Raw genomic sequence first — 144,179 nt, forward strand, 5'->3', positions numbered from 1 at the left:
AGATAAAAGATAGGGAGGAGCGACTTGGGGGAGGGACGTTGGAAATGCGATAGGTGGAAGGAGGTTAAGGTGAGGTTGATAGGCCGGAGTGGGGGTGGGGGCGGAGAGATCAGGAAGAAGATTGCAGGTTAGGAAGGAGTGCTGTGTTCGAGGGTTGGGACTGAAACACGGTGGGGGGAGGAAATGAGGAAACTGGAGAAATCGGAGTTCATCCCTTGTGGTTGGAGGGTTCTTAGGCGGAAGATGAGGCCTCTTCCTCCAGCCGTCGTGTTGCTATGGTCTGGAGGAGTCCAAGGACCTGCGTGTCCTTGGTGGAGTGGGAGGGGTAGTTGAAGTGTTGAGCCACGGAGTGGTTCGGTTGGTCGGTCTGTGTGTCCCAGAGGTGTTCTCTGAAACGTTCCTCAAGTTGGCGGCCTGTCTTCCCAATAGAGAGGAGGCCACATCGGGTGCAGCAGATGCAGTAAATGATGTGTGTGGAGGTGTAGGTGAATTGTGGCGGATATGGAAGGATCACTTGGGGCCTAGCAATTAGAATTTCTCATTGTTAGGACTAAATCTAAAGTTGCCCAATCTCTCATGAATTGTGCTATGTTAAATTTCAACTGAGGAGTTGTGGGTGGTATTAATTGCACATTTGTCATTGTACATTCCCACTTTTGAACTTATGATGGAGGGAAGGACATTGATGAAGCAGCTGGAGATGGTTTGGCCTGGGATATTTTGCTGCAGAACTGGGCCCTTGTAATGCAGTACTTGGAGGTGCATAGTAAAATAGGACTGAATCAGCATGACTTCGTCAAGGAGAGGTCTCGCTGACAAGTCTGCCAGAATTCTTACAGATGATAATGTGCAAGTTTGACAAGGAAGGATGTGATTTGATTGGCTAATTGGGACTCTGCGAAATATGAATCTGCCTTAAATTGAATTTTGTTCACCTATCATTACAAGTTGCATAAGTAGAACTTTAAAAACATTTAAAAATGAAAACAAACAAATTCAGCACTAGCTAAATACAATAACGATGGTGGGTCGTGGGATGTGTTATTTCTGCATCATGTGATAGCTGGCGACATTCACTGTCTCGCTCAGCGATCCTTACCTGCGGTGTGACCAGTTCACTAAATGTGCTATCCACTCCCTCCTCAGCATCGCGGATGCTCCACAGTGAGTCCATCCACAGCTCCAGAGCCGTCATGCGGTCAAACAGCAGCTGTAGCTGGACACATTTCTTGCAAGTGTAAGAGTTAGGAACGTCAGACACGTTCCTCAGCTCCCACATCAAGCAATAGTCACATGGCACGCGTCTGAAGTCCCCAGCCATTGTAAGCTTAACTTTATATGAAGTAAATAAAACCAAACAATGCACTTAAATAAATGAAAAAAAAATGGATATGACATAAAAGCCTTACCTTACAGGATCTTTTTCTCCTCGTTCGCGGGTAGGGAGGGGGGAGCGTTAGGGAGATATACGCGTAGTATCTCGGTATAACAACAGCCCAGATATAAATTAAGCCCTATCCTTCCCAGAAGCCCTCGCTTCACTCCTCCTTTCCTCGCCGCTCTGGAAAAATGGAGTTCATTGTCACGCAGATTTGGTGGAGGTGATAGATAACAGATCCTGTCATCACTGGACTGATTCCGAGGATTCCTCTTTCCCAGTTAATGAACTCACTCAAGTATTTATTGTCAAGTCGGTCCATTTTAAAGAAAAAGTAATTGCCGGAGTTATGCTGAAATGATATTTAAAATTTCATGCAACAAGACTATTCAAAATGCCATTGAGGTTAGGAATAGGATGGTAGTAGAGCTAAATACACGGGCAAAGAACTGGTAGAGGAGGCAGCACTTCCGATTTGTGTATCATTGGGATTCCCGAGTCTAGCTCTCAAACAAATATCTATAATATTAACATAGCAGTTATATATACTGATCCAAGCTCCAAGTTCATCCGTCTTGCCTGTCATACGCCTCACATTATAATCAGTGTACTTCAGACTGCCAGGCTCATGGCGTTCAGTAACCTGTATCTGTTTGCTGTTGGTGTTAGCTGTACTGGGATTAGTCACTAACCCCGCCTCAGTCGTGTACTTGTGGACCTACTGCTCTGGTTCCCACTGCTCCCGCCCCCCCCGCCACCCAACGACCACACTAGCTTAAACCCTTCTTTTTGACAACAGCAAACCTGCCTGCCAGGAAATTGCGCCAGTTCAGGTCCATGCCATCCTCCTTGCGGACATCCTACCGACCTCCAAATCCCAATGATCCACATATCAGACATTGCTGCCAATTAATTCCATCCCGTCCTTCTTGTGTATATCCTCTCGACTGAGGATCAGATGGCATTGGGCTGAAGTGTGTTTTTACCTCGTTGATTTTAACCCTACTGCGAATCCTCTTGCAAGGATGCCTGCCATGAAGAAGTTTTCCTCCTCTTTCTACAAGAATCTCAGGGAGGCCCTCTCCCACTGCAACTCCCAGGTCATTTCCTCTGCCCTGAACCTCTTCAACAATGTCGTGAAACACAACCTTCGCATAAACCAAATCATCCACCGACATTTCTGCCACCTCCAAACAGACCTCACCACCAGTGATATATTTCCCTACCCACCCCTTTCCGCCTTCCGCAAAGACCATTCCCTCTGTGACTACCTTGTCAGGTCCACGCTCCCCTACAACACACCCTCTAATCCTGGCACTTCCCCTGCCACAGCAGGAACTGTAAAACCTGCGCCCACACCTCCTCCCTCACCTCTATCCAAGGCCCTAAAGGAGCCTTCCACATCCATCAAAGTTTTACTTGCAAATCCACTAATATCATTTATTGTATCCGTTGCTCCCGATGTGGTCTCCTCTGCATTGGGGAGACTGGGCGCCTCCGAGCAGACCGCTTTAGGGAACTTCTCCGGGACACCCGCAACAATCAACCACACCGCCCCGTGACCCAACATTTCAATTCCCACTCCCACTCTGCCGACCGCATGGAGGTCCTGGGACTCCTTCACCGCTGCTCCCTCACCACCAGACGACTGGAGGAAGAACGCCTCATCTTTTGCCTCGGAACACTTCAATCCCAGGGCATCAATGTGGACTTCAACAGTTTCCTCATTTCCCCTTCCTCCACCTCACCCTAGTTCTAAACTTCCAGCTCAGCACTGTCCCCATGACTTGTCCAGACTTGTCCTACCTACCTATTTCCTTTCCCACCTATCCACTCCACCCTCTCCTCCCTGACCTATCACCTTCATCCCGTCCCCCACTCACCCATTGTACTCTATACTACTTTCTCCCCACCCCCACCCTCCTCTAGCTGATCTCTCCACGCTTCAGGCTCACTGCCTTTATTCCTGATGAAGGGCTTTTTCCCAAAACGTCGATTTCAAAGCTACTTGGATGCTGCCTGAACTGCTGTGCTCTTCCAGCACCACTAATCCAGAATGAAGTGTGTTTATGTCAACGCAATGATTATTATGGGTAAGGCAGATGAGCTTACAGCCTGATTCAATACATGGGACCACGATGTTGCAGCCATTACAGGCACTTTGTTTGGAGAGGGACAGGACTGGGCGTTCAATGTTTCAAGGAATTGTTGTATTAGCTGAGACAGAAAGGAAGGTAAAAGAGGTGGAGGAGCTGTATTACTAATCAAGGATCATGTTGCATTTGCACTCAGAGAGGGCTCATCCACTGAGGCAATATGAATACAGAACAAAAATAAGATTGATGCAATTACTATATTCGGATTATACTCTCGTCCTTTCAACAGCCACCGAGACTTTGAGAACAAATGTATGGGCCAGTTATGGAAAGGTGTAATAAAAACAGAGTTGTCACAGTGAGTGACTTCAACATCCCCAGTATTGACTGGGACTCCCTTAGAGCAAGTGGCTTAGATGGGACAGAATTAGTTTGGTGCATCCAAGCGGGTTACTTGAAACGGTAAGTGGATAGTCTACTGCAGGAAGGGCCATACTGGACTTCGTATTGGCTAATGAGCCTGGACAGTTGACTGACATTTCAGGGGGACAGCATTGTGGAATCATTTTGGAAACTCCTTCAGTTTTAAGATCGCTAAGAACATGGATAAGTCAGGACCTTTTGAGAAGCTATGGAATTGAAGTAAGACAAGTTATGTCAGTATCAGGCAGGAGCTAGGAAGTGCAAATTGGGAGGAGTAACTATCAAGTAAATCCACATTTTGTGTGTGGCAACTGTTTATTAAATCCTGATTGCAATACCATCTGGCGAACGTCCTCTTGACTGTTCGAATTTCAATCTATTTTATTTGAACAGATATTTCGAAATTGCTGTTTCCCAGAGAACAGAAAGAGATAATGGATGATTGTGCCCTGTCTCCTTCACTGAACCAGCTTGTCTCTATAGGCACCTAACGTTTTTAGTGTGGGTCAGAGAACCTCAGAATTAATAGAGCACAGACGAAAGCCATTCAGTCCTTCGTACACCCACGAGCTCTCCAATTACGCAGTCTGAAAGCAGAGAGAGTTATTGGAGATAGACAGAGAGTGAGAGAGAGAGAGAGAATGAAATAGAGAGAAAGAATGTGAAGGGAGAGAAACAGAGAGGAGAGAAAACGGAGTGACAGAGTGGGTGAGAAATGAAGAGGTGTGAATCGGGGATGAAATTCGATAGATCAGGAGACAGCATGAGGAGAAATAGACAGAAGTTGGAAGTTTTATATAAACATTTCGCCTGAACGACAAGCCCTTTGTTTGGGAGCCATACCCTGTGAGCACCATGCTGATACAGTTTGTGATCCCAGATCATTTATCTCCAATATCACAGAGTTCAGTGGCGGACAGCTAAACAGAACACAATAGTCAAATTGACCGACTCCAGAGAGAAGGTGGATTAATTTAAATAGACTGTGCCAATAATAGCAGGAACCAATAACCCCCTGAGACTCTGTGCGAGAGACTGGGCAAGAGAATCTCAGTGAGGGGAATCACTGTCAGAGGGGAAGTCAGCATCTCCGCTGTGGGTCAAGTAATGACTGAAAAGGTTTGCACCCCACTTCCATGGTTTAGTAATCCACATTTCACTTCATACAGCTCGATATCATGAGGGTATTTTAACAATCTTATCTCATTGTACATTTCATATTTTGGTTTGTCCAGAAAATCATTTTGTCCCTGTGTTTTGTGTTGAATAAACGCATTTCATTTCTGGGGAAGAGAAGACCTGTTCTGATGGGACAGCCTTTATCGGATCCATGTTGGGACCAGAGTCCGAATGAAATGCATAACTAGGGCGGTTGCCAGGCATGTAAATGGAATAGGAGTGGGGGAACGGGAATCAGATATAAGGGCAATTAGAAACCAGAATTAAAAGAGGAGGTAAGAGTGCAGAATTCAGGATGTATTATTAAAACTCCATCACAAACATAAATAGAATAAAGTATTTAGAAATGGTTAACAAACAAACTTCAAGCACATTTGAATAGGAATGACAATGAGAGGGCGGATGGGTAATACTGGACTGACAATGTTATATCTGAATGCATGCAGTATGAGCACTAGGGTAAATAAATTCGGGACCCAGATCGAAATTGAGAGTTGTGACGTGATGGGCATCATGGAGACATGGCTGCAAGTGGATCAGGATTGGGAGCTAAATATTCAAGGATATGCACCCTATCTAAAAGATACACTGGTGGGCTGATGAGGTGGGGTTGTCTTATCAGTAAGAAATGAAATTAAATCAATAGCAAGAAATAACATAGGTTCAGATGGTGTAGTATCTGCATGGGTAAAATTCAGGAAGCACAATGTTAAAGCAACCACAGTGTTAGTCTTTTACAGTCCTCCAAACAGTAATGAGGAGCTGTGCCATCAGATATATCAGGAGATATCAAAGATGTGTAGGAAAAGCAAGGTTACAGTGATCATTGGCGATGTCAATATTCAGGGGGACTGGGAAAATCAGATTGGTAGTGGATTGTAAGAAAAGAAATTCATGAAATGTCTACAAGATTTATTTGAGTAGCTTCTGTTGCAACCACGAGGGAACAGGCAATACTGGATTTCGTGTTGTGCGAAGAGGCAGACTTCATAAGGGAGCTTAAATTGAAGGAAGTGGTCGGAAGCAGCAATCATAACACTGTTGAATTTATATTGCAATTTGAAAGGCAGAAGATAGAATCAGAGGCAACAGTGCTTCAGCTGAATAAAGGCAACTGCAGAGGCATAAGGGAGAAGCTGGGTCAAATTGACTGCGAGAGTAGCCTAGCAGAAAACATAGTAGAACAGCAATGGCAGGAGGCTCTAAGAGTAATTTAGGAGACACAGCAGAGATACATTGCAAGGACAAAGAGGCATGGTACAGGGAGGATAAGGCAACCATGGCTGACGAGGGGAGTCAGGGACAGCATCAAAGCAAAGGAGAGAAGTATATAATGTGGTAAAGGACAGTGTGAAACCAAAGTATTGGGAAGCGTATAAAGACCAACAGAGAGAAACAAAAATGGTTCAGGAGGGAGAAAATTAAATAAGTAGGTAAACTAGCCACTTAGATATATAAAGTACAAAAGAGAGGCAAAAGTAGATAATGGAAATTATGCCAGAGACGTCGTGGTGGGGAACAAAGGAATGGCTGAGGAGCTTTGTGTCAGTCTTAACGGTTGAAGACACGATTACCTTCCCAAAAAAATCAACAGATGAGGCGAAGAACGGAGTATGGTGGTCACCACCAAAGAGAACGGGTTAGAAAACTGAATAGCCAGAATGCAGATAAATCATCTCAACCAGATGGACTACACCCAAACCTTGTAAGGGAGATAGCTGAAGTTGTCGTGCAAGCGTAAGTTGTGATCTTTCAGGAATGACTAGAATCAGGAAAGGGCTAAGTGGACTGGAAAATCTCTAACGTGACACCCCGTTTAAAAAGGGAGTAAGGCAGAAGACAGAAAATTACAGACTGATTAACCTGATCTCAGTTGTGTGTAAGATTCTGAAATCAATCATGAAGGATGCGATTTCTGAATACTTGGATGTTGTTGGTAAAATAGAGCAGAGTTAGTATGGTTTCATCAAGGGGTGATCATGCCTGACAAACATACTGGAATGTTTTTGAGGAAGTACTGAGCAGATTAGGAGATCCAATGTATATTATCTACGTGCATCTCAAGACGTCCTTTGACAAATTGCTACACTTGAGGGTATTGAGAAAGGGGACCCATGGTGTCAGAGGCAACGTGCTAGCATCGATTGAAGCTAACAGAGAGTAAGGGTAGAATGTGCCATCTCACGATGGCAGTCAGTGACAAGCATTGTTCCACAAGACTCAGTGTTGGGAGCACCAAATTTCACATTATACAGCTACCGATCTAGATGAAGGACCTGAGGGCACTTTGGGTAATTTTTAGTATTAGAATCACTGGAGTGTGGAAACAGACGTTTTGGTAAAATAAGTTCTACACTGACCCACCGAAGAGTAATCCAAACAGACCCATTTTCTGCTGACTAATAACGTAATATCTGGGCAATTTGGCATACCCATTTCACCTAAACTGCAAATGTGTGGACTGCAGGCGGAAACCAGAACACCTGCAGGGAACCCATGCAGATATGGAGAGAATGTGCAAGTTCCAAACTGGCAGTCACCCGAAGTGGGAATCGAACCTGGGTCCTTGGCACTGTACTAACCACTAAACCACCGTGCCACCGACAGTCTGATGTACAGACAAAACAAAGATATGAAGTGGGTCAGGTAGCATCGAAGAGGTGGAGAGCTTGCAGAAATGTGCTCCACCGATTCTCCTCAACTTCCCAAGCCTCTGTCCTTGAACCCCACCCTTCCTACCACAACAAGGATAGACCACCATGGTCTTCAACTTCCATCCCCCAACCTCCAGATACAAGTCATCATCCTCCACTATTTCTGTCACCTCCAGTCAGACCCTACCACCAGAGATATATTTCCCTCCCCACCCGTATCAGCATTCTGCGGAGACCATTTCCACAACGACTCCCTCGTTAGGTCCACACCCCCAACACCACGAAGCCATCATCCACTCCTGGCATCTCCACTTGCCATCCCAAGTTGTGCAAAACGCGCCTACACCTCCCCCTCAACTCCATCCAAGGCCCAAAGGATCCTTCCACACCACGTAGACATGGTACTGTGTCCATTGTTCCCTATCTCCTGTACATTGAGGAGACAGGATGTGAACTTTTGGAACGTTTCAGGGAACATCTCTGACACACACACACACACACACACACAATTACCCCACCACCATATGGCCGAACACTTCAACTCTTCCTCCCAAACCGTCAAGGACATGCCAGTCCTGGGGCTGCTCCACTGCCAAACCCAAGTCACCCAACACCTGGAGGAACGACATCTCATCTTCCACCTTGGGACCGTGCAACCACACGGTATCAATGTCAATTTCACCAGTTTCCTCATATCAACCTCCCCCATCTTATCTCAGATCTAACACTCCAACTTCGCACTGCCCCTTTGAACTGTACAATTTATCCATCTTCTCTAACATTCACGATCACAATCCACCTTCGTCTATCTATCGCCTTCCACACGACCACCCCCACAGCCTTACCCTCTCCTATTTATCTTTCAGCCCACTTCCGCCCACCCTCCTCAATCCTGACGAAGAGCTTATGCCTGAAATGTTGCACCTCCTGCTCCTCGGATGTTGCCTGACCGGCTGTGATTTTCTAGCACCACACGTTTTGACTGTGATCTCTTGCAACTGCAGACCTCACCCTTACCTGCAGAAGGATGCGGGCAGTTTGGGAGATTGTGTAAAGAACTGGTCGATACAGTACAGTGTGCGAAAGTGTGTGGTCGTGCTCTTTGGCAGAAAGATAAGAGGCATGAACTATTTCCAATATTAAGAGTAAAACCGGAAATCTGAAGTGCAAGGAGACTTGGGAGTTCTAGTCCAGGCGTCTCTCAAGGTAGACTTGCAGGTTGTCAGTAGTAAGGAAGGCAAATACAATGATGCTAATCATTTCAAAAGGGTTTGAATATAAAAACAGGGATATACTTCTGAGGCTGTATAAGGCTCTGGTCAGACTACATTTGGAGTATTTTGTGCAGTTTTGGGCCCCGTATCTCAGGAACGATGCACTGACACTGGAGGGTGTTCAGAGAAGATTCATAGGGAAGGTTCCAGGAATGAAAAGCTGAACATATATGGAATACTTGAGGACTCTGGGTCAATATTTGATGGAGTTTAGAATGATCTGGAGCATCTAATTGAAACTTACCAAATACTGAATGACGTGGACAGAGAGGATGTTCGAAAGATGTTTCTATTGATAGGAGAGACGATGACTTGAGGGCCCAGCATAGAACAGCGATATGGAGAATCTTCTTCAGCCAGATAGTCGGGATTTATGGAAGCAGTAGAGACCAGGTCATTAGGTATATTTAAGACTGAGATAGGTTTTTGATTGTCAAGGGGATCAAGGATTATGGGGAGAAAGCGGGAGAGTGAAGTTGAGAAGATTAACAGCTGTGATCAAAGGGCGGAGCACACTCAATGGGCTGAAAGATCAAATTTCTGCTCCTATGTCTTCTCGTCTTATGGTTAATTTTGGCTCTCCTCATCCCTCACTAGAGATGCATCCTGAATCTGACCTTATGATTTATAAAGTGCCACGTTCTAATACTGATGACTGGCAATATCATTATCTCTCCCTCAGTCGCAGCAGCCAGTTCCTCCGATTCTCTCTGATTTCTGTCTCCACCCCAATGTCATAATCACACAGTAATTGAAGTCCAATAAATGATACTTCATCATAGTTCATTGACATCAATAACATTAACAGCATGACCCTCACTTGCCCCTTCTGATCCTCGAATACCAATCTGAATTGTATTTGTCACGTACAATTCTCTGTTAACATATCCATGCAGTTTTCCTGTTATAATCCATGTTTTCTTAAGCACATTTTCCCATCAGATTATGGACTATAAAAGTTTACTCATCAATATAATCACTGATCAATAATTTCAGGCTATAATTTCCATTTATAAATGGAGAAACTGGTTTATGTTCCAACAATCATCTATCATTAGTCTCATATCCAAGGCAGATTGAATGATTACAAACAATCTGCCATCTCCAAAATCCCTTCCCTCAGTCTCTCCCACATATCCCATCCTGAATGCATAAATTTTAAACTTTATTTTGAATTTCAATAAAATTAATATTGAATTGAAAGGGGTTAACTGGAGCTATTTGTTCACCGACTGTGATTATTGTCAACCTCTGTGGATTCTAATTATCCCAGTGGAGAGTTTCCATTGTTAAACGATAAATGGGCTCTGTCAATGTATTATCCCATCGTGTGAGAGGGAGTATCACCGACAGCACTTACAGGGATCAGCAGCTCCAAAAGGTAGGGATGAGAGATCAGAATCTGAGAACATTACACTCGAACGTTCCAACAATGGACAGGAGTTTATCCTTGGGTCTTTACTTTCTTTCTCAGCCTTGGATATCATTAGCATGGCGGATCCAGGAAATCATTTGGATTATTCAAGGTGGTTACTATCCCATCCTAGCAAGTCATTCTCTTTGACTGTTAAACTGGGTTGAACTGAATTTCTGCTCATGATACGTAAATTTTAGTGAATGGAAATCAATGTCTTCGGTTCCAATCAAAACGTCCATTCCTTATAACATATATAAAGCAAATTACTATTTATAAATTACTCACTGATATGCGAGAAGAAACCAGACTGTTCTCAAACTCCATAATCCTTTCTGTCCTGCACAAATTTACATTTCCATATCATTCCCACCCACCAATCCTGTCTCATACCATCATTATGATATCCCAGTCGCCTCCTTAGCCTCAGTGCAATTCCGGAATGAAGCACCATTTGTGCTTTTGTTAAATCCGGTACAGCTGTTTCTTCAAGTCTCTTAAAACCACGTGTCCACTACAAAATAATTACACTTGAGCTGTTTAACTTGCTCTCTGCACAGAATCTGTCAGATGTAAGACAGTGTATAGTATTCAAGTCATAGACTCTTAACCTACTGCCATCGAATAATAATCCATTGATATCTCATGAAGGAAGTTGATATAATTAAAATGAACCCATTATCATTTGTGAATAAAAAGCCCATCTGCTTGCCTCATGTCCTTTTGAGAAGACAATGGGTCATTCTTGCCTGGTCAGGTCTCCGTGTGACTGCAATCCCACAGCAATGTCGTTTACTCTTTACTGTCTTGTGGAGCAGATGAACTAGCCACCCAGTTTTAGATCAGTATAACATGCTGGCCTGACCAGGGCTGCACACATCCCGTGAGGGAACAACAAAGGAAAGATAGCTCCTTCCTCTGTCTGTTTACCATATTCCGACAGCTCTTTTCCATTGGGGTAGGTGACCATTCCTTGTTTTAGGTGTATTCTATATCTTTGAAATTCTTCACAAGAGTGATGTTCATCTCCATCTCTTGTGTTGGCTTTATTGATGTTGATGTAGAGACGTAAGGAACTTGTAAACTTCACGTTGGTCTTTTCTTTGGCTTTCTGCTGCGCAGATTTCATAGAAACAGGTACCTTTCAGAGAGCGATTCTGCAGGCAGTCTGCATTTGTTAGTGTTCCTTGCCGCTCTGGCCAACTGTTGAAAATGCCCGGTTTTATACCACAAAACATCAAATTGTCTTATTGTTTTATATCATTAAAATTCAAATTCATTAGCACCCAGCTCAGTTATTTGTTTCAGCCAAATGTTACTTTTAAAATACTTTTCTGCACACTCTGTGCTTGTTAAGTCCTTGCCAACTTTCACTCTCTTTAAAAGATACAGTACCCGCCTATGCATAAAGAACAATCAATACATTTTATTCCGTAGTTTTAAACACCCTAACATGAGAAAATATGTATCCAGCTATTTTTTCTCAAAATCGTGTATGGTTTAAAAAGATTTTGCATCCAATACCTAAACTGATAATGCTTCATTCAAAAGGACTTCCAGGAACGTGTGTACAGGGAGCTGGAGAGTCATGTTTCGGGCACATTCCTGATGAAGGCTTGTGCCCGAAACATTGACTTTCCTGCTCCTCTGATGCTGCCTGACCTGATGTGCGTTTCCAGTGCGACACCTTTCGACTCTGACCTCCAGCATCTGCAGTCTCGCTGTCCAGATGCAGTGAAGCATTGCTACGATTAAATTCGATATCCTTTCCCAGATACAACATCATTTCAAACCACTTGCTACATCTGAAGACTAACTTCATGGACAGGAGCAGCAGTTGGTCATTCGGCTGCACCATTCAGAATGCTCAAGGCTGATCTGAGTGTGTCTGACCACCATCTCCAGTCTGTTCCCAATAAACATTGACTCTCCTGTCCAGCAAAGCTGACTAGAGCTCAGCCTTGAATATGTTCAATAACCGCAGCTTTACTGCTCTCTGAGGAAAAGGGCACCACAGATAGCACAACACTAAAGGGAAAGGGACGTCCTTATTTCATTGCAGGACCGATTATTTTAAAACTGTGTTAACCTAACATCAAATTGCCACCTTTTTTGAAACATAAGGACAGAATGATTAGGATTAGACATAGACTATACAGCCCTTTAAACCTGTCCAAAATTACCACTTACTCTTTCCAATCAAATATGTATTTACCTCATTCCCCGCTCCTGTCCCAGGAAGAGAATACCAGATAGCATAACACCACACGAGCATTTTAAAAAGGAGCAGAATTGGGCCATTTGGCCCATCGAGTCTGAATGCCATTTAATAATGGCTTCGAGGTTTCTCAACATCATTCTCCTGACTTCTCTCTGTAATCCTTGGTACCCTTATTAATCAAAACCCTATCTTTCTCTGGCTTATAGACACAAGTTCCTGTGTTTCTGTGTGTCTGCGTGCGTGCGTTTGTTCATGTGTTTGTGTGTCTGTGTATTTGTGTGTATACATTTGTTCTTCCGTGTATTAGCCTCTGTGTGTTATCTGTTTAAGTCTGTTCGTGTGTGACTGTGTATGTCTCTGTATGCCTCTACATGTGTGCGGGTCCATCTCAGTGCATGTGCTGTGAGTGTTATTATATTGGGGTGTTTACATATGTCTCCACGTATTTCTGTGTCTGCATCTTTCTGCAATGAGACATTTGTTGTTTTGGGAGGGAACGAAGTAGCAGAACAGACAGAGCGGTAAAAGTGAGTATTGCCCACCACAGAACATTGCTTCTTACTCAGTTGGTAGGACGTTGATATCACACAATCTCCATACGATTCACTCGGTCGCCTCCGGCTCATGCTAGCGTGCATGCCAACATGGCGGGGAGAGGGGGGAAAGGGAACGGATATCGGACACGCCACCACCCGACAATGCCCTTTCTGTCTTGTTCCAGGCTGTTTATCCTGAAATGGGAGAAAGAGAAGCAGGGAATGAGCTGTACGTACTGTTGTAGGTGGTGGTGGGGGAGAGGGTTGCTGAATGGTGAGGTGTCTAGAGGGAGTCAGCACACAGTGCAGAATCCATAAGTTGTTATTGGTGTGGCGGTATTGCATTGGCAACAGACAAAATGTTGGAAGGAAGGTGCTGAATTCAACAGTGAGAGTGGTTGTACATGAACTTTACTTCGAGATAGAGCGTGAGCCTTGTTCGTGGGTAGGTGCTACAACAGATACACAGTGAGTTAGAGAGAATACGGTGACACTTATCCTGGCAAAACGAGGATACAAAATGTCCTGTATTGCTGGACATTTCTTCAGATCATCTCAGCGTCAAAATGCGCCTCAATGAACGTCTTCTCTAAGTCTGTCACTAATAATGCCACCGACCCTGTCCCTCCGATCCCACAGAATCAATTTGGGAGGATCTTAGCAATGAGAAACGAACATTGGTGTGTTGTGCCGTGCAAAATTGTCGTGTAAATTTTTTATATCTTATGCTGTGGGAAATTGGTATTGTTCGTGCTGCAGTAATACTGAACTATCTCAAGTTACATCTAAACTGCTTTAACTAAGTGACTGCCAATGCTGTGAAATAATAAATTCCAGAAGTGTGTATCAGGTAGCTTGAAGAATGTGTTGTGATCCAAACTAGAGACAGGGTTAGTTTGGATTTGGTGATGTGTGCTCTGAAAGACTAATTGATAAACTTGTTCTGAGGGAAATATGTTGCATTTTACATGGCATCTGCAGATAGTATCGAATGTTGAACATGATAGTCAAATTTCATGGAAGCCTGGAGGCTGGAGGGTGAAGTTCGCTCCAGTGAATTGGGAAAGTACATTATGACATTCAGTGGGAGACAAGCAATGGCTGTTAGAGTCATAGAGTCCTCATGTACAGAGACAGACCATTTGTTCCAAACCGGTCCATTCCAACCAAAATGTGCATTCACACTAACCCCATCTCTCTGCCATTGCCCCATTTCCATCTAATCCTTTCCTATCCATGTATTGGTCCAAATATCTTTTAAATTTTGTTAATGTCCCTCTCCCCTCAACTGCTCATTCCATGTGTGTACCAGCTTTTGTTTAAAAAAAGTTGCCCCTCAGGTTCCCTTTGATTGTTTCACCTCTGACCTTAAACTGATGACCTTTAGTCTATGATTCACAACACTGGGAAAAAAGATTGAGTGCATTCGCCCTATCCATATCTCTCATGATCTTATATATTTCTGTAATATATCATCTCAGTCTTGTAAACTCTAAAGAAAAATGATCTAGCCTGTCCAAACTCTCCCTATAACTCAGCTATTGAGTACTAGCGATATCCTTGTGAATTTCTTCTACACTATTTCCAATTTCATCACATACTTCATGGAGCAAATTGAACAAAACCGAACACAGTATTCCAAGCGCAGCCTCACTAACATCCTGTATAACTGCAACGTAACTCTCCAACTTCGATTATCAATTCCCTGACTAATGAAGGCCAGTGTTCCAAAAGCATTCTTCACTGTCATCGACCGATGACTATACTTTGGAAGAACAGTGCACCTGAATTCCAAGGACCCTTTGACCCACTGCACTCCTTAAGGTCCAACCATTCACCATGAAACTCCTACCTTGATTTGATTTTCCAAAATGAAAGACCTCACGTTAATCTATATTAAACTCCAGTTGCCATTTCTCAACCCACTACCCCAGCTGATCAAGGTCCTGATGCAATTTCTGATAACCTTCCTCACTGTCCACGAAACCGCCTATTTTAGTGCTATCAGCAAAATGCCTTGTACATTCTCAACAAAATCATTGATAGAGATAACAGTAATGATCCCAGCACCAACCACTGAGGCACTCCACTTGCCACAGGCCTCCAGTCCTACAAGCATCCTTCCACTATTACCCTTTGCTACCTACCATCAAGCCAATTGTGTTCAATTTTCCAACTCCCTCTGGATTCCATTTGATCGAAAATTTTAGAGCAGCCTATCATGTGGAACCACGGTGGCTGAGTGGTTAGCACTGCTACCTCACAGCGCCAGGGACCTGGATTAAATTCCCGCTTCAGATAACTGACTGGTTGGAGTTTGCACATTCCCTTGTGTCTGTGTGGGTTTCCTCAGAGTGTTCCGGTTTCCTCCCACAGTCCAAAGATGTGCAGATTAGGTGAATTGGTCATGCTAAATTGCCCGTAGTGTTAGGTGCATTAGTCAGGTTGGGTTCGGAGGTGTGGTGTGGACTTGTTGGACCGGAGGACCTGTTCCCACACTGTAGGGAATCTAACCTAATCTAATCTAAAGGCCTTTCCGAAATCTATGTCGACTACCCTTGTCACCCTACTCTCGTCACCATTCCTGGTCAGTTCATCAAAGAACTCTAAAAATTAGTTAGTTGAGATCTCCAATGCAGAAAGCTGTGCTGACTGCTCCGTGTCTTTCCAAATGCATGTATATCTTGTCTCAGAGTCTTCTCAAGCAACATACCTATCACAGTTGTGAAGCTAACTGGTTGATAGTTACCATGTTTTTCGTTGCAGCTCTTCTTGAATAAGGGCACAACATTCGCTTCCCACCAGTCTTCGGTGACTTCACATGTGGCTAACGATGAAGCAAAATTATCAGCCAGGTCTGCTGCGATTTCTTCTCTCCCGATTTCTGTGTTCTTGGATATATCTGGTCAGGACCAGGAGATCTATAGAAATATTGCATAGTCTGAAAAATACGTCTTTTTTTAACATACAATTACCAAAGAAAGGCGAAGTGACTTAATGATAGTTAACTTAACAAATTAAAAATTATATTAATCATAGGAAGTGACTTAAGAAGAATTTCAGACATTGTGAAAATGTGAGAATACTCAGAATTTTGTTTTTGCGGAGTTTTCAATGCTCCCCCTGTCACCGTTTGTTTTCTCTGGGTGCTCCGGTTTCCTCCCACAAAGCAAAGATCTGCAGGTTAGGTGAATTGGCCATGCTAAATTGCCCCTTGTGCTCAGGGATGTGTGCATAAGGTGCATAAGTCTGGTAGAAACGTAGAATTGTATGGAAATGGCTCTGTGTAGGTTCTTCTTCGAAGGGGCAGTGTGGAACTGTTGGGCCCAAAGGTCTTTTTCACATTGTTAGCATGCAAAGAGCACAAAATCTACATAAATCTACAGCCTGTATTTCAAAGAAAACGAAATAAAACAAGGTCAAATATGAAATTGTGTAATGGGGAGAGGAGAATTTATTGTGGGGAACAGGGAAATGGCCGAGATATCAACCAGTTACTTTGCATCTGTCTTCATGGAGGAAAAGCCAGAAAATCAAACAGAAATACCAAGTGATCATATGGAACTTGTGACACTAAAGACATAAAGTCAATATATGTCATTAACAATTTAGCACATGAACACTAGCTGGATTGCGCACTTCTATGAAGGGGACTGACGAACACAGGGGCTTGGAAACTTGCTGGCAGGGTAAGATTAGGGACAATCCCCAGGTATTCGGCAGGTATATCAAGTGGCACTGTGGCTCAGTGGTTATACTGCTGCCTCACAACACCAGGTTCAATTCCCAACTTGGCCGACTGTCTGTGTGGGTTTCGTCCGGGTGTTCTGGCTTCCTCCCACAGTCCAAGGATGTACAGGTCAGGTGAATTGGCCTTGCTAAATTTCCCATAGCGTTAGGTGCATTTGTCAGAGTGAAATGGGTCTGGATGGGCTACACTTCGTCAACTGGTTGTAGGTATTTTAACTAACTTCCCCTGTCATCAATCTCTGCCAGTGATTTCACACTGATATGGATCGGTAAATGGATGGGAGCTGCATATCCTGTCACTTCCAGCATTGGCTGCTAGTTTCTTCACACTGGGCAATGATCTAACCCGGTGTTACTGAACAATACACGGGGGTGGTACACACAGCACTGCATGGTGGGAGGGTAACAGATGAATTCACTCTTATTCACAACACAGCTACCCACACTGAACATGATACCTTGTCCGCGTTTATAGAGCAAGCCTCTGGTGTGGGCGACATGCTAGACAGACCGTTTTGTGCAGGCTTCTTAATCAATGTAGTCTGTACTGCTCCCCATGTTGGACAGATAGCTATTCGATTACTGACAGCTGAACGGTATTCCATCCTGGACAGATTGCTGAGTTTTACTGAGCCTGGTCTGCACAGTACTCCGTGCTGAGCAGATATCTCATCTGCTCTTATACGTATCTGGGTAGGAAATGTGGTCTGGATTGTGTATCTGATATAATTCCTGATAGAGTTATCAATCATCCAGCTCGGCGCATTCCGCTGTCAAACCCCGTGTTCCTGAAACTTATTGTTCATTCAATAATTATTCAATTAAACATGAATTACTGTCCTTCTTGTTATGGACCCGAACAGACGCCTCTCATAATGTATGAAGAAGGTCATCTCGACCCTATCTTATTTTAAAGATAATTGTGATGCGCTGTGTTTCAGGTGCAATTCGTTTGGTCAAAATATTTGACATTAAGCAAAACGTAATTATTTCAAACACTGTAGACAAAAAAATAACAAAAGAAGGATCTTGGAATAACTTAATTTATTGGAAACTTAACAGATTAATAGGTTATTTTATTACTAAACAGTAACTGCTCCAATATGGTAACATCCTAGAAACTCACACTTGTCCAAAACCCAGTTCAGGAAACATATTGTCTGGCATGCAGTTCTCCAATCCAGGAGGAATTAACATCAAAAGCCAATTCTGAGAGAAATCTCAGAGTGTGTAGCAGCTGGGAGAGATTTACTGCCTTCCATCCCTGCTGCGACCACAACAATAACTGGTGAAAGGTAAAACTGAGATTCCTGTTTCAGTGAGAGTTTGACCATCACTCTACAGGACCAAGCCGCGGCTGCAAGGACAACAAGGAATGGACTGTATCTACACCGTGTACAAAACTTTAGTAGGTCTCTCAAAAATGCCTAACCCCACCTAAGCCATACAATGTTGGTAAGATAAATGTCAAAGTTAAATAGAAATAAATAAAGTCAAAGGGTGCAGCAGGCCTGGTAATCAGACACAGCCTCAGAAACCCAGCAATTCCTACCTTGCCAAAAGAGAGGAGAATCACGGAGTTAAAGAAGAGAAAGCATCACCTCTCTGCCTCACCTCTAACTTTACAATTCGTGACGTGCCATTAGCCCGATAGTCAGCGATGTCAACATCTCAGGAAGAACAATTGCCATTTGTCATGGTTGTTGTGAAAGGGGTTAAATTGAGCTTTTTGTTTGGTGACTTCGATTGATGTCAGTCTTCATGGATCCTGAGTGTGCTCCTGGAGGCTTTCCTCTTCTATTAATAAGGGACTTTCTTCAACCAGTTATCACATAGTATCAGCGGTAGTGTCATCCTCAAGATGATTGGGATCAGCAGCTACAGAGAAAGAGAGAAGAAGACAATCTTAGAACAATAGACTGGAATGTTCCAACAATGGATCAGAATCTGAGAACATTACACTGGGATGTTACAACAATGGATCAGAATCTGAGAGTATTCAACTGAAATGTTCCAACAATGGATCAGAAACTGAATGTTTTCGTCTGGGGTGTTCCAACAATGGACAGGAATTTATCTGCGGGTCTTTACTGGCTTTCTCAGGACTGGGCATGTTTCGAGTTGTAGATAGAAGCCTGTCTGAGGATTATTCATGCTGGGTGCTATCCCATCCTCGCTATTATTGATATTCCTCGTAAGCCAATCTCTGCCCATTCTATACACGATGGTGAAGGTTATTGCTATTTCGTTTACTTATATTTTTAAATTGCATAAACTGTTATCTTCAGTCTCCCTTTTGCCCTGGACTGTTTTATGTCTCTGCATTCTCTCTGTCATCAAACCTGCCTACACCTAACTTTATAAAATTCCCAGTCTCCAACTCTGCCTCAGTGCTGTTGCTGAGTTAGCCATCATCTGACTACTTCATAACTTTATATGTTACGGCTCAAGTTATTTTCTGACCACTATTCCAGTTACAAATATTTTGGCCACAAACTTTTTCTTGTCTCTCCAGTTATTTCATAATAGGGACCTCATATCAGAGTAATAATGTCACTGGCTGTGTAATTCAGATGCAATTCACAGGTACAAGTTACGACTTTAAAAACATTATTTCAAATCCTACCACAGCGGATGATAGAACTTAAATTTGAATGGAACCAATCGAATGAAACCTCATTTTACAAACGGCAACCATAAACAGTTAGGGTTTCTTTTATTATTTCACTGATAGCCTTTAGTAAAGAAACTAAGTGGGACAAAAAAAGAACAGCTCCATATTGTCTTGACAAATAGTCTCCCAGACAACGCAATTAGTGATGGATGACAAATGCTGCCCTTGCCAGTGATGCTGACATTCTGTGAAACAACAGCACTAATGGTGAAATAAACCAAGGAACTGTAAATGATGGAGATCTGAAATAAAGTTCTCCAGTGTCTGAAAACGTTGGAGAATCTCAGCAAGTATGGCAGCGTCCGTCAGGAGAAAAACATAAAGTGTCGAATCTAATGACCCTATATTACAACCGAAGGCAACTGGCGAATAACATTATTTATATCAGGGATGGCCGGATGAATGATGGGGAGGTTAGTTGAATGGATGGAGAAATGTCCAGAGAGAGAGAGAGTGGGTTGGGGGGGGGGGGGGGGGTGGGGGTGGGGGAGGGGAAGAGAGAGAGAGAGAAATGAAAAGCGAACAAAGGGACTGCTGATGATGAACCAGAAGGAAAAGCAAATAGGAGCTTATTCTAAAATTTCCCCTTTTCCCATATTCCTGAATACCATGTTAATTTAGATGTGTTCTTGTTTAAATTGAGTTATATTCCCTTCGTCCTTCTTCTCTAAGTGAGGTGATCGACTACATCTGCAACACAAGTGCTGCCATTGTAGTTGCTGAGATACAGAGAAAGGTAATGTTACATTGTCAACTGCTTATTTGGAGAGTGGAACTGTGAGTGTGGGACTGTGCAGAGATGTAACGGCTTTTTCCACTAAGAAGAGAAACATGTTCAACACTAATTTCGTACACCGCGTGTGTGGGGATTTGACTTGCTCCTTTCATTACAGAGTCAAAAGAGGTTCTATGGACTCTTTTTTCGGGTTTGTGTGATCAGCTACTGTGTCCATTCAGAGAGACCCAAACATATGGTGACCCCCTAAACATCATGGCATAGAGAGAGAACACAGGGGGCCAACACCTTCAACATATTGTTCAGCTCTCACCATTCTTACTAGCTAACCCGAGTATGCAACTTTTTAAAAATAAAAGTTTTGTGATTTACGCATGAAAGAAGTGAAACTATCACGGTATTCTAACAGATGAAAGACGAAACAGACAATCAATTTTTCAATACATAATTTCAGTTACATCACACTGTACATCTTTGCTAAAAATTCTGTGTGTTAGGATTGAGCCCTCCACTACCACCTGATGAAGGAGCGACGCTCCAAAAGCTAGTGTGCTTCCAATTAAACCTGTTGGACTATAACTTGCTGTTGTGTGATTTTTAACTAAATATTTAACACAGGATGGAGAGGGCAAACAGGTAAATAAATAGCTTTACATCAGCTGTGAGAAACACATTGTAACATTTTATAAGGAACGTGACAACTAGACACTTCGAGAATAATGATATGATTTGGTAGAGTCAGCCTAGATTCAGGAAAGGAAAACTTTCTTGGATAAACCTGCTGAAGTTGGTAGAGATTGTCCGTTGTGACATCGACAATTGAGAATCATTGGGAGTAGTGTGTTTGAATTTTCACAATAGGTTTGACACTGTTTAATACTGGTGAGTGGGGAATGTTTGAGTTCATGGGTAGGCAGTGGTGGAATACACCAAATGGGTAAAAAATTGGATAATGGGCAAAATGAAAAGAGTGGTATATTTCTCTGGATGGAAGTCTTGTGGGGTATCAGAAGGATCAGTGCTTGGGAAATAGCTGTTCACTTGGTATAAAATGATTCAGATGGGTACAACAACTATTATGATTCTCATTTATATTTATTAAGTGCTGAGAGGTTGGGAAGTTCTGTTGTTGAAAAGGACCTGAATGTCCTTGGTTATAAATCACTAACAGAATTCATATGGGGCAGGAAGGAAATGACATGTGGCTCTTCGTACAAAATGATTGAAGTATCAGAGTTAGTATATCTTTTCCAATGGTGTGTTTTGTTGAGAGAGTATTTTATTGCATTGTGTACACATTTGGTCAGCGTCATCAATAATGATCTCTTTGTCACCAAGACAATGCAAAGGAGTTTCAATGGTAGCATGATGGCACCATGCGGAGAAAGGGCATAACTCTGTGTTTAATATGTAGCACTGTAAGAGAATAAGAAGTTGAAACTTGATGGCAATAGACGAATACTCATTACATCCCAAAAAGCTGAATAGGGTTAAAATTCCATATTTCTCACTGGATAATTGACTCCCGATCGTTTACATGCCTGTGCAGAACCCTCATGTCTATTGACAGAGAGATACAGGCTCTGACTGAACCCTGACATTTTAATGCACAGTTACTGTGTGACAGTGAATTGAATGTCACTTTGGACACAATCCTGTCAGCAGTCACAATACCATCAATATGAAAGTGTTAATAATTCCGCACCACCTTCTGACCTCCATGGAGACCATGGGTCTACTATCTTGGAGATGCAAGACACCTTGGTGAATGGTTAAAAAAGTTGGCTTCATTCCTACTGCCAGAAAACCATGTTAAAGTTACACATATGTAATATGAGTAATTATGCCACGAGTAACAAGATGGTGCAGTCTATTTGTTTAGTCCCTGCTCCATTTGTTTGTCAAGTTGGAGCATCTCTGACACCTTCCTGTTTCTGGGTTTGTGACTTGAGAAGCTGAATGATCGCTTTCTGTCCCTCAGTAAGTAACTCCAGGTGCAAAACACTCTCTTTCTGATCCCTTGTAAGTGAGAGATTGAGCAGATTCCTTTTCTTACTGTGTATTTGGCAGGAGGGACTGAATGAGCTATCACACATCTTGTCCAATATTTTGATGGGTTGAATGACTTCCACATTTCCTTGTGAGCACAGATTGAGGTGCCGAATGCGCTGCACCTTTTACTGTGGAAATGTACAGTGTCCAGCAGTGCTGTTACATGAGTGTTACCCCGATTTTAACAGTACAATCTTGAATGGTGTCCAGTTCTTGTTGCACATGGACACAGACTGCTTCAATATCTGAGGAGGGTCACCTTGTTCTGACAACTATGTAAACCTCAGTGAATATCCCCAATTCTGCTCAGTTTTGACTCAATGGGCTGAATGGCCTCCTTCCACGCTGTAAGGATTCTATGATGACAAATTGGTGTTGCCTGGGCTGAGGAAACTACCCAGAGAATCTGTTGCACCGATGCCCCAAGGCTGAGATGATTTTTGTTCACTGATGATAAACATCTTCCTGTGTGCTGTGAATGATTTCAAACAGTCTAGAGGTCGTAAACAATTCTCATTAAATGCAATGTTCCTCAGACTCCTTGATGTCAACATCAGTCTAATACTGCCTTGAGTTCTGGGCCAGTCTCTCTGTCTAATTTCTTGTGTTTTCTCTTGTGTTCATATCAATAGGTCATGGTGTAGAAGCAGAAAATGTTTTCTTCAAACAGACGATAGTGAATATCAGAAATTCTCGTACACAGAGAGTTAGGGGAGCTAGATCACTGAAAGCGACCAGTTTTGTCCCGCAGGGATCAGTTCAGGGACCTCTTCTCTTTGTGATTTTTATAACTGACTTGGATGACGAAATGTAAGGGTGGGTTAGTAAGTTTGCCGATGACACGAAGGTTTCTGAAATGGTCCATGGGTGTTTGCAGGGCTTTGTAGGTTGCAACAGGACGTTGACATAATGCAGAGCTAGGCTAAGAAGTGGAAGATAGAATTCAAGCTGGAAAAGCGTGAAGTAATTCCCTTTGAATGCTCAACTTTGCAGAACATATGTTTATAGACAGGGTTCCTGGCAGTGTGGAAGAACAGAGGGATACTGGCGTCCATGTCCATAGATATCTAACAGTTTCTACCTAAATTGATAGAGTTGTTAAGGAGTCGAATGGTGTGTAAGCTTTCATTAGAGGGGAGGTTGACTTTAAGAGCCGTGAGGTTGTGCTACAGATCTGTCGAGCTCTGGTTAGACCGTACCTAGAGTATTTTGTTCACTTCTAGTCACCCCACTATCGGAAGGATGAGGAAGCTTTAGAAAGGGTGCAGAGTAAATTTACCAGAATGCTGCCTGGACTGGAGGGCAGGTCTTATGTGGAAAGGTTGAGGGAGCGAGGGCTTTTCTCATTTGCATTAAGAAGAATGAGAGGTGACTTGATAGAGGTATAAAAGGTGAATAGAGGCAAAGAGAGAGTGAATAGCCAGAGACTTTTCACCAGGATAGAAATGTCTATTACTATCGGTCATAATTTTCGGGTAATTCAAGGAAGGTTTAGGGGAGACATCAGCGGTTGTTTTTTTTCACAGAGAGACTGGTGGGTGTAGAGTCAAATACATGAGGGAAAATTGGGAGACTCTTGGATAGGCACATGGAAGAAAGTGCACGGAACATTGTAGGTGAGCCTGATCTTAGAGTAGGAAAAACGAGTGGCACAACATCAAGGGTCGAGAGACCCTACTGTGCTGCACTGTTCAATGTTCTGTGTTCGATGGAAGTGTTTGTAGAGGCTGGAGATAGGTTTTCACCTGTCAGAGAGGTGAGAGTTATGAAGATTTGGACTTTAAAGAGGATTTGAGACGAAGAGCAGATCAGCAGCGATCTTAGTGAAGGGCAAGGCAGGCTTGGGGGGTGAACAACATGCTCTTGTTTCTGATATTCTCATATTCTGTTATTGGAAAGTCAGTGGGTGTTATTTTCCTGGAAGGTCTACTTGACTGTTGTGGCCTGGGAGACCAGAGAATTTTGTAAGCCATCTCTGAGTGAGGTATGGGGGCTGTATTCACAATGAATCCGAGACTGCAACATGACCAATAAACAACACACAAGTTGCAGAGAGGGACAGCTCTGTAAGGAGAAATGAGGGTTCTCTTTCATGATCATCCTAGGATTTCCAATTACATTTTCCAAATCTTGTCAAACTGTGTGTGACAGTATTGAGGGACTGAATGGTAGCCTCTGTTTCTGGTACCAGTTTATAACAGCAAATGGTCTCCAACTGCTCCTGTCAAACAGGTTTGAGGGGCTGAATGGAACACAGAAACATGGGACTGAGGAGCAGGAGTGGGTCATGAGATACTTTGAGCTTTTTCCACCAGGCACTAAGATTGTGGCTGATCAGATTGTGTTGTCAGCCCCACTTTACTGTCTGTATCACATTAACCGTGACTCACTTCTCTGTCAAATCTTTAACTAACTCAGCTTTGAATTCTTGTAATCAGAGAGGCACCTCCAACTTCTGGGGAAAAAAAAATTCACTTGAAAGGCCCTTTTTAGAATATTTGCTCATCCCTCTTATTCAATCAGAGAGTCATACAGCGTGGAAAGAGATCCTTTTTTCCAGCTTGCCCGTGCTGACCAGATATCACAATCTGATCTAGTCCCACTTGCCAGCACTTGGCTCATATACTCTGAACATTTCGTATTGATGTGCCTGTCCAAATACATTTAAACATGTGATTGTACCTGCTTCCATCACTTTCTCTGACAGCACTTTCTGTACATGCACCACCCTCTGTATGAAAAACGTTTCCCCTAAGGTCCCTTCTAAATCTTGCCCCCGTCACCTTCAACCTATGACTCTACTTGTGGACTCCTCGACTCTAGGGAAAAAAAAACCTTGGCCATTCAGGCTATCCATACACCTTATGATTTTATAAACTACTTTTATGTCACCCCTCAGCATCTGACAGTCCAGGGGAAAAAGCTGCAACCTGTTCATCCAATCCCTGTCGATGAAACCTTCAGGTTCCAGAAAACCATTATAAATCTTTTCTGCACCTTCTTAAGCTTAACAGCATTAATCCTTTAAGCAGAACCAACCAAATTGTACGCAGTATTCTTAATGTGGCCTCACAAGCGTCCCTGTGCAACCGCAACGTGCCACCCCAACTCCTATACTCAATGTTCTGACAGATTCAGCCAAACATGACAACTGCATTGTTCACCACCCTGTCTACCTGCAACTACACTTTCAAGGAACTATGAACCTGCATCCGTTGGTCACTTTGTTCAGCAACATTCCCCAGGGCACGACCCTGCTTTAACTTATAAAAATGCAAAACCTGAAAAATGTGTTGCAGGAAAAGCACAGCAGGTCAGGCAGCATCCAAGGAGCAGGAGAATCGACGTTTCGGGTATACGCCCTAAACGTCGATTCTCCTGTTCCTTGAATGCTGCCTGACCTGCTGTGTTTTTCCAGCAACACATTTTTCAGATCTGATCTCCAGCACCTGCAGTCCTCACTTTCTCCAAAATGCAAAACCTCACAAATATCTAAGTTAAACTTTATCTGTCAGTCCTTGGCCCTTTGTTGGTCAACGGTGCCATTGCCTCCGAGATATTCTTCTTCACTGTCCACTGCACCATGATATTGATGTTATCTGTAAACTAAATAACCATGTCTCCGATATTCCCATCCAAGTCGTTTCTATCCATGATGAAAAGCAGTGAGCTCAGCACTGATTCTTTCAGCACACCGCTGGCGACAGGCCTCCATTCATGAAAACAATCCGTTGCCTTCAGGAAAATTTTGTATCCATCTGATTTGCTTTCCCTGGATTCCTTGTGACCTAACCTTCGTAACCTCCCTCCGATGGGGAACCTTATTAAACACCTTGCTGAAGTCTGTGTAAACAATATATACATTAGTGCCTTCTTCAGTCTTCTTACCTCTACAAAATACTCAAACACATCAATGAGACATGATTTTCATCACACAAAGCCATGTAACTATCCCTAATCTGCCCTTGTCTTTCTAAACGGATGGAAGTCCTATTCCTCAGAATCCCCTCCAACAATCTCCTCTACACTAACGTTAGGCTTACTGAGTCTATAATTTCGTGTGCTTTTGGATAGCTGTTCCCTTTTCTAGTCCCACTCCTCCACTGGCCACAAAAAAATATATATAACTAGTATGATGATGTGGCCAAGGATATAGTTCTCAGAGTGTGTCAGGGTCAGTGTTAGGAACAAGTCAGATGGATTTATTTAATCTGCTAAAACTACATCCGAAGAATATCTCGGAGGCAAAGGCAAAATTACGCAAACTATGATGGAAAAAATAATGACGAGAGGATTTGCAAATGTATACATTGATATTTCCCTTTGAAAAATACTGTTTAAGACACACACACACACACACACGTTTGATAACAAACTGAAAAGCTAAATATCTGCAAGGGTAACTTGAATAACTTTGTCAAAATATTATTCGAACTCATAACCAAAGAAAAAAAGAGATTCTGACCCAAATGCTGTTCTATTTATAGATTAATCAAGTCTTACAGCATGGACAGAAGCCCTTTGGCCCAGACGGGTCCATGCTGATCCAAATGTTCATTCAAACTAACCCCATTTATCAGCACTTAGCCCATAGACTTCTTTTCCTTTCCTGCCCACGTGCTTGTCCAAATTCCGTTTAAATATTGTTAATATAAATGCTTCAACCACTTCAGCTGACAGTTCATTAGATTTGCGTACCACACATTGTGTAAAAGTTTCCACCAGTTTCCCTTTTATTCTTTCCCCTCTCACCTTAAACTGACGTCCTCTCGTCCTCAATTCCACAACTCTGGGAAAACAGGCTGAGTCCATTCACCCTATCCATGCCACTCATAATCTTGTGCACTTTTATTGGGTCCCTCTCAGCCTTCTACACTCTAAAGAAAAAAACGTTCTCGCTTGTCCTACCTCTCCCTATAATTCACACTGTTGAGTCCTGGCAACATCTTTGTAAATTCCATCTGCACACATTCCAATTTAAAAACATCCTTCTATCGTAATGTGACCAAAACTGAACACAACACTACAAGTGCAGTCTCACCAACATCCTGTATAATTGCAACATCGACTTCCGAATTCTCTCCTCCATGTACTGACTGATAAAGGCCAGTGTGCCAAAAGCCTTTTTCACTGCCATGTCCAATTTCAGAGAACGCTGTACCTGAACTTCATGGTCCCTCTGATCAACTGCACTCCTTAATGCCCTACCATTCACCTGAAACTCCTACCTCGATCTAACTTTGCAAAAGTATTCCTCGGCCCACTTCTCCAGTTGATCAAGGTCCTGCTGTAATTTTGTTGTACCTCATCACTGTCCACGATACCAAATATTTTAGTGTCATCTTCAAATTTACTAATGATACCTTGCACATTATGAATCATATTATTGACATTGATAATAAACAGCAATGGACCCAGCACTGACCTCAGAGGAACGTCATATGTCTGAGGCCTCAAGTCCAAGAGCATCCTTCCACTATTACACTCTGCTTACTACCATCAAGCCAATTGTGTATCCAATTTGCCAGCTCCCTCTGGATTCCATGCGATTCTAATCTTCCAGAACAACCTATCAATGGTAACCTTGTCAAAGGCCTTACTGAAAACCATAATGACAACATCTACCGCCCTGCCCTCATCAACATTACTGGTCACTTCATCAATGAATTCAAACAAATCTGTGAGGCACGATCTCCTACTCACAAAGCCATGCAATCTGTTCAGTGTAAAAACAACTATGAATAGTAATTATTAAAATTAGTAATAACAAGCAATAATAAATAATAATAAGATGACATTTTCAGTGGAGAATAAACTGTCCATAGTCTGTTGTATTGCAACTTGCATCAAGGATGAAGGGCAGAATAGATTTGTATCTGTATCATTGAACTGTGTTGACAATAAGCAAGGGTGGCACGGTGGCTCAGAGGTTAGCACTGCTGCCTTGTAGTGCCTTGGATCTGGGCTTGATTCCAGATTCGGGTGCCTCTCTGTGTGGAGTTTGCACATTCTCTCTGTGTTTTTGTGGGTTTCCTCCCGGTGCTCTATTTCCCTCCCACAATCCAAAGATGTATAGGTCAGGTGAATTGGCCATGCTAAGTTACCCAAAGTGTTATGTGCATGCATCAGAGGTAAACATAGGATAGGGGAATGGGACTGGGTGTGTTACTGTTTGAAGGGTCCTTGTGGCATTTTTGGGCCAAGTGGCCTGTTTCCAATACTGTACAGAATCTGAAAAAATAACAATTTCTAATCAAACACTGCCTTTCCAAATGCATGTATATCTTATCCCTCAGAGTCTTTTCAAGTAACCTACGTATCACAGATGTTAGAATTCCTGGCCTATAGTTCCCAGATTTTTCTTGGCTTCCATTCCTGAGTCATGGCACAACATTTGCTACACTCCAATCTTCTGGAACCTAACCTGTGGCTAACAATGATGCAAAAATATCAACCAGGGTCCCCGTAGTTTCTTCTGTAGCCTGTTGCACTGTTCTTGGATGCATATGTTTAGTATCAGGAGATTTATCCACCTCCATACATTTTACTGCATCAAACACGTCCTCTGCTGTGATAGTGACTCACCCCAAGAGAACACCACGACATTTGTTAAGCTCCCATGTCTTCATGTATTTCTCCACAGTAAACAGACAGGAGAAATATTCATTGAGAATTTTGCAAATCTCCTATGGTTCCTGACATGCATGTTCAGTTTGGACCTTGAGGGGTCATATTCTCATTTAGTTATTCCTTTTACTTTAATATATTTAAATAACGTCCTTGGATTCACCCTAATCTTCTCAGCCAAGGCTATCTTGTGCCCCCTTTTCCCCCTCCTGATTTCAGTAAACTCCTGTATCCCCTGGAGACCGCCACGGATTCCCTTGATCCCAGCTGCATGGACCTGAGTCACGCCTCCTTTTTGCTGGTTAAAGCCTCAATATCTCCTGACATCCAGGCTACCCTATTCCTCCCAACCTTGCATTTTACCCTCACAGGAACATATAGACCTTGAAATGTAGACATTTCAATTTTAAAGTCCTTCCACTTGCCAGAAGTCATTTTGCCTGCAAACAAACTCCTCCAAACAACCCCTACAAGCTGCTGTCTAATTCCATCAAAATTCGCCTTGTCCCAGTTTAGAACTTGAACATGTGGAGCAGTTTTGTCCTTCTCCATAACCGTTTTAAAATTAATAGAACTATGGGCACTGGCCCCAGAATGCTCCCCCACTGTCACCTCAGTCACAGTGTCCTGCCCTAGTCCTTAGAGTAGGTCAAGTTTTACCCCTTCCCAATTTGCAGCCTCTACATACTGCTTGAGGAAACTCTTCTGAACGCAATTAATAGATACAGCCCATCTAGTCCTTAATTCTATGTCATTCCCAGTCTATGGTAGGAAAATTATAATCTCTTACTATGGCAATCCTATTGACCCTGCCAGTCTCCCCAATCTCCACGTATATTTTTATTCCTCTAATACCCCGTTTACTAATTGGGGGCCTCTAGAACTACCCAAACAATATCACCATTCCCTTCTTATTTCTTAGCTCCACCCAGGAATCCTCATTGGATGATACATCAATTATTTTATCTCTGATTACTGCTGTGATACTCGCCTCAATCAAAGATGAAACTCCCCGTCCCCTCCTTCCACCATCTCTGTCCCGCATAAAGCACCTGCACCCTGGTACATTAAGCTGCCAGTCCTGTCCCTCCCTTAGCCATGTTTCTGTAATGGTTATAATATCTAAGTCCCACATACTATTCACACCCTGAGTTCATCGGCCTTACCTGTCAGCCATCCTGCATTGAAACAGTTGCAATTTAATCCAACAGACATTCCTTGCTCTCTGTCGTGTTCCAGCCGAGCCTGTCTCTTCACTTTACTGTTTCTGATTACTGTATCTCTTTCCAGCCTCACACTTGCCTTCCTGCTGTTGAGGATCCCACCCCTACCCAACACCAGCAAAACTAGTTGAAACCCTCCCTTGCAGCACTAGCAAACCTGCCTGTCAGGATATTGGTCTCCTTCCAGTTCAGGTACAACCCGTCCTTCCTGAATAGATCATCTCTGCCCCACAAAAGATCTTAGTGATCCAGAAATCTAAATCTCTGCTCCCTGAACCAATTCTTTAGCCACCCATTCACCTGCCATATCCTCCTGTTCTTACCCTCACTAGCACGGAGCACTGGAAGTAAACCGGATATTACCACTCTCGTGGTGCTGCCTTTTACCCTTTTTCTTACTCTCTACAATCACTCTGCAGGACCTCATCACTATTTATACCTGTGTCATTTGTATTAATGTGCACAATGATTTCTGCCTGCTCCCCCACCCCGGTGAGAACGTTCTGCAGCCGGTCTGCGACATACTAGACACTGGCATGTGGGAGGCTAAACACCATCCCGGATTCCCATTTGCAGCCACAGAATCTCTTGTCTGTCACCCTCACTATCGAGTCTGAATAATTACTTCTGAAGTTATTCTGCTCGCACAACCTTCTGACAATGGGATTTCTTCCTGAAACAGTTGTATTTGGCTGAATTGCTTTGCTTCAGGCAGTGGGGAGATTCCAATGAATCATCATGAGGAATCTTCCATGAGTGGGAAAGGCGACTTTTTTTTTCATTCCCACACGTTGCTGTGATGAGGGACAGGGAAACAAAAAGGGAGAAATAGACTGTTCCTTCACAGACAGGCTACATTTTTCCATCTCTAAGTTAAATCAATAACGTTATCAGATCCCAAACTGTACCATGTGATCTCTCCTTGAACATTTTCCCAACGAGATGATTCCATCGCATGCTCGACCCCATGTCAGTGTATTATTGCTGTTGTCGTGCACAGAATCAATTCATTAACAATAAATGGCCCTATTTGTTTTGAAACTCTGTTAATATGTGCATGCATAATGTAAAAATAAGCGTTTCATGTCCTCACAATATCTGTGTCAAAATGAATATGTTTTATTCTTAAACCTGTGTTATTATTCCTACACTTCATTTCCATTCAGGTCAGTGACCATTCCCTATTTCAAGTGCAGTCTTTCTGACTGAGTCTCTCCCCAGTAGTCATGTTCATCTCCACGGGCATCTCTGGTGCTGGCTTTACTGATGCTGACATGAAGATGTAAGAAACTTTAAAATTCCACAACAGTGACAGTGCATAATAAAGATAAAGAGACCAGTAAGTGAGGGAAAGGAATTATTGTGACCATCACTGAGAGTGTGATTGTGGCTTTATTTGGGGTATTATGGATAGATGTTTTCTCCTGGAAAAGGAATTATCTCATTGCAATGGAGGCTGTGTCAACGAATTTCACAAGACTAATCCCTGGGTTGATGGTAAAACAGCAGTGAGTGAAAGTTAATCTGTAGCACTGTCAGAGAATAAGAGGTCATTGCATTGAAACTTGATGGTGATGGACAAGCACTCATTGTGTTCTACATAGACACTAAGAATGTGATACATTCCATGTCTTGTATGTTTATTTGTACTCGGGATGCATGATTCTGGATATTTAATTGCCTCTGAGGATAACATCTTCAGTCAAATCCTGCCTTGATATCAGGGTCAATCCCTCTTAACTAAGCAGGTCAGTTAACACTTTTGTTAATGCTCATACGTGATAGTGTCTGTGTGGAGAGTGTTTTCTTCTCACAGAGCGTAGTGAATGTCAGGAATTCTCAGATCGAGAAAGTTAAGGGAGCGAGATCACTCCATGTATTTAAAGACGAGGTAGATGGATTTTTGACCTGTCAGAATGCTGAGGTGTGTGAAAATTTGCGCATTAAAGAAGAGGTAATGCCAACAGTAGGTCAGCCATGATGGCATACAATGGCGTGAGCATCCAAATTACCTATTCCTGTTTCTTATGTTCTCATATTCTGTCTTTGGAAAGTGAACAGTTGTAATTTTCCTAGAAGTGTTATTATTGAATGTTGGGGACAGTACGAGAAAAGTATTTTGTGAGCCGTCTCTGGGAGAGATATGGTCCCGATATTCACCGTGAATCTGGGTCTACAACATGACCAACAAACGAAACACCACTTGCAGAGAGGAGACACTCTTGAAAGAGGTGGGAGACCATTTTCATTCACAGCTTGGATTTCCCATCACATTTTCCAAACCACAGCAAACAACCCAGTGTTGAGGGACTGAATGATATCCTGTAATACTGCGAACCAGGTATTTGGAGCAAGTCGTCTCCATCTGCTCCTATTCTAGTGGTTTTAAGGACTGAATGGAACATAGGAACAGAGAACTGAGAAGCAGGAGTGGGTCATTAGACACTTTGTCATTGCTTGAACAGACAGTAAAATCATGGTTGGTCTGATTGCGGTCTACGCAGCACTTTTCAGTCTGTCCACAATTTTCCTCCATTCACATATCTTTCAAATGTATCAAAACACAACTTTGAATAAATGCAAGCACCCAGGCACAATACTAGGAAACTGCACAAAGTCAAATTACAAGGGCAGCACAATCCTGGAAGGCAACAGGCATTCATCTGTCAGTCTTGTTCCCATTCAATTAATTCTGCTGCAGTTTATCATTTTAGATTTGTTCATGGAATGTGGATGTCGTTGACATTTATGGACTGTGTCTAATTACGCTGGAAGTGGTGGTGTTGAGCTGCCATCTTGGGATGAAACCTCTGAGGAAGAGGATTCCCATTTGAACAGCCAGTGCAAATTTCTCATTTCTGCTCTAACAAATGTTGGAGGGTCACTGTGTCCTTCTCCAGTCCCACTTCTCACTGGTTACAACAGGGTTGAAGTGTAACCTAGGTCATTCTCTCGAAAAATGTGAGACACAGAGTCACACACATACACAATCGCACATGTCTGAAGATGAAAAATAATAGAAAAGGGTTTCCAGCGTTTCATAGTAGTTGAACTCATTTCAAATGGAAAAGAGATAATGTGTCCCAACTGATACTCTGTCTCCGACGTTATTCTCAAACAAGCTGCTGGTATGAGACTTCTCCCTGGAACAGTTGGATTTGGCAGAATTTCCATTCCTTCAAGCAATGGAGAGATTCCCATGAATCCTCAGCAGGAATGCTCCATGTTTGGTAAAGATGACTCAGGGACTTTTTACTCTCACATTTTACTGTCAGAACGAACAAAGTGAGAGAGCGGGTGCAATAGACTGTGGCTTACGACCATAAGATCATTGGATATAGAAACAGAAATTAGGCAATTCAGCACATTGAGTCTGATCCACCATTCAATTATGGCTGACAAGTTTCTCAACACCATTCTCCTGATTTCTCCCTGTAACCCTTGATCCCATTGATACTCAAGAAGCTAACTATCTCTGCCTTAAATATACTTAATGACCTGACCTTCACTGCCTTCTGTGACAATGAATTCCATAGATTCTCCACTCTCTGGCTGAATAGTTTCTCCTTACCTCCGTTCTAAAAGGATGTCCCTTTACTCGAGGATTGCATCCTTGGATCGTAGAGTCTCCTACCAATGGAAGTCTTCTCACCATCTGCACTGCCGAGGCCATTTAGTATTCTGTATGTTTCAATTAGATCCCCCACATTACTCTGAACTCCGTCAAGAACAGACCTAGAGTCCTCAAACGTTCTCATATCTTAAGCTTTTCATTCCTGGGACCATTCCCGTGTACCTCCTGTGAACCCATTCCAAGGTCAGCACATCCTTCCTGAGATATGGAGCTCAAAACAGCGCACAATGCTCCAAATATGGTCTGACAAGAGCCTTATCGAGCCTCAGAAGAACGTTCCTGCTTTTATATTCAAAGCCTTTCCAAATAATTTCCACGACTGCATTTGCTTTCCTAACTACTGACTCAACCTGCAACTTTACATTGAGAGAATCCTGGAGTAGAACTCCCAAGTCCCTTTGCACTTCAGACATCTGAATGTTCTCGGTAGTCTATGTTTTTATTCTTCCTAACAAAGTGCATGTTCCCTCAATTTCCACTTAGTACTCCATCTGCGACTTCTTGGCCCATTATCCTAACCTATCCAAATCCTTTGTGAACCTCCCTGCTTCTTCGACTTTACCTGTCCCTATACGTATCTTTGTTTCATCTTCTAACGTAGCCAGACTGACTTCCGATCCTTCTTCTGGATCGTTAATGTATAATTTGAAAATTTGTGGTCCCAACACTGAGCCTTGTGGAATGCCACGTGTCACCGGCTGTCATCCTGAGAAGGACACTTTTATGGACACTCTTTGCTTCCTTCCAAACAGCCAAACTTCTATCCATGCTAGCACCTTGCCTCTAACACCATGGGCCCTTGCACTACTCAGTAGCCTCCTGTCGGCACATTGTCAAAGACCTTCTGGAAGTCCAGGTGGATGACATCCATTGGCTCTCCTCGTTTAAGCTGATCGTTACGTCCTCAAGGTTTTCTAGCAGATTTTCCAGGCATGACCTGCCCTTGATGAAAACATGCTAACTTTGTCCTAATTTACCATCCACTTCCATTCAGAAATCTCATCCTTCATAATGGATTCCAGGATCTTACCCACAGTCAAGTTTAGATTAGTCATTCTGTAATTTTCCGTTTTTTGCTTTCCTCCCTTTTTAAACAGGAGTATCACGTTAGCGATTTTCCAGTCCACTGGGAATCTCCCTGATTCGAGAGATTCCTGAAAGATCACCACCAACGCTTCCACTTTCTAATCAGCTAGGTGCCTTAGAAATCTGGAGTGGAGTCCATCTGGTCCAGGTGATTTACTGACCTTCAGACCATTCAGTTTTCCCAGCACCTTCTCCTAGGTGATGCCCACCTTACTCAGGTCTGTCCACTAAGTCTTTTCAATGTTTGGGATATTACTCGTGTTTTCAACTGTGAACTTTGACAACAAGTAATATTGTAGCTAGTCAGCCATTTCCTTGTTCCACATGATTATGTCTCCTGTGTCAATTTCTAGCGATCAGATGCCCAATTTTGCCTCTCGTTTTCCCTTTATGTATCGAAAAAAACTCTTACTGTCTGTCCTTACATGACTGGTTTACTTATCCTCATATTGAATTTTCTCACTCCTTTTTTTTGTTGTTGCTCTCTGTTGTTCTTTGCAAGTGTTACGACATGGTGTGAACCCCTCTTTTAATTAAACCAAACACCCAGGAAAGCTCACCTCACCTCGTAATCTATTAGAATATGAGTGACAGAAAACTTGTAAACTCCACTTTTTGAAGAAAATTACTCCTATTTATTTTTAACTGTAAAGGTAAACATTATGCCACAACTGTTTACAACTTTTACCAAGCCCCCTCCCCCATAACTGCCCCCAACTCTTGAACAATATGTTGTTTGAATAAGACACTAATGAAGATAACATCAACTTAATTTTAAACACACACAGCCACTACCGTCCTCTGTGATGTTACTCTTCTGGCTGCTGAATCCCCTGAGTCGTCGTATTTCTGTTCACTGTGAATATGTTTCATATGAAAAATATCTAAGATAGTGAGTATTTCCTAATTTCTTGCAGAGCAAGATGCTTGTTCCCCAGGCTTATTCTGTCATGATGGCATCTGTTCCCTCCCCAATTTTCAAAATATTCGCATTTGTATGTCCCCAGCATCAAATTGTCTCACTGGTTCAATGTTGGCAAAACAATAAATTCAATCTCGATTTGCTTTCAGTGACAGAGAGAGAGTGAAGGAAAGAGAGTGTTGCGTGCAATACTGAGAGTCGTGGAGCAAGAGCCTTGTTCGGGGGTAGATGCTGTAACAGACATGCAGAGAGTGTGAGGGAGTAGAGAGAAAAGGGAGACATTTGTCCTGGCCGAGCGGGGAAGGTTATTGATGCTTGTCCTGTATTGATGGGCATTTCTTCAGAACATCTCAGCATCGGGGTGAGCCTCTCCAATGTCTTGTCCACGTCTATCACTAATAACACCACAGAGAACATCCCACAGCTTCTTCAAAATCAGTTTGCATGGATCTTGCAAACAAGAAGGAGTAACACACATTGTTGCATTTCATTACTAAACCAAAACTGTTATGCAATTTTGTGCATCCGATTCTCTGGAAGTTAGATATGCAAATATCGTGGGTGTTGCAGTAATACGGGATGATATAAAATTGCATGTAACCTGCGATAACTAAATGATTGCTAATGCTGTGAAAAATCTATTTCATATGTATATGAGGTAGGCAGAAGAGTAATTTGTGAACCAAAGTAGAGAGCAGGTTATTTCGGGCGTGGTGGTGTGTGGTCAGAAGGAGTAATTACTTACCGTGCTCTGAGGCAGCTATTGGGCAATCATGACATTAATATGTTGCATTTTACATGGCGCCTGTAAGCAATATAGAATTTTTGAACATTACACTCAAATATCACGGAAACCCAGAGGCTAGAAAGTCAAGTGAATTGGAAAAATACAATAGGACATTTAGAGTGAGACGGACATTGGCTGTTAGTGATAGAAATGCTGTAAAATCTGAAAAATACGTACATATCACTAAGTTACAAACACCAAAGAAAGGGAAGGTGACTCGTTATTGGTTTACGGAAGAAATTAATGATTGCATTAAATCTAAGGAAGCAGCTTCAGAAGAATTCCAGATAGTGTGCAAACCTGAACATTCTGATTTAACTTTTCAGAAAATAAGGACGACGAAATTGTTAAGAGACTCAAAAAGGACATGAATACAAACAAACAGGAAACACACAGACTGCTCAAATACAAACAAGCAGGAAACACACAGACTGCTAAAATCTATGATCCATGTCCCAAAGAAAACAAAAGTAAGGCCAAATGTGGAAATTTGTAAGGTATAGGAGAATTTATTGTGAAGAACAAGGAAATGGCAGATAAATTAACCATTTACTTTGCATCTGTCTTCATGGAGAAAGCGCCAGGAAATCTCTGTGTAAAGCAAGTGATCACATCGGTCTTGTAGAAATAAAGAAATAAAGTCAATTCATATCAGAAACAAGGTAGTACTTGAAAATTGAGATATATTGATCATTGCTAAGTCTGATGGGCCAGATATACTTGATATCAAAATGTCAGAAATAAACAGCATATTAATTGAACTGTCGGTGACTGTGTTTTATTTTCTTGCAGATCCTGCAAAGGCCATAGCGATTGTAGATAACTGAAAGGTAATAAACATGATCCATATATGTACGCAGGGAAGAAGAGATGATGTGGAGGACTGCAGACCAATTAATTTGACAAATGTCGGGAAACAGTTGGAATCCATTATATAAGATGTGATATTGGGTACTTAGAAATGAACAGCAAAATGACAGAGAATCACAATGCATTTCTGAGAGAGAAATCATGCCTGACACACTTCGGAATTATTTAAAGTTGTTTCTTGCAGTATAGACCACGGACAGCCAGTGGATATACTGTGTTTGGATTTTTAGAAGCCTGGGCAGGGAAAGTTTCTGGCTGTAACGGCTGCTCCTTTTTTGAGGCATTTTAGGTGTTGGAGGTGATTTCCTCGAATTCCAGGAGCAGCAATCACTGTTTTCTATGCTGTTGCATTGTTTTGGAACTTTGGGGGAGAAAAGGCTAAAGCAACAGCAGTTTTAAAGGGAAAAGAACAGTCAAAGAAAACACATGGTAAGGGGAAGAAATGAACAGGACAACGGTCCTGCACAGTTACTGCCTTTGCTGTGTGAATTCATGTATCGCAGGATATCGGAGTGTGTCTCGGGAAATGAACATACAGTGAAATTTACAACTGGTTTGGAGGAACAGTTTGGGCAAAGTTCCCAGCCAGATAAGTGAATTGTTTTAACTGTGTCCTACAGAAAGTCTGCAGATGTGAGTAGAGTGGGATCTTCTTTAATTATACGTTTTTGAGATATGTCTCTTGATTAATCTTAAAATATAAGCCATAAATATTAATTTAAACTTGGGCAATGTTTTGTAGAGGAATAAGACAATTTTCGTTTTCTGGGTCTTTAGATTGTGAAGGAGCACAATGGCCTGAGTAGAATCATATGCGCTTCTTGTCAGATGTGGGAGTTTAAAGAGTATTTAAGGGTTACTGCGGATTATATCTGCAATAAATGCTTCTGGTTGTGAATCTTATCAGATCCAATGTATCGGTTGGACAGATCATTAAAGACAATGAAGAATTTGTAACAGCAACAGTATGTGATGGTTGGCAGTTATAGGAAAGAGGGAAGTCTCAGATACAGTTAAATAAATGGGTTAAATCCAAGAAAGGTAAGAGCGTTAAGTAGCTAGTGCAGGAGTCTTCTGGGGCTGTCCCTATTTCAAAGAAATATGCTGTTTTGGAAAATGTAGCGGGTGATGGATTCGTAGGAGAACGTAGCACGAGCAGGCAAGGTTCTTATATTGACACTGGCTCGAATGCAACAAGGGATACGTCGGATTCCACGATGTCCATTGTGTTCGGGCCTCCCTGGTCTGAGGTACAGACAGACGTTTCTGTGGCCAGCAGAGGAAAAAGCAAAATGGTGTGTTGCTTCCCTGGTGCCAGGATCAAGGGTGTCTCAGAAAGGGTGCAGAATGTTCTCACGGGGGAGAAGGGCCAGCAAGAGGTCATTGTCCAAATTGGAACCAACGACATAGGAAGGGAAAATTTTGAGATTCTGGATGGAGATTGCAGGGTGTTAGGCAGGAATTTAAAAAGGAGGTTCTCGAGAGTAATAATATCTGGATTACTCCCGGCGCTACGAGCTAGTGAGGATAGGAATCGAGGGATAGAGCAGATGAAAAAATGGCTGTGGAGCTGGTGTATGGGAGACGTATTCACATTTTTTGGTCACTGGAATCTCTTTTGGGGTAGAAGGAACCTGTACCAGAAAGACGGGTTCCACCTAAATTGGAAGGGAACGAATATACTGGCAGGGAGATTTGCTCGAGCTGCTCGGAAGGAGTTAAACTAATGGGGGGGGGGGGGCAAGGGGGAGGGCTGCAGGGAGATAGTGAGGAAATAGATCAATCTGAGATTGGTACAATTGAGAATAGAAACGAGTCAAAGAGTCAGGGTAGGCAGGGACATGTTAAGACTAATAAATTAAACTGCATTTATTTAAATGCAAGGGGCCTAACAGAGAAGGCAGATGAACTCAAGGCATGGTTAGGAACATGTGACTGGGATATCATAGCAATTACAGAAACGTGGCCATAGGGATGGACAGAACTGGCAGCTAAATGTTCCAGAATACAAATGCTACAGGAGAGATAGAAAGGGAGGCAGGGCAGGAGGGAGGAGTGGCGTTTTTGATGAGGGATCGCATTATAGCTGTACTGAGGGAGGATATTCCTGGAATACCATCCTGGGAAGTTATTTGGGTAGAACTGAGAAATGCGAACGGGATGATCACCTTATTGGGATTGTATTATAGACCCCTAATAGTCAGAGGGAAATTGAGAAACAAACTTGTAAGGAGATCACAGCTATCTGTTAGAAGGTAGGGTGATTATGTTAGGAGATTTTAACTTTCCAAACATCGACTGGGACTGCCATAGCGTTAAGGGTCTAGATGGAGAGGAAATTGTTAAATGTGTATGTGGATGAACCTACTAGAGAAGGTGCAAAACTTGACGCACTCTGGGGAAATAAGGCAGGACAGGTGACTGAGGTGTCAGTGGAGGTGCACTTTTGGACCAGTTGTCATAATTCTATTCGACTTAAAATAATGATGGAAGCGGATAGACCAGATCTAAAAGGTGAAGTTCTAAATTGGAGAAAAGACAACTTTGATGGTATTTGGCAAGATCTTTCAAAATATGATTGTGGGCAGATGTTCACAGGTAAACGGACGGCTGGAAAATGGGAAACCTTCAGAAATGAGATAACAGAAAAATCAAGAGAAAGCATATTCCTGTTAGAATGAAAAGAAAGGCTGGTAGGTATAGGGAATGCTGGCTCACTAAAAAGAAGAAAGCATATGTCATGTATAGACAGGATAGATCGAGCGAATCTTTCGAAGAATATAAAGGTAGTAGGAGTATACTTAAGAGGGAAATCAAGAGGGCAAAAAGGGAACATGACCTGGCTTTAGCAAGTAAAATTAAGGAGAATCCGAAGTGTTTTTACAAGTATATTAAGGACAAAATCATAACTTGGGAGAGAATAGAGCCCCTCAAAGATCAGCAAGGCAGCCTTTGTGTGGAGTCGCAGAAAATGGGGGAGATACTAAACGAGTATTTCGCATCAGTATTTACTGTGGAAACGGATATGGAAGACATAGAATGTCTGGAAATAGATGGTTACACGTTAAAGAATGTCCATATTACTGAGGAGGTAGGGCTGGATGTCTTGAAACGGGGATAGAAGGATAATTCCCCAGGACCTGAACAGGTGTACCCTAGAACTCTGTGGGAAGTTGGAGGAGTGATTGTTGGGCTTCTTGCTGAGACATTTGTACAGTTGATAGTCACAGGAGAGGTGTCAGAGGACTGGAGTTTGGAAAACGTGGTGCCACTGTTCAAAAAGGGTGGTTCAGACAAGCCAGGGAACTATAGGCTAGTGAGCCTGACGTCAGTGGTGGGCAAGTTGTCGGAGGGAATTCTAAAGTACAGGATGTACATGCATTTGGAAAGACAAGGATTGATTAGGGACAGTCAACATGGCTTTGTGCGTGGGAAATTATATCTCACAATCTTGATAAAGCTTTTTGAAGAAGTAACAAAGAGGGCAGAGCAGAAGATGTGATCTATATGGACTTCAGTAACGCGTTCGACAAGATTCTCAATGGGAGACTGGTTAGAAAAATTATATCTCACGGAATACAGGGACAACTAGCCATTTGGATATACAACTGGCTCAAAGTTTGAAGACAGAGTGTGGAGTTGGAGGGTTGTTTTTCGGCTGGAGGCCTGTGAACAGTAGAGTACCTCAAGGATCAGTGCTGGGTCCTTTTTTGTCATTTGCATAAATGATTTGGATGAGAGCGTAAGAGGTATCGTTAGTAAGTATGCAGATGACAAGAAAATTGGAGGTGTAGTGGACAGGGAAGAAGGTTACCTCAGAGTGCAACAGGGTTTTGATCATACGGACCAACGTGCTGAGAAGTGGCAGATGGAGATTAATTCCGATAAATGCGAGGTGCTGCATTTTGGGAAAGCTATTTTTACCAGGACTTATACACTGAATGGCAAAGTCCTTGGGAGTGTTCCTGAACAAAGAGACCTTGGAGTGCAGGTTCATAGCTCCTTGAAAGTGGAGTCGTAGGTAGATATAATAGTTAGGCGGCGTTTGGTAAGCTTTCCTTTATTGGTTGGAGTAATGAGCATTGGAGTTGGGAGGTCATGTTACGGCTGTACGGGACAATGGTTCGGCCACTGTTGGAATACTGCATGGAATTCTGGCCTCCTTCCTATCGGAAATATGCTGTGGAAATTGAAAGGGTTCAAGAAGGATTTACAAGGATGTTGACAGGGTTTGAGGATTTGAGGTATAGGGAGAGGCTGTACAAGCTGGGGCTGTTTTCCCCTGAGCGTTGGAGGCTGAGGGGTGACCTTATAGAGATGTACAAAATTATGATGGGCTTGGAGAGTATAAATGAACAAAGTTTTTTTTTTCCCTGGGGTCGGGGAGTCCGGTACTAAAGGGCATAGGGTTAGGGTGAGGCAAAAGATGCTGGGTGGCACGGTGGCGCAGTTGTTAGCAATGCTGCCTTACAACGCCAGAGACTCTGGTTCAATTCCCACCTCCAACTATGCAGACTTTCTGTGTGGAGTTTGCAGGTTCTCCCCATATCTGCGTGGGTTTCCTCCCACAATCCAAAAATGTGCAGGTTAGGTGAATTGGTTATGCTAAATTGCCCGTAGTGTTAGGTGTAGGGGAATGGATGGCGGGTGGTTGTGGACTTGTTTCCATGCTGTAAGTAATTGAAATGAAAAAGAAACATATGGAGCAACTTTTTCACACAGAGGGTGGTATGTGTTTGGAATGAGCTGCCAGAGGATGTGGTGGAGGCTGGTACAATTGCAGCATTTAAAAGGCATTTTGATGGTTGTCTGAATAGGAAGAGTTTGGAGGCACTGGGCCGGTTGCAGTCAGGGTGGACGAGATTGGGTTCGGATATCTGCTAGACATGGGCGGATTGGACTGAAGGGACTGTTTCCGTGTTGTACATCTCAATGCCTCTATAACTGACACAGTCAGTACGTAGATGCAATTAGTGTGCATGGTATTTGGCAGAATACGTGTAATTGGAAAGTTATAGTTAGATTGGAGTTTGTTTAAGGGAATCAGAATATAGAGGTAAAGACATCATGAAAGAGTTGCATAGAGTGTTGGTGAGAGGGTACCTGAGGTATTGAGTGCAGTGTTGGTGACCTAATTTAAGAAAGATTACACTGATCGCAGAGGACGTGCAATGGACATTTTCCAGATTAATTCCTCAGATGTCAAGGTTTTGTAATGGGGAGATTTATCTTGCGACTTCTCCAGTTTCAATGCATGAGAGGTGTTCGCAGTGAAATTTCAAAAATCTATGATACATGTGATGAGGTGGAAATAAACAGGGTGTTTCTCTAGCTGTCTACTCCATATTTAAGGCAAATAATGACAGGATAAGGGATATGCCATTTAAGACCGTAATAAGGAGGAAATTCTTCCCTCGGAGGGGACTGACTAACACAGGGGCATGGAAGCCTGTTGGCAGGGCAAGATTAAGGAGAATCCCCAGTATTCCTCACGTATACCGAGTGGAACAGAACAACCAGGGAACATGTAGGGCCTATTAGTGACTTCCCAAGCTGCATCCCAACTCAACTTTATGGTCGAAGGCTGTTTGTGTGACTGGAGCCCAATTTCCCCTGGTGTACCACAGAGATCAGTGCTGTTCCCTTATTATTTGTGGTATTCATAAATGATGTGAAGGTGAAGGGGCAGGAGGAGTGTGATTAGTAAGTTTGTGTTTGACACAAAGATTGGCCTGTGGTTGGCAGTGAGGAGGAAGGTATTATGTTACAGGAAAATACAGATAGAATGGTCAGATGGTCAGATAAATGGCAGATGGAATGTCACCCTGATAAATATGCGGTGATACACTTTGGAAGAAGGAACCAGACAGGGGAGTACTCAAAGAATGGCATCACACTCGGAAACCCAGAGCTTGCTTCTCCACACATCCCTGAATGTGACTGGAAATGATAATTGATGAGTTCATCATGACTGTAGATAAAGCCTTTATTCATTGACCCAAAGACTATCCGAGTTTTATATAGCACTTTGGTAAGGCCAAATGAAATATTGTGTACAGTTCTGGGAGCCACATTACAGGAAGTATGCGATTGCACTGGATGAGGTGCAGAGGGATTCACCAGGATGTTCACTGGGATGGAACATATGAGCTATAGAGAGAAGCTGGGTAAGCTCGAGTTATTTATTTTGGAGCAGAGGAAGTTGAGTGGGTACGTAATTCAGGTTTAATATTACAAGATCATGGACAGGGTGATTAGACAACAGCTGTTCTTTTTAGTGGAAGTGTCACCTTCCTTATAGTCAGAAAGCAGTGAATGGAGAATGGAGAACAGAGAAACATGACACAACTACTTCAATTATGTCTTCATGAAAAAAGACATAAACAAAGCTTACCCAGCAATAGGAGAAAACTGAGTCTGATGAGAAAATGATGCAGAATGAAATAGTAAATAAACTAATTTGGAGAAATTATTGGAACTGAAAATAATGGGCATAGAAAACAATCAACACACATTGACGAATAGGAACATATTTGAGCAACTGACTTGTTGATTAATTACAGTAAAATCAATAGAGGCACTGAACTTGGATTTTCAGCAAGAATTCTAATAGAATCCCAAGCCTAGTGTGCAAAGTAAAAGCACATGGGATGCGGGTAATATATGGACATGGTGTTAAAATGGAAGTGTTGACAGGAAACAATAAGTAGGAATAAATGGATGAATTTCAGTTTGGAAGGCTCATGAGGCATCGCAAATACTGGTGTTGGGGCGCCAGATATTCACAATACATCTCAAATATCTCGTTGAGGGATACAAATGCAAAGTTTCCAAGTCTGCTGATGGAACAAGGATTTTGAAAAGTGAGGAGGATGTGAAAAAAAAACGTAAAGGTGATTTAAACAAATGGAGTGAATGAGTAAATATGTGGCATATGAAGAGCAGTGTGGATAGATGTGATGTTGTCGACTTTGTTGGGAAATATTAAAATGCCTTCTAACCATTTCAAAAGGGAGTGGTTGAGAAATATCAATCTATAAAGGGAACTGCACTTTTCTTTTGTTATTGTTTGGGCAGACCTCTGAATTCCATGCAGGGCAGTGAGTTCTGAAGACAGAAGTCAATACTGGGAATAAATTGGCACACAGACCAGTTTACGCAGACCCACCAAGTCGGGAGCTGTAACATTGAAAAGGATCTGGGATCTCCCTGTCCACTAGTCACTGAAAGCAATATTGCAGGAGCAGAAAGCAGTCTGGAAGATAAATGGGGTGTTGACCCTCATTTCAGGGGGCTTTGAAACCAGGAGTAAGGGTTTCTCAGTGCAGCTTTACAGGCCCTTGGTGAGACCTCCACTCGAACATTGTGCAGTGTTGTGTGCAGTTTTGGTCTCCTTACCTAATAAAGGACAAACCTGACACCGAGGGAGTGCAGCGAAGGATGACCAGTCTGATCTCCAGGATGATAGACTTTTTATGGCAGCAGAGTTTGGGGCGACTAATCCTGTATTCCATGCGGTTTAGGAAAATTAGTGGAGATCCTAGTGAGATATATAAAACACTGACAGGGAATTCCCCTGGCTGGGATGTCTAAAACACGGTGCCACAGTATTAAGTACAGGCTGGTCACAATGCATTTAGATAAGATTAAATGTCTGCACTCAGAAACTGGTGAACCTGAGAATTCTCTCTCACATAAGTCTGTGGAAGACAAGGCACTAATGACGAAGAAAGATGTCTAGACACCGAAAGGATGGGGGAGAGAGGAGTATGGTGTAGAAATAAAGGTTCACCCATCATTATATTGAATTGCATAGCAAACTCGACAGACAAAAGTGACTACCACTGTTCCTATTTTATAGCTTCACAAGGTTAATCACATTAAGAGATGTGTGCAGTGTGTGGAGAAAGTGCATTGAGGAGACGTTCAGACATTGACTCGGATGGGGCAGGCTCAATGTGCTGTATGGCCTATTCCATTCCCGATGTTTCTGCGCAGTCTGTGGGAAAGCTCTGGAAATGTTGTCACAAGTTCACAGATGTTAGGAAGGAGGTCTCTGCAGGGTCAATAGTACTGTGTTTCCCGTTCCCTTTTCCATACTGAGACTGGGGCTGGGTGTTCTGTCCAGTTTTATCCTTTAAGACCTCGGAGCAGTTTGATTTAATAGAGTGTTTTGCTTGGCCTTTTCAGAGACCATTGAAGAGTTTATCACATGTCTGTGTGTCTGGAGTCACTTTTAGGCCAGACCAGGAAAGCACGGGAGATTCACTTCCTGAAAGTACATTGGAAAAGCAAATTGGTGTTTACAATCGACATTGACTTCAAGGTCACTCTTACTGACACCAGATTTGAGATCTCGATATTTTTTAAATTGTTTTTAACTTCCACCAGCTGCCAGAGCATTAGCCTGGTCAGGATTATTAATCCAGTGACTTCCAAAACAGCACCATGTCCACATGGGGACCGATCAGAAACTACACTGAGCTTGTTATGTCTGTGCTGCTTGACAGCTCTATCAAAAAGAACTCCCAATTTGACTGTCGTGATGGGCCTGAGGGGTTTGTAATTGGCCAGTTTGTAATTATTCCCCGCTTTGGAACTGGACATAGCTGAGTAATTTTCCACATAGTCAGTGAGATGTCAGAGTTGGTGCTAGAATTAAACAGCTTCCCCAGGGCCACGGCTTGTTGTGCAGCACAGGTCTTCAGTCCTATTGCAGGAATGGTGTCAGGGCTCATTGCCTTTGTCGTATCTGCTGTGTCCAGCTGTTTCTTCATGCCATGTCCAGCGATTTGAATTGGTTGAAGACTGGCCACTGATTCTGTGGGCATCATGAAGACGGTGAGTTGAATCATTGACTCAGCACCCCTGGCTAGGATGGTGCAAATACTATCTCCTTGTTTATTTACACTGATGTGCAGAGCTGATCCATTGATAGAATGGGAATAGTTGTGGAGCCCTCTCCACCAGTTAGTTATTTAATCGTCTATCACGATTTTTGGCCGGATGTGGAAGGCTGCAGAGGTTTGATCTCGGTTTTTCGACCTTGTGACAATTTCTCTCTCTCTCTACCATATGATTTGGTTTCATTTGATTCAATAGGATTCATTGTCACACGTATCTAAGTCGAGTGAAGCTCTTTGTTTATACACAGTTCTGGCAGATCATAGTGAGAATTGGAGCTGCCTTTTTTTAGAGACATGGAGTGGCCGAAATTTAAATGTCTACTTCAGCTGTCTGTTTCTGAAGAGCCACAAAATAGTCAAACATTAAAGAACAAATAAGAATGCGGAATGCAGGGTTAATGGTAGGGTTCTTGGTCAGGTGGAGGAACAGAGGGATCTTGGGGTCTATGTACATAGATCTTTGAAGGTTGCCACTCAGGTGGATAGAGTTTGTAAGAAGGCCTATGGAGTATTATCGTTCATTAGCAGAGGGATTGAATTCAAGAGTCGTGAGGTGATGTTGCAGCTGTACAGGACTTTGGTTAGGCCACATTTGGAGTACTGTGTGCAGTTCTGGTCGCCTCACTTTAGGAAAGATGTGAAAGCTTTGGAGAGGGTGCAGAGAAGATTTACCAGGATGTTGCCTGGAATGGAGAGTAGGTCATACGAGGATAGGTTGAGAGTTCTCGGCCTTTTCTCGTTGGAACGGCGAAGGATGAGGGGTGACTTGATAGAGGTTTATAAGATGATCAGAGGAATAGATAGAGTAGACAGTCAGAAACTTTTTCCCCGGGTACAACAGAGTGTTACAAGGGGACATAAATTTAAGGTGAAGGGTGGAAGGTATAGGGGAGATGTCAGGGGTGGGTTCTTCACCCAGAGAGTGGTGGGGGCATGGAATGCGCTGCCCGTGGGAGTGGTAGAGTCAGATTCATTGGCGACCTTTAAGCGGCATTTGGATAGGTACATGGATGGGTGCTTAATCTAGGATAGAAGTTCGGCACAACATCGTGGGCCGAAGGGCCTGTTCTGTGCTGTATTGTTCTATGTTCTATGTTCTATAAAATAGATTGCTTCAGCATTAGTGACAAAAGGGTCCTTGAGAAGGGAATTATTTCAAGGCAAAAGAAAGGATAATCTGATTCACAAGATTCTGAAACATGCCAACATAGTGATAAAGAAGGTTCTTTTCTTGAAAGAAAATTGATGATTTGTAACAGAACAGAGATGAAAGAATGAAATTGTAGCACAAAAACTTTGAAGAATCATTACAAAAGGTAACTTATTCTGATCTCAGTATTGATTCTTCTCATCCACAAAACAGCAACTCAAGTTAAATACTCAAGTTAAATAATCATTGACAGAGATTTCAATGTAATTATAAAACCTGAAAGAGATGCCTGGAAGGTCTTGTCTAATTCGCTAAAAAAAAGGTTTAACAGTAGAAATAATAATGACATTAAGAATTTTGTAACAGAATCAAAATTTTTAATGTAAAATGTGATAACAGAATTTGATAAGAGATAGCCTGCCCAATGGAGAGTAGATAAACAATGAGGGGTATGACTAAAAAGAGCACAGCCACTACCTTTGGAATACGTTATAGCAAGATCCCAAGGACTAGAGATAACAAAAATCGTTAAACTTCCGAAACAAATAAGAACCTCGGGCTGTCCATGGGAGTGTCCATCATTGATCAGTTGTTTACAAGATTGGTTCTGCAGATGGGGAGTGGAGGGTACACTGACAAAGTTGTATACGATCATTGCAACACAGAACGTATAAAAATGCTGTCTTTTTACTGGAAAAATCGAAGTGTGTCATTGATTTGCCTTCTGATCTGAGCTAACGATTAAGGAAACGATTGTCTTCTCATGTCAAAGTCAGTTTCGAGGAAGATCCTTTGGTATTCTTCCAGCATTAACCAGGTTTTGCTTCAATTAAAGTCCATTTCGTGCCAGTGTCCTGTCTGCCTCCAGAGCCTTTGTCCCAAGCTGGGGAATCTCACTCCTACAATAAGCAAAGACAAACAGGTCATAGGGTAAAGGAAAAACTTAAACTGAGGCATACAGACTATACCAGAAAGGGTATGCTATAGGCAATATCAATGTGAGCAAGATCAGCATGATTTGAAGTTAGAGAGTCCATTCCTCAGTTTAATAATGGGCTGGGAAGATGCTGTTCATGAGCCGCTGGTTTGTGTGTTCAAGCTTCTGTAGTGTCTGCATGTTGGAAGAGATTGTAGGAGATCTCGGTGCGATGGGTCTTTGATAATGTTGTCAGCCTTTCCGCAGCAGCGAGCTATGTAAATGGAGGCAATAGATGGCAGGTTGGTTTCCGTGATGGAATGGACGGTGCACACAACCTTTGGTCATTTCTCTTACTGTCCTGGACAGGGCTGTAACCACACCGGGTCATTACGCACCCAGATAGTTTGCTCTCAGTGGTGCATTTGTAGACATTGGTGAGGGTCCTTGTGGACATGTGAAATATCCTGAGCTGCCAGAGAAAGAAGAGGCATTGTTGTGCTATCTGGACTGTCACATCAACATGGGAGGTCGGTTCTCGTCACTCCGCGCAACTTAATGATATCCATTCTTTCAACTTCAGTTCCATTGATGCAGAATGAGGGCATGTTCTCCTCCTTTCTTTCTGAAGTCAATGATCAGTTGGTTAGTTCTGCCGACGTTGAAAGAAAGGTTGGTCTCAGTGCAGCACATCCCCAAGTCCTCTATTTCCATTCTGTATTTTGACTTGCCATCACTACATCTCTGTCCAACTGTGATGGTGTCATCAGTGAACATGTAGATAGCATTCATTCAAAATTTGGCAATGCAGTCGTGCGTGTACAGGGAGTATAGTAGGGGGCTGAGGACATATCTTTTGGGATTTCAGTGTTGATTGTTATCATGGAAGAGACACACTTACCTATTTTCACTGATTGTGCACTGTAGGTCAGAAAGCTGGGGATCCAATTTCAGAGGGCAGAACCAAGATTAAGGTTAGGGAGTTTGGTGATCAGTCTGAAGGGAATAATGGTGTTGAAGGTGAACCCATATTCAGGGAGCAAGAGTCTGAGGTGGCACCCACTATGAACCCATTCCACTGGTAGGAAAATTGGAGGGGATCGAGGCAGGCTGGGAGACTGGAGCTGATGTGGGCCATGACTCGACTCTTGAAGCACCTACGCCCCCTTCAGTCTCCTGCGCTCTAAGAGAAATGTCCCAGTTTATCCAACCTCTCCCTATGACTGAGACCCTTATGTCCTGGCAACATCCTTGCAAAGTTCCAGTTTAATACCATCCTTCCTATAGCAAGGTGACCAAAACTGGACAGTATGTTGACCTTGGAAATATTTGGAACCGTAAGTTTTACTCTGCTGCCAATTATGATGCGCCTGTGATATTATTTTATTATTTGTGTTATTCTGAAATCTTATTATTCATTAAATCCCCTGATGACAATCCCCTCAGCTGAACGTCCACCTGACTGCTTGAATTTGAATCAATCTATTTTGTTTGGGCAGATATTTTAAGGCTGCTGTATATCAGAGAACAGGAAGAGATGATGGATGCTTGTGCAGTGTGTGTCCTTTACTGGACCAGCTTGTCTCTCCAGGCACCTAATGCTTTTATTATGGGTCAAAATACTTCAGAATTGTTATATCACAGAAGGAAGCTATTCAGCCCATTGTAGGTGCATGAACATAGAACATTTCATCTCAGTCCCTGCAACATCCATCAGCACTGCCCACAGCTCCACCGACCTTACTGTGAACCGTAAATTTACTAACTCATCCTTCTATACCCTCATTAAGGTCATTTTCAAAAATACAAACAAACGTCGCACCCAAACAGAGTTTTACAGTGTATCACTAGCGACTGAACTCCAGGATGAACATTCCCCATTAACTTCCACCCTCTGTTTTCTTTCAGCGAGCCAATTTCTGATCCAAACCGTTAAGTCACCCTCAATTCCATGTTCCGTATTTTCTGGGAGAAAGTAAGGATTACAGATGTTTGAGATCAGGGTCGAAAGTGTGGTGCAGGAAAAGCACAGCAGGTCAGACAGCGTCCGATGAGCTAGGAGAAAGTGAAGACACCAGATGCTGGAGACCAGAACACTGATTCCTGATGAAGGGCTGACAAATGAAACTTCGACTTTCCTACCCCTTGGACGCTGCCTCATCTGTTCTGATTTTCCAACACGACACTCTCCACATTTTCTGCAATAGCCTACCAAGGGGGACTTATCAAACGTTTTACTGAAATCCATATACCCCACTCCACCCTCATCTACCTGTTTGCTCACCTTCTCAATGAAGTCAGTAAGATTTGTGAGGCATGACATACCTTTCACAAAACCTTGTTGACTATCCCTAATAAAATGATTATTTTCGGGATGATAATAAATCCTATTTCTTATAATCCTTTCCAACACTTTACCCAGAACCAAAGTAAATCTGGTATACAATAACCAGGGTTGTCTCTTCTCCCTTTCTTGAACAAGAGGACAACATTTGCTGTCGTCCAATCTTCTGGCACTATTCCTGTAGACAATGGCGATGTAAAGATTCGAACCAATGGTTGTCTAACCTCCTCCCTAACTTCTCAGAGAATCCTATGATTAATCCCATCTGGCCAAGGGGGCTTATCTATTTCCACACTCTCCAGAATTGCTAACATCTCCACCTTACGAACATCAATCCCATCTAGTCGAATTGCCTTTACTCCACATAGGCTCGAACGTGTTGTCTTTCCGTTGTGAATACTGATTCGAATATTTATTTCGTGGCTGTCCTATCGCCTTGAACTTCACACACAACTTCACACTACTCTCCTTGATTGATCCTAATCTTAATTTAGTCATTATTTTATTACTGACATACTGATAGAAAGCTTAAGTGTTTTTCTGGTTGCTATTTGCCAAAGACTTCTCATGCACTCTCTTGGCTATTCTTAGCTTTTTCTTTATGTCCTTCCAGGATAACTTGCAACTCTCAAGCATCCGAACTGAGCCTTCACGTTTCATCTTTACATAAGCCTCCTTCTTCCTCTTGACAAGCGATTCAACTTCTTCAGTAAACCACAGCACCCTCACTTGACCACTTCCTTCTTTCCTGACATTTATGAACTTATCAAGGACACACAGTAGCTGTTGGTTGAAAATACTCCCCATTTGAATTGTGCCCATCCCTGTAGTTTCCTTCCCCATCCTATAATTCCTAAATTCTTTCTTAATCGCCTCATAATTGTCTTTCCCCCAGCTATATCTCTTGCCCTGCGGTATACACCTGTTCCTTTACATCGATAAGGTAAAGATAACTTAATTGTGGTCACTATCAGCCAAGAGTTCATCTACCTACAAATCTAATACCTAGTCTGGTTCATTACTGAGTACCAAATCCAATTTGGCTTCGTCCCTTGTTGGCCTATCTACATCCTGTGTCAGGAACCATTCTGCACACATTGGACAAAAGCTGACCCATATAAAGCAATTGAACTGTAGCTTTTCTAGTCAATACTTGGAAAGTTAAAATCATCCATAACAACTACGCTGTTATTATCGCTCCTATCCAGCATCATCTTTGTAGTCCTTACTCTACATCTCTGGAACTTATCAGAGGCCTATAACGAACTGTCAACAGGGTGACCTCTCCGTTTTTGTTTCTAACCTCTTCCCATACTAATTCAGTAGACGAGTCCTTAACAAACATCCTTTCTGCCAACGTAATATTGTGTTTGATTAACAATGCCACCCCACCACACGCACTTTTAGTACCTTCCTTGTTCTTAATGAAGCCTCTGAACCCCGGACCCTCCAACGATCAGTTCTGTCCCTGCTCTATCCATTTCTCCAAATGGCCACAACATCAAGCTGTACAACTGCAAAATTTGGAAACAGGGAGTGATTGGAGGGATGTTAAACGAGGGTGAGTTGGATAGATCAGAAGACAGCATGAGGGGAGATAGACAGAAACAGACAGAAAATAGAAGTTTAATTTCGACATTCTCACGGACTGCAACGCCCTCATCTCGTGCCGTTCACTGTGAGCACTGTGCGGATACTGGCTGTAGGCCCAGAGCATTTATATTCAATAATATCACAGAGCTGAGTTATCTGACAGTTAAACAGTGTCCAAAAGGCCAAGTGATTAATTGTTACAATGCAAAGGTGTTTTAGTTTAAATATTCTGGGTAAACAGCAGCAGGAACTGAGAATCCTGCTCGATACTGAGATACTGCGCCGGAGAATCTCAATGAGGTGGATCACTGACAGAGGGGAAATCAACATCTCAGCTGTGGGCCAATAAATTATTGATAAAGATTACACACCACTTCCGTGGTTTTGTAATACACATTTCAATTTATGTAGCTCAATATCATGAGTGTATCTTATTTCTTTGTACTTCCCATAGTTTAGTATGGACAGAAAATCATTTTGTCCTGTATGTTGTGTTTAATAAACAGATTTTACTCCTCATTCCTCACTTTAGATATATCCTTGAATCTGTTCTTCATATGAGTTATAAAGGGTAAAATTCCAATACTGATGACTGAGGAATATTATTGTCCCTCCCTCCAGTCTGAACTGCCATGTCCCCAAATTCTCTCTGTTTCCTGTCTCCTCCACAAGCCATAATCACACTGTAATTGAAGTCCAGGAAATGACATTTCATCACAGTTCACTAACAACGATAACATTAATAGCACAGGCCTCATCTGCCTCTCTCCAAACCTGGAATAACAATGTGAATTGCATTTGTCACGTTCAATTCTCTGTTAGCATATCCATGCCATTTGTCTGTTACAACCCCACGTTTCTCAGACACACATTTCCCTCAGATCATGAATTATAAAGATTTTCTCAATGTTTAATTGAAATTATGATACTCGATCAATAGTTCCAGGGTGTATGTTTCCATTTATAATCAGAGACGCACGTTTACTTTCTGATAAACTTATGGCATTACTCCTGCATCCAAGACAGATTGAATGGTTACACTCAATTGATCTACCAGCCTGAAGATTTGTTCCATCAGTCACCCTCACATAGCCCATCCAGAAAATTAAAGTTTGAATCATTGTTTTGAATTTGAATAAAACAATATTGAATTGAAAGGCGTTGGCTGGAGCTATTTGTTCAGTGACTGTGATTAATGTCAATCTCCGTGGATCCGAGATGTGTCACTGGAGGGTTTGCCTCTTCTATTAATTAAGGACTCTGTTCAATGTGTTATCCCAGTATGTGCGGGAGCATCAATGACTGGACTAACAGGGATCAGCAGCTCGAGACACAGGGGAGGAGAGATAAGAACCTGAGAACATTAGAATGGAATTTTCCAATAATGGATCAGAATCTGAGGACTTTAGACTGGAATATTACAATAACAAACAGGAGTTTATCATTGGGTCTTTACTACCTTTCTCAGCCTTGGATATCATTAGCATCACGAGTCGAAGATGTCCTTTGGATTATTCAAGGTGGTTACTACCCCATCCTCGCTATAGTTGGTGTTCCTGGTAAGTCATTCCATCTGACCATTAAGCTGAGTCGAACTGAATTGCTGTTCATATTCAAATTTCAAAATTTGGAAGTCATCATTTTCAGATCCAGTCAAAAAATTTATTCCTTACTGATTATAACTAGCAAATTACTATTTACAGCTTACTCAACAATACACAAGAAGAAACCAGTCTGTTCTTAATCTCCATTATGTGTTTTCTCCATTTATATTTACATTTCTACATATTCTCCCCACTCACCAATCCTGCCCAAGACCATCTTCAGGATATTTCAGTCACCCTTTCAGCCTCAATGCAGCTGCTGAATAATCCATCGTTTGTGCCTTTGGTAAATCCAGATATAACCGTTTCAAGTCCCTTCTAACTATGCTTACGTCACAAAGTATTTGCACTTGAGCTGGTTAATTTGTCCTCTCCACAGAATCTGTCAGATGGACAGACAGTGCATGGTGGTCAAGTCATTTACTCATAATCAAGCGGCACAGAATAATAATCTTTTGGTGTCTCATGAAGGAAGTTGATGGAATGCAAATGAAATCATCACTACTAGTTTTCCACAGAAGCATATCTGTTTGCCTCATGTCCTTTAGAGAAGGCAATGGGTTATCTTTTCATGTTCAGGTCTCTGTGTGACTGAAATCCCTCAGCAATGGGGTTTACTCTTTATTATCCTGTGCAACAGCTGAATCAGCGACACAGTTCAAGATCAGCATGTCATGCTGGCCTGACCAGGGCTGCACATATCCCGCGAGGGAAGAACAAAAGGAAAAATAGCTCCCTTCCTCTGCCTGATTTTCATGTTCCTGCAAGTCATTTCCATTCAGGTAGGTGACCTTTCCCTCTTTCAAGTGAATTCTTTCTGATTGAGTCTCCCTCTGAACATGATATATATCTCCATTGACACCTCTGGTGATGACCGAGGCACAGGTGTAAGAATCTTCAAAATTCCACACCATTCGCAGTGCAGAGAGAAGGATAGGCTTTTTATACCACAGGGAAGAAGCTGAGACAGCTAAGTGAGGGAACAGAATTGTTGTGATCAACCCTGGAGTGTTGTTGAGATAGTATTTGGTGTATTGTGCACAGATTTTCTCTCCTTTATAAGGAATAATCCTCTTGGCAGAAAGAGTATAAAGGTGTTTCACCAGACTAATTGTTGCGATGATTGTACCATCGGGAGTGCAAGAGGATTAATCTGTTGCGCTTTGAAGAATAAGAGGTGATAGCATTGAAACTTAAGGTGATGGACAGTCACTCATTATATTCCAAACCGAACTAATACGGTGATAAATTCCATGTTTTTTTTTAACTTGGTTTACATGATTCTCGATGGCTTAAAAGACTCTGAGAATGTTCCTCTCACTCCACGGCACTCCCCATTTCGATTGAGAGAGAGAGAGAACCAGTCTTTAACTAAACTTTTCCAACATTAATACAGTGCATTTGGTGTGTGATCATACATAGAACTTCATCTTAACCACCATCGCGATAGGAGCCACAATACCTTCATTGTAAACAGTTAACTATCCCCACCAGCTTCTGACCCCCACGGAGAACAGGGGTCTGTCTTCTTGGAGATGGAAGATGCCTCCTTGAGGCTTGGCACAAAATATTTGTCTTCCTTCCTCACTGCTGGCAAAAGACGTTAAAGAATCATTTGTTCCACAGGCAATGGAGCCACGAGGAACATTGTGAGCAGTCTATGAGTGCAGTCCCTGCTCCATTCGTTTCCGAGATTGGAGCAACAATGTCACCCTCCTATTCCTGTGTAAGTGTCTCGAGGGGTGAATGGTCTCCTCCTGCTTCCATAGAACAGGTTTAGGGGTTTTACTGGACTCTGCCTGTTCCTGTTTAACAGCTCAACGTACTGACCAGACGCCTCCTCTTCCTGTGGAACACACAGTAGGATTGAATGGGCTGTCCCTCTTCTTGATCAGTCATTTCGATTGGCTAAACAGATTCCACATATCCGGGTGTAACCAGTTTGAGATGCTGTATGAGCTCCTCTTTTAACTGTGGCATTGTGCAGTGTCTGGCCGTCTGTTACATGAATGTTACCGACACTTTAACAGCACAAACGTGAATATTGTTTGGGTCTTGCTGAATATGGACACAGACCCGTTCAGGAGCTGAGTGGGGACAAAATGTTCTGAATATTGTGTGATCTTCAGTGAACACTCCGCTTCTGATCTTGGGATAGATGGGGGGCGTCGGGAATGGGGGCACATAGACGTTGATGAAGGAGCTGAAGATGTTTGTGCTGAGGAAGTTAATCTGAGGATCTCCTGAAGAGATGTCCCGGGACTGAGAGGATTGTCTGCCACCAACCACAAACATCTTCCTTTGTGCTCTGAAAGACCCCAAACAGTGGGGAGGTTAAACCTGATTCTCATTAAGCTCAAATAAGTAGGTGGTCCTGATAACATCCTCAGTCAACTACTGCCTTGATATCAAGGCCATTCACTCTTTCCTGAGCCCCTGTGTTCACCTCTTCTTCATATCAATAGGTGACAGTGATGTGTAGAGAGTGTTTTCCTTTCACAGAGGGTAATCAAAGTCAGGAATTATCTGGACTAGAGAGTTAGGGGAGCTACATCACTGAAAGTATTTAAAGAGGTGGTACATGAATCTTTGACCTGTCAGAGACCTGAGGAGTGTGAAGAACTGGGGATTAAGGAGGAGTTAATGCTAACAGTGGATCAAAATGATCGTACACAATGGCTTGACCGTCCGAATTACCTATTCCTGTTCATCATGTTTTCATTTTCTGTAATTTCAAAGTAAATGGCTGTAATTTTCCTGGATGTACAGTTATTGTGTGTTGTAATCAGAGGGACCAAAGCATTTTTGAGTCATCTCTGAGTGAGGTGTGGAGCTTTATTCAAATCGAATCCTGGTCTAGACGAAGACCAACAAATGAAGCACAACTTGCAGAGAGGGGGCACTCTGTAAACAGGCCAGCGGCGTCTTTCAAAACCAGCCTGGATTTCCAAATAACATTTTCCAATCCATACCAATCTGAGTGTGACAGTTGTGAGGGATTAAATGAAATCCTGTGTTACTGTGGAGCATTGGCCCCCATCTGCACCTTGCAGGAGCTGTGAGAGGCTGAATGCACCATAGTAATATGGGACTGTGTAGCAACAGTGGGTCATCAGACACTTTGTCACGGCTCTACCATGCACTATGATCTGATTAAGGTCTCAGCAGCACTTTTCTGTCAGTGTACCATTTTCCTACATTCATTTGTCTTTCAAATGTCTTACATGGACAACTTTGAACAAATGGAAATATCCAGGCATCACAATCTTCTGGGGAAGGAAATTCACAACTTAACAACCCTTTGAGAATCCCTTGTTCGTGGTCTGACCAATGTTGGAGGGTCACTCATGTCTTTTCCCACTCCTCTATTGGTGAAAGCAAATTTTAAATGTAACCAGTTGAGTGCTGTGTCCAATGATATAGGTATCGGAATGGATTTTTTTTTAGAAAAATCTGAGACACAGAAAGTTGAACTGTGAACAAATGGTAAAATGATAGAGTGTCTCAAATGGTTTTCTGACTTTGAAATTATTCTGCTCACACAAATGTCTGGGAATGCGTATTTCTTCCCAGACAGTTGGATTTGGCTGAATACCCTTTGCTTCGAGCTGTACAGAGATTCCTATGAATTCTCATCAGGAATCCTCCACGAGTGGTAAAAATGACTCAGGATTTTTCTGCTCTCACGCCTTGTTTTCAGGCAGAACAAAGTAAGAGAGAGAGAGAGAGAGACCAATTGGCTGCTGCTTCTGAAGCAAGTAATACTTTTCTCCGTCTCTGATTGGAAAAATGCAAGAATGTCAACTGAACATCAAACTGGACCATGTGCACTCTCCATGTACATTCCCTGGAATGGATGATAATACACTGTATGTTGTATGTAGCATCAGTGCTGTTGTTGTGCACAGTGCATTTCATTAGCAAATGAAAATAATGTGCCCGTTTTATGATTTGATGAGATGCTTATATGCATCTGCGTAATTTTTAAAAATGGGTTGATATCTTCATAATATTTGTGTTAATACCAATGCATCTCATTCAAAATATTATTATAGAACATAGAACATAGAAGAATACAGTGCAGTACAAGCCCTTTGGCCCTCGATGTTGCGCCGATCCAAGCCCACCTAACCTACACTAGCCCACTATCCTCCATATGCCTATCCAATGCCGTTTAAATGCCAATAAAGAGGGCGAGTCCACCACTGCTACTGGCAGGGCATTCCATGAACTCACGACTCACTGAGTAAAGAAATTATTACCTAGCTTTAGTCTTCTTAACAAGAGAAAATATGGACCCAGCTGAAAGACTTCTCTGAAAATCGTGATTCAGTAAGATTTCTCATCTAAGATCTAAACAGATAATCCCCGATAACAAAATGCTTTCATTTCAGGAATGAGTAAAGGGAAGCATCTTTGAACATCTTTGAAAGGAATTGTATCCATTTTTTAGTTTAGAGGAACAGAACTGCACCAAGTGCATCTGATGTGGTCTCATCAATGCCCTGTACAGATACAGTGAAATATTCCTAAGTAAACCCAATTCCAGTTGCTACAAATTACATCATTCCACTTAACTTCCGAATCATTTGCTGCATCTGCAGACAGACTTCATATGATTCATGTACAAAGAATATGAAAAGCATCTGCATCACAGAGTTCTGCAATCTCTCTTCATTTAAATTGTTCCCGACTGCAATATACAACTCACATTGTATTATTTCTGCTGAGGGTATGCTCACTAACCTTCCCTGTCTACATCATAAAGCAGATTCACTACCTCCATTTGAAGATCTATTGAATGATCATTTTGGTGTACAAGGTAGTTCAGCTTTGATCCATTCAGTCCCTTCATCCAGATATTTTACATAGATTATTGATCATTGATGACTCTACAGTGCTCTCTGAGTCAAAACTAGCTACAGTTTTGTTTTAAAAAATCATATATCACTACTGTCTATTTCCTGTTAGTGACAGCATCCCTGTTCCTGTGCAGCAGTTCAGGCGGGTTGAATGGCCTCGTCTTGGGCTGTGTAATGTACTCAACGAGCTGAAATACTTCATTCTATATTCCTGTGTAATTCTTTGGAGGGGCAGAATGGTCTCCTCCCATCTCATTGTAACGATCCATTCTGGCTGAATGGGATGGTCCTCTACCCTGTAATCGCACTAAGGGGTGGATTGAGGGAATAACACAAGGGGTAGGGGCAGCAGTATATCTCTGTAACGGCCGGGAGCGTGGATTGAGGGAACAACACATGGGATAGGGGCAGCAGTATTTTCGTGTAACGGCCCAGAGGGTGGATTGACGGCACAACACATTGGAAAGAGGCAGCAGTTGGCCATATAGCGGCAACATTCCGAATGCTCATGGCTGATCCGAGTGTGTCTGACCATCCGTCTCCTGTCTGTTCCCAATAAATATTGACTCTCCTGTCCGGCAAAGATCAGTCAAGCTCAAACTAAAATATCTTAATTAACCGAGTCTTCACTGCTCCCTGAGGATGAGGACGCCAAAGATAGCACAACAGTAAAGCAAAGTGGGCATCCTTCTTTCATTATAGGACACATTTTTTAAAAACTGTGTTGACCTCTTATCAAATCACTGCCCCTTTTCAGATATAGTGGTACAATAACTAGGAATAGACATTAACCATTCTGCCCTCCAATCTTTTCCAACATTACCACTGACTGTTTCCAATCAAACATGCTGCTGCTGCTGTTTCGGGAAGAGAATACCTGATAGCATAACACCACATGAGCATTAAAAAAGGAGCAGAATTAGACCGTTTGGCCTATCGAGTCTGATATAACATTCAGTCATTTCTAATATGTTCCTCAACATCATTCTCCTACCTTCTCCCCCGAATCCTTGATCTCCTTAAAAATCAAAAACTTATTTATTTGTCTTAATACCACTCGTGTCTGTGCCTTAATGTGCATTTATGTGTGTGTGTCCATGTACTTGTTATTTTTGTATTTGTGTGACTATATCTGTCTGTCTGTGTATCAGCCTGTTGTTTCTATCTGTGTTTGTGTCTATTTGTGTGTGACTGTTTATGTCTTTGTGTGCTTCTACGTGTGTGCATGTGTATGTTAGTATATTGGGGTATTTACCAATACGTCTGTGTATTTCACTGCCTGCATCTCTGTGCAATGGGGTATCTGTTCATCTGCGCATGAGACAGATGAGGTTGGAACTGACTGTCGGTTTGAATTTGAATTGCTCTTTACTCAATACTGATCCTTATTCGGTTGGTGGGACGTGGATATTTCCGAATCTCCACACAAGGCCTCCTGGTAATCTCTGGCTCTCTCCAGGATCCTCCCCTCATATCAGGGTAGGGGGATGAGCGAACGGATATCCAGCACTCTACCACCCGGCTTGGCCCTTTCTGTCCTATTCCAGGCTGTTTCTCCTGGAATGGGAGAAAAGGGGAGAATGAGTGAGGGTGGGAGTGAATGGCCCTGCTTTTAGTGCTGGGGGAGGTGTGACATGGTGAGGTGGCCGGAGGGAGTCTGTCCAAAGCGTTGTATCCATGTAGTGCTATTAGTGTGTGGGGCTATTGCATCAGGGACAGAAAATGTGGGGGAGGGAAGGTGCTGAATTCAACAGCGGGAGGGGTCGTGCCTGAGCCTTATTTGGAGATAGAGCGTGAGCCTTGGTCGGGGGTAGGTGCTATAAGAGACATACAGTGAATGTGAACAGTGAGAATATACGGTGACACTTATCCTGACAGAGCAGGGTGGATAATGATGCCGTTCCTGTATTGCTGGACATATCTGCAGATCATCTCAGCATCGAGGTGAGCATCCCCGAATGCCTTTTCCAAGTCTATCATTTATAACTACACAGGCTCTGTCCCTCAGATTTCACAGAATCAGTTTGGGTGAGTCTTACAAATAGCAAAGAGAAACAAACTTGATGTGTTATATATCTGAACCAAAACTGTTGCGCAAATATTTTGCATCATATGCTCTGGAAATTATATATGCAACTATAGGCAAAGGGGAGCTATGACATACTGATATTATCGCTGGGCTCTTAACCCACAGACCCAGGTAATGTTCTGGGGACATGGTTTCAAATCCTGACATGGAAGATTGTGGAATTTGAATTCAATAAGTATCTGGAATCAATGGTTTATGATGATCTGGAATCCATTCCTGATTGTTAGAAAAACTCATCTGGTTCACTAATGCCCTTTAGGGAAGGAAACGGCTGTTCTTATCTGGTCTGGCCTGCATGTCACTCCAGATCCGAGGCAACGCTTTTGACTCTTAACTACCGTCTGGCATGGCCACTAAATGCTGGTTATCCAGCTAAGCCCACATCCTGTGAATGAGTAACAAATACTTGTGGCTTCTGCAGTAATAATGGATGATGTCAAGTTACATCGAAACTGAGTTAACTAAGTGACTGCTAATGTTGTGAAAAATAAATTCCATAAGTGTATATCAGGTTGGTTGAAGAGTATGTTGTGAACCAAACTAGAGAGCGGATTATTTCGGGTGTGGTGTTGTGTTATACTGATTAAGGATGATCAGTCATGATCATATTGAATGGTGGTGCAGGCTCGAAGGGCAGAATGGCCTACTCCAGCACCTATTGTCTTTTGTCTATTGACTATTGTCTATTGTGTGGTCGGAAAGACTAATTACTAACCTTGCTTGGACGCAGCTTTAGAGGAATAGTGACATTAATATGTTATATTTTTCACGGCGTCTGCATTCAATGTGGAATGTGTGAACATTCTGGTCAAACATCATGGAAGCCCAGAGGTTAGAGGGTCAAGTTCGCTCCAGTGAATTGGGAAAGTTCAATATAACATTCAGTAGGAGAACAATGGTTGTTAGACCCAAATAGTCTAACAGCACAGAGACAGGCCATTCGTCCCAAACTGGTCCATTCCGAACAAAATGTCCATTCACACTAACCCCATTTCCCTACCATTTCCCTGTATCCTTCTAATCATTTCCTACCTGTGTATTTGTCCAAATGTATTTTAAATTTTGTGAATTTACCCGCCTCAGCCACTTCTGCTGGCAGCTCATCCCATTTGCATACCACCCTGTGTGTAAAGGAAATTTCCCCTCAGGTTCCCTTTTACTCTTTCCCATCTGACCTGAACTTGATGCCCTCTGGTCCTTGATTGCCCAATCCTGCGGAAAAATGACTGAGTGCATTCACTCTATCCATGCCTCCAATGATCTTTTACACTACTATCAGATCCCCTTCAGCCTCATATATTCTAAAGTAAAATCTCCTAGTGTGTCCAACCTCTCACCATAACTCAGACCGTTGAGTCTTAGCAACGTTCTTGTAAATTTCTTCTGCAGTCTTTCCAGTTTAATAACATCGTTCCTCGAGGAAAGTGAACAAAACTGAACATGACGCTACAAGTATGGAATCGCCAACATCTTGTATCACTGCAACATAACCCCCTAATTTCGATACACAGTGCTCTAACTGATGAAGGTCAGTGAGCCAAATGCCTTTTTCTGTGTCTTGTCTACCTGGGACTCCACTTAAGAGAACAGTGCACCTGAATTCCAAGGTCACTCTGTTCCACTGCACTCCTTAAAGCCCTGCCATTCGCCATGAAACTCCTGCCTTGATTTGACTTTCTAAAATGCAAGAACATACACTTCTCTGAATCAAACTCCATTTGCCATTACTCAGCCCACTTCCCCACCTGATCAAGGTAATGCCGTAATATCTGAAATTTCTGATAACCTTCCTCACTGTCCACGATACCATCTATTTTAGTGTCACGTTGAAAATTACAAATCATGTCTATACATTCTCATCTAAATCATAGATATGTGTCTCCCCTGAGGTATTCCATTCATCACAGGCCTCCAAGCCCGACAAGCATCGTTCCACGATTACCCTCTTCTTCCTATCATCAAGCCAATTTCGGACCTAATTTGCCAGCTCCCCCTCAATTCCATATGATCTAACCTTCCAGAGCAGATTACCATGTGGAAAATTATTGAAGGCCTGACTGAAATCCATATGTCCTTACGAAAGTTACTGGTAACTTTACCAAAGCAGTCTAACAAATTTGTGAGCCATAATCCCCCATTCACAAAGCCCTGTCTTTCCAAATGTATGTATATCTTCTCCCTCAGAATCTTCTCAAGTAACTTACCGGCTACAAATTTTAGGTTTACTGGTCTATAGTTCCCCGGTTTTTATTTGTAGCCCTTCATGAATAACAGCACAGCATTCACTACCCTCCAGTCCTCCAGGACCTCACCCGTTGGCTACCGCTGATGCAAAAGTACCAACCAGGGCCCCCGCTATTTCTTTCCTGTCCTCCTGCAGTGTTCCTGAATATATCTGGTCAGGACAAGGAGATTTATAGGAATACTACAAAGTCTGAAAAATATGTCTATTTATTTCAGGTAAAACACCCAAGAGTGAGAAAGTGAGTTAACAATGATTAGCATAATAAATTAAAGATTATATTAATCACAGGAAGTGACTTCAGAAGAATTCCAGACATTGTGGAATCCTGAGAATTCTCAGAAATTTATGATCCAGAAAAGGAGAGCCATGAAACGGGTAAGGAAATCAAAAAGCGACCATGCATGCAAACAAACAGGAACACAAAGACTGAATAAATCTGTGATCTACATTTCAAAGGAAAGAGAAAAGCACGGTCAAGTGTGGAAATCTGCAATCAGGAGAGACAAGCTTATTATGGATAACACGGAAATGGCCAGGCAAATAGCCAGTTACTTTGCATCTGTCTTCATGGAGGAAGATCCAGAAAATCACCCAGAAATACGACGTCATTATATAGGACTTATGGATCAAAAGACATAAAGTCAATTTATATCAGTAACAAGGCTTTACTTGAACATGCAGCTGGATTGAGCATTACTAAGCTTGACAAACCAGATGTACTTCATACCAAAATCTTCAGAAATAAACCACTAATAGAAGTATTAGTTGCACTGTCGATGAATGTGTTCCATTTTCCTGTACATTCTGCATAGTCTCGAAGCCGTTGTAGATAAATGGACGTTAGTAAACGTGATCCAAGCACTACAGATGTACGGTAGTGATCCAAGCATCTATAAAGGGAAGAAGAGATAGTTTTCCACACTGCAGAACAATTAACTTGACATTTGTGGGAAACTGTTGGAGTCTATTATATAGGATGTGATATTCGTTATTTAGAAATTAACAGCAACATTGGAGAGAATCAGTATACATTTCCGAAAGGGAAATCATACTTGACAAGCTTTGGAATTGTTTGAAGTTGATTCTTACAGCATAGATAGTCGGGAACCAGTACAATTGGCATATTTTAGATTATCAGAAGACTTTCTATAAGAACTCACACAATGAGTTCGTAAATGCAATGAATGTGACGGGTATTTGGAGGAATATACGCAAGTGTCAAGTTAAAGTTTGGATTGCCTTGATTTAAGGGAGTCAGAATACAGATGTAAAGACATGTTGAAGCAGTTTAACAGCGTGTTGGTGAGTACTGTACCTGGAATACTGAGTACAGTTTTGGTGACCAAATCTGAGAAAGAATATATTGACGACAGAGGAGGTTAAATGGACATTCTCCAGTTTAATCCCTCAATTGGCGAGATTGCATGATGAGGAAACTCGCCCTGTGCTCTCTAGAGTTTCAAAGAATGAGAGATGGGTCAATGTGAAATTTATAAAGGTCACAAAACATGTGACAAGTTGCAAATTAACAGGATGTTTCTCCGACTGCCTAATCCACATTCAAGGGAAATAATGGCAGGATAAAGGACAGACCATTTAAGACTGCAATAAGGAGGAAATTCTGCACGCGTAGGGGACTAACTAACACAGGGGCATGGAAACCTGCTGGCAGGACAAGATTAAGGAGAATTCCCAGATATTCTACAAGTGTGCCCAGCGGAATCAGAATAACCAGGGAACAGGTAGGACTCATTCGTGACTTGTCAAATTGCATCCAAATGATGTTTAGTGGTAGGACACAGAAGATGATGGTTGACTGCTTGTGTGACTGGAGGCCAGTGTCCAGTGGTATACTACAGGGATCAGTGCTGTGTCCCTGATTATTTGTGATTTGGAGGTACTGGTGTTGGACTAGGTGGACAATGCTAAAAATCACATAACACCAGATTATAGACCAATAGGTTTATTCGGCGGCACTACCTTTCAAAGTTCTGCTTCTTCAACAAAGCGCACAATCACCTGATGAAGAAGTAGCGATTCGAAAGTTAGTGCCTCCGAACAAACCTGTAGGTCTCTAACCTGATGTTGTGTGATTTTCCACTTTAATATTTGTGGTACTCATAAATGATGTAGCTGCGAATATGGACGAGTAGTGGGGAGTGTGATAAGTAAGTTTGTGTTTGATACGCAGATTGACCGGTTGTTTGGCAGTGAGGAGGAAGGCCTTAATTTACGGGAAGATACAGATGGAATGGTCAGCTGGTAGTTCAATGGCAGATGGAATGTAACCCTGATAAAAATGAGGTGATACACTTTGGAAGAAGGAACCAGACAGGGGAGGATTCAATGAATGGCAGCACACTAGGAAGGTCAGAGGGTGCTTCTACACACAACCCTGAATGTGATGGACAGGTTAATACACAATTTGAGAAAGCATAGGGGACGGTAAACATATCCTTGATTCATTGAGGCACAGATTGTAAGAGTAATGCGGAACTTTGGTGTGGCCAACATGGAATACTGTGTGTAGTTCTGGTAACCACATTACAGGAAGGATGTGAGTGCACAGGAGGGTGTGCAGAAGAGATTCACCAGGATGGAGCATATCAGCTATGGAGAGAAGCTGGATAACCTTTGGTTGTTTAGACTGGAGGCGAGGAGGCGGAGGGGGGCGTGATTCAGAAGCATAGTATTACGAGGATCATGGACAGGGTGGAAAGACAGCAACTGTTCCTTTTAGTCAAAGGGCCACACTTATAAAGTGAAGGGTTTGCGGTTTAGTGAGGATTTGAGATTACTTTTCACCCAGAGTGTGTTGGGGTCTGAAATGCAATTCTTGAGAGGGGGGTTGTCATGGTAAACTCAAAACCATTAGAAAATACACGGTTGTGCTCTTGAAATGCCTTAAGATTCACGGCTATGCGCATTGTGTCAGGAAATGGGCCTCATTTAGACCGTGCTGTATTTCTGATGGTACAGTAACTTTGCTTCTGTGATTGTATGGCTGTGGAAGGCCAATCACTGAGTACCTTAAAATAGGAATTGATAGGATTCTGAAGAATATCTTAACAAATTTTATAAGACAGAACTTGTAATACTTTCTGAAAATTTGCCAATGGCAAACTTAAGAGAAAGAAATGTGCACCTTTCTTACAGTTTGATACCAGATAATTGAGAACCGGGAAATAGCAGAACTATGGAGCAAATGCTTCAGCTATGCCTTCACAGCGGAAAACAAAACAAAAAAAGAAAACTTCATAGCAATACTAGGGAACTTTAGTCTGGTGAGAAAAATGGAATAGAATGAAGTTAGCAACTAAACAGTTTAGAGAAAGTATCGGACTGACATTAATGGGCATAGACAAAGTCAACAGAGATTTATAAAATGGGAATCATATTTGAGAAAGTGGCTTTTAGCAAAATTATGCAGAAGCTATCAATGCAATACGAGTTGAATCTCAGAAAGATTTTTGATAAAGCCCAAGCCTATTGTGCGAATTCGAATCCTTTGGAACTGAGGCTAATATATGGTCATGGGTTTAGAATGGGAGAGCTGGCAGGAAACACTGAATAGGAATAAAACAATTCTTTTTTAAAAAATGGAAGGCTAATAGGATATAGCAAGGATCGTGGCTGCGGCCTCAGCTATTCCCAATACACATCATATATTTGGTTGAGGGGCTCAAATGTAACATTCCCAACTCTGTTGACAGCACGTGAGTGGGTGAGGGGGATGTAAAAAAGCTCCAAAATGATTGAGACAAGTGAAATTACTTGGAAAATATGTGGCAGATGGAGACCAATGGGAGAGATGAGATGTTGTGCACTTTGATGGGAACAATAAAATGGCAGCCTCTCATTTCAAAAGGGCGTGGTTGATAAATGTTGTTCTATAAAGGAACTTAAGCTGCATTTTTGTTTATTTCTGCGCAGCCCTATAGGTACATGTAGGGCAGTGAGTTCGGAAGCCAGAAGTCAATTCTGGGAATGGCATTGGCACGCTGACCAATGTACATAGACCCTGCAAGTGGGGAACTGGAACATTGAAATGAATTTGGATCTCCCTGTACATCAGTCACTGAAAGCAATATTGCAGGAGCAGAAAGCGGGTAGACAGATAAATAGTGTACTCACCTTCATTTCAGGGTTATTGAGTACAGGAGTAAGAGTATCTTACTGCAGCTGTACAGGGCCTTAGTGAGACCCCATCTCGAACATTGTGTAGTATTGTGTGCAGCTTTGGTCTCCTTGCCCAATAAAGGACAAACCTGATATTGAGGGAGAGCAGTGAACGATGACCAGACTGATCTCTGGGATGACAGGCTTGTTGTTGGAGCAGAGTTTGGGGCGACTGGGCTTATATTCCATGCCGGTTAGGAAAATGAGTGGTGATCATAGTGAAATATATAAAACTCTGACAGGGGGAGACAGATTGGAAGCAGGGACGGTAATTCCCTGGCTGGGACATCTAAAACAAGGGGCCACAGTATTAGGTACAAACTGGCCACTTTGCATTGAGATGAGAATAAATGTCTGAACTCAGAGACTGGCGAACCAGGGGTACTCTTCCCCAGATCAGGATGTGGAAACCAAGACGCTGAATATAAATAAGCATATCTGAAAATTATAGGAATATGGAGAGAGCAGGAGTATCGTGTGAAGATAGATCAGCTATAAGTCCAGGCTGTTTTCCAATAACGCAGTAGATGTGTTCCTGTGCAACACCGTGTTGTTGAAAATCGTGCAATATTAATAATGGCGTCTGTGGGAAAAAGAGGGTAAGGGACAAACCCCCCCAAATGTCAGTAAAATGAAAAGTTAATGTTTGTCTAACACACACACTAGCACAGTCTAAAATACATCTTTAAATCACATATTGTAATGAAACTGTCCTCTAACTGTAACACTTTCAAACTACAGTCACTGACTACAGCAGTGTACCTGTTACCACACTCTTCACCAGAAAGTGCGTGGGGCTGACTGAACACGTGATGCCGATGGGGAAACTCCAGTTCTCCTGAAGATTTTCCCACAGTTTGAAATAAAGTTCTTTCTAAATGAAGATTACAATTCCCCGTTTCAGGCTCAGTTTCAAGGCTTCCAGAGCGGATTGCATTCCTGTTTTAGCTGAACACATTGATTGTATATTTTGCAGACAGAGTATCCTGAGGCTGGGTTTTGCTGTTCAGTTGGTTCCCGGAAAGGAATTGCGTCACAGTGAACGGGAGTTCACTTTATGGAAAAAGGTTCACGAATCACATTGCAGCTAAATTGGATTTAATCAACACACTTTATCTGAGAACTGCCTGTATATTGAATGAAGGAGCAAAATTGATGGGCTGAAGGGACTACAGCAGTTCTCATTTTATATTTCACAATGTTTAAACATATTAAGGCATACGAATATTGTATGGTTAAAACTGCATGAAGGAGATGTACGACCATTAACTAGCACAGAGAAAGCTCAATGTGTTGTGTGACGTACTCATTTCCCGATGTTTCTGTGCAGTCTGTGGGAAAGCGCTGTAAATATTGTCACAAACGGACAGACGTTCGGAAGGAGGTTTCTGCAGGTTCAACAGGACTACGTTTCCCGTTCCCTTTTCTGACACCAAGGTTGGGGCCTGGTGTTCTCTCCGAGTATATCCTTTAAGAGATTGGACCATTTGATACAATGGAATGTCTTGCTTGGCTGTTTTAGAGACCATTGAAGAGTGTGTCACATGTTTGTGCGTCTGGAGACACTTTTAGGCCAGACCAGGAAAGCACGGAGACTCACTTCCTGAAAGTACATTGAGGAAGGAGATCGAAGTTTACAATCAACATTGGACACAAGACTGTTCCTGACACCTGATTTTAGATCTCGATATGCTAATAATTGTTTTTATTATTCCACCACTGCCACCAGCTGCCCAAGCTTTAGCCTGGCCTGTATTAGTAATCCAATGACAATTCCACAACAGCACTATCTCCACATGGGGACCTATCGGAAATCACATTGAGCTCGTTATTTCTGTGCTGCTTGTCAACTCTGTGAAAAAAAGAACTCCCACCAATTTACTGTCGTGATGGGACTGATGGGGTGGTAATTGGTTAGATTGTATTTATTCCCCTCTTAGGAAACTGGACATAGCTGAGTAATTTTCCACATTGCCAGGGAGATGTGAGAGTTGGAGCTGGAATGAAACAGCTTCCCCAGGGACACGGGTTGATGTGCAGCACAAGTCTTCAGCCCTGCAGCAGGAATAGTGTCAGGGCACATTGCCTTTGTCGTACCTACTGTGTTCAGCTGTTTCTTCATGTCACCTGCAGCGAATCGAATTGGTTGAAGACTTTCATCTGTGATTCTGTGGGCATCACGATAGGGTGAGGTGGATCATCCACTCAACATGTCTGAATGAGGATAGTGCAGACACCACATACTTGACTTTTACACTGATGTACAGGACTGTTCCATTATTTACGATGGGGATATTTGTGGAGTCTTCTCCTCCAGTAAGTTGTTTAAAGGTTCATTGACATTTATGCTTGGATTTGGCAGGATGACAGAGCTTAGATCAGTTTGTTAGTCATGGGATCATTTCTGCCTCTGTACCAGATGTTAGTTCTGCTGTTTCGAATGTAACCAGTCAATTGTGGTAGCTTTAATGCATTGTCATCAGGTAAAGATACACATGGTACCGACCCTGGCATCTTCACCCACACTCGTCACTGAACCATAAATCTGCTTGATGGTAATAGTGGACTGAGAGATTATCCTGAGGGAAAGGATACAGATTGTCATTGAATACAATTCTGCTTCTGCTGCTGCTATGATCTACAGCATCAGATGATAACCCAGTTTAAGCTGCAATATCTACAATTCAATTCCACTGACTGTCCCCCAGTTCACACCGAGACCCATTCACCCAACAGCCCTGTATTCACTGACCTACTCTGGTTTCTGATGCGGCAACCCTTCCATTTTCATATTCTCAATCTGCTGAAATTCTTTCCTTGGCGTCACGCCTCCAATTTGTTACTTTAACTCAATCAATTTGAGGTTCTAATCTGGATCTTTTCCTTTCAGTAATGCCATCTTCGTATTTGAAGTGAATGTGATTCCTTCTGTTTTTCTCCCTGACCATAGGTCAGAGCTCTGCTGGGTCAGTGATGCCAGCCTTATGCAGTTTCAGAGTCAAGGAACCTGTCACCATGGGTTATCATTCAGTCCCCAGTGTAGGGCGCACCATGTTGGACAGGATGCTTGAGCATCTTTGACATATGTCGTTGGAAATTGTTCAAAAACAGAAATTGCTGAAGGCATTGCTGAAGATGCTGCAGCATTTTCTGGAGTGAATGCAGAATAAACTTTCAGGTCCATTGAACCTTCTACAAAGCTCCCTGTTTCTCCAGCAATTTTTGGTATTTTTATTTCCAGTATCGATCGTTAATTGTTTAATTGAAAATTTGTTCTGTGCCCCTATTCATTTCTGGATAAACTCAACAGGTCTATCAGCATCTGCAGAGACAGAGAAACAGAATTAGTGTTTCAAGTCTAGTGTGACACTTCTTCAGAACTGAAAATGATTGGAAAATGTGCTTTTAATCCGTAGCCAGAGATCGGGAGTGGGTGACAGGGAAAAGAGGGTCTGACAAAAGATAAAAGAAGAGTATGTAAAACGGGTTTAAATTGAGATGTGACGGGGAGAAAGGGGTTCTCTCTATTGAGTGCAAGATAAGGACGACACAAGCACACAAGGCCATCGGGAGGCCAGGAGGGGGAATGTTGACTATATGGTATTATATAGATCTGGCCATAGATACGTTTTCATTGTCGAGATCATCACCCCCTTTAGACAAATAAATTCAGGTGCATGACTTCTTGTTGGCACTCGTAAGCGTTTCATGCTGCCTCAGTATTGTAATATGGAGAAAGACAAATAACAGTATGAAGTTTGGGCTGAGTATTGTTTTACTGTCATGTTGAATATAGTTTCAAATTTGCAGCACTTACCTTTAAATGCTTGTTCTTGAAGTTAGTATCAGATGGAGTGTAGAAGATTGTGGGCTGACATTGTAGAAGTTTACGAAATCATGAGAGGTATGGATCGGGTGAATATCCAAGGACTTTGCCACAGGGCGGGAGAGTTCAACCATAGAAGGCAAAGGTTTAAAGTGAAAGGGGGAAGATTTAAAAGGGACGAGAAGGCAGTGTTTTAACACAGAGGATGGTGTGGGTATGGAATGAGCTGCCAGAGGAAGAGTGGGAGATCCATGTACAGCTGCAACATTTAAGACTCATTTGGACAAACATATGAATGGGAAACATTTAGTGGCATATGGGCCAAATGAAAACAGTTGGGACTAGTTTAGTTTGGACAACCTGGCCAGCATGGACATTGAGGAAAGCTTCACGCAGAGTCAATGTGGTTTTATGAAAGAGAAATTTTATTTTGCCCTGTAAAATCATGCAAAGATATTCTGGAGATGCCTGAGAATGTAACAAGTGGACTTGATAAAACGGATCTGGTAGACAAGAGGCTTTTCAGTGATTTTCCCCAAGGTATTACAAAATAAAAGATCTGACTCAAGCCAGAAGATCGTAGGATGACGGATAATGTATTAACATGTGATGATGATTGGTTAACACATAGAAATCGGAGAGTCAAGATTAATGATCCTTAAGATAAAGCTGTATATGCTGGAGTGCCATACATATCAGTCCGATGGCATTAGTTATTTACAATCTATGCTGATAGCCTGAAGGAGGGAGCTGAGTGCAATATACATCCGAGTTTGTGGAAGACGCTGAGACTCAAAAGACAGGCTGCTATTTAATGGAGAGGACTTCCAGAAAAGGAGTGGTACAAAATGATTGGAGTCTTCCAGTGTATGAAACATAAATTCAGCATGCTGATGCAGCAAGTAACCAGTTTGGATCATTAGCCGGCATCCAGAGATGAAATGGTTGAGTTATTCAGAATCTCTATAATGGTGAGGTGATTATTCATTGGGGTTTAAATGAATGAAGAGTGATACTGGTGAAATATACAAGATACACAGCGGGCTTGAGAAGGTAGATGTTGAGAAGTTGATTCCATTCCTGGGCAGAGTGTCGAACTCGTAGACATAGATACCGAATAAGGAATTTAGATTTCAATCTGAGATGCAAAGTGATGTATTCTCTCAGAATGTAGTGAATGTCTGGAATTCCCTAACCCAGAGAGATGTGGAGGGATACAGGAGTCGGCAAAAGGTGGAGTTGAACCCTGGAGTAGATCAGCGATGTTCTTAATAAATGAACGAGCTAGCTTGAGAGGCCGAATGACCTACATCTGTTACTATTTATTAATTTCATAAGTTATGGGTGGGACTCGATTCCTGACCCAGGCTGGATTTTCCAAGTACATTTCCATTTTTACACCGAACCATCGGAGTGGCCTCGATCTGCCCTTGTGTAGCAGGTCAGAAGGGCTGAATGGAACATCAGAACACAGGGCTGAGGGACACGAGGGGGCCATTCGGCCCTTTGAGACTACTTCACCAGTAATTAAGGTCACGGCTCATCCCATTGTGTTCTAGCTGCACTTTGCGCTCCAGGCACTATTATCCATGATTCACCTGTCGATGGAAATTCAGATGAAGCCAGCCTCAATATAATATAAAGATTCAGCCCTCCCAAATCTCTAGGAAAGAGAATTCCCACTGGAATGAATGCCCACTTGGTGAATTTTCCTAATTCCTGCTCTGACTGAGGTTGCGGTGTGCCACCGTTTCATTTTCTAGTCACACTCCTCCACTGCTCCCAACAAATTTTAAATGTAACCAGGTTGGTGATACGGCCGATCATAAAGGTCTCAGACCGGATCAGGTTCAGTGACAGGAATAAGTCAGGCAGATTTCTTTAGTCAGCCACAAGTAGTTACTAGAACTAATGGATGTGCATGGTGGATCTGTGGTTAGCACTGCTACCTCCCATCCCCAAGGAGCTGGCGTCAATACCAAACTCGGGCGACGTTTTGTGTGGAGTTTGAGCATTATCTATGCAGGTATCTATGTTGGTTTACTCACAATGCTCCAATTTCCTCCCACAGTCCAAAGATCCGCAGCTTAGAGTGGATTGGCCATGCTAAATTGCCAATAGTGCCAAGGGATGTGCAGGTTAGGAAGGTTAGTCATGGAAAAAGGAGGGTTATATGGATAGGGTAGGGGGTGCAGGACCCGGAGGATGCTGTTCTGAGGGTCAGTGTGGACTTGATGGACTGAATGTGCGGCTTTCACACTGTAGAGATTCGATGAAAATGACAATAAATTTGGACAATACCCAATGGGTATCTATCTGATCCACGCTCGTCTAGGTCTTGTATGTTTCAATAAGATCAAGTCTCTTTCCAAGAGTGACATGTTAAAGCCTTCATAATATAAGGTACTCATTCCTGGAATACGTGAAGTGAAACATCTCCGAACTGCTTCCAATGTAATTATATGCTTTCTCAGATAAGGAGACAAAGAAAAAATAATCTCACACTCAGATCTTGAGTTTTATTCTTGATTTCTCAGTGTTGTGGGCCTTTGTAACTCTCTTCCCCGCAGAGCATTGGACGCAGAGATATTGAATATTTTGACGCACAGACAGAAGGTTCATAAATAAGAATGGAGTCAAGGATTATCGGGGACTAGCAGGAATGTGCGTTGTGGGGGAAATGTAGACAGTGGTACCAAATGACACGGCTTCAGAACATCCAGGAATATAATTTAAAACGAAATGATAATATTAATAAAATGTTAAGGGAGAATCCAAGATGGCGATGATCCGGAATGTCTGCTTTACTGGGCTCTGCATCACAGCACAGGCCAAGTTGATCTCTAACACACCCCATCCCAGCCATTTACTTAAAATTCAACACTAAAAACAGCGATAGAATCTTTATAATCCCGTTTTGTCAAAGGGAAATGACAAAACATGGGTAAAGGATCGAGTAAGTCCCAACACACGGTGCATGCCTGAGGCTGTAGCTGCAACTCTCTCTGCTCGTTCGATAGACCCAGTTACTCACCAGGACTTGGTCACTGAGTTCACCAAGTTATGTGAAATGATTGAAGGCATGATTGAACACAAGTTCAGCAGTAGGCTAGAACCGCTCTCAGCCGTTCTCCAAAAACAGCAACTTGACAGCCCTGGAAACAGAACAATGTCAAGCACCGAATTGCATTGACAGAGACCGCGGGCGATTCCTCTCGGAAGAGGACCCTCGCCCTTGAAATACAGGTCCGTAACTCAGCTGAACAAGATCATCACCTCGAGAACAGGGACATGATGAAGAATGTTCACATCGTGGGTACAGCAGGTGGTCAGCCAGTGAGATTTTTCTAGATCTGGCTGCTGTGATTCCTTACGTTCGAAGGTGAAGAGGGACGAGTGAAGACTAAGACAGTTCATCGGGTTATGGCGCGCAGGTCAGACTCAGACCAACGCCATCGCCCTGTCCTTGTGTAGTTACATATTTATGGGGATAAACAAAGACTGATGGAAACTCAGTGTGGTTTCCAATGGATTTAATTCACGAGAGCTCCAGGATTAAATTCTTTCATGACCTTTAGGTAGCAGTGATTCAGAAAAGAAAATCTTTTGATGATATCAAGAGAAGAGTAAGGGAACTCGGGATTCAGTATTCCTTACGGTTCCCAGCGATGCTCTATATTCCTTTCAATGGATCCATATGGATCCATACACTCTTTTGACTCGCCAGAGAAAGCGAAAACTTTGTAGACATTTGAAAGTAAGCTGGATATTTCGATAGTCATGTTCCTCTCTTAAAGAAATTTTGTTGGATTTTTCTGGTATTAACCAGTGTTAAATTAGAGTCGGGGATGGGTAGAGTTCTGTTAACTTCTTCATTAGTATGACAACTCGTTTTCTCTTTCTTTGCTTGTGTCTGGGTTATGGCTTCAGCTGGAGTGAGTTACAAGTGTGGTTGTGATGACTAAGTGCCGACCTAAGGGCAGTTACAGCCCGATTTTTGTCATTAATTGCCCTAGATGCCATATTGGTAGCGGGCAGAAGGTGAAGTTTTGGGATATGTAAGCGTACCCAGTGGGTGGGGGGAATAGGGTAAATTCCCCTATCAAGTGTCATTGGCACTTTGGATTTTGTTTCGTTCTTGGTTTTTTATGTGTTTAGCTTTGGAAAGTTTTTAGAGTTTGTTAGTTGTAGTAGTTTTAGTTTGTACAGTTTTCAGGCTCAATGAGTCTTTTGTCATTAATGTTCTGCGATGTGTAATTTGATGTGAAACTGTCGAGAGTTCAAATGTTGCGACAGTGTGTTATGGATAATGATGTGTTTAAATGGTGTGCCTGAAACATTAAGGGGAGCCATCTGCCAGTCAAGAGGAAACATGTACTTCCACGTCTTAAAAAAGAGAGGGTGGATGTTGCCCTATTGCAGGAGATTCACCTTGATGACAAGGAGGGTTATAGCAGGGTGGATTTAATCGAGTTTATTTCTCATCTTTTAATACGAGGAGTAGGGGAAAAGTTATAATGCATAGGAAGAATCTTCCATTTAAATTACTACATTGTATTAAACACCCAGTCCCTTCCTTGTTCTTAATGAAGCATATAAATCCCGGACGTTCCAACGATCAGTCCTGTACCTGCTCTATCCATTTCTCCAAAATTACCACAACATCAAGCTGTACAACTGCACAATTTGGAAATAGGGAGTGATTGGAGGGATGTCAAAAGAGTATGAGTTGGATAGATCAGAAGACAGCATGAGGGGAGATAAACAGGAACAGACAGAAAATGAAAGTTTTATTTAGAAATTCTCACGGACGGCAAGGTCTTTATCTATTGCCATACCGTTTGACCACTGTGCGGATACTGGCTGTGGTCCCAGAGCATTCATCGCCAATAATATCACAGAGCCGAGTTGATGACAGTTAAACAGAGTCCAAAAGGCCAAGTGATTTTTTTTTTCTCGGCAGTGAGAAAGTGATTTAATTTAAATAGACTGGGCGAACAGCAGCAGGAACTGAGAACCCCCTCAATACTGAGATACTGCGCCAGAGATTCTCAATGCGGTGGATCACTGACAGAGGGGAAATCAGCATCTCAGCTGTGGGCCAAATAATGATTGATAAAATTGCACAAAACTTCCGTGGTTTTGTAATACTCATTTCAATTTATGTAGCTCAATATTATGAGTGTATCTTATTTCTTTGTACTTCCCACAGTTTAGTATGGACAGAAAATAATTTTGTCCTGTCTTTTGTGTTCAATAAACGGATTTTACTCCTCATTCCTCATTTTAAATGTATTCATATGAGTTAAAGATGGTAACATTCCAATACTGATGACTGGGGAATATTATTTTCCCTCACTCCTGTCTGAACTGCCATTTCCCACAATTCTCTCTGTGTTCTGTCTCCTCCACAGCGCCATATTCACAATGTAATTGAATCCCGTAAATGACACTCCATCACAGTTCACTAACAACGATAACATCAATAGGACAGGCCTCATCTGCCTCTCTCTGAACCTGGAATAACAATCTGAATTGCATTTGTCACGTTCAGTTCTCTGTTAACATATCCATGTCATTTGTCTGTTATAACCACACGTTTCTCAGACACATATTCCCTTCAGATTATGAACTATAAAAATTGTCTCAGTATGTTATCGAAATACTGATGCTTGATCACTAATTCCAGGATTTACGTTTCCATTTATAAACAGAGAAGCATGTTTACATTCTGGTAAACTTATGGTATTGCTCCTACATCCAAGGCAGATTGAATGGCTACACTCAATTAATCTACCATCCTTAAGATTAGTTCCATCAGTCACCCTCAGATATCCCATCCAGAATGCGGAAGTTTGAATCAATGTTTTGAATTTTAATAAAACAACATTGAAATGAAAGGCGTTGGCTCGAGCTCTGTGTTCAGTGACTGTAAATGTGTCACTGGAGGGTTTGCCTCTTCTATTGATTAAGGACTCGGTTCAATGTGTTATACCAGTATGGGGGGAGCTTCACCGACTGGACTAACAGGGATCAGCAGCTTGAGAGGCGCGGGAGGAGAGATCAGAATCTGAGAGCATTACACTGGAATGTTCCAATATTTGATCAGAATCTGACAACATTAGGCTGGAATATTAGAACAGACAGGAGTTTATCCTTGGGACTTTACTACTTTTCCCAGCCTTGGATATCATTAGCATCACAGATCGAAGATATCCTTTGGATTATTCAAGGTGGTTATTATCCCATCCTCGCTATAGTTGGTGTTCCTGGTCAGTCATTCCACCTGACCATTAAGCTGAGTTGAACTGAATTGCTGTACATATTCAAATTTTAGAATTTCGAAGTCATCATTTTCAGATCCAGTCAAAAATGTTATTCTTGACAGATCATAACTAGCAAATTACTGTTCACAACTTACTCAACAATACGCGAGGAGAAACCACACTGTTCTTAAACTCCATGATCTTTTTTCTCCATTCAGATTTACATTTCTACATATTCACCCCACTCACCAACTCTGCCTAAGACCACTATCAGAAAAAATCAGTCACCTTCTCAGCCTCAGTGCAACTGCTGAATAATCCATCGTTTGTATCTTTGATGAGTCCAGATGTAACTGTTTCAAGTCCCTCCTAACTATGCTTCCGTCAAAAAATATTTGCACTTGAGATGGGCAATTTGTTCTCTCCACAGACTCTGTCAGATGGACCGACGGTGCATGGTGGTCAAGTCATTGACTCATCATCAAGAGGCACAGAATAATATTTTTTTGGTGTCTCATGAAGGAAGTTTATGGAATGTAAATAAAATCATCACCACTTGTTTTAACAAAGCCTATCTGTTTGCCTCATGTCCTTTAGTGATGTCGATGGGTCATCCTTCCCTGGTCAGGTCTCTGTGTGACTGCAAACCCACAGTGTTGTGTTTTATTCTCTACTGTCCTGTGGAACAGCTGAACCAGCTACTCAGTTCAGGATCAGCATAACACAACTGGTCTGACCAGGGCTGCAACACATCCCGTGAGGGCAAAACAAAAGAAAATATCGCTCCCTTCCTCTACCTGATTTCCATGTTCCTGCAAGTTATTTCCATTCAGGTAGGTGACCGTTCCCTGTTTCGAGTGAATATGTTTCGCATTGAGTCTCCCTCCGAGAGTGATATTCATCTCCATCGGCACCTCTAGTGATGACTTTATTGATGCTGACGTGCAGATGTAAGGAACGTCTAAATTCCGCAGCATTCTCAGTGTAGAGAGAAGGAATGTCATTTTACGGCACAGGAAAGAAGCTCAGACAACTAAGTGAAGGAACAGAATTATTGCAATCAACCCTGAGAGTGTTGGTGAGATAGTATTTGGGGTGTTGTGGGCAGATTTTCTCTCTTTTATAAGGAATAATCCTCTTGGCAGAAAGCGTGTAAAGGAGTTTCACCAGACTAATTGTTGGGATGATTGTACCATCGGGAGTGCATGAGGATTAAACTGTAGCGCTTTGAGGGAATAAGGGGTGATTTCATTGAACGTAAAGGGGATGGACAGTCACTCACTATATTCCAAACAGACAATGATACGGTGATAAATTCCATGGCTTGTTTATTACTTGGTTTACATGGTTCTCAAAAGTATAAAACCTCTTGGAACGTCCCTCTCACCTATGCCTCTCCTTATTTGGATTGAGAGAGCGACGGGGTCAGACTTTGAGTAACCTCTCCCCACATTATGAATGTCATGTAATCCACAATCCCGACAGGAGGCTCAATACCTTCATACTAAAACAGTTAACAATTCCCATCAGCTTCTGAAGTCCATGGAGAACATGGGTCTGTCTTCAGAGATAGAAGATACCTCTTTGAGACTTGGTACAAAACATTTGGCTTCCTTCCTCACTCCTGGAAAAACATGTTAAAGTATCATGTGTTCCACAGACAATGGAGCTACGAGGAACATTGTTGAGTCGTCTATGTGTGCATTCTCTGCTCCATTGGTTTTTCAGGTTGGAGCATCAATGACACCCTCCTGTTCCTGTATAAATGTCTTGAGGGTCTGAATGGCCTCCTCCTGCTCCATTGGAACAGGTTCAATGATGTGATTGGGCTCTGCCAGTTCCTGTTTAATAAATCAATGCACTGACCAGAACCCTCTTCTTCCTGGGGAACAGGCAGCACAATTGAATGGGCTGTCACTCTTCTTGTTCAGTCATTTCGTTGGGCGAAATGGCTTCTACACATCCGTGTGTAACCAGCTTGAGGGGCTTAATGAACTCCTCTTTTAACTGTGGAAATGTGAAGTGTCTGACAGCGCTGTCACACACTGGGCTGAGGGGTGGCAGATGGAGTTTAGTTTGGATTAATGCGAGGTATTGGGTTTGGTAAATCAAACAAGAGTGGGACCTATACAGTTAAAAGCAGGGCCTTTCGCAGTGTTGGAGAACAGAGACCGAGGCCGTCAGGTATAATTCATTAAAATTTAAAATATAGAGAGTGTGGTTCAGAAGGTGTTTTGCACACTTTCCTCATGAACGAGGAGACTCTGGACAGTAATCAGCGGCCTGGTATCATTTCATTGTTTTAGGAAGAAGGCAGTCACATGTGAGAGTTGGGTAATACTGATCGGTGTTTTGTGGCCAGAAATTATGCTGTTTCTTCATCTGTGGTGTTCAGTGATAAAAATCTATTTGAGACCCTTCATTGGGCTGAGTGTGTCTGCAGGATTTCTTTCCATAATATTGCAGACTACAGATAATAGCGATTAAAGGCGTTCATAGTTAATTTCGATGGTAATAAACTTAAAGTAAACAGAATTCACGAAGGCAGAGGAAACGTTCTTGGTCCATTACATTGGACATGGAAGGTTGACCCCATGGAACACAAAGACGAAGGGCTTTGAGGAATTTCCACGACCATCCTCGAAGAAAGAGGTGTTTCGATTTTTGAACTGAGTGGATTCTATCAGAAGTTTGTTCCAAACTTTAGCAGTGTATTGGCACCGCTAATGGATTTTCTAAAGAAGAACACAGAATTGTGGTTGACAGAACAATACCAGGAGGCATTTAAGACTTTTAGAGCAGGATTATTCACAGCACCGGTTTTAGCTACACCAAATATTTTGAAACACGTTTAAAGTTGTGTTTGATGCGAGAAATATAGGGGTCGGAGATGTATTGATACAGAAAGATGATGATGGAATTGAATGGCCAATTGGCTACTTCTCGAAAAAAAACTCAATATCCACCAGAAATAAATACAACATCTGCATTATTGAAAAAGAATGGCCGAGTTTGGTACTGACCTGAATACACTTAACGTTTGCATGACAAGAAAATTGTCAGAGATGGTTGTGGACAAAAACGACAATTCTGTCGCATTATTTGGAATATTTAAAGACCAGAATATGAGACTATTTCATTGGAGTCTTATGTTACCGACGGTAAACTTACAAAATGTACATGCTATTTTTCCTAAAATTGTGCAGCAGATGTGTCATCATGGATTTAAAGACAAAAGTGCAGGTAAGATTTGACTTATTCAAGTGATGTATATATATGTGTGTGTGTGTGTGTGTGTGTGTGTGTGTGTGTGTGTGTGTGTGTGTGTGTGTGTGTGTGTGTGTGTGTGTGTGTGCACAATTAATATGAATGGTATAACTGAGATTAATAATTTTGTATTTCATAATAATATGATAAAGAAGTAGAATTTAAAAAAAACATGTTTTCATTATGATGTTTTTTTCTTCTTAAGGGGGAGGTGTTATGAAGCCGAAAGCATGTCTGGTCACTTTAAGACAGAACAGGTTTTGCTGAATAGAAAGTGCAGCCACAAATGGTATCTAAAGGTCAGGCTGTCCCACATGTCACCATAAGCTGGGAAATGGACACCTGGGTTTTGGTTGCTGTTTTGACAACAACTAAAATACAACCAAATATTTCAAACAACGCTCAGGATACCAGAAACCAACGGAATTTAAATATTATTGTTTAGACACCTGGATACCAATCAAATTATGAGAATTATTGTATCATGGAAAGTATATAAACACAGCAAATGAACACTAGAGGTAGAGCCCCTGCTATGCAAAAGCAGAGTAGCTGTTGTAGAGCAATATTCCTCACTGACCATTTAAAACATTCTCGATCAAAGGTACATGTTCATGTCAAACCTACTTGCAGTTTAAAAAAAAATGATACAGGGGGATCAGCAGCTGGAAGAGTTAACACAGCGGGGAAGATGGAGACTGTGTGATCTTGAGATTGTAATAGTTAATATGTGGGCTTTTGGAACAGCATATTTTTATTTTTGGAGACAGATAGTAAGTAGTTAAGAAAAGAGGGGCTTGTATTTGTGAATAGTGGTTGTTTAGTGGTCACTGTTAAAGTTAAGAAACTAACTTGTGAATTTTTGTTTAAATAGTGTAATGTAGGAGATCTGTGTCACTCATATTTTGACAGGTTAGACGATGAGGCGAGCGTTTCTGGGTGTTAGGTTTTAATTAACAGAAGGGTTAGACTCCACGTTGTAAATGTCCATCCACGCTAACCCCATTTCTCTAGAGTTGACCCATATCCTTCTGGTCCTTTTCTATCCACATATTTATCCAAATGCTTTTGAAATGTTGTTAATATACCTCCCTCAACCACATCTACTGACAGCTCATCCACGTACCAGCCCTCTGTGTAAAGAAGTGGCCCCTCAGGTTTCCTTTTATTCCTTCCCCTTTAAACTTAAACTGATCTACCCTTGTGCTTGATTCTCTAAACCTTGGAAAAACACATTCACCCAATCCATACCCCTCATGACCTTATACAGCTCTATAAGATCCCGCTCAGTCTCCTACACTCGAAAGGAAAGGACTTAGCTTGTCCAACCTCTCCCTATAACTCAGATCATTGGGTCCTGGCAACGTCCTTGTAAGTTTATTCTGCATTCTTTCTAATTTCATAACATCCACCCTATAACAAGGTGAGAAAAACTCCAAGTGCAGCCTTAACAAAGTCCTGTGTAACAGTAATAAATGTTCCCAACGTCTGGCACAGCGGTTAGCACTGCTGCCTCCCAGCACCAGAGACCTGGGTTCAATTCCTGCATCAAGCAACTGTCTGTACGGTGTTTATACATTCTCCCTTTGTCTGCTTGGGTTTCCTTCCACAATTCAAAGATGTGCAGGTCAGGTGAATTGGCTAGGCTAAATTCCCCATAATGTAAGGCGAAGGGGTAAATGCAGGGGAATGGGCTGGTTGGGTAGCTCCTCAGTATGGACTTGTTGGGCCGAAGGGCTTGGTTCCACACTATAAATAATCTAATCGATGCTCAATGCCCTGATTGACGATGGCCACTGTATCAAATGCCTTTTTCGCTGCTCTGTCTACCTGTGACTCCCTCTCAGAGAACCATGTAGCTGAACGCCGAGGTCTCCCTGCCCACTATACGAAAATCGGTGGAGTTGTAGACAGTGAGGAAGGATGTGGCAGGTTACAGCGGGATATAGAGAAGCTGCAGAGCTGGGCAGAAAGGTGGCAAATGGAGTTCAATGTAGCTAAGTGTGAGGTGATTCACTTTGGTAGGAGTAACAAAAAGATGGGATACTGGACTAATGATCAGATACTTGGTAGTGTGGAAGAGCAGAGGGATCTTGGTGTCCATGTACACAGATCTCTGAAAGTTGCCACCCAGGTAAATAGTGCAGTGAAGAAGGCATATGGCGTACTGGCTTTTATTGGTCGAGGAATTGAGTTCCGGAGTCCTGAGGTCATGCTGCAGTTGTATAAGACTCTGGTGCGGCCGCATCTGGAATATTGTGTGCAGTTTTGGTCGCCATACTATAGGAAGGATGTGGAGGCACTGGAACGGGTGCAGAGGAAGTTTACCAGGATGTTGCCTGGTATGGTAGGAAGATCCTATGAGGAAAGGCTGAGGCACTTGGGGTTGTTTTCATTGAGAAAAGAAGGTTTAGGGGTGACTTGATAGAGGTGTACAAGATGATTAGGGGGTTAGATAGGGTTGACAGTGAGAACCTTTTTCCACGTATGGAGTCAGTTATTACAAGGGGGCATAGCTTTAAATTAAGGGGGGGTAGATACAGGACAGATGTTAGGGGTAGGTTCTTCACTCAGCGAGTCGTAAGTTCATGGAATGCCCTGCCAGTAGCAGTAGTGGACTCTCCCTCTTTATGGGTATTTAAGCGGGCATTGGATAGGTATATGCAGGATAGTGGGTTAGTGTAGGTTAGGTGTGCTTTGATCGGCGCAACATCGAGGGCCGAAGGGCCTGTACTGCGCTGTAATGTTCTATGTTCTATGTTCTATGTTCTATATAGCCCTTAACGCCCGCCCACTCTTGATAAAACTTTCCAATCTTCCTCTCACATCTATATTAGATTCCATTTGCCTTTTCTCGGCCCACCTCCCCACCTGATAAAGGTCCTGCTGCAATTTCTGTTAACTTCGTCACTGATCACGCTCCCACTTATTTTAGTGTCATCTGCAAACTTACTACTCGTGCCTTGTACATTTTCAACCAAATTATAGATAAGAAACAGCAATGGATCCAGCTTCCTGTCTAACCATCATCCTTCCACTAAACGCTCTGCTTCCTACCAGCAAGCCAACTGTGTATCCAATTGGCCAGATCCCCCAGCATTCCACGTGATGTAACATTCCAGAGCAGCCTGCCGTGTGGGGCCTTATCAAAGGCCTTACTGAAATCCATAGAAAATATGTATATCACTCTGCCGTCGTCAACCTTCTTGTTCACTGCATCAAAGAACTCGAAAAAGTTTGGGAAGCATGACCTCCCACTCACAGGTCTATGCGGATTGCTCCAAGTCAAACCCTGTGTAAGCAATGGGTGCAGTCAATGGTATGCTGTCCTTCATTGTAAGATGATTCGAGTACATAAGCTTATCCATCTTCCTGCTGTGGTTGAGCCTTGCTGAGAGAGCATTTGGGGCCCTCTGTACAGATTTGATCTCCTTTGTAAGGAATGATCTCCTTACCAAAGACACGGATGATGGTAACATGAGGATAGAGTGAAGAAGCTGAGTGTTTAATCTGTACAGCTGTGAGAAACGTTGAAATGGTGACGCTGAAACATGAGGAGTGGCAGCAATCACTTATTTCCAAAAGAGACTTTGATAGTTTACACAGGATTGATTGGTTTGATTTATTGTCTCGTGTACCTCACTACAGGGAAACACTTTAGTTATGAGAAGTTGAGGCAGATCTTAGTAAGAATGGCCAGACAGATCATAGGGTACAAACAGACTTGGACAGAGTAAGGCATACAGGTTACACTGCACAAGACAAGATCAACATAAACACGAGCAGCATTATTTGAACTGAGACAGTCCATTCATCAGACCAGCATGGCTTTCCTAATATTTTATTTGCCATAATAAACTATCCCCAAGTTATTGTGCAGTTGGCGTGTGAACTCATACTGAACGCCATGTTGTTCACAATGGTTTCTCAGCAGCATCAAAAACTATTGGGGTCTCCACAGAGTTTGAATCTTGTGAATTTTCTGTTGAGGTTGTGTTTAATTGCTGATTGGAGAAATGTTTATGACATTCTGTGTCTGAATATTTCTTATGGGTCTGTGTTTATGCAATTTCCCTATATTGGAACATTTCATTAGTAATAGCTCCACGATCTATTATTCTGTTAACTTGTCCAACAGAATTGAGTTATTCTAAATTCCTCTTTCTTTGATTTCATTTTATCGTTTGTGTTTAAATTAATGATGTTTTGCTTCACACTGAGTAGATTGACCAGTCACATTGCATCTGGTAGAGAAACTTTACATTTCCTTTAAATTAAGAAAACATTAGAGTCGAGGCTACCGCCTTCAAACATTGTAGATTAGATTACATTACAGTGTGGAAACAGGCCCGTCGGCCCAACAAGTCCACACCGAAGTGCAACCCACCCATACCCCTACATTTACCCCGTACCAAACACTACAGGCAATTTAGCATGGCCAATTCACATTAACCTGCACATCTTTGAACTGTGGGAGGAAATCACAGCACCCGGAGGAAATCCACACAGACTCGGGGAGAATGAGCAAACTCCACACAGTTAGTCGCCTGAGGCGGGAATTGAACCCAGCTCTCAGGCACGGTGAGGCAGCAGTGCTCACCACTGTGCCGCCCAGGGGTTCTGGTGTGAGCCATTACACTAGACTGCTTCTCTTTCTGAGTAATATGCTGGAAGCACTGAATGGGCTGTCCCTGTTCTTCTCTCAGAGTGTCAATGGGCTGAATGACTTCCTCATATTCCTGTGAAATCAGCGATAGGTGCTGAATGAACTCTTCCTTCACTGGCAATGGCAATGTGCAGTGTCAGGCAGTGCTGTTACATGAATATTACAGACACGTTAACAGTACACACCTCAATGGAGTCTGGGTCTTGCTGCACTTTGACACAGACCAGTTCAGGAGCTGAGGGGGGACAAAATGTTCTGAACATTGTGGAATCTTCGGTGACCATCCCCACTTCTGATCTTATGATGGGGCGGATAGGGGTGGGAGCAGGGAGACATTAACGAAGCAGCTGAAGCTGTTTGTGAAGAGGAAGCTACCCTGAGGATCTCGCACAGAGGTGACCCAGGAAGGAGATGATGAACATCTTCCTTTGTGCCATGTTTGACTCCAAACACTGGAGAGTTTACTCTGATTCCCAGTAAGTCCAGTTTTGTTAAGCTCCTTGATATCAACAAAAGGCAACCATTGCCTTGACATAAGGGCCAGTCACTCTTATCTGAACCCTTGCATCAACCTCTTTTATTTATATCAATAGGCCCTGATATAGGAGCAGCAAGTGTTTTGCTATATCTTGTAGAGGTTTATAGATAATGCAATGATGCGGGATGTGCAGCTCCCAGTGCTGGATGGATATTTGTTTCTGGTTCACACATTAGTGCTCTGCTTTGGTCTGCACAGCTCCCGATGCTGGGCTGATATCTAGTCCGTATTTATAGATCAATGCACTGCTTGACCTGCACAGCTCCCAGTGCTGGACAGATATCTAGTCCGTGTTTATAGATCAATGAACTGCCTTTTTCTGCACAGCTCCCGGTGCTGGGCATATATCTAGACCGTGTTTATAGATCAATGCACTGCTGTGGTCTGCACAGCTCCCGCTGCTGGAAAGATATCTCGTCCGGGTTCATCGATCAATGCACTGCTTGAATTGCATAGCTCCCTCTGCTGGACAGATATCGAGTCCGGGCTTAGAGATCAATGCGTTGCTGTGGTCTGCATCGCCCCCGTGCTGGACAGATGTTTAGTCTGGGTTTATAGATCAATGCACTGTTGTGATCTGCACAGCTGTCCGTGCTGGACAGATATGAAGTCCGAGTTTAGAGATCAATGCACAGGTGTGGTCTGCACTGCTTCCCATGCTGAACACTTGCTGGAGGAACACAGCAAGTCAGGCAGCATCAGGAGGTGTAGAACCTGATGTTTCGTGTGTAACCCTTCTTCAGGACTCTTACAAAAAGGTAACACCCGAAACGTCGACTCATCCACCTCCTGATGCTGCCTGGCTTGCTGTGTTCTCCCAGCTTCCTGCCTGTCTACTTTAGATTCCAGCATCTGCACTTTTTCCGTTTCTATCCCAACTTCCCAAGCTGGAGAGATGTCTAGTCTGCGTTTGAAGTAAAGTGCCGTGATATGATCTGTGCTGTGCTTCAATCTGGACAGATTGCTGGGTTGTATTGATAAGTGCAATGGATGAGTCCGGACACATTGCTGGGTTGTACTGAGCAGTGCACTGGCCTGATCTACACACTGTTCCACGGCGAACATATATCTCCCCTGGGTGTATCGTGTCTGGGCTGGTTCTGTGAGGTGGACTGAGAATGTGGAATATCTAACCATTTCAGCTGATCTGGCAATGCCTTCAGTTCCCATACCTGTGATGGGCCCTCTGTCTCTCACCCCATTAATGTTACAGTGTGTCCAGGCACAGTACATCATGTTGGAGGGGTGGGTATGGGGGAAAGGTGAAGGACAGATCAAGGAGTTCCCCGGAAAGTTCTGTCCCCGACATTCTAAAACTTCCATTCCCCGGAACGTTCTGTCCCTGACATTGTTTGTGAACGGCCGGACGTTAGTGCATTGAACAGACGATAAGATCCTAAAGGGAAGAGATCCCGCTCCAGGGAGAAGGAGACACTGTTCCGAAGGCCGCTCGGGCAGTTAAAGGGGTGAATACGTTTTCCCTGCGTTTGCATTTCTTCACGCCACAGGATCGACCACAATTTAGACAAAATTACAGAAAAATTACAAACTCCGTTTGTCTTCCGGAAACTGAGAGAGAATTCTTCAGGACAGCAACGTTTCTACCCTCCGTATTAGGAAATGGGAAGGAGTGACCTGTGTCTGCTTTCGAGTGATCGAGTGTGTGGGAATGTTCTCGAAACCTTCTGTCCTTATGGATGTGGCTCTGTGTGTTTGGGGAGGGAGGGTCTTGCGGTTTCTGTCACATTTTTGTCAGTAATTCTGACCTTCCCATTTGTTATTCCAGCTCCAATTATTTTAATACATCCCTGAATACAGGGACACATATGAAAATCTTACTGGCTCCCCAATCAAACGGGTCCCTTTGCCTCCAGGCTGATGGATAATGAATTTGTTTTCCTTCCTCACAGTTAACGTAGTGACCATCTACGTACTGCTTCATAAAGATTGTGGATTGTCTCCATGTGTCAGACATTACCTGGGGGCCATGGCAGCAGCGGATCTCCTGGTCATTATCCTCGACCTGATCCTGAGACACATTCCCATTGTTTATCGGGAACAGTTTTATTTCCTGAGGGACTCCGTCCCCGTGTGTAATATCCACGCTGTCCTGCTTTATGCAGCCGCGGACTGCTCTGTCTGGTTCACCCTCACTTTCACCTTTGATCGGTTTGTGGCCATTTGTTGCCAGAAGCTGAAAAGTAAATATTGCAGTGAGAAAACGGCGGCTGTGGTTCTGGGAGCAGTGACTGTGCTGAACTGTTTAAAGAACATTTCCTGGTATTTTATTTTCACGGCTGACTATTTACTGGCGAACCGCCCCTGGTTTTGTGGTGCAACAGTCGCTGTTCGATTCTCCAGTGTCTGGGTCACAATCCAGTTGCTCCACTACATTCTAACCCCGTGTGTCCCATTTCTCCTGATTCTGCTGCTCAATGTTCTCACCATCAGACACATTCTAGTGACCAGCAGAGCCCGCAGGAGACTCCGCGCTCACACCAATGGGGACGCTCAGTCTGACACAGAAATGAGAAAACGAAAAAAATCCATTCTTTTTATGTTTGTGATCTCGGCCAATTTCATCCTGTTATGGTCAACGTTAATGGTGTATTCTGTGTGGAGTCGGATGTGGCATTTTGGGTATAAGTCTGTGTATGTCCATCGCTTTGTGGGGGAATTGGGCTTCATGCTGCAGCTCCTCAGTTGCTGCACAAACACTGTGATTTATGCCGTGGACCAAACTAAATTCAGGCAGCAGCTGAAGAATGTGCTGAAATATCCCTTCACCCAAATCCATCAATCAATTAAATTCCCTCATTGATCACACCATCCGGGATTTTCTCAATTCAGTTCAGTGTTTCAGAAATGGAGCAGCCTGTCGCTATGGTCACAAACTGAGGGTAGCGCTGGTTTGTCCATCCTTATCCCACAAGGGGGTTACAGGGAAACATTTCAATGTTTCTCACAACTCGGGGGCCAGTGAGAAAAGGCACCATCCCACTGACTGTATCCATCACTTCCATTTGTTAACAATAAAAATGTTCGTTAAAGTGTGCCGATAAGCAGAGTGACCGATCATGTTGTGTGTCTTTGTGTTGGAGAAGCTGAGCTGGAGAGAGACAGACTAAGCCCCAAGTCCTGGTCCTCAGGGATGGGGAAGGGACACGGCGCTGAGCACAGGAGCTGGGTTTAACTCCCTTTGTCCTTAATTTCCCTTCTGGGTCACCCACTCCAACTTGGCTCTCAGTAGAATTCAACTTGTTCGCTTCAACTAGCCTGCTGAGGTTTTCCAGCACCACATTTTTCAACATTTCACAGGCAGGAGCTCAGTTTAAGTGTGTGAGGAGTGTGATGGTGCGAGACTGTGTGGTGCTGGGGGAGTGTGCGAGGGAGTGAGCATGATGGTGGGGGAGTGTGTGGGGGAGTGATTGTGACTGTGGAGGAAAGTGTGGGCAAGTGAGAGTGACCATGAGGGTATGTGCAGTGGAGTGAACGGGACAATGGGAATGTGTGGGAAAGTGTGTGTGATGGAGGGGCAGTGCACGGGGTCTGACAATCAGAGTGGGGCTGTGTGTAGGGGAGTGAACGTTACCGTGGGGGAGAGTGTATTTGAGTGTCATTCTCCCACCATATACCCCTCCCACTCTCATATTGTGCTGCTATTTCTCTCTCCTTTTCCTATTTACACACTCAATTCCACTTTCCTTGCCTTCCCCAATCTCATTCACTCTCTCTCCATCTTGCGATCATAACCTCCCAATGTTACTGTCTTCCTCGAATCCTTCGGTGCTGGGGGAACAGAAGAGGGTTGTCGATCTTCAGGCCGATGTGAAGGAACATAGATTGGGACGTAACGTCAGCCCATTGCCAGGGAACAGTATGGAGCTTGGTCCAAATGCCATTGCTCGGGGACATAGTGGGTGTTAGAACACGAGCCGCTACTCGTGGGTAACAGGTGGAGTGGCACCACAGACTGTGGCTGAGACTGGTGCAACAGGATATCACAAACAGAACACATGGGACATACTGTCTGTTACTTTCGGAATAGAATTGGGATGGGGTCAAAGGCCATTGAGAGGGCATCAACCGGGCAGGTTTTCATAGGCAGGAGGGCGAAAGTGAGGACTGCACCGTATCAGCCTTCCTGAAGAAGGGCTTATGCCCGAAACGTCGATTCTCCTGCTCCTCGGCTGCTGCCTGGCCTGCTGAGCATTTCCAGCAACACATTTTTCAACTCTTCACAGGCAGAAGCTCAGTTTAAGGTTTGTGAGGTGTGTGATGGTGGGAGACTGTGTGGGCGTGTGGTGCTGGGGGAGTGTGGGAGGGAGTGAGCATGATGGTGGGGGAGTGTGTGGGGGAGAGAGTGTGACTGTGGAGGAGAGTGTGGGCAAGTGAGAGTGACCATGAGGGTATGTGCAGTGGAGTGAACGGGACAATGGGAATGTGTGGGAAAGTGTGTGTGATGGAGGGGCAGTGCACGGGGTCTGACAATCAGGGTGGGGCTGTGTGTAGGGGAGTGAGCGTTACCGTGGGGGAGAGTCTTTTTAGGTGGGACTGATGGTGAAGCTTTGTGCAGGGTGAGTGAGCATGACAGTGGGGCATTATTGTGGAGTGAGTGTGATGGTGGGCGACTGAGCGGGAGACTGAACGTGAGGTTGGGGGAGTGTGTGGGAGAATCGTGGACTGTGTGTAGGTGTGCCTGACAGTGATAGTGTTGTGGGGCAGTGTGTGTGATGTGGTGGAGTGCGTGGGGGTGAGGGTGATGGTGAAGGTGGGGTGGGACAGTGTGTTTGATGGTGGTGGAGTGTGTGGGTGTGAGCGTGACGTTGGGGGAGGTGTGGGACAGAATGTGTGTTGGTGATAGATTGTGTGGGGGTGTACGTGACGGTGCGGGTGGTGTGGGGCAGTGCGTGTGATGTTGGTGGAGTGCATGGAGAAGTGGGTGTGACAGTGAGGGTTGTGTGAGGCGGTGTGTGTGATGGTGGTGGAGCGTGTGGGTGTGAGCATGACGGTGGGGGTGTTGTGGGGCAGTGTGTGTGATGGTAGTAGAGTGTGTAGGGGTGAGCGTGATGTGCGGGTGGTGTGGGAACGTGTTTGTGATGGTAGGATTGTGTTGGGGTGTGCATGATGGTGAGGGTGGCGTGGGGCAGTCTGTCTCATGGCGGTGGAGTGTGTGGGTGTGAGCGTGACGGTGGGGGTAGTGTGAGCCAGTGTGTGTGATGGTGATGGAGTGTGTGGGTGTGTGCGTGGCGGTGGGGATAGTGTGAGGCAGTGTGTGTGATGGTGGTGAATTGTGTATGGTTGAGTGTGAAGGTGGGGTGTGTTGTGGGGAGGGAGTGTGAGGGTGGTGGAGTGTGTGGTGGTGAGACAGACGGTGGGAGCTGTGTGGGTCATTGTGTGTGATGGTGGTGGAGTGTGTGGGGGTAAGCGTGATGTTCAGGGAGGTGTGGGGTTGTGTGTGTGATAGTGGTGTGGTGCAGTGAGCGTGATTGTGGTGGTGTGTGTGGGGGTTAGCATGACAGTGGAGTGGTGTGGGACCGTGTGTGTAATAGTGGTGGAATGTGTGTGGGTAAGTATGACAGTGGGGGTTTTGTGGGGCAGTGTGTATGATGGTGGTGGAGTGCGTGTGAGCGTGATGGTGAGGGTGGTGCGGGGCAGTGTGTGTGACGGTGCTGGGCTATGTGGTGGTGAGCATGACGGTTGGGATTTGTGGGTTTGTGTGTGCGATGGTGGTGGAGGGTGTGGTAGTGAGCGTGACGGTGAGGGTGGTGTGGGGCCGTGTTTGTGATGGTTTTGGAGCGTGTGGTGTTGAGAGTGACTATGAGTGTAGTGTGGGGCAGTGTGTGTGATGGTGGTGGAGTGTGTGTGGGTGTGAGCATGATTATAAGCGTGGTGCGGGTCAGTGTGTGTGATGGTGGTGAAGTGTGTGGGAGTGAGCGTGTCAGTGGGGTTGATGTGGGGCAGTGTGTTTGATGATGTTGGAGCGTGTGGGTGTGAGAGTGACGGTGGGGGTGGTGTGGGGTAGTGTGTGTGATGGTGGGGGAGTGTTTGGTGGTGAGCGAGATGGTGGGTTTGGTGTGGGGCAATGTGTGAAAATTGTGGAGTGAGGGGGGCGAGAGAGAGAGGGGGTAACAGAGGCGGGCGACAGAGAGAGAGAGGTGAGGGTCAGGCTGGATCTTGTGTGTGGGTGGCGGTCAATGTCAGTTTGGGGGCGGTGTGTGGATGGCAGTGAATATCAGGCGGGGGTCGGTTTGTGAATGGTGGTGAGGGTCAGGCTGGGGGCGGTGTGTTGGCGGCATGAGGGTCAGGCTGGAGGCGGTGTTGGATGGTGGTGAGGGTCAGTCTGTGGGCGATGTGTGGAAGGTGGTGATGGTCAGGCGTTTTCATAAATATTGTGCACTGGAATTGATATGAATTATATCCCAGACCACAGCAACTCGCTGCATCAAGACATCTGCCACCTTGATACCTTTTGCTCAATTCGATCGGCCCTGATAACATCAGCGACAGCACACTTGGCTTGTGTGTCAGAGGGAGTAGTTACATTTCACTAAAACCCTTCCTCAATCTCATTTAGAAGTGATTAATCACAGAAACGACATGTCTTTACGGTTCAAACAAATAAAATAAAATTTTGTACAATGTTAGAAAGATAGAATAATCTGGAGTGTATATGTCCATCCTGTTCCCCTTCAGTGTTGTTTGGATATGTTTGAATTGGGAACAGGGACTGCAATTTAGAAATAATTAATTGAACAGCAGAAAGGAAACTTTCTTTAAAAATTCACTGGGATTCCAGTGAAGATTCTGTAGTCTGCTCTGACCCCACCAGACGGCAGACAATTATAAACGCCCCATGGAGCAGTCAGGCAGACTCCCAGCAATGTACTCAGACCCCACCAGAGGGCAGACTATTGTATACTCCCCATGGAGCAGTCAGGCAGTCTCCGTGCAATGTGCTCCGAGCCCACCAGAGAGCAGACTATTATAAATTCCCCATTGAGAAGTCAGGCAGACTCCCAGCGATGTGCTCTGACCCCACGAGAAGGCACACTTTTGTAAAGTCCCTATGGAGCAGTCAGGTGTGTCTGCGTCAGTGTGTGTATTCCAAGGCTGGCTGAGTGGGTGGTTTGGGTGGGGAACAGACACAGGAACAGACTGCGTCAGCCCAGGTCGAACCCACTGACCTTCTGTTTCCTCCCAGACCCCGCTGTAATCTCACAAAGATGGTAGTTGTTGTGATCCATCCCTGGGGAAGGTGTGTTCCAGGTAATGGACCTGGGAGCTGACTGGATCAGCTGGGATTTGAGAAGAGATGGGGTTTGAGTGATTGACCTGCGGCTACTTAAACCAGGCTCAGGAAGCCATCATTCCTTTTGCCATGTGGCATACCCAGGGGTGAGTATTGGGGTGTTAGTGTCTGTATGTCTCTCAGTGTGAGTGTGAGAGGAAGTGAGAAAATGTGTGAGTTGTGTTTGAATCTCAATCCTAGGGTTGACACTTTAAGCAGCCTCAGTCCCTGATGGGACACAGAGAGCGACATTGGGGAGATGGAGCCGAGAGCAGCTGGGATCGTGAGAATGGGGTTCTTTACCCTCTCCATATCTCCACTTGCCTCTCTTTTCTCTTGACCTCACTTTCCCACTTCCTTCTCTGTCTGTGTGTCTCTCCATCCACCTTTCTGTCTGTCTTGTGTTCTTTCCTTCTAACTCACTTTCTTTGTCTATCTCTGCCTTTCTTCCATTTTCTCTGTCTCTCTGTCCCTTTTCTCTCTCTGTCCCTTTTTTCTCTCTCTCTGTCCCTTTTCTCTCTCTCTCTTTTTCTGTCCCTTTTCTCTCTGTCCCTTTTCTCTTTCTCTGTCTCTCTGTGTTCCTTTTCTCTCACTCTCTCTCTCTCCATTTTCTTTCTCTCTCTGTGTCCCTTTTCTCTCTCTGTCCCTTTTCTTTCTCTCTCTCTGTCCCTTTTCTTTCTCTCTCTCTCACCATCCCTTTTCACTCTGTGTCCCTTTTCACTCTCTCTCTTTGTCCCTTTTCTCTCTCTGTCTGTCCCTCTTCTCTTTCTCTCTCTGTCCCTATTCTTTCTATCTCTCTCTTTTCCACGACATCCTCCTCGACTTTCCCCCCTCGATTTCCCCCCCACGACTCCCCCCTCGACTTTCCCCAATCGACTTACTCCTCCCTCGACTTTCCCCCCTCGACTTTCCCCTCCTTAGCTTTCCCCCTTGACTTCCCCCCCCCCCCCCCCGACTTTCCCCCGATGTTGTCCCTGACAGCATTGGGTTGAATAACAGATCAAAAATGGATCTCTTTTAGTGCAACGTTCTTTCTCCATCAACATACAATAGGACCCTGACATAACCCCCCCCCAAAAAAAACACATAAGCCCCTTCTCCCCTCCCTCCCTCCCTCTGTGTCTATATTTATCGATATATAACGTTAAACATTACACAAACCCAGGTTATAGTCCCGACAGGTTTCCCTGGAAACACTAGCTTTCTGACAATCCTGTTACAGTATAACCTGGTGTTGTCCCAGTACAACACCGGCATCTCCATCATCGAAACATAAAGATCACCATCGAGCTTTTAACCAGATGCTTGCTTGAAACACACACAGCAAGCTCCCATGAGTAGCAGTGTAATCACAGACAGATCGTGTGTGTCCCTGATGCTGGTTAAGGGTTTGATTCTGTCTCCCGGACAAGAGGGAGCAATCCTCCTGTTGAACAAATTCCAAACAGTTCCCCCTTCCTTCTCTGTGCCCTGCACTCTCTGATCTCTGTCTTGTGCTCTCTCCATCTGAGATCTCTCAATCTCTCTCTCTGTTCTCGCTGTCTCCATCTCTTATCTCTCTTCTCTCTATCTCTCTGTTCCCCCCCTTACTCTTTCCATCTCCGAGATGTCTCTGATCCTCACCTCTCTCCCTCTATCTCTGAAATCTCTTCCTCTGCGTCCCCCCCCCCCCCACCCCAGCTGTCTCTATCTCGAAGATCTTTCTCTCTGTCTCTCAGATTTCTCACATTTTATGCCCCTGGCCTATGCACATGACTCTGGCATTAGAATGGATCTTTGGAGAGAGTTTCTGATGTTAAGGTATTAATTCCCTCCTCCAGGAGTCCTTCCTCCCAGATCCTGGGGGTGTAACGTATTTGTGCCATAATCCCAAGAACGGGTTCCTTTAACCCCAGGCCTCAAATCCATTTTAAACCAATGAACCTTCCAACGGGACAGTCATCGCTCTCTTTTATTGCTTCCTTTCTCTCTCTCCCTCAGTCCCTCCCGCCCTCTTCAAAGCCCCATTCTCCCTTCACCTCTCTCTCTGTCCCTGGAGCTTGAGTGAGAGAGGGAGACAGTTACATCTGTGGAATCAGACTCTGCAGCAGCTCCTCCTCCATCTATTCCCCCCTTTGTCTCCCCAGTCCAGACCACAACACGCCCCCTTGTGCTAAAAATCCCAGAGACAGCCTGAACCCCACCATTATATTTCATGCGTGTGTGTGTAAATGAACGACAAGGAGACAGGACAGTTATTCTCTGATTATTCTCTCTCTCTCTGTCTGATGATTCCTCGCGGCTGAAGTGATTTAGTTCTCTCTGTCTCAGCATCGTCGCGAGTTTCAGCTCCTGGATCCAATCTCCTCCTCACCCCCAGGGGTAGGGGGAGCAGGGAATGGGGAAACACACTGAGAAATAAAAACAAATCAATTTGAAATAAAATACAACACTCGCCCCAAACGAACAGCAAGATCCCACAGTTGTCTGCCTTCCCCAATCTCCCACGGGACTCTGTGACACTGGTTCAGTTTAATTATTGCAGTATTAATGAATTGCTGACCATCACAGCGACATTGAAATACACAGACATCACCGCAGAGCAGTGACCTGAGGCTAGAAACATGAATAAACACGTACACACAGCAAGACCCCACAATCAGCAATCTAACCCCACACACATCGTGGGTGATGCTGGTTAAGGGTTGACGTATTTGTGTCAAATCCCAAGGCCCGAGTTACCTTAGCCCCATGCTTCAAACCTGTTCAAAAACGACAAGGCTGCAATTTGACAGGACACAGTTAACCAGAGGTCCCTGTAAAAGCCAGTCCCCTCCCCAGAGAGAGGAGATTAAACCTCGGAGCAATACACAGACAAAACTCACCTGGGCCCAACAGGCTGCAGCCTGTCAAACAGGCCTCACGACTGCATTCCCCCTCTGGAGGAAGCTCTTGTTTGAATGTTTCCTGCTCACAAACACACACTTTTCAAATCCTCAAGTGGACAGGAAGATCCCTTTGGGAGGAAAGAGGCAGCGTTCGTGGGAAGGCTGAGCAGGAAAATCTTTCACAGGGAGATAACACAGCAAGATCCCAAGTTTTACCTGCTGAGACAATTTCTCAGCAAAATCCAAACACAAACATGTCGGGTGATGAGTTGAGTTTTCATGTTGAAAAGGCTTTGAAATGACGGGTTAGCTGATTAAACCACTCCCTCCCTGCAACGATGGCATTAGGGCAATTGACGCACAGCAGGATCCCACAAGTTACAGTGCTGCAGAATCTCAATAATCTGATCATTTTTATTTTCAGTTTCATTAATTCCTGTCACCCCAGAATCAAATACTGCAGCTATTTCACAATCTCACACTGCCTCTCTCTCTCCTGTTTCTTTTGCTCTCACCATTTTCCATTTCTTTCTCTCAATCTCTTTCTCTCTGTGTCGAATTCGATCATCCTGCCCTCTCTAATACCCACTTTCCTCTGATAGTGTGGCAATTCTTTCTGGAGGGTCAGATATTTTGGGTTGCAATTCCCTCCTGTGGGAGTCCCGTCTCCCAGATCCTGGGGCTTTCACCTGTTTGTGTCACCAATGCCACGGATACTTGAACCCCAGGCTTCAAACCCGTTTTAAAACCGACAAGGCTGTGATCTGACAGGTCCAAGTTAACCAGAGGCCCCGACAAACCAGGCTCCCACACCCCACCTCCCACCCCCAGAGTAGATGAAATCTCGAGGGAATAAACAGACCCCCACTCATCTGGGTGCCATGGCTGCAGCTTGGCCAACAGGCCTCAGGCCTGTGCAACTCCTTTGGAGGTTGTTCTTGTCCAAGACTTTCCTGGTCTCCAAGCATTTTGGATCTTCACTTTCCTGATTTCCCAACAAACGTTCCTCGGGATAAAAGAGAGAAGAGATGAGTCGGTGGGGGGCCGCGGTAGCGAGAGCAGTGTGATTCAAAATTACACTGCAAGATCCTATTTTAAATGCAATCCCACCATTCCCTTCCCCCATCCCCAATGCATTTCATAACATTACAGCAACATCAAAATACAAACAAATCTTAAGAAAGCAATTAACCAGAGGCTGGAAACATTATTAAACACACACACACACACACACACACACACACACACACACACACACACACACACACACACACACACACAGACACACACACTCAACCAGACAGGGAGGGCTGCTCATTCTCCATACAGAGAGACAAAAGGGTTTGAGAATGAATTTGACCAATTCCTTGTGCACAATTATTCTGGGTGAGGGGTTAGTGGAGCCCACCTCTGCCCTCTCTGACACGTTGCATCGTCTGTCAGTCTACTCCCTGGGGAGGTCTCTGTCTGACTGACATGTTAGTTTCCAGGACAGGAGTCTTGTGGGCTCTTGCTGCCAAATGAGAAATTCATTCTGGGGCAACAAAGTGTCATCTTTCCCAGTTGCTACAATTTTTTTAAAGCCTTATGAGTTATGTCAGGGCAGTTTGAAATCATTAAAGATTTTTCCCACATTAGCGTCTCAGAGCCTGACTGTAGTTAGGCTTTTTGAGACACACACACACAGGGCTGGATATGGAGAGGGGGATATTTGCTGAGGATCTCTTGGGTGAGAGAGTGAGACCATGCCTGTGTGTGTGTGTGTGTGTGTGTGTGTGTGTGTGTGTGTGTGTGTGTGTGTGTGTGTGTGTGTGTGTGTGTGTGTGTGTGTGTGTGTGTGAGTGAGGCCATGCTGTGCATGTGAGAGAGAGAGAGAGTGAGTCCATGCCTTTGTATGTGTGTGAGAGTGTGTAAGACCATGCCTCTGTGCGTGAGAGTGAGACCATGCCTCTCTATGTGTGAGAGTGACCATGCCTATGTGTGTGTGTGTGTGTGTGAGTGTGATCATGCCTCTGTGTGTGTGTGAGTGAGAGTGAGACCATGCCATCGACCTCCTCTTCAAATAGTTTCAGTCATCTAGCTCCCCGAACACTCTTGAGAGCACTAATCCTGACATTCAATACCACATGTTTGAAGAGAACACTTGCTGCTCCTATATCATGCCTTATTGACATGAACAAAAGAGGTTGCCTCAAGGTTTCAGGTAAAAATGACTGACTCTGATATCAAGGCAGTGGTTATCTTCTGTTGACATCAAGGAGCTGAACAAAACTGGACTTAATGGGAATCAGATTAACCTCTCCAGTGTTTGGAGTTAAACATGGCACAAAGGAAGATGTACATCATCTCAGTCCTGGATCACATCTGTGCGAAAACCCCAGGTTAGCTTCCTCTTCAAAAACATCTTCAGCAACTTCATTAATATCTCCCCGCCCTCACCCTCCACAACATAAGATCAGAACTGGGATTGATCAACGAAGATTCCACAATGTTCAGAACATTTTGATCCTCCCGCAGCTCCTGAACTGGTCTGTGTCCATGTGCAGTAAGACCCGGACACCATTCAGGCTTGAACTGTTAAAATGTCAGCAACATTCATGCAAAATCACTGCCTGACACTGCACATTGCCACAGTAAACAAGAGGTCATTCAGTACCTCACGCTGGTGCACACGCTTGCACACATGCACTCTCTTTCTCTTACATACACACACACACACAATAGACAATAGACAACAGACAATAGGTGTAGGAGGAGGCCATTCGAGCCTGCACCACCTTTCAATATGATCATGGCTGATCATCATTAATCAGTATCCTGTTCCTGACTTATCTCCATAACCCTTGATTCCACAATCCTTGAGAGATCTCTCCAATCCTTCTTAAATTAATCTAGAGACTGGGCCTCCACTGCCCTCTGGGGCAGAGAATTCCACACAGCCACCACTCTCTGGATGAAGAGGTTTCTCTGCATCTCTGTCCTAAATGGTCTACCCTGTATTTTTTAGCTGTGTCCTCTGGTTTGGCACTCACCCTTCAGCGGAAACATGCTTCCTGCCTCCAAAGTGTCCAATCCTTTAATAATCTTATATGTCTCAATCATATCCCCTCTCAGTCTTCTAAACTCAATGGTATATAAGCCCAGTCGCTTCAATCTTTCAACGTGGGGTAGTCCCACCATACCAGGAATTGACCTCGTGAACCCACGCGGCACTCCCTCAATATCAAGAATGTCTTTCCTCAAATTTGGAGACCAGAATTGCATACAATACTCCAGGTATGGTCTCACCAGGGCCCTGTACAGTTGCAGAAGAACCTCTTTGCTTCGATACTCAATCCCTCTTGTTATGAAGGCCAGCATGCTTCTTCACTACCTGATGTACCTGCATGTTTGTCTTCATTAACTGGTGTCCAAGAACACCCAGATCTCTCTGTAGTGCCCCTTTATCTAACTTGACTCCATTTGGGTAATAATCTGCCTTCCTGTTCTTGCCACCAAAGTGGATAACCATACATTTATCCACATTAAACAGCATCTGCCATGCATCTGACCACTCACCTAACCTGGCCAGGTCAACCTGTAATCTCCTATCATCCACCTCACATTTCACCCTGCCACCCAGCTTAGTATAATCAGAAAGTTTGCTAATGTTATTGCTAATACCATCTTCTATATCATTAATATGTATTGTAAAAGGCTGTGGTTCCAACACTGATCCCTGCGGTACCCCACTAGTCACTGCCTGCCATTACAAAATTGAGCCGTTTATCACTACTCTTTGTTTCCTGTCAGCCAACCAACTTTCAATCCAAGTTAGTACTTTGCCTCCAATACCATGCGCCCTAGTTTTGCTCACCAACCTCCTATGTGGGACTTTATCAAAAGCTTTCTGACAGTCCAGGTACACTACATCCACTAGATCTCCCTCGTCCATCTTCAGAGTTACATCCTCAAAAAAGTCCAGAAGATTAGTGAAGAATGATTTCCCCTTCATAAATCTTAACCCTGACCTATCCTGTTACTGCTATCCAGATGTATTGTTATTTCATCCTTTATAATAGACTCTAGCATCTTTCCAACCACTGAGGTCAGACTAACTGGTCTATAATTTCCAGATTTCTCTCTCCCACCTTTCTTAAAATGTGGTACAGCATTTGCCGCACTTCAATCCACAGGAACTGATCCCGAATCTATCAAACTCTGGAAAATAATCACCAAACCATCCATGATTTCTTGAGCCACCTCTTTCAGTATCCTGGGATGTAGACCATAAGGCCCCGGGGACTTATCAACCTTCAGACCTGACAGTCTCTCCAACACCAATTCCTGGCAAGTATAAATTCCCTTAAGTTCAGTCTTCCTTGCACCCACAAACACTCTCTCATATGCATTCGCTCTCTTTCTCTCTCGGACATGCACACACTTTCATGCTTTCACACTCTTCCACACGCAGACGCATTTCTCTCCTACATGCCCTCTCTCTGACGTGCGCACTCACTCTCATTCATTTGGACACACACAGTCTCTGACATGCACACACACACTTTCATGCACTCACGTTTTCACATACACACACACTTCCTCTCTCTCACTCTCACCTTCTCTATCTCGAAATCACACACACTCTCATGCATGTGCACATTATATCTCACACACACGCACTCTCTTTCTCACTCGCATGCGCACATTTTCTCTCTCATGCACGCACTCTGTCTTTTGCACACAAGTATTCTCTCTTTCGCACATATGCATTTTCTCTCTCTTTCACACATGCATTCTCTCTCTCTCTCTCTCACACGCATTCTCTCTCACACACATTCTCTCTCTCAGGGACACAAGCATTCTCTCTCTCACATACACACTAATTTCTCTCTCTCGCGCACACATGTACTTTCTCTCTCTCTCACACATGCATTCTCTCTCTCAATCACGCATTCTCTCTCTCACAAACATGCATTCTCTCTCTCTCAATCACGCATTCAATCTCGCATCCAAACACACATTCTCTCCCACACACACGCATTCTCTCTTGCACACACGCATTCTATCTCTCACGCACACACTCATTCTCTCTCACACACACACTCATTCTCTCTCTCGCATGTGCATTCTCTCTCTCACACACATGCATTTTCTTTCTCACATTCATTCTCTCTCTCTCTCACTCACACATTCTGTCTCTCACACGCATTATCTCTCTCTCACTCATGCATTCGCTCGTTCACTCACACACGCATTCTCTCTCATGCATTCTCTCTCACACACATTCTTTCTCTCAGGGACACAAGCATTCTCTCTCTCTCACACACACATTCTCTCGCGCGCATACACATTCTCTCTCTCTCCCAATCACGCATTCTCTCTCGCACGCACACACACATTCTCTCTCGTACACATGCATTCTCTCTCTCACACACACTCTTTCTCTCTCTCACACACATGCATTCTTTCACACACACACACTCCTTCGTTCTCTCACACACGCATCCTCTCACGCACACACTCATTCTCTCACGCACACATGCATTCTCTCACGCACACACTCATTCCCTCACGCACGCATTCTCTCTCTCAGGGACACAAGCATTCTCTCTCTCACACACACACTCATTCTCTCTCTCGCACACACACATTCTATCTGAAACTCATGCATTCTTTCACTCACACACTCTCACACTCTTCCACACGCAGACGCATTTCTCTCCTACATGCCCTCTCTCTCACGTGCGCACTCACTCCCATTCACTTGTACACAAACAGTCTCTCACATGCACACACAGACTTGCATGCACTCACTTTTTCACATACACACACACTTCCTCTCTCTCACTCTCACACTCTCTTTCTCGAACTCAGACACACTCTCATGTATGTGCACATCATATCTCACACACGTTCACTCTCTTTCTCACTCGCATGTGCATATTTTCTCTCTCTCATGCACGCACACTATCTCATGCACTCACTCTGTCTTTTGCACACAGACATTCTCTCTTTCGCACACATGCATTTTCTCTCTCTTTCACACATACATTCTCCCCCTCTCGCACGCATTCTCTCTCGCACACATTCTCTCTCTCAGGGACACAAGCATTCTCTCTCACACACACACAAATTGTCTCTCTCGCACAAACACATTCTCTCTCACGCGCACGCATTCTATCTCACTCACACACACGCATTCTCTCTCTCTCACACTTTCATTCTCTGTCTCTCAATCACGCATTCTCTCTCGCATGCAAACGCACATGCTCTCTCGCTCATGCATTCTCTCTCACACACATGCATTCTCTCGCACACACACATTCTCTCACGCACACACGCATTCTCTCTCGCACGCATTCTTTCTCCCAGTGACACAAGCATTCTCTCTCTCACACACACACTAATTCTCTCTCTCGCACACATGCATTCTCTCTCTCTCACACATGCATTCTCTCTCTCTCAATCACGCATTCTCTCTCGCACGCAAACACACATTCTCTCTCATGTACACGCATTCTCCAATGCACACATTGATTCTCTCACGCATGCATTCTCTCCCACACACACACATTCTCTCGCACACACGCATTCTATCCCACACACACTCATTCATTCTCTCACACACACATCCTCTCACTCACACATTCATTCACTCATGCACACACGCATTCTCTCTCGCATGCATTCTCTCTCTCAGGGACACAAGCATTCTTTCATATAGACACTCATTCTTTCTTGCCCACACGAATTCTCGCTCTCTCACACTCATAAATTCTCTCACACACACATTCATTTTCTCACACGCATTCTCTCTCGCTCACAAACGCACATTCTCTCCCGCACACAGGCATTCTCTCTCGCATGCAAGCATTCTCTCACATACACACTCATTCATTCTCTCACACGCATTCACTCATGCACACACTCATTCTCACACACACACGCATTTTCTCACACACACACTCATTCTCTGTCTTGCATACACGCATTCTCTCTCTCACACACATGCATTCTCTCTCTCACACACATGCATTCTCTCTTGCACGCAAACACACAATCTCTCTCGCTCACACGCATTCTCTCTCACACACACTGATTCTCTCATGCACGCATTCTCTCCCACACACACGCATTCTCTCTTCCACACACGCATTCTCTCTCTCACGCACACGCTCATTCTCTTTCTCATGCACACACTCATTCTCTCTCTCGCACGCATGCATTCCCTCTCTCTCACGCATTCTCTCTCAGGCACATTCTCTCTCAGGGACACAAGCATTTTCTCTCTCACACATACACGAACTCTCCCTCTCGCACATACACATTCTCTCTCTCTCTCAATCAAGCATTCTCTCTCGCAGGCACACACATTCTCTCTCCTACACATGCATTGTCTCTCTCTCACACACTCTTTCTCTCTGACTCACACGCATTCTATTTCACACACATGCATTCTTTCACACACACACTCATTCATCCTCTCACACACACATCCTCTCACGAACACACTCATTCTCTCATGCACACACGCATTCTCTCGCGCACACACGCATTCTCTCTCGCACGCATTCTCTCTCTCAGGGACGCAAGCATTCTCTCTCTCGCACCCACGAATTCTATCTCACACACATGCATTCTTTCACACCCACACTCATTCTCTCTCTCACACATGCATTCTCTCTCGCACGCAAACACATTCTCTCTCGCACACACGCATTCTCTCTCTCACACATACACATTCTCTCTCTCGCACACACATTCTCTCTCATTCACACACATGCATTCTCTCTCTCTCAATCACGCATTCTCTCTCGCATGCAAACACACATTCTCTCTCGCACACATGCATTCTCTCTCAAACACATGCATTCTCTCTCTCACGCGCCTTCTCTCTCACATGCATTCTCTCTCTCAGGGACACAAGCATTCTCTCTCACAGACACACACTCATTCTCTCTCGCGCACACACTCATTCTCTGTCTCTCACACAAGCATTCTCTCTCTATCTCAATCACGCATTCTCTCTTGCTCGCAAATGCACATGCTCTCTCGTACGCATGCATTCTCTCTCTCACACACCCACATTCTCTCTCTCACACACACGCATTCTCTCTCTCTCGCACACGCGCATTCCCTCTCTCACACACTCCTTGCTCTCTCGCACACACACATTCTCGCTCACACGCACACATTCTCACACACACACTCATTGATTCTCTCACATGCATTCTCTCACGCGCACACTCATTCTCTCTCTTGCGTGCACACATTCTCGCTCTCACAAACATGCATTCTCTCTCTCTCTCACACATGCATTCTCTCTCCTATGCAAACACATATTCTCTCTCGCTCACACACATTCTCTCACGCACACACAGATTCTCTCATGCACGCATTCTCTCCCACACACACGCATTCTCTCTTGGACACACGCATTCTCTCTCTCATGCACACACTAATTCTCTCTCTCACGCACATGCTTATTCACTCTCAGGGGCACACGCACTTTCTCTCTCTCTCTCACGCACACACACATTCTCTCTCTCGCACACACACATTCTCTCTCTCGCACGCACGCATTCCCTCTCTCTCACACATTCTCTCTCGCACACATTCTCTCTCTCAGGGACACAAGCATTTTCTCTCTCACACACACGCACTCTCTCTCGCACATACACATTCTCTCTCTCTCTCAATCAAGCATTCTCTCTCGCACGCACACACATTCTATCTCGCACATACGCATTCAGTCTCACACACATGCATTCTTTCACACGCACATTCATTCTATCACACACGCAACCTCTCATGCACACACTCATTCTCTCAGGCAAACATGCATTGTCTCACGCGCACACGCATTCTCTCATGCGCACACACATTCACTCACGCAAACACGCATTCTCTCTCACACGCATTCGCTCTCTCAGTTACACAAGCATTCTCTCTCTCACGCACACACTCATTCTCTCTCTCACACAAACTCATTCTCTCTCTCGCACACTCGCATTCTGTCTCCCGCACACAAGCATTCCCTCTCTCTCACGCATTCTCTCTCTCTCTCATTCTCTGTCGCACATGCATTCTCTCTCTCTCACGTACACACATTCTTTCTCATGCACACACTCAATATCTCCCTCTCAGGCACATGCTTTCTCTCTCTCTCGCACACACGCGTTCTCTCTCTCACACACACATGCATTGTCTCTCTCTTACACGCATTCTCTCTCTCACGCACACGTATTCTCTCTCTCATGCACACATGCATCCTCTCTCTCATACACACGCACTCTCTCTCTCACACGCGCATTCTGTCTTTCTCACATTCATTCTCTCTCTCACTCATGCATTCTCTCTCTCACACACACATGCACATTCTCTCTCTTTCATGCATTCTCTCTCTCACCCTGACATATTCTCTCTTTCATGCACACACGCATCCTCTCTCTCTCTCATACACACGCATTCTCTCTCACACGTGCATTCTCTCTTTCTCGCATTCATTCTCTCTCTCACTCACACATTCTCTCTCTCACACACGCATTATCTCTCTCTCACTCATGCATTCACACGCTCACGCACACAACCATTCTCTCTCTTTCATGCATTCTCTCTCACACACATTCTCTTTCTCATGGACACAAGCATTCTCTCTCTCTCGCACGTACACATTCTCTCTCTCTCTCAATCACACATTCTCTCTCGCACGCACACACACATTCTCTCTCTCACACACACTCTTTCTCTCTCTCACAATGGCATTCTATCTCACACACATGCATTCTTTCACACCCACACTCATTCATTTCCTCACACAGGCATCCTCTCAAGTGCACACACATTCTCTCTCACACACACGCAGTCTCTCTCGCACGCATTCTCTCTCTCAGTGACACAAGCATTCTCTCTCGCACACACAAACTCATTCGCTCTCGCACACAAGCGTTCTATCTCACACTCATACATTCTTTCACACACGCACTCATTCATTCTCTCACACATGCATCCTCTCACGCATGCACTCATTATCTCTCACACACATCCTCTCTCTCAGGGAGACAAGCATTCTCTCTTTCGCACACACACGCATTCTCTCTCTCGCACATACATATTCTCTCTCTCTCAATCTTGCATTCTCTCTCGCTCGCACACACACATTCTCTTTCGTACACATGCATTCTCTCTCTCACACACGCATTCTATCTCACACACACGCATTCTATCGAACACACTTGCATTTTTTCACACACACTCATTCATTCTCTCACACACGCATCCTCTCACGCAAACACTCATTCTCTCACGCACACACACATTCTTTCTCGCATGTATTCTCTCTCTCAGGGACACGAGCATTCTCTCTCTCGCACACACACTCATTGTCTCACACAACGTATTCTCTCTCTCTTTCTCACACATGCATTCTCTCTCCCAATCTCGCATTCTCTCTCACACGCAAACACACATTCTCTCTCGCACACACCCATTCTCTTTCTCACGCACGCATTCTCTCTCTCTCTCGCACATGGGTTCTCTCTCATTCGCTCACACGCATTCTCTCTCTCAATCACGCATTCTCTCTCCCATGCAAACACACATTCTCTCTCACATACATGCATTCTCTCTCTCACGTACACATTCTCTCTCTCTCACATGCATTCCCTCTCGCACGCATTCTCTCAGGGACACAAGCATTCTCTCTCTCACACACACACACTCATTCTCTCTCTCGCACATGCTTTCTCTCACACACACGCATTCTCTCTCTCGTACACAAGCATTCTCTCTCGCTCAATCAAGCATTCTCTCTCACACGCAACACACATTCTCTCTCGCACACATGCTTCCTCTCTCTCTCATACACACGCACTCTCTCTCAAATGCGCATTCTCTCTTTCTCACATTCATTCTCTCTCTCACTCACGCATTCTCTCTCTCACACACACATGCATTCGCTCTCTCTCTTACACGCATTCTCTCTCTCACGCACACGTATTCTCTATCTCATGCACACACGCATCCTCTCTCTCGTACACAAGCATTCTCTCTCTCTCAATCAAGCATTCTCTCTCACACGCAAACACACATTCTCTCTCTCACACACGCATTCTCTCTTTCTCGCATTCATTCTCTCTCTCACTCACACATTCTCTCTCTCACAAACGCATTCTATCTCACACACATGCATTCTTTCACACTCACACACTCATTCATTTTCTCACACACGCATCCTCTCACGTGCACACACATTCTCTCTCTCAGGGACACAAGCATTCTCTCTCACACACACACACTCATTCTCTCTCGCACACAAGCATTCTATCTCACACTCACGCATTCTTTCACACACGCACTCATTCATTCTCTCACACACGCATCCTCTCACGCACACACTCGTTCTCTCTCGCACACATTCTCTCTCTCAGGGACACAAGCATTCACTCTCTCGCACACACACGCATTCTCTCACTCTCGCATATACATATTCTCTCTCTCTCCATCTTGCATTCTCTCTCGCATGCACACACAGATTCTCTTTCATACACATGCATTCTCTCTCTCACACACTCATTCTCTCTCACACATACGCATTCTATAGCACACACTTGCATTCTTTCACACGCATTCATTGATCCACTTACACACGCATTCTCTCACGCACACACACATTCTTTCTAGCACGCATTCTCTCTCTCAGGGACACGAGCATTCTCCCTCTCGCACACACACTCATTGTCTCTCTTGCACACACGCATTCTCTCTCTCACACACACGCATTCTCTATCTCTTTCTCTAACATGCATTCTCTCTCCAAATCACGCATTCTGTCTCACACGCAAACACACATTCTCTCTCGCACACACCCATTCTCTCTCTCACACACACGCATTCTCTCTCTCTCTCTCGCACATGCGTTGTCTCTCATTCACATACACGCATTCTCTCTCTCAATCACGCATTCTCTCTCCCATGCAAACACACATTCTCACTCACACACATGCATTCTCTCTCTCTCACATACGCATTCTCTCTCTCACACACACATACACTCATTCTCTCTCTCGCACACGCTTTCTCTCACACACATGCATTCTCTGTCTCATACACAAGCATTCACTCTCGCTCAATCATGCATTCTCGCACACAAGCAAATACAGATTCTCTCTCGCACACACAGGCATTCTCTCTCTCTCTCGCACACACACATTTTCTCTCTCACGCACACACCCATTCTCTCTCTCATGCACTGACGCATTCTCTCTCTCACACACGCGCATTCTCTCTTTCTCACAGGCATTCTGTCTCTGTCTCACTCACGCATTCTCTCTCACGCACACACGCATTCTCTCTCTCTCGCACACACACATTCTCTCTCTCTCAATCACGCCTTCTCTTGCATGCACACAAACATTCTGTCTCTTACACACACATTCTGTCTCTCACACACTCTTTCTCCCTCATACACACACATTCTATCTCACACACACACTTTCATTCACTCACACTCGGATCCTCTCATGCACACACTCATTCCCTCACGCATACACGCATTCTCTAACGCACATACTCATTCTCTTACGCCCACACGCATTCTCTCTCGCATGCCTTCTCTCTCTCAGCCACACAAGCATTCTCTCTGAAACACACACACGCTCTCTCTCGCACACATGCTTCCTCTCTCTCACACACACATTCTCTTTCGTGCACACACACATTCTCTGACTCTCTCAATCACGCATTCTCTCTCACACGCACACACTTTTTCTCTCTTGCACAAACGCATTCTGTCTCACACACACGCATTCTTTCACACACACTCATTCATTCTCACACACATGCATCCTCTCACGCACACACTCATTCTCACATGCACACACGCATTCTCTCACGCACACATGCATTCTCTCTTGCACGCATTCTCTCTCTCAGGGACACAAGCATTGTTTCACACACATACACTCATTTTCTCTCGCACACACGCATTCTCTCTCGCACATACGCATTCTCTCTCACACACACACGCATTATCTCACACACACATTCCTTTTCTCACACACATTCTCTCACGCACACACACATTCTTTCTCGCATGTATTCTCTCTCTCAGGGACACGAGCATTCTCTCTCTCGCACACAGACTCATTGTCTCACACAACGTATTCTCTCTCTCTTTCTCACACATGCATTCTCTCTCCCAATCTCGCATTCTCTCTCACACGCAAACACACATTCTCTCTCGCACACACTCATTCTCTTTCTCACGCACGCATTCTCTCTCTCTCTCGCACATGGGTTCTCTCTCATTCGCACACACGCATTCTCTCTCTCTCAATCACGCATTCTCTCTCCCATGCAAACACACATTCTCTCTCACATACATGCATTCTCTCTCTCACGTACACATTCTCTCTCTCTCACATGCATTCCCTCTCGCACGCATTCTCTCAGGGACACAAGCATTCTCTCTCTCTCTCACACACACACACTCATTCTCTCTCTCGCACATGCTTTCTCTCACACACACGCATTCTCTCTCTCGTACACAAGCATTCTCTCTCTCTCACATGCAAACACACATTCTCTCTCGCACACATGCATCCTCTCTCTCTCATACACACGCACTCTCTCTCAAATGCGCATTCTCTCTTTCTCACATTCATTCTCTCTCTCACTCACGCATTCTCTCTCTCACACACACATGCATTCGCTCTCTCTCTTACACGCATTCTCTCTCTCACGCACACGTATTCTCTATCTCATGCACACACGCATCCTCTCTCTCGTACACAAGCATTCTCTCTCTCTCAATCAAGCATTCTCTCTCACACGCAAACACACATTCTCTCTCTCACACACGCATTCTCTCTTTCTCGCATTCATTCTCTCTCTCACTCACACATTCTCTCTCTCACAAACGCATTCTATCTCACACACATGCATTCTTTCACACTCACACACTCATTCATTTTCTCACACACGCATCCTCTCACGTGCACACACATTCTCTCTCTCAGAGACACAAGCATTCTCTCTCACACTCACGCATTCTTTCACACACGCACTCATTCATTCTCTCACACACGCATCCTCTCACGCACACACTCGTTCTCTCTCGCACACATTCTCTCTCTCAGGGACACAAGCATTCACTCTCTCGCACAGACACACATTCTCTCACTCTCGCATATACATATTCTCTCTCTCTCCATCTTGCATTCTCTCTCGCATGCACACACAGATTCTCTTTCATACACATGCATTCTCTCTCTCACACACTCATTCTCTCTCACACATACGCATTCTATAGCACACACTTGCATTCTTTCACACGCATTCATTGATCCACTTACACACGCATTCTCTCACGCACACACACATTCTTTCTAGCACGCATTCTCTCTCTCAGGGACACGAGCATTCTCCCTCTCGCATACACACTCATTGTCTCTCTTGCACACACGCATTCTCTCTCTCACACACGCGCATTCTCTATCTCTTTCTCTCACATGCAGTCTCTCTCCAAATCACGCATTCTGTCTCACACGCAAACACACATTCTCTCTCGCACACACCCATTCTCTCTCTCTCACACACGCATTCTCTCTCTCTCTCTCGCACATGCGTTCTCTCTCATTCACATACACGCATTCTCTCTCTCAATCACGCATTCTCTCTCCCATGCAAACACACATTCTCACTCACACACATGCATTCTCTCTCTCTCACATACGCATTCTCTCTCTCACACACACATACACTCATTCTCTCTCTCGCACACGCTTTCTCTCACACACATGCATTCTCTGTCTCATACACAAGCATTCACTCTCGCTCAATCATGCATTCTCGCACACAAGCAAATACAGATTCTCTCTCGCACACACAGGCATTCTCTCTCTCTCTCGCACACACACATTTTCTCTCTCACGCACACACCCATTCTCTCTCTCATGCACTGACGCATTCTCTCTCTCACACACGCGCATTCTCTCTTTCTCACAGGCATTCTGTCTCTGTCTCACTCACGCATTCTCTCTCACGCACACACGCATTCTCTCTCTCTCGCACACACACATTCTCTCTCTCTCAATCACGCCTTCTCTTGCATGCACACAAACATTCTGTCTCTTACACACACATTCTGTCTCTCACACACTCTTTCTCCCTCATACACACACATTCTATCTCACACACACACTTTCATTCACTCACACTCGGATCCTCTCATGCACACACTCATTCCCTCACGCATACACGCATTCTCTAACGCACATACTCATTCTCTTACGCCCACACGCATTCTCTCTCGCATGCCTTCTCTCTCTCAGCCACACAAGCATTCTCTCTGAAACACACACACGCTCTCTCTCGCACACATGCTTCCTCTCTCTCACACACACATTCTCTTTCGTGCACACACACATTCTCTGACTCTCTCAATCACGCATTCTCTCTCACACGCACACACTTTTTCTCTCTTGCACAAACGCATTCTGTCTCACACACACGCATTCTTTCACACACACTCATTCATTCTCACACACATGCATCCTCTCACGCACACACTCATTCTCACATGCACACACGCATTCTCTCACGCACACATGCATTCTCTCTTGCACGCATTCTCTCTCTCAGGGACACAAGCATTGTTTCACACACATACACTCATTTTCTCTCGCACACACGCATTCTCTCTCGCACATACGCATTCTCTCTCACACACACACGCATTATCTCACACACACATTCCTTTTCTCACACACATTCTCTCACGCACACACACATTCTTTCTCGCATGTATTCTCTCTCTCAGGGACACGAGCATTCTCTCTCTCGCACACAGACTCATTGTCTCACACAACGTATTCTCTCTCTCTTTCTCACACATGCATTCTCTCTCCCAATCTCGCATTCTCTCTCACACGCAAACACACATTCTCTCTCGCACACACTCATTCTCTTTCTCACGCACGCATTCTCTCTCTCTCTCGCACATGGGTTCTCTCTCATTCGCACACACGCATTCTCTCTCTCTCAATCACGCATTCTCTCTCCCATGCAAACACACATTCTCTCTCACATACATGCATTCTCTCTCTCACGTACACATTCTCTCTCTCTCACATGCATTCCCTCTCGCACGCATTCTCTCAGGGACACAAGCATTCTCTCTCTCTCTCACACACACACACTCATTCTCTCTCTCGCACATGCTTTCTCTCACACACACGCATTCTCTCTCTCGTACACAAGCATTCTCTCTCTCTCACATGCAAACACACATTCTCTCTCGCACACATGCATCCTCTCTCTCTCATACACACGCACTCTCTCTCAAATGCGCATTCTCTCTTTCTCACATTCATTCTCTCTCTCACTCACGCATTCTCTCTCTCACACACACATGCATTCGCTCTCTCTCTTACACGCATTCTCTCTCTCACGCACACGTATTCTCTATCTCATGCACACACGCATCCTCTCTCTCGTACACAAGCATTCTCTCTCTCTCAATCAAGCTTTCTCTCTCACACGCAAACACACATTCTCTCTCTCACACACGCATTCTCTCTTTCTCGCATTCATTCTCTCTCTCACTCACACATTCTCTCTCTCACAAACGCATTCTATCTCACACACATGCATTCTTTCACACTCACACACTCATTCATTTTCTCACACACGCATCCTCTCACGTGCACACACATTCTCTCTCTCAGAGACACAAGCATTCTCTCTCACACTCACGCATTCTTTCACACACGCACTCATTCATTCTCTCACACACGCATCCTCTCACGCACACACTCGTTCTCTCTCGCACACATTCTCTCTCTCAGGGACACAAGCATTCACTCTCTCGCACAGACACACATTCTCTCACTCTCGCATATACATATTCTCTCTCTCTCCATCTTGCATTCTCTCTCGCATGCACACACAGATTCTCTTTCATACACATGCATTCTCTCTCTCACACACTCATTCTCTCTCACACATACGCATTCTATAGCACACACTTGCATTCTTTCACACGCATTCATTGATCCACTTACACACGCATTCTCTCACGCACACACACATTCTTTCTAGCATGCATTCTCTCTCTCAGGGACACGAGCATTCTCCCTCTCGCATACACACTCATTGTCTCTCTTGCACACACGCATTCTCTCTCTCACACACGCGCATTCTCTATCTCTTTCTCTCACATGCAGTCTCTCTCCAAATCACGCATTCTGTCTCACACGCAAACACACATTCTCTCTCGCACACACCCATTCTCTCTCTCTCACACACGCATTCTCTCTCTCTCTCTCGCACATGCGTTCTCTCTCATTCACATACACGCATTCTCTCTCTCAATCACGCATTCTCTCTCCCATGCAAACACACATTCTCACTCACACACATGCATTCTCTCTCTCTCACATACGCATTCTCTCTCTCTTACACACATACACTCATTCTCTCTCTCGCACACGCTTTCTCTCACACACATGCATTCTCTGTCTCATACACAAGCATTCACTCTCGCTCAATCATGCATTCTCGCACACACGCAAATACAGATTCTCTCTCGCACACACAGGCATTCTCTCTCTCTCGCACACATACATTTTCTCTCTCACGCACACACCCATTCTCTCTCTCATGCACTGACGCATTCTCTCTCTCACACACGCGCATTCTCTCTTTCTCACAGGCATCCTGTCTCTGTCTCACTCACGCATTCTCTCTCGCGCACATACGCATTCTCTCTCTCTCTCGCACACACACATTCTCTCTCTCTCAATCACGCCTTCTCTTGCATGCACACAAACATTCTGTCTCTTACACACACATTCTGTCTCTCACACACTCTTTCTCCCTCATACACACACATTCTATCTCACACACACACTTTCATTCACTCACACTCGGATCCTCTCATGCACACACTCATTCCCTCACGCATACACGCATTCTCTCACGCACACACTCATTCTCTTATGCCCACACGCATTCTCTCTCGCATGTATTCTCTCTCTCAGGCACACAAGCATTCTCTATGAAACACACACACGCTCTCTCTCGCACACATGCTTCCTCTCTCTCACACACACATTCTCTTTCGTGCACACACACATTCTCTCACTCTCTCAATCACGCATTCACTCTCACACGCACACACTTTTTCTCTCTTGCACAAACGCATTCTGTCTCACACACACGCATTCTTTCACACACACTCATTCATTCTCACACACACGTATCCTCTCACGCACACACTCATCCTCTCATGCACACACACATTCTCTCACGCACAAACGCATTCTTTCCATCTCTCTCTCACACACACACGCATTCTCTCACACACACGCATTCATTCTCTCACACACGCATTCTTCCATCCACACACTCATTCTTTCATGCACACACACATTCTCTCATGCACATACGCATTTTCTCTCACACCCATTCTCTCTCTCTCAAGGATACAAGCATTCTCTTTCTCACACACTCCCATTCTCTCTCTCTCACACACTCATTCTCTCTCACACACTCATTCTCTCTCTCACACACACGCATTCTCTCACACACACACTCATTCTCTCACTCTCACACCCACATTCTCTCTCTCGTGCACACACATTCTCTCTCTTTCTCACACATGCATTCTGTCTCTCTGTCTCAATCACGCGTTCTCACTCACACGCAAAAACACATTCTCTCTCGCACACACTCATTTTCTCTCACACACTCATTCTCTCTCTCTCACACACGCATTTTCTCTCACACGCACACTCATTCTCTCTCTCGCACACACACATTCTCTCTCTGACACACATTCTCTCTCACGTGCACACTCATTCTCTCTCTCACACACACATTCTCTCTCTCTCACAGACACATTCTCTCTCACGTGCACACACATTCTCTCTCTCTTTCTCACACATGCATTCTCTCTTGCTCAATCACGCATTCTCTCTCACACGCAAACACACATTCTCTCTCGCACACATGCATTCTCCCTCTCTCACACACACGCATTCTCTCACACACACTCTTTTTCTCTCGCACACGCATTCTCTCTCATTCACACACACGCATTCTCTCACTCTCAATCACGCGTTCTCTCTCACATGCAAACACACATTCTCTCACGCACACACTCATTCTCTCTCTCATGCACAGATGCATTCTTTCTCATTCACACATTCTCTTTCACTCACGCATTCTCTCTCTCATGCATGTGCATTCTCTCTCTCTCACTCACGCATTCAGTATCTCATGAACACACGCATTCTCTCTCTCGTACACACACATTCTCTCTCTCAATCATGCATTCTCTCGCACGCACACACATTCTCTCTCGTACACACACATTCTCTCTCATTCGCACATGCATTCTTTCACACAGACATTCATTCACTCACAAACACATCCTCTCATGCACACACTCATTCTCTCACGCACAGACGCTTTCTCTCTCTCTCCCACACACACACATTCTCTCTCTTGTGCACACGCATTCTCTCTCCATCTCACACACACGCAATCTTCCACACACACAGTCATTCTTTCATGCACAAACACATTCTCTCACGCACATACACATTTTCTCTAGCAACCGTTCTCTCTCTCTCTGGGATACAAGCATTCTCTCTTCACACACACTCATTCCCTCTCTCTCGCACACACGCATTCTCTCTCTCTCACGCATGCATTCTCTCTCTCAATCACGCATTCTCTCTCCAACGCAAACACACATTCTCTCTTGCACAGATGCATTCTCTCATGCACACACTGATTCTCTCACACACGCATTCTCTCCCACACTCACGCATTCTCTCTCGCACACACGCATTCTCTCTCTCTCAAACATGCATTCTCTCTAAATCATGCATTCTCTCTCGAACGCAAACACACATTCTCTCTCACGCAGATGCATTCACTCACTCACAAACTGATTCTCTCACACACGCATTCTCTCTCGCACAAACGCATTCTCTCACTCACATGTGCATTCTCTCTCTTACACGCATTCTCTCTCCCATGCATTTTCTCTCTCATGGACACAAGCATTTTCTCTCTCTCACACACACACACACTCATCCCCTCTCTCCCATCTCTGCATTCTTTCTCTTACACACACACATTCTCTCCCTCTTGCAAATACACATTCTCCCTATCTCTCTCACACACACGCACGCTCTCATGCACACACTGATTTTCTCACGCACTCATTTTCTCCCACACACACACATTCTCTCTCTCACGCACAAACCATTCTCTCTCTCACGGACACACGCTCTCTCTCTCTCACATGCAAACCCGCATTCTCTCTTTCACATGCACACATTCCCTCATCTCTCACGCATTCTCTCTCTCTCTCACACAAGCATTCTCTCTCGCACATGCATTGTTTCTCTCTCTCACGCACACAAGCATTCTCTCTCTCACACACACTCATTCTCTCACTCGCATACATGCATCCTCTCTCTCACACATGCATTTTCTCTCAATCACACACACACATTCTCTCTCTCTCACACAGGAATTCTCTCACACTCGCAAATGCACATTCTCTCTCACACACAAGCATTCTCTCTCACACACACTCTTTCTCTATTGCACACACGCATTCAAACTCATACACACGCACTCTCTCACACACACACTCATTCATTCTCTCACACGCATTCTCTCATGCACACACTCATTCTCTCTCACACACACATTCATTCTCTCTCTCTCTCGCACACAAGCATTCTCTCTCTCACACATGCATTCTCTCTCTCAATCACGCATTCTCTCTCCAACACAACCACACATTCTCACTCATACTTATGCATTCTCTCACGCATACACTGATTCTCTCAAACACGCATTCTCTCCCACACACATGCATTCTCTCTCGCACCCATGTATTCTCTCACTCACATTCATGCATTCTCTCTCTCTCGCACACACGCATTCTCTCTCTCTCACACATGCATTCTCTCTCTCAATCATGCATTCTCTCTCCAACACAACCACACATTCTCACTCATACTTATGCATTCTCTCACGCACACACTGATTCTCTCACACACGCATTCTCTCCCACACACACGCATTCTCTCTCACACGCATTCTCTCTCGCACGCATTCTCTCTCTCAGGAACACAAAAATTTTCTCTCTCTCTCACACACACACACAATCATACCCTCTCTCGCATACACGCATTCTTTCTCTCTCACACACGCATTCTCTCCCTCTTGCACATACGCATTCTATCTATCTCTCTCTCACACACACATTCTCTCTCTGCTCAATCACGCGTTCTCTCTCACATGCAAACACACATTCTCTCTCGCACACATGCATTCTCTCCCTCACAAACACATTCTCTCTCTCGCACACATGCATTCTCCCTCTCTTACACACACGCATTCTCTCACACATACTCTTTCTATCTCGCACATGCATTCTCTCTCATTCATACACATGCGCTCTCTCTCTCAATCACGCGTTCTCTCTCACATGCAAACACACATTCTCTCTTGCACACGCGTATTCTCTCACACACACGCATTCTCTCTCTCTCACTCACGCATTCTCTCTCTCTTATGCATGTGCATTCTCTCTCTCACTCACGCATTCTCTATCTCATGCACACATGCATCCTCTCTCTCGCACACACACATTCTCTCTCGTACACACATATTCTCTCTCATTTGCACACGCATTCTTTCATAAAGACATTCATTCACTCACACATGCATCCTCTCATGCGCACACTCATTCTCTCGTGCACACACATTTTCTCTCTCTCTCACACACACACGCATTCTCACACACACACTCATTCATTCTCTCCCACACGCATTCTTCCACACACAGTCATTCTTTCATTCACAAACACATTCACTCATGCACATACGCATTTTCTCTCGCACCCATTCTCTCTCTCTCAGGGATACAAGCATTCTCTCTCTCACACACGCAGTCATTCTCTCACACACACACTCATTCTCTCTCTCTCACACACACATTCTCTCTCTCACACATACACATTCTCTCCAAAGTGCACACACATTCTCTCTCTCTTTCTCACACATGCATTCTCTCTCAATCACGCGTTCTCTCTCACATGAAAACAAACATTCTCTCTCGCACACACACATTCTCTCTCGCACACACAAATTCTCTCTCTCGCACACATGCATTCTCCCTCTCTCACACACACGCATTCTCTCTCACACACACTTTCTCTCTCGCACACGCATTCTCTCTCATTCACAAACACGCATTCTCTCACTCTCAATCACGCATTCTGTCTCACATGCAAACACACATTCTCTCTCTCACACACGTATTCTCTCACACACATGCATTCTCTCTCTCACGCACACACTCATTCTCTCTCTCATGCACAGATGCATTCTCTCTCATTCACGCATTCTCTCTCTCACGCACGCGCATTCTCTCTCTCACTCACGCATTCTCTCTCTCATGCACGTGCATTCTCTCTCTCTCACTCACGCATTCTCTATCTCATGCACACACGCATTCTCTCCCTCGTACACTCACATTTTCTCTCTCAATCACGCATTCTCTTGCACGCACACACATTCTCTCTCATACACACACACATTCTCTCTCATACGCACACACACATTCTTTCACACAGACATTCATTCACTCACACACGCATCCTCTCATGCACACACTCATTCTCTCATGCACACACGCTTTCTCTCTCTCTCTCCCACACACACTCATTCTCTCTCTTGTACACATGTATTCTCTCTCTCTCACACACACACACGCATTCTCTCACACACACGCATTCATTCTCTCACACATGCATTTTCCACACACACACTCATTCTTTAATGCACAAACATGTTCTCTCACACACATACGCATTTTATCTCGCACCCATTCTCTCTCTCTCAGGGATACAATCCTTCTCTCTCTCACACACACTCATTCTCTCTCTCTCACACACGCATTCTCTCTCTCACACACACACTTTTTCTCTCTCTCGCACACACACTCATTCACTCTCTCGCACACACACATTCTCTCTCTCACGTGCACACATGCTCTCTCCCTTTCTCACACATGCATTCTCTCTCTCAATCACACGTTCTCTCTCACATGCAAAAACACATTCTCTCTCGCACACACTCATTCTCTCTCTTGCACACACACATTCTTTCTCTCTCGCACACACATTCTCTCTCACGCCCACACACATTGCCTCTCTCTTTCTCACACATGCATTCTCTCTCTCAACCACGCATTCTCTCTCACACGCAAACACATATTCTCTCTCGCACACACATATTCTCTCACACACATGCATTCTCTCTCTCATGCACACACGCATTCTCTCTCTCATGCACACACACATTCTCTCTCTCACACGTGCATTCTCCCTTTTTCACATGCATTCTCACTCATCACGCATTCTCTCACTTACACATGCGCATTCTCTCTGTCTAACTCATGCATTCTCTATCTCACGCGCACACGCATTCTCTCTCTCGCACACACACATTCTCTCTCTCAATCACACATTCACTCGCAACGCACACACATTCTCTCTCGCACACACACATTCTCTATTTCTCACACACTCTTTCTCTCTCGCACACACGCATTCGCTCTCATCGCGCACACACATTTTCTCACACAGACACTCATTCACTCATGCACACATCCTCTCACGCACACACTCATTCTCTCTCACACACACTTTCTCTCTCTCTCTCACACACACATTCGCATTCTCTCTCTTGCACACATGCATTCTCTCTCTCACACAGATGCATTCTCTCACACACTCATTCATTCTCTCACACACGCATTCTCTCTCACACACATTCTCTCTCTCAGGGACACAAGCCTTCTCTCTCTCTCACACACACTCCATCTCTCTCTCACACACACACACTCTCTCACTCACACATACGCATTCTCCCTCTCTCACACAAGCATTGTCTCTGTCGCATGCAAACACACATTCACTCTCGCACACATTCTCTCTCTCAGGGACACAAGCATTCTCTCTCTCTCTCACACACACTGGTTCTCTCTCTCTCAAAGACACACTCTCTCTCACTCACACACACGCATTCTCTCTCTGACACATGCATTGTCTCTGCATTGCACACCCGCATTCTCTCTCACACACACTCTTTCTCTCTCGCACATACACATTCTCGCTCAGACACACTCATTCTTTCACACATACACGCATTCTCTCACTCACACACGCATGCTCTCTCACACACATTCTCTCTTGCATGCATTCTTTCTCTCAGGGACACAAGCATTCTCTCTCACACACACACACACACAAACTCATTCCCTCTCTCGCATACTCGCACTCTTAATCACACGTTCTCTCTCACAAGCAAACACACATTCTCTCTCGCACACACGTATTCTCTCTCTCTCACACATGCATTCTCTCACACTTGCAGACACACATTCTCTCTCTCAATCACACATTCTCTCTCACTCGCAACTGCACATTCTCTCTTGTGCACACGCATTCTCTCTCTCACAGACATGCATTCTCTCTCCCACACACTCTTTCTCTATTGCACACACGCATTCTCACTCACACACATGCACTCTCTCACACAGACACTCATTCATTGTCTCACACGCATTCTCTCACGAAAACATGCATTCTCTCTCGCACGCATTCTCTCTAACACACGCACTCATTCTCTCTCTCGCATACAGGCATTCTCTCTCTCTCTCACACACACATTCTCTCTCTCACATACATTCGCTCTCTCAATCACGCAATCTCTCTCCAATGCAAACAAACATTCTCTCTCACGCAGATGCATTCTCTCATGCACACACTGATTCTCTCACACACGCATTCTCTCCCACACACACGCATTCTCTCTCGCACAAATGTATTCTCTCTCTCTCACTCACGCATTCTCTGTCTCACACGCAAGCATTGTCTCACACACAAATTCCTTTCTCACACGCATTCTCTCATGCACACACTCATTAACTCATGCACACACGGATTCTCTCTCTCACACACATTCTATCTCTCAGGGACACAAGCATTCTCTCTCACACACACTCATTCTCTCTCTCGCATGCATGCATCCTCTCTCTCACGCACGCATTCTCTCTCGCACACACGTATTCTCTCTCTCTCAATCATGCGTTCTCTCTCACACGCAAACACACATTCTTTCTCACACACACACATTTTCTCTCTCTCGCACACACACTCATTCTCTCTCTCACACACACATATTCTCTCTCTCATGCACAGACGCATTCTCTGTCTCACACGTGCATTCTCTCTTTCTCACACGCATTCTCTCTCATCACGCATTCCCTCTCTTACACACGTGCATTCTCTCTCTCTCAGTCACTCATTCTCTATCTCATGCACACACGCATTCTCTCCCTCGCACACACACATTCTCTCTCTCAATCACGCATTCACTCACACGCACACACATTCTCTCTCGTGCACACGCATTCTCTCTCGCACACACGTATTCTCTCTCTCTCAATCATACGTTCTCTCTCACACGCAAACACACATTCTTTCTCACACACACACATTTTCTCTCTCTCGCACACACACTCATTCTCTCTCTCACACACACATATTCTCTCTCTCATGCACAGACGCATTCTCTGTCTCACACGTGCATTCTCTCTTTCTCACACGCATTCTCTCTCATCACGCATTCCCTCTCTTACACACGTGCATTCTCTCTCTCTCAGTCACTCATTCTCTATCTCATGCACACACGCATTCTCTCCCTCGCACACACACATTCTCTCTCTCAATCACGCATTCACTCATACGCACACACATTCTCTCTCGTGCACACACATTCTCTCTCTCACACACTCTTTCCTTCTTGCACACATGCATTCTCTCTCATTTGCACACACGCATTATTTCACACAGACATTCATTCACTCACACACACATCCTCTCATGCACACACTCATTCAGTCTCTCATACATGCATTCTCTCACGCACACACTCATTCTCCCATGCACACACGCATTTTCTCGTGCACACATACATTCTCTCGCACACACATATTCTCTCTCTCTCACACACGCATTCTCTCTCTCCCGCACACACATTCTCTTTCTCATGCACAGACTCATTCTCTCTCATTCACACATTCTCTCTGAATCACGCACGCACATTCTCTCTCACTCCCACATTCTCTATCTCATGCGCACATGCATTCTCTCTCTCGCATACATGCATCCTCTCTCTCACACACACATTCTCTCTCGAACACACGTATTCTCTCTCTCTCAATCACACGTTCTCTCTCACACGCAAACTCACATTCTCTCTCGCACACACGTATTTTCTTTGCCTGGATAGAGTTCTGACCACGATAATAAACATGAATTTGGGAAATTCAGTATCTTTCTCTGGCTTCTTATCACTTTACAATTTAAACTGAAATTCGATTTACTCTTGCATAACATTCTTCTATCTTCGGTATTGATGAAAACTGTGCAACATGTCCTTGGATGTAGCCATGATGAAGTTGGATGATGAGTGCAGTATGTTTCATGTTGTCTGTAGGAACTTGAAGAATGAAGTTAGTGAAGAATTGTTGGATCGAATTCTGCGCCAAATTGAAGCCGACAGATTGAGAAGCCCGGTGACAGCGATAATGTAACATTGTCTGTAAACAACACAGCGACCCACGGAAATCCAGTTTCCAATCAAGTCTATTTTGCGCAACATTTTTCTGTGTCCCACTTCCTGAACATGACGCCCGAAAATTCACAGGTCCATATCAGTTCTTCCTCCTCTGCTTTATCATTAATTCCAGAACTGCAGCAAAAGTAGAAAAGGCAGGTCGAAGGTCCCAGAGGTTCGAGTAGGGCACTTTATCGGCTTGCTGCCAGTGGGCTCCAGTGGAACAACTGATCAGCGCATGATACTGAACAGTGTGTTAAAATGCCGCAGTTGTAATTTCAATCCTTATCTAAAGCTGGTTTTGCTGACGTTGATCAGGAATTATTGGAGCCCACACTGAAGAATAATGTCGAATAAAGCAGAATCTATTCTAAAACTCCAGTTTCTGATTTGTGGGATTGTTCTGTCTTTGGGAAAGGTATCAATTATTAACAGTAAAACTGCCCATTTTCTCCAAGTGATTATCCATCTGTGGATCAAGAAACAGAGGAGATATTTTAGCTTGATGAACTTTTTCAAATCTCTAACAATGCACTGGATTACATTCTTGGAAAGGTCTTAAACTCGTTTCCTATAATCCTGTTTGCTGCAAACTCACACAGCTCATTAAACCGTTCGAAAGGAATTGGATTTATCTCTTTGGGTAGACTGAATGTTGTCAGTGAATCTGGTAAAGTCATGAGAAAGAGTTTTGCTGCTGTGCAGAACAGAGATTTCCAACAGGAATAAGAACGAGTCTTGTCGCTGGATTTTTCGGGAGGAGATCTGCGAGAATTAAATGGACTCAGTCCCGTTTCTGGTCATTGTGAACAAATGTTCAAGACAACAGATGGCAAAGATAATGATGCTTGACATTGACAGGTCCATTCCTACTCACTAGAGTCTTCATTGTCTTACAGATCACATGAGTGGTGGAGATGATGATGCTTATGGCAACCTGAGACAGTGCGGCAATTAATCCCACGTTGTTAGTCTCACTCTATACTGAGGTAACCGGCTTCAATTTAAGGCAAAGCTAAAACAAGCAGATCAGTACATTAACAATTTGTAATAGTTCACGTCGAACCAGCTGCTACACCTTTCAACACCACCAGCTCTTCTTATACTTAACATTTTCAGTTGCAGGTGTAATGCAATTTCTTTCCGATCAACGATAAACAATTCGTGAGTGAGTCACTTTTGCCTCTCCATCCAGGCAGCCCAGAATCCCTGTCCCTGTTAAATTCGCTCCTTGTGTGTCTGTATATGGCCTTTCAAATATGCTGGAATCATCTTCTGAAATGATTTTTTTTCGTTCTGAAAAATCATCACCGATTTCAAAAAATCAGGATAAAAAGTACCTGCTGCAAACTTCTTTGTCGTTATTCGCTGGTATAACCTCGAGTTATACCCTCACCTGAACGGGGGAATTTCCCTCTTATTTGCCTTTACCAACCTCACAACAGCTGGAAAACCTCCATTAGGACACAACTCAGTCATTCCTGATTTATGTCGCATGAATCTTCATCGATTCCACTATCCCATTAAACACCTTTCTTTTCTTTTCTCGTGTCTTTATCTCCCAGTAAATCTTATTTCCGTCGTCTCTAACGATATTGTATCAAGGGAACTCTGACCATATCCTTCCGACCCAAATTGAACCCCCCAAACCCCGTGTATTTCATCATGTCTTTATAACCCAGTAAATGTCGTTCTGAGAAATGATGTTGGGTCTAATTCAACTCATTAAAACTTACCACTTTGCAATGCAATCTCATTAACGGTATAGGAAAGATGAGGGCTATTTAACTTAAAGCTGAATTGTTGTCTGCAGCAACATTGGGTCAAATCGCAGTCACATAGGTGACTGCTGTTCTCATTTTTATTTCTTCTCAGTGTGTGCTAAAATAACACACAGAGAAATAAATTAATATTGTTAGACATACATAAGGAGGCGTGTTAAATCTGAGTTTAAGAGAATAGGGCAGTTTTGATTAACATAGACCAGAGACTGTTCAAAGCTAACGCACATCAGATTGATACAGAGCGATGTTGAGCGAAATAGACTGTCTTGGCAAATGTCAGTATTATTGAACTTGTGGGTGTAACATACTTTTAATGGTGCTGAAAGGTCTGGCTAGCACAAGGAGTCCAGAACAAGGTAACAACATAACATTTGGTCGAAACAACTAAGAGCTGTGTTACATGGATACAAAAAAAAATCGATTTGGACAATCAGTTTAAATTATGCCCCAATCAAGTTTGAATTTGTTATTTTTACAATGTTAAAACCAATGAAACGATCCAACGTTGTGTGGGACAAATATCGGACATTTTGAACAATTAGCTAGAGCGGCAAAGAATAGCAAAGAGAGCAGCTAAAAGACCAACAGATGTAGTATGTTAGTAAAATCTCCAAGAGGTGCCTATCTGGAGAAATAGATTGCATAGAAAAAAAGCATCAACACCAACCTGGAGAAAAAATCTACCGAGGAAGATACAAAGACAAGATTCGACAACTAGCAAGTTTTTAAATTTGAATGTTTTTGTAAAAGTTACTGGGGTTGAGGTTGGGGAAGATGTTGTAGAGCATAAGCTTTAGAGAAAGGAGTTGTAGGTTGATTATTCACTGTCAATAAAAAAAACAATCAAGTTGTTATTTATAACTTTAAGTAGTGATTATTGTGTTAGTTCTTTGCCTGTTGAATTTTAACAGAAGACAGCACGGGTGAATCATTTATGTCTTGTTGGTTTACATTAGCAGAGGGGGTTTAACCCGTCACGTAACACCAGTTCCTGTGGTTGCTTTATTGTTTCACTCATTTGTGCATTTTCCCTCAGTAACAATTTTGAAGTTGTCCCCTCTACACAAAACGTCCGTGCTTTAGCACCATTGTACAAAAGGAACAGTGGGTCTCGGCAACAGGCCTCCCTACAATAACATTCGACGCTGATTTAGTCAATGTATCCTGATATTGACCCATGGAAACAGATCTGTTCCCTGTCACTCTGGGATGATGTGAGCTGTGAAATCTACTCTCTGAGCTGGGGGTAACGTGATAAAGCTTATATACATCAGGTGCAATGTGCCTGAGCGACAGGACTCGCTGCAGTAACATTCCATGCTGATTCAGACAGCAGAGTCCTCCTGTGAATTCGAGAAGGACACATAAACTCTTCCCGATGACTGAGAGAGATTCTCTCTTTCTCTGCAGTTCGACACATTCTTATTTATCTCCGATGGCGTTATTTGCTCAAGGTTCCCAAAAAGATATGAGGTCCTGTGATCTCCATTTTGTTCGACCTTCCAGAATTTCCATAACTCCCACTCGCCCCCTCCCGCGCTCCACAAGCCCGTGTTTGATAGAAAGTTGAAGAGCGGACTCACATTGCTCTCCCACGGCACTGATTGCCAAGAAAAGGTGAGTTAATCCAGCTGCCACTGGTGGGGGCCCACTCGCGGGTAAAGTGGCTCGCACTGCCTCCGGGGAATCGGAATTCAGAATGGCAAGGAAATGTTATTAATACTCAGTGCTGCCTTCACTCCGAAGCAACAGAATTGTTTTTTTTTAAACAAGCAAATTCACCTGATTTATGGATCATGCCTCTGCTGCGGTCTGCCTTGTTGAACTTGGGTGTGATATCGCCTCGGGTGGATGATGTAAGTGCGAGATGTTACACTTGAACCCTGGAGTTTTGCATCCAGTTCCATGTTTGACTCAGAAAGTATAATTGTGATGAGATCGAGGTCAGATCAAGGTACCGAAGCTTAAAGACACACAACAGCCATTTCTTGTAGGCCGTTACTCGGCGGAGAAATGGATTCTGTAGCTTCAAATGATGATGATCCTGCTAATGTGGATTTTGCCGAGTGCACGTGCTGTGCGGAGTAACTGAAAGCCTTGATCTGTTCAAAGTTTTGTTTTTCTCATGGTGTGATCTGCATACCTTTGATTCCTATGATCTGCCTTTACAAATCGCAAACAAAGGTTTTTACTGTACTCAGGTTCATGTGACAATCAATCAATCAAATAGCGTCATTTAGTCGAACCACACAGACATTTCCTCGTCGCACAGAAACCCACCAACACTCGCAAACAAAATCTAACAAACCTAAAAGACCCGGTACAACCCATGGACAAAACTAACGTAATCTACAAAATTCAATGCAAGGACTGCCACAACACTACGTAGGACAAACAGGAAGAAAGTTAGCCACCAGGATACATGACACCAGCTGGCCACAAAAAGACACGATCCTCTCTCCCTCGTAGCCCTACACACGGATGAAAAAAAACACACAATTTCGACTGGGACAGCACATCTATCCTGGGACAGGCTAAGCAAAGACATGCCAGAGAGTTCCTCGAGGCCTGGCACTCCAACCACAACGCCATCAACAAATGCATAGATCTAGATACCACGTATCAACCACTCAGAAAAGGAACAGGAAATGAAATCACCACAAATCCCAGGAACGCAATCCAGGACAAACATATAAATAGAAAGCAGGAGACAACAGCTTCGCTTCATTTGGAGGTCGCCACTGATAATGTTACCTAGCCAGGTAATGAAAGCTCTGGATATCAGACCTACAGCTCAGCGAGCAAACAAACACGCTACATTTCTTTATTGTTTGATGCCAGCACAGCGAAGGCGGGCTGCATTGCCTCACTTTGCACTGTGACATGTTTTGGGATTCTGAGTAACATCACAGTTAAACCAACTGAATGTGAGAAGTTACTCACAGGTTATATTGACACAGCCAAAATCCATCTGTGCCATAGAGTATCACACAGTAATAGTGAAGACCTTTTGAAATCCTCCTCTGTGATTCATGCCACATGCCAGACGAAAAGTTGAAGACTGTGTGAAACTTCTATGGTCAGCGCTAACAGAGCGGCCCAGGGGGGAGAGTATTCGGCTGATAGTCCTAAAATTAATGGATTGAAAACATCCTCTGCTCGTTGACCATTCCCGCTTTCAGTGTGTGCACTGCCCCTGCCAGTGTTTCTCTATAAAAGAGCTCCATTCCACGTATTGCATGTTGTTTCACTTTCTGCTTCCTTTCTCTTAATGTATCTGAAATGAATATTTCGTACTAATACACCCGGGAAATTTACACAATTGAGAAAACACTCTTGTGAAGTTCTGGAAGCTCTTTTCCTGTTCACTGTCGGTCTGCTCTGATCTGATTCGCAAAATAGCTTGCCAGAGCTGGGACGAAACTGGAGAAGGTGCGATATTTCAGTTGCAGAGTGCTCTATGCGCATGACGCCCTGCAGTTATTCCCCACGCTGTTTCACACAGCAGTGTCCTCCCCGTGAAATGAAAAGTCATGAGTGACAATTGGTCAACTTATTGGAGACCACATTACTATACGGACACAGCTTCGCATTATTATGACATACATCACCAACTATGAATAACCACAGAGATTTACAAGCGACAGAGAGTCGCCATGGACTCGATGGGCTGAACACCTTCAGTCGGCGCGTGAGTGACGCCACACGTTGATGCTGCCACTCTTCCTGTCTCTGGGACAGAGTGGCTGATGGTGAAACAACGTCTCATTTTTAACCTATCGTGGGCATTAGGCAGTCTGCAGCCCCGCAGTTGAGGGCCGTGGGGATGACTCTCAGTGAGTGAGGATTTCACTCGGATTGTCTTCATCTGAGACAGTTGGGGCTCAGGTGTTCACTGCTGTCAGATTGCAGCAAAGAAACCAATGTCACTGCCAATAAAAAAGGTCATTTAGAACGTTGGGACAGGTCTCCCTGGAGAGCAGAAGGACGAAAGCTGGCCTTGTTAAACCTTTCCAAGACATGAGTGGTTTAGAATGAGGAAATAAGGAAGGGAGAATGCTCGCTACGCATGAAAGGGTCGAGAACGATTCGGCAGAGTTTTAAAGTCATTAATAAAAGAAGAGAAATGTACATGAGGAGAAACGTTTTCACATAGGGATTGGTTAGGGTCTGTAAATCACTGCCTGACATTGACAAAGATGCAGTTTCAATCGAGTTCTTTAAAAACTAATTCGATGTTCATGTTGAAAGTAAAAGTGTGCAGAGTTACAGGGAGAAGGCAAGAGGATGGTACCAAAAGAGAAACACATTTACCTCTATGGAGAGCCAACACATCTAAGGTGGTTTGTGACACATTTGTGATTCTGAGTGGAATCACAGTTCGACCAACAGAATGTAGGGAGTCAGACCATGGCGATATTGGCAAAGGCGGGACACGTCTTCACAACCGAATCCTAGCTCACACGTACATGTCACAGGGAGGATGGCGTTGTCTGAAAATCCTGCAGGGCGTCCTGTGGTTTCATCAAGGGCAAGTAGTGTCTCACAAACTTCACTGATTTTTTGAGAATGCGACCAAGCATGTATATGAGGGTAGGGCAGTTGACGTAGTATACACAGACTTCAGTAAAGACTTTGATAAGGTTCCACATGGTAGGCAATTGGAGAAAATGCAGCGACATGGAATTGAGGGTGATTTTGGAGGTTGGATTAGAAACTGTCTTTCTGAAGGAAGGCAGCGAGTCGTGGTTGATGGAAAATATTCCGCCTGGAGTCCGGTTACTAGTGATGTGCCACAAGGATCTGTTTTGCAACTTCTGCAATTTGTCATTAGTGTAAATGACTTAGACGCAGGCATAGGTGGATGGATTAGTAAATTTGCAGACGACTCTAAAGTCGGTGGCGTAGTGGATATTGTGGCAGAATGTTACAGGTTGCAGGGGGATTTGGATAAATAGCAGAATTGGGCTGAGAGGTGGCAAATGGAGTTCAATGCAGCTAAATGGGAGGTGATGCACTTTGGGAAGAATAACAGGAAAGCAGAGTACTGGGTCAATGAAAAGAGTCTTAGTGGTGTGGATGCGCAGAAGGATATTGGAGTCCATGTACATAGATCCCTGAAAGTTGCCACCCAGGTGGATAGTGCTGTTAAGAAGGCATAAGTTGTGTTAGGTTTCATTTATAGCGGGATTGACTTCCGGAGCCGCAATATAATACTGCAACTACACAAAACACTGGTGCAGCCACACTTGGAATATTGTGTGCAGTTCTCCTGCCCATGTTTCTGGAAGGATGTGGAAGCATTGGAAAAGGTGCAGAGGAGATTTACCAGGATGTTGCCTGGTCTGGAGTGAAGGTCATATGAGGAAAGTTTGAGAAACTTGTACCTGTTCTCATTAGCAAGAAGGCTAAGAGGAGATTTGATGGAGACATAAACGATTATCTGAGGCTTAGATAGTGTAGACAGTGAAAGTCTTTTTTCCAAGGATGATGATATCAGTGTGTACAAGGGATCATAACTACAAACTGAGGGGTGATAGATTTAAGACAGATGTTAGAAGCAGGTTCTTTCTTCAGAGAGTATTTAGGGCGTGGAATGCACGACCTACCAATGTAGTTAACTCACCCAAATTAGGTCGATTTAAACAATCCTCTAGTTAAGCACATGGGTGATTTTGGGATAGTATAGAGTGACGAGCTGAGAATAGTTCACAGCTTGGCAAAACATCAAGGACCAAAGGGCCTGTTCTGCGCTGTATTGTTCTGTGACTATAGTGCTACAAGAGATTTCTACTGTCTTAACCAGAGTGACAGATCTTGTATTTTGGGCTTACGAAATGTCACTAATCTCTACCAAACATGTATGAGGTAGAACCAGGACAATAATATGATGCTGAAACAGGAGGGGAACAGGTAGCTCCATACAAAACCTTCTCACATATTTTCACCTCCAAAATCGAGCACCTTCCACAAAAGCACCTCGATATCCCACCATACCACTTTGCCCCACAATCATGGTATCTGGTTCTGCACTAGGAGTGCAACCGTCTGTTCAGGGGCCCTGAAACACTTGCTAAAGACTAAAATCATCTGACATTGAGAGCCCCTCCACATTGCATGTATTTTCTATCGTTTTAACTCTGTTCCTGACTTCCCTTGTTTTTCCTAATAAGCCTGTTCAAAGTTGTTATTACACACACCTGCACAAGCTGTGAATTGAACCCAGGCCTCTCAGTACAAAATTCGGGGTATTTTCACTACATCACAAGGTATCGACTCTAACTTTTCTTGTCCCTTAGCCTGTGAGTCACGCCTAAATCAACTCTGCAATTGGGAGGAAGGAGCAGAACTGGAGGACCGAACAGCGGCCAGTACTCCAAATAGAGTGAATGAGGAGCGGGGCCAACGCATTCTCGGGGAGTGAACGCTTCAAGATTGGTCAGAAAGCAAACTGTCATTCTCACTACATAGTGGAGCATAAATCAATGTGAGATTTTAAGAAATAGTTGAGATGGAAATCTGATAACGTACATGTTTCCAATTGATTTTCACAACTCGAGTAAGAAACTTCTTTTCAAACTCCCAGAACAATTGGTAATTTACATACCTGTCTATTCTGGTTGGGTTGGGCCGAACAGATTGTTTGCATGCTAAACATCTCTATGACTTTAGTTCGAGAGAGCGATTGTTAATGTCAAAGATTTCACCCATGTTTCCGTGCGGATATGAATATTGTCTATAAACTCACCAATAAACTCAGACGCATGCGCAGTTTGGTTTCTATGGACAGCATGCGCAGTGTCACATTGATCATTACAGAGAGAGAGATAGAGAGAGACGTGGAGCCGCTTTTCCGGCAGCGGTTGCGATCTGCTTCAGAGAGCGGCGCCCAGAGACGGTATGTAGGAGTCTCGCTGGGAGAAAGGAGCGGAGAGAATTCACAAATCCCGGAAAAATCGTTAAAAAGACCCTCAATGCCCGGTTTAGGAGGTTGCGGTCTCTGATCAGGGAAGTGGCCCTGGGTCACGGCCGCCATTTGTTTGAGGGAAGAGGGAGCGCGGGCCTCAGGGCCGCCATCTTGAGAAGGTCAAGGTGCAGGAGGGTGGGGCTCCCGGGGTCTATAGAACAATCAGAGGAAAGGGAAGACCCATTGTTGTTGATTAATTCCACGAACACAGCTTCACCGGACAATCCCGCAGGAATATCCTCTCTCAGTCCTGCTGGGATGTTTCACCCAGTCAGAACCAGCAGCTCTCCTCCTCTCTCAGCTCCCCTTCTGTCCTTCCTGCAGCATCTGTCCTCTGGAACATTGAGCTTCCTGACCTGTCCCTCCCTGAGATGTTGTTCTGTAATAACTGTGATATCTCAGTCCCATCTTCGATTCCTTCACTAAAGACTTGAATGCACCTGTTGGATTTTTCTTAACATCAGCAATTGTTTAATACTCACTTACAGGTTTTTAATTACATCTTTTTTGAAACAATTAATTCACATTCAATCATTTGCAATGGTGGGATTTGAACCTGTGTCCAGAGAACATTAGCTGAGTTTCTGCATAAATTACCTCACAGTAATACCACAGGGCCATCACTTCCCCTGCTGACAGGTTGCTCATCCCAGTGCAATATGAATCATAACCCCTTCTTCCTGCACAATTATTTTATACTGACACCTTCCTGCATTCTGGTGATATCATTCAGCATCTCTCCATGTGGTATCCATCACACTGTGGGTCTAATTGCTGCCTCTGTCAGTGCCTCTCACTCTTGCAGCTACTCCAGGTCCTGAGCCAACAGAATTTTCCATTCCAGAGAGACGAGGCTGCATAGGCCAGGGATGGAGCTTGGGATTTTCCAGAACTCTGTGGGACACAGTGCCATTCCCAGTGTAGCCCTCACTGCATCAGATAATTCCCCATTCTGTCCATTTCTCTGTCTCCTGTAAATACTAAGGAAGTTCCTGACTCAATAGACTTCCCAACTGCTGGGTGTCTCATCCATCACCTCATTGAAGATGATTAGTCAGCTAGAAGTACGAAGGGCAGGGAGATATGGAGCCTTCAATAAATCCTGCAGCGAGGTAAGATCATTCACAGTGTACAGAGAGCAATGAGAGGGCTCCAAACATTGGCTCACAAAACATGACACAGATACAGTGCTGGAGGGGGAGCACGGTACAGACACACACCAGACTCAATCACCACCCCTACTTTAAGTATTATTGTACTCGGACAGCATTGGGAGTGTCACAGTTCTCAATCCAGGCCTGAGTTGTCTTAGTGAGCATCAGTACAACACAAAGGAAAGCAGGTCTCCGACGAGAGGGTGGGAATGCTGCCTGGGAACTTTCTGTTCTGTGTTCCCTCTCCAATGCTCTATCTATGCATGTCTTGTGGATCAGTGACTTTAATAATTCTAACGCCAAAACCAGTTCCTATCTCTGTCTTCTCCTCCCCTCTCACCAATCCCTTCACATATTTGAATTTTGATCCAGTCCAGGCTACCATCCATATCTCTCTAACATGCTTCAGTCTTGACAACATGTCTGTCTGGATAGTCTCTCCTCCAAAAACTGAGACGTAGGGTCTGTTTCTATGCTGCATGACTCTTTGGCTGAACTTGTCCATGCTGCCCAACTTTCCTAAATGTGACAAGTCACGTTTCCCGGCATTTGGCCCATGGCCCTTCAAACCATCTACTCTCCATGTTCCTGCCCAAGTGTCTTTTTCATGGTGTCATTGTACTTGGTTTTAACATTTCCTCTGGCAGTCCATTCCGTCTAAGCACCATCCTCTGTGGAACACGTTGTTCCTCAGCTCCTTCTTTAAATCTTTGCTCTCTCACCTCACATTTATACCCTCTAGTTTTGGACTCACCTATCCTTGGCTGTTCACCTTACTTATGGCCAGCACGCTTTTACAAACCTGTATAAGGTCACCCCGTAGCCTCCTCTGCCTAGGAGAAATATTGATGACAATGTTACAAATATCTCCAACTCATGTACTCAATGCTCTGACCCATGAAGTGTACCAAATGCTGCTTTCACCACGCTGTCCACCTGTGATGCCACTTTCAAGGAACAATGTCACTGCACCCCTTGGTCTTTCTCCATTCGAGCACACTGGCCAGGGCCCGACCATTAACTGTGTTAGTCCTCCCTGGTTTGTCTTAACAAAAATCCAACATCTGAATTAAATTTCATTTTTCACTCCTTGGCCTAGTGGCCCCGTGGATTAAGACCCCTTTCGATAACTGTAATACCTGCCCACTATCCCACTAATCCTAGTATCCACAAACATACTAACAGGGACTCCTATATTTTCACTCATATCTTTTATGTAAATGATGCACAATAGTTGTCCCAGCACCAGTCTTTATGGAACACCGCTGGTCAGAGGCTTCCAATCTGAACAACATCCCTCTAGCACCACCCTCTGCCTCCCACTGTCATCCCATTTTGTATGCAGATGGCTAGCTCTCCCTGATCCCTTGGGATCCAACCTAAATAACCAATGTATCATGCTCAACCGTTTTCATTCCCTTGCTGAATCGAGAAAGGGTGTCTTCATCTCTCTCCTTGCTCACATAGAGTCATAGAGATGTACAACATGGAAACAGACTTTTCGGTCCAATCTGTCCATACCGACCAGATATCCCAACCCAATCTAGTCCCACTGGCTATTACCTGGCCTATATCCCTCCTCACCCTTCCTATTCATGTACCCATCCACATCTTCAACAAACTTAGTTAAGTTTATGAGACATGTTTTCCCATTCACAAAGCCATGCTGCCTGTCCGTGCTCAGTCCTTGTCTTTCCAAATGCATGGGTATCGTACCTCTTTGAATGATCTCCAATAACTTACCCACCCTCATCGATCTGTTGTTCCCTGGCTTTCCCTTGCATTCTTTATCAAATAATGACACATTATATTTCGAGTCATACAGCATGGAAGCTATTCAGCGTCAACTGAATAAAATCTAAAACTAATCCCATCTCACCTGCCTGTTTCTGGATCATATCCCTTCAAACCTTTCCTATTCCTGTACTAATCCAAATGTCTTTTCAATATTGTAATTGACCTGACATTCTCCCCTTGTTCGCCAAATTAATTCCACATGCAAACTTCCCATGTGCAACAATTTTCCCCTCATGTCTTTCTTTTTAATGTCTCTTCTCTAAACTTCAAAATGTACACCGTTTTGAAACTCCCCTGTCCACGGTAAAACATAACTATATCTATCTCCCTCATTATTGTATAAACTTCTATCAGGTCGCCTCTCAACATTCAGACCTCAATGAAAAATTCCAGTCTATCCAGCCGTTCCTTATTACTGAAACCTTCCACACCCAGCAGCATCTTGGTACATCTCATCTGAACACACTCCAGCTTAATAATATCATTCCTGTAACTGGGCGACCAGAACTGGACACAGTATTCCAGAAGAGGCCCCACCAATGGCCTGTACAATCTAAACGTGACTTCCCAACTCCTATACCCAAAGGACTAAGCAATGAAACCAAGTGTGGCAGCACCTTCATAACCATCCTGTCTCTCCATGTCGCACACTTCGAAGAATTATGTGTCTCTGTTTTACAATACTACTGAAGGTCCTGTCATTTATTAAATAGGATCTACCATTGTTTGTTGTACCAATTCTATTACCTCACATTTATTCAGATTGAACTGCATCCAAGGGTTTTCAGCCATTTCACTCATATCCTCAAAATCCCTTTGTAATCTTAGCAAACCTCCTTCACTGTCTGCTTTTTCACACTCCAGTCTTTCAGTACATCATGCACATGATGTCAATGGTACAAATATCTTTGATCATCTTGCCGCAATCTCTTTCCCAGCTTGCCAAATGTCCTGAGATACTCTGGATCAGTCTTGGGAATTCATCTACCTTTGAGCTTTACAGCCTGCAGCACATGCTCTTCTATAATGTGGACTCATTTCAAAACATAGTCATAGAGATGTACAACATGGAAACAGACCCTTCGTACCAACTCCTGCATGATGTTTCTAGTCCCATTTGCCAGAACTTTGCCAAAATCCCTGTAAACCCTTCCTGTTTATATATCCATCCAGATGCATATTAAATCTGTACCAGCCTCCATTACTTCCTCTGGCAGCTTATTCCATACATGTGCCACCCTCTGTGGGAACCAGCTGTCTCTTAGGTCGCTTTTAACAGTTCCACGCATACTTTTAAAGTTATTCCCTGTAGTTCGGACTCCCCAAGTCGGGAGAAAATGTCTTGACTATTCACGCCCATCATGATATTAAAAACCGTTATAAGATAACTCCTCCGCCTCCCATGTTCAAGTGAAAATCGACCAGTTAATTAAGTATTTCCTTGCAGCTCAAACCCTCCAACCCTGGCAACATCATTACTCATTTATTCTGAACCTTTTCAAGTTCCACAGCATCCTTCTGATGGCACTGAGACCAGAATTGCACACAGTATTCCAGAAGTGGTCAAGCCAAACACTGTTTAGTTGCCAGAGCTCCTCAGTCTTTATCCACAGTAAGTCGCAAAGTGAAATATTTGTTTCGGGTCTTGTGGTTTCACACACCGTTGGCTTCATTGATCATTATGGATTCTGGTTTTGTCGCTCGCTATTCTTTTGCTCTTAACACATGTGTAAACTTTGTTTGGATTCTCCTTAACCTTATCTGCCAAAGCTATCTCATGACCCTTTTTGCATTTCTGATTTCCATCCAAAGTGTATTCATGCAGCCCCTGTGATCCTCAGGGAATCCCTTGATCCAGCTGGCTCTACCTGACATGTGCTCTCTTGTTCTTGACCAGAGCTTGAACAGTCAGCCAGTGTTTCCTAATTCTGTCAGCATAGAGCTGCACACAAACGGGACCATGCATTTTATCTCTAATTTAAAGTATTCCCACTTGCTAGACTTCCCTTTACCTGCAAATAGCTTCCACTTTTAAAAATCATTATGTATAATAACATCAAGACTGGTCTTGCTCAATTTTCTAATATGAACTTGTGGACCAGCCCTGTGATTCACCAAAGTTATTTCTAATCTAATACAATTGTGGTGACTTTCCAAAGTGCTCCCCCACTAACACCTCAGTCCCGTTCCCCACTTTGTTTACCAAGGAGCGGGCAGGTTTAGCTCCATTCTCCAGTTGGGCCGTTTACATGTTGACTGGAGTTTCTGGAACGCACATAACATTCTTTCCATCCAAATGTTTAACACTGCAGCACTGCGAGTCCAGGTTTGGAAAGGTTGAAATCCCCTACGATTACAACTCTCTTATTCTAACAGATATCTGAGCTCTCCTGACAGAATTGCTGTTCCATCTCCCACTAACTACCGCTGTAGTACAATTTCAGTACAATCATAGCAAACTGATGAACATTTTTTCTCAGTTCCACTAATATTGTTTAACTGGATGATTCCACGTGAATATTCTCTCTAAATACTGCTGTGATGTTTCCCCCAATCAAACCCATCACCGCTGCTCCTCTTCTGCCTCCCGTTCCATCCTTCCTACAGCATTTATTCCATGGAACAATGAGCTGTTGCCAGTCCATCTGTTGTGCAATTCTACAATACCTATTATATCCCATTCCCAGGACCCCATCCGTGCCCTGGGTTCATCTGCCTTAACTGTTGAGGGCCCCACAGCCCTGCCAGACTAGTTTAAATCTTCTCGAGCAACTCCAGCAACTCACCCCATCAAGGTATGGATCACCGTCCCGCTCCCAGTTCAGGTGCCTTCCCCACCCGGTCTATCTGTGCTTACATCTTCAGGGATCTATGGACTTGGACACCAAGACCCCTGTGTTCCTCAATACTTCACAAGGACTTCTGTTCATTTTGTCCATCCTTCGCTTATCATACCTTACACAGGATTTGACCTCACACTGATCAGAAGTAAACTACATTTGAATTTACTCTGCTCAGTTTATCATCTGATCGATTTTAGACAGGAGTCTGAGACCATCCTCCTGACTGTGAACAACACCCTCACCTTTTATGTCATCTGCAAAACCTTCTAATGATACCTTCTGCTTTCACATCTAAGTCATTAATGTACATAATAACCCGCAATGGTTCCTGCACAGGTCCCTGTGGTACACTGGCTGGTGAAAGGCTTCCAAATACAAACACAGGCCTCCACCAGGTGCGGATCCAATTTGCCAACTTGCCTTGCATCCCATGGACTCTTCCCTTTTCGACCAGCCTTCCATGTGGGACATTGTCCAAGACCTTACTGACCTGCATATAACCCACATCATCGGCACTGCTCTCCTCAATATTTGGAGAGGCCATTTCAAAATTTCAACTGAATTCCTGAGGCGGCATCTTCCTCTACCAAATCCGTGATGATGCAGCCAAGTTGATCCCTGCCTTTCCAAGTGTTGATACATCCTGTCCCTCAGAATTGTTCCCAATAATGTCCCTCCCACTGATGTCAGACTATCTGCTCTGTTATTACTTGGCCTATCCCTGCTGCCCTTCTCGAAAAACTGAACCACATTAGCGATCCTCCAGTCATTCTGCACTTCACCTGTGGCCAGTAAAGTATTTAATATATCCACTAGGGCCCCAGCAATCTCCTCCCTTACCTCCCACAACACCCTGGGATGGATCTCATTGAGCCCTGGGGATTCCTCCAACTTTATGCCTGTTAAAACTTTTAATACCTCCTCCTGATTGATCTTTACATGTTCCACAACCTCACCATCTCAACTGAAATCAAAAACTACAATGCCTTTCTCCTGTGAGAATACAGATGAGAAGTATTCATTGAAGACTTCACCTACTTCCTCTGGCTCCATGCACAGATCGTCCCTTTGGTTTCTAACAGGCCTCACTCTTTCACCAGTAATCCTCTGACTCTAACTGTACTGGTAAAATACCTTGTGGCTTTTCCATAACACTGTCTGCCAAGGATATTTCATGACCATTGTTTGACCCTCTTTTCGAAGGACCCCCTTGCCCTCTCTATACTTGTAAAGGGCTTCACCTGTGTTTATTGCACTGTATTTTATTTATCAAACTCACGATATCACTTGATCAGTATTTGCTGAACTTGCTGCCTTTGCCATTCACTCTACAAGGAACACACTGGCCATGGATCCTCACAGTATCACTTTAAAATACTCCCACTTTGCAAATAAAGCCCCAACTGCAGGCATTTCCTCCCAGTCTCTGTTTGTCAGATCATGTCTAATGATAGCAGTAATGACAGGAGACTCCATTGTGAAGAGGACAGACAGAAAATTGTGTGTCTGCAGAACCAGGACGGTGTGCTGCCTCGCGGGTAACAGTGTCAAGGATGTCTCTGAGCGATTACAGAACATTCTGAAGTTCGAGAGTGAACAGCCAGAGGTCATTGTGCAGATCAGTGCACATGACAGAGGTAGACAAACGGAATGGGATCCTGTGAAATGAGTATCACGCGTTAGGTAAGAAGTTAAAAAGCTGACCTCAAGGGTAGTGATCTCCACATTGCCCCCAGTGTCACTCACCAGTGGATAGAGAAATAGAAAGATAGGTCGGATGGATTTGTGGCTGAGGAGCTGGTGAACGGGCAAGGGTTTTCAAATCTTGGATCATTGGGATCTCTTCTGGGTTAGGGGTGTCCTGGACAAGAGGATGGGTTGGACTTGAACCAGAGGGTCACCAGTATCACTGGAGGGAGATTTGGTAGTGTTACTCGGGAATGTACAAACTAGTTAGGCAGGAGTTTGGTACTCTTAATAAGAGAGAGACAATTGAAAAGTCAGGGGAAAATACATTAGCCATCAAGAGCAAGTTTCATATTCAGGATATTCTGGGGCACAGTCAAGGGAGGGAAATGACATTTGGTTTAAAGGGCATTCATTTCAATACACGAGGCCTGACTGGTAAGGCTGACGAACTCAGAGCATGGATTACTGTGGGGACTGGGATATTATAGCCATAACAGAAACAGGGCTGAGAGAAGGGTAGGACTGGCATCTCATTGTCCCAGGATACAGAAGCTACAGGCATGATAGAGGGACAAGTAAGTGAGGAGAGGGAGTTGTCAATTTGATAAGGGAGGACATAAAAACAGTGCTTAGATAGGACACTCTTAAGGGGTCATAAAATGAGGACATATGGTGAGAAGTTACAAACAAAGAGGGGATGGTCAGTCGACTAGGATGGTGCTCTAGACCCCCAAAGAGCCAGCGAGTGCTGGAGGAGCAGATGTGTAGAGAGATTGCAGGTACCTATAGAAATAATAGAATAGTGCTGTTTGGAGATTTTAACTTCCATTGTATTGACTGGGACACTCACAGTGTAAAAGGCCCGTATCGGGTGGAATTTGTTCAATGTGTCCAAGAAATTTCCCCAGATCAATATATAGGAGGCCCCACTCTACTCAGGCGGGAGCAACACTGGACCTCCCCTCAGAAACCGCAGTCGGGCAAGTGAATAAAGTGTCAATCGAAGAGCACTTTGGGTCCAGTGACCACAACTGTCTTCGTTTTAACATAGTTATGGAAGAAGATCAGACATCTCCACAGATTAAGGTCTTTAACTGGAGCAGGGCCAGTTTTGGGGCCATTAGGCAGGATCAAACAGGGGTCGATTGAGTGAATTAAAAATCACACAACACCGGGTTATTTCAAAACACTAGATTTCAAAGCGCAGGCGATCAACCTGAAAGATAAAATTAACACTAAATTTGTTTGATTTTACATTCCACGACACTAGGACCCTGTTGCTATAAATTCTATGGCTCCACAACCACCTGATGAAGAAGCTGCTCTCTGAAACCTATTGCCTCCAAATAAACCTATTGGACTGGAAGCTTGTGTTGTGTGATTTTTAACATTGTCCATTCCAGTCCAACACAGGCTGCTCCACATCATGCTCCCATCAACTGGGTGAGTCTGCTTGAAGGAAAAGGAATGACTGACAAATTGTAGACTTCTAAAAGTGTGATATCAAGAATCCAGGGTCAGTGTGTCCCTGTTAGTGTGAAGGGAAAATCTGGCAGGTTTAGCGATCCCTGGCTCGTGAGGGATATTGATGCTCTGTTCAAGAAAAAAGAAAACGGCATACATTGACTTCAATGTTTCTGTATCAACGTAACCTCTTACAGTTCGAAAGACAGGATCACTGGCTGGAGAGTCTACAATCCTTTCAGGACCCTGCAGCACTACCGATCTTCAGAAACCAGTGAAAGCCTGTGACTCTCCCAATCCAGTTCTGACAAGACTCACTATGTGTGCGACATCCTCCTGTGGCCAGCACCCACCCTATCAATGTAAGTTCCTCCTGTATCTCTATGCATTTACTCCATAACCTTCTCCAGCTCTTACACCTCTATTTGTGTAAATGTCACCCTCCCCTACAAACCTTCCCACTTTGACCAAACTAGAGATGGTTACTGATGCTCCCTTATCTGTGAAACTGTCTCCAAACAAGATTACCGTCCTTCTGAAAAATCCTTCAGACTCCACACCCTCCATGTCTAAATAATCTGCAAAAGTAAACCTTCCTATATCTATGAACATCTTCAATCACGACTACCCTCCCTATCTCTGTTTGGTCCTCCAGTCTATACAACCCGCTTTATCTCTGTCATCTGTTCCATTCACCGCACTCTGGGGAAAAAACAGCTTCTTGCTCTCCTCCCTGTCTGTACATCCCATGATTTTGTAGACCTCAATCAGGTCCCCAGTCAACCTTTGTCTTTCTAATGAAAATAATCCAAATCTATTCAAACTTCCTAAATAACTAGCCCCTTCTATACCAGACAAAATCCTGTTGAACTTCCTCTGCACCCTCTCCAAAGCAAAGCATCCACATCCTTTTGGTAACGTGGTGATCAGAACTGCATGTATTATTCCAAATGTGGTCGAAGCAAAGTCCAATACAACTATAACATGACCTGCCAACTCCTTTACTCAATATCCCATCCAATGAAGGAAATCATGCCGTATGCTGCCTTAACCACTTTACTTACCTTCGTTGTCACCTGCAAGGAACAATGGACCTGAATACCCAGATCTCTCTGTATGTCAGATTTCACCAGGACTTTTCCATTTACTTTGGTCATCAATTGGATCTTCTGAAATGCCTCACCTTGCATTTGCCTAGATTGGGCTCCCCATTTGCCATTTCTCTGCCCATCTCTCTACTGCTGTATTCTCTGACTGTTCCCTTCATTATCTGCTACTCCACCAATCTTAGTTTCATCTGCAAACTTGCTAATCAGGCAAACTATTCCTTCCTCCAAATAATTTATGTATATCACAAACAACAGTGGATCCCGCACGGATTCTTGTGGAACAGCATTGGGCACTGGTCTCCATTTTGAGAAATTCATTTTACTATAATCCATGTACATGTCCAAAAGTTAAGTAAATGTCCATAATGTAACCATCTCTACCACCAACGCTGGCAGTGCATTCCACACATCCACCACTCTGCATAATGCACCTACCTCTGACATCTTCCATAAACCCACCTCCAATTACCTTAAAATTATGCCCCATCGTAATAGCCAAATCATGATGGGAAAATTCTCGGGACACCCACTCTCTGTATGCCTCGCATCATCTCGTGCACCTCAATCATGTCAGCTCTCATGCTTTTCATTCCAATGGGAGAACCCCTGGCCTCCCCAACATTTCTTCATTAGACCTCCCCTCCAATCCAGAAAACATCCTGATAAATCTCTTCTGCGCCCTCTCCAAAGTTTCCACAACTTTCCTATAATGAGGCGACCAGAACATAACACAATATTCCAAGAGTGGACTAACCAGGGGTATATGGAGCTGCAGCCTCACGTCACATGTCTTAAACTCAATCCCCTTACTAAAGAATGCTAAGACATCATATGCCCTCGTCACACCCTTTCAACATGGCTGGCATATGTGTAGGATCTATGGACGTGGACCCCAAGATTCTTCTCTTACTCCACACTACCTAGAACCCTGCCTTTAACCCAATAGAAGTTCTCAGCAGAAACCTTCAATCTTAAACCTTCCCTATTTTGGTACCTTCCTCCAATCCCCACAAAACCCACAAACTGTGAAACGTCTTCCAGTCCCTACAATCCTCCTTAGATCTGTAACCTCCTTTATTAGCGAGAACTGTTAAAATTATTGAAGCCAATTTTAGCCACTTCAATATTACTAATAACTACAAAATCGTCCAATCCTGATATTCCTCCCTAACTCTGTAACCTCCACCATCCTTCAGTACCCTTTTAAGGAATATTGCAGAAGAAGGAAGAGTTTTATAGTACGGGTCATGATAGGAGGTAGGAAGGACTGCAGAATCTGGAGGGTGGTCCAAATATAGGAGGGGATAGGGATCTTGCAACACGTTAGAGGGAGCGAGATTCATAGAACCTGCAGGATGAGACCGGGAATGGGTTGTGGAACCTGAAGGATATATTAGTCTGAATGACTGAGTTATTTTTGATTAGACCTTTAGGCCGACCTTGATGACCTAATTTTGGAGATGTTTCCCAGAATGTCTGTGCACAGCTTCAGATTGCCAGGCTGGGAGATATGAGTTCAGATGTGTATCTATTTGCCCATTCTGTCTGTGTGCCTGACACTGACCTGGTGCTGCTCTGATGGAAAGCACTCTCCATGCATCTGGTGGTCTCCAGATCTACATGCTTACCAGAGCTGACCTCATCAAAGCCTTCATTTAGAATGTGCTTTATTTTTTTCATTATTTTCAAATGGCAGTTTCGTGAGATGCAGGAATTGGGGATTGGGAAAATGAAACCTTTATCATTGGAAGATGAGAAGCCTTCAAAAATGAGATTACGGCTTTCCAGAGACAGTATACAGTATTCCTATTCGGATGGAAGGAAATGCTGGTGCGTGTAGGGTATGCTGGATGACGAGAGAACTAAGCTTTTGGTGAAGAAAAAGAAGGAAAAAATTGTCACGTATAAACTCGAGAAATCAAGTGAATCCTCAGACTATAAAGGCTGGAGCAGTGTACTTAAGAGGGTAATCAGGAGGTTTAAAAGGGGACTCGAGATAGCTCTGACAAATAGGGTAAAGGAGAATCCAAAGGGTTTTTATAAATACATAAAGGACAAGAAGGTAAGGAGGGAGAAAATAGGGTCCCTCAAAGATCAGCAAGGCAGCCTTTGTGTGCAGATGCAGGAGATGGGTCCGATACTAAACAAGTGTTATGCATCAGTGTGTACTGTGGCGAAGGAAATGGAAGAGAAAGAATGTGAGCAAATAGATGGTGACAACTTGAAAACATTCATCTTAAAGAGGAGGATGTACTGGATGTCTTGAAACACATAAAAGTGGATAAATGCCCAGGAACAAACACCGATCCATCCAACGAACTCGAGCTATAGCTTTCACAATCAATATCAGGAAAGTTAAAGACCCCCATTACAACCACCCTATTACTTTCATTCTTCTCCTGAATCATCCTCCCAATCCTTTGTTCTACTGGCCTCATCTTTACATGTTGCTGTCTATGGCTGAGCAGCATCTCAGGCCCACCCTGACCAACCTTTGAGCTAATTGGATTGCCAGATCATTTCAGAG

The sequence above is a fragment of the Chiloscyllium punctatum genome, chromosome 18, assembly GCF_047496795.1.
Source record: "Chiloscyllium punctatum isolate Juve2018m chromosome 18, sChiPun1.3, whole genome shotgun sequence".
In the NCBI taxonomy this organism is placed as follows: Eukaryota; Metazoa; Chordata; class Chondrichthyes; order Orectolobiformes; family Hemiscylliidae; genus Chiloscyllium; species Chiloscyllium punctatum.